Source organism: Tursiops truncatus, chromosome 10 (genome assembly GCF_011762595.2).
Source record: "Tursiops truncatus isolate mTurTru1 chromosome 10, mTurTru1.mat.Y, whole genome shotgun sequence".
In the NCBI taxonomy this organism is placed as follows: Eukaryota; Metazoa; Chordata; class Mammalia; order Artiodactyla; family Delphinidae; genus Tursiops; species Tursiops truncatus.
Genome location: NC_047043.1, coordinates 98221 through 241470, shown reverse-complemented (window position 1 = coordinate 241470; position 143250 = coordinate 98221). Strand labels below are relative to the sequence as shown.

General features: G+C 47.7%; 2 protein-coding genes and 2 long non-coding RNA genes across 27 annotated transcripts in view; 1 reads left to right on the top strand and 3 right to left on the bottom strand.

Annotated features, from left to right (window-relative positions):
- IRF4 (interferon regulatory factor 4) overlaps window positions 1-14367 on the bottom strand; it is a 15220-nt gene extending 853 nt beyond the window's left edge. The window contains exons 1-9 of one of the 4 annotated variants that reach the window (XM_033863753.2): window positions 14226-14367; window positions 12736-13012; window positions 11404-11590; window positions 10526-10614; window positions 9822-9963; window positions 7667-7774; window positions 5082-5435; window positions 2573-2685; window positions 1-14 (exon numbers count right to left, since the gene is read on the bottom strand). The exon at window positions 1-14 is cut by the window's left edge and continues 853 nt beyond it. In XM_033863753.2, coding sequence (XP_033719644.1) covers window positions 1-14; window positions 2573-2685; window positions 5082-5435; window positions 7667-7774; window positions 9822-9963; window positions 10526-10614; window positions 11404-11590; window positions 12736-12951 — 1223 coding nt within the window. In that variant the 5' untranslated portion in view covers window positions 12952-13012; window positions 14226-14367. Of the gene's footprint in view, window positions 15-2572; window positions 2686-5081; window positions 5436-7666; window positions 7775-9821; window positions 9967-10525; window positions 10615-11403; window positions 11591-12735; window positions 13087-14225 lie in introns of those variants that run through there. The other 3 variants (XM_019945214.3, XM_033863754.2, XM_073810233.1) reach the window with 3 other exon arrangements.
- Window positions 14368-25150: 10783 nt separating this feature from the next.
- Window positions 25151-96199, bottom strand: DUSP22 (dual specificity phosphatase 22). Of its 19 annotated transcripts, none has more exons than XR_012334252.1 (11): window positions 96066-96170; window positions 84191-84224; window positions 83738-83821; window positions 80040-80122; window positions 61607-61656; window positions 59747-59882; window positions 52911-52985; window positions 51140-51384; window positions 50633-50705; window positions 26456-28407; window positions 25151-25418 (listed from the first exon to the last, which is right to left on the bottom strand). XR_012334252.1 is itself a non-coding variant. In XM_073810224.1 (11 exons), the coding sequence occupies exons 6-11, from the start codon at window positions 61640-61642 to the stop codon at window positions 28148-28150; spliced, it is 825 nt and encodes a 274-aa protein (XP_073666325.1). In that variant the 5' UTR covers window positions 61643-61656; window positions 78601-78793; window positions 80040-80122; window positions 83738-83821; window positions 84191-84224; window positions 96066-96170; the 3' UTR covers window positions 25425-28147. The 19 variants fall into 19 exon arrangements, 17 of the variants coding, with proteins under 17 accessions (XP_073666330.1, XP_073666325.1, XP_073666323.1 ...); XR_012334253.1 differs by having other exon boundaries at window positions 27874-28407; XM_073810224.1 differs by lacking the exon at window positions 25151-25418 and adding an exon at window positions 78601-78793 and having other exon boundaries at window positions 25425-28407.
- Window positions 70700-78594, bottom strand: LOC109551526 (uncharacterized). Its single transcript, XR_012334255.1, has 3 exons — window positions 73322-78594; window positions 72897-73122; window positions 70700-71841 (listed from the first exon to the last, which is right to left on the bottom strand). It is a non-coding gene; the product is annotated as an uncharacterized lncRNA (long non-coding RNA).
- A 3-nt stretch (window positions 96200-96202) lies between the features above and the next one.
- On the top strand, window positions 96203-105538 carry LOC109551525 (uncharacterized). Of its 3 annotated transcripts, XR_004528319.2 has the most exons (3): window positions 96203-96999; window positions 99935-101944; window positions 102330-105538. It is a non-coding gene; the product is annotated as an uncharacterized lncRNA (long non-coding RNA). The 3 variants fall into 3 exon arrangements; XR_002178310.3 differs by having other exon boundaries at window positions 96207-96999; window positions 99935-105538; XR_002178311.3 differs by having other exon boundaries at window positions 96207-97112; window positions 99935-105538.
- The last annotated feature ends 37712 nt before the right edge of the window (window positions 105539-143250 follow it).

Genomic DNA, 143250 nt, shown 5'->3' with positions numbered 1-143250 from the left:
AGCAGAGGCTCGACCTTTAGTGAAAGATTGAAAAGAGATGTTACTGAGTTCTTCTATCTAACGTCCTGCAATAACCCTCCATACCTAAGGATACAGTCAGGTCTAAAGTGAGGTGCTATGACTCATCGAAACACGTCACACTGGGAGCCTTCTGGAGAACTGACTTTGTGTGAGTCCTCGCATACACCAGCCTATAAACAGAATATACTTAATTCTGGGTTTCCCTTGAAGGGGAAGGGAAAGCTGGTACCTGTAAACCAGCCGCCGCTTGAAACTTACGTTAAACTAGGACTGAATGAAGCTAATCGGATAAAACGACCAAGTTAAAGGTAAATTTAAGGTAATCGGGTAATTTAGGCCAATGGATTTATTTTTCCACATCTGCAGTTTGACAGGGATGAGGGGCTCAGTGATTTACAATTCATGGATGACCTGGTAATCTGTATATTTCTAAACCAAAGATAAAAGAAAGAAAGAAGCAAAACCAAACAACAGCAAAACTGCTACTGTGGAAAAAGAGAAGTTAACTGACCCAAGATTCCTCTAGTTTGGCTATTAGTGTGGACCACATTCACCAGAAAGTATCCAACATTCAGCTTTTCCTGAACTTGCAGCATCTAAGAGATCCGAATGCTTTCAGCCAATCGATTGTGCTAGTCACGTGAGCCTTTATGTTATTTGACATAAAATGACTTAAGCGTAACTCATCTGAGGTAACTGAAGTAAATTAAATCCATAATAAAAGGAGCAGGACTCCTGGGTGCACACGCATCCGTCCTCCATCACCTCGGGCTCATGGTCCCAGCTGGGGCTACGTCCTCACCAAGCCAGGCCGGTGTGTCCAAGCCCTGAGACTCAGACGCAGGGGCTCACCACCCCTTTCAGAGATGTTACTCACCAGGACCGAGACTATTTAGTCCTTTGACAGTTGTTAACAAGAATCAGTTATTATATCAATAAATCTATCGATCGCTGGAGAGAATCCATGAGAAAACTCTAAAGTTTGTGGGGACTATATTTCTGTTTATTGGTTGGTTGTTTTTTGATTTTATAATCAAGAAGCAGGGGATGTGTGTTTAAGGTTAGTGTTTTATTTCAGAGTTCAATAAGGAACATTATTAGATGTACCACAGTGTTCATTGCAGCTCTATTTACAACAGCCAGGACATGGAAGCGACCTAAGTGTCCATCGCCAGATGAGTGGATAAGGAAGATGTGGCACATGTATACAATGGAATATTACTCAGCCATAAAAAGAAACGAATTGAGCTATTTGTAATGAGGTGGATGGACCTAGAGTCTGTCATACAGAGGGAAGTAAGTCAGAAAGAGAAAGACAAATACCATATGCTAACACATATATATGGAATCTAAAATAAAAATGGTGCTGATGCACCTAGGGGCAGGATGGGAATAAAGATGCAGACCTACTAGAGAATGGACTTGAGGACACGGGGAGGGGGCAGGGTAAGTGGGACGAAGTGAGAGAGTGGCATGGACATACATACACTACCAAATGTAAACTAGATAGCTAGTGGGAAGCAGCCGCATAGCACAGGGAGATCAGCTCGGTGCTTTGTGACCGCCTGGAGGGGTGGGATAGGGAGGGTGGGAGGGAGGGAGAGGCAAGAGGGAGGGGATATGGAGATATATGTATATATATAGCTGATTCACTTTGTTATACAGCAGAAACTAACACACCATTGTAAAGCAATTATACTCCAATAAAGGTGTTTAAAAAAAATAAAATAAAATCTGACTTGAATTCTGTTATTATTTGATGTAACTTTTTACCTGTTGCTGCCCATTACCTGGGCCCATTAATAACCCTTGCAGGTATGTAGCAATACAGAGTCTTCAAATTCAAAAATCTTCAGTATTCAAAGCTCTGTTTTCTGTGGCAAATTAATGCTACATGTTATCTATCTAACCCTTTTTCTTTCCTTTTCTGTGAAAGATGTTTACTTTGCACAGGTGAATGCATCTTAAGCTCTGCTGGAGAACATGGCCGTGGCCTGAGCGACTTGGCGTCCTTGAGAGATTTCACGCCTCCAAATAGCATATGGCCCTTGGTTTCCAAAAATTAAATAGTTTCTAAAAATGCAGAGATAAAAGAGGATTTGGGGGGACATTAGGAGGGGGCCTACAAAATACTCAAGTCAGTGGACAGCTTCCCACTTGGGAAAAACTTTCCCTTCAAGTGAAGATCAGCTGGTTGGCATTTTAAAAGCAATATTAAACGTGAAGAATTTTAAAGGGCAACTTTTAGCATCATCCTTTTAAAACCCTGTAAAATGGGAATATGACAATTTCCTTGAAAAATAAAAAAGATGGGATGGGTGCCGCCCAGGGCTGGAGGTCACCCCCAGCGGTGATGAGCACATGTCCAGGGCTGGGAGGCACATGGCCCTTGGGCTGCACCCCTGCACCACTCACTGGACACCTTCCCTCCCTCCATCCCCTCTGCCCAGGTCCCTGGACACTTACTTCTCATCTGAACTCCTCTAAATGGGGCCCTGTCCCTGACGAGGGTCAGGGAAACTCGAACACCCGAAGGTGACTGGACACTCACGTGAGCAGTGATGAGCTTCCGTTGCCTCTGGGGATCTGGAAACTCTTCCCCGAAGCACAGCGTCACCTGGAACCTTGGCAGAGGCCGGCCATGGTGAGCAAAGGCTTGGAGCTCTGCAGAGAGCACAAGAGAAACCACTCAGAAAGCCAGCCGAGCGCTGGACGCAGGCTGGGGAGGGAGCCCACGCTGACCTGGAGGCCAGAGCAGGGGGGACAGTGGGAGCAGACGCAGGAGTGCGCACGCCCGTTCACGCGGGTCTCTCCCACGGCCCCGCCTTCACTTCAAGGGGGCCACGCACCTTGCTCTGCGGCCTCGGACCCAGAGGAGGCGAGGGCAGCAGGAATGGGTGAAGGAGGAAAAGGAAATGGAGCCAAAAGAGTCCCTCACGCACGGAGAAAATGTGCTTTAAAATCAGACTTTTCTGACTTGAGCCAGGATGACTTAGAAACCTCATCTCAGAGCTGCCGAGCCCTCAAACCCGCGGTCCACGTGACTCGGGCACCGCAGAATCTGGGAGGCTGAGCCCATCAGGGGCAGCCGTGGGTTTGAGAAGGGAGGGCGGCGCTGGACGAAGCGCCGGGCCCACCTTTGTGGATGCGTGTCCCGAAGGCGCCTGCGTTCACCCTGACGGGACGCTGTCCCTGCCCACCCTCAGGCCTCCGGCTGTCCTGCTTGTCCTCTAGGGTCTCCTGCTTGTCCTCAGGTCCCCAGAAGAAGTGTGCTCACGCAGGCGCTAGCCCGTCTGCAGAGCTGCGGCTGCCGCCTTATCAGACGTGAGCCGCTGCACGGCGGGGCTGTCCCCAGCAGCCTGCGGGGCCTGAATGGGTGGTTCTCAAAGATTTCCACTGTTCTCTTCAACCGAAGAAAAGTTTCTAGCTCACTCACTGGACCATTTGACTTCCTGCTTTATTCTCTTCCAGAATTCAAATCAAACCTAACCGACTTCGGCAGAACGTGTGCAAAGCTTCCACAGTGCGAGGTGGGAGGTGACACCCACGCCTGTTGCGTTGGCACAGTTCTCTGAAAAAGTCGGCCGAGTTGCCTGGTAGCTCAAGAATGTTCGCGGGAATCCGCGACTGTGGGGCTGGTCTGCACAGCTGCAGCTCTTTAGTTCACAGTTTCCTCCTTGAGCCTCAGTAAACACTTCAAGATAAGAGGTTGCCCTGGGCACAGAGGAAGCCGCCAAGCCAGAGCAGCTCCTGGTCGCAAGCATGAGCGAGCACACCGCCCCCGGAGGCCGACTGCCGGCGTCCCGCCTGCCAGAGAAGCGGGCCTCTTCCCTGGATGAAGCCCCCGGCCCAGCATGTCTTCTGCTTCCAAGACCCACGGCCTCGGAGGAGATCCAAAGGCAGGGCTCTTTCAGACCCCAGAGGTGCGGCCCTCGGCCCCTCCTCGGAGCCCCCCTCGGTCCACACGCTGGGCCCCAGGATGGACAGAACAGTCTGCTCGGAGGCAGCTCGCGGCTTGGGTCGGGGGGTGGGGGGGGCGGCTGCCTGGAGACCAGAGCCTCGGCTCTCCCTCTTCCTCCCGTTTTGCCTCTGGGGGAGGGTGAGTCATCCAGGGACATGTTTGTTTGGGGCAGCAAGAGAATTTGGAGGAGCCTGAGCAAATGTGGGCCACTTGAGCCCCAAAGGCTGAGCGAGTGTCTGGTGGTGGAGCTCACAGGCGCTCTGTGCTTCACGTGAACTGAATCACGAAGCAGCTTCAGGGAAAGGAGGGGCCCGTGACAGCCCAAAGACACAGGGTGTTTCTGAGGACGCGCCTGTATGAGAAGAGTTAAGAATGAGGTTGAGGAAGGACGGGCAGTAGCCAGCAGGGCAACCGCTTCTCCGTCCAGAAGCAGCACTGTGAATGGGGACAGCTAAGTGGAAACTCCGGACCACCTTCCACCAGAAGGTGGCCGAAGGCCTCACAAAAGCCGGCCCAGGGCTGACTGAATTGTCATGAAATCAAAACTGGGAAAACAAAACCTACTGGTTCTGGAAAATGTGATTTGAAACCTAGAAACAACTCAAAGCCGTCTCATAATTTCCCCTCTGCAAAATCAGTTCAACACGCTCGCCGTGGTCCCAGCTGCTGGAAAGCATCTGCTCGGGGTTGATACGTCTCAGAACCACGGACGCTCACAGTGTACTTATAACCCTATGATTTTTCTAGGACCCTTAAAAGAGCTGGAACACCAACAGGTGTGCTTGCTGAGAACACACTGGCCGGTGAAGTCTGAAGCTTGTTAGTTGGTGAGTATTGGATGAATCCCGGCGTTTCAAGACCTCAGCCTGAACCACAGCCCCCGACGATCCCCCTCCACAGCCCTTCTGATGGGGTGGCAGGCGGACCAACAGGAGACCTACTCTGGCATCGGGCCCCGCGGGCTCAGGGCCTCACAGAAGGAAGACCTGCTGGGAGTGGCCTGCGGCCTTCGCCCCCTGTGGCAGGCGTGCCGTCTCCAGCTCCGTCCTCCCCAAGCCTCACAGGTAGGGCCCATTCCGGCACACACGCGCCCGCTCACCTGATAAGAACTGCTGCGTGTCAAAGAGCTTGCAGGCCTGGTCCCTCTCCAGCTTGTTGGGCCGGTCGCTGCACAGCGCCAGGGGCCCGTCCCAGTAGACCCTGCTCTGACACAGCCTCCTGGCGTAAAGCCCGTCGGGGGCCATCCAGAGCACCACGCCCCTTTCCAGGTGGCTCAGCAGCTTCTCGATGTTCTTCCTCTGGCCGTTGTCCTCCGGGTAGGGAAAGAGGACCTGGTCCAGGCTGCTGGCGTCATAGGTGTGGGCGTGGGAGAGCCGGCAGCCTTCGGGGCTGGATGTGGTCAGCTCTTTCACCAGGACTTCCCGGTAGTACAGGCAGATGTGGAGCCGGCAGTCTGCAAACACAGGCCCGTCGGGGTCAGTGCTAAGGAGTCAAGGTGCTGGTGCCCCCCAGGATGCCAAATGACTGCCCAGAGCAAAGTGTCCTTGGTGGGACGCTCGTAAGAAGGGGCCTGGGGGACGGACGTTGCAAGGCCTTACGTCCCTCCCGGAGACTCACCCCGTGGTGGAGAAGCTCTGTACGAGTCTGGGTAATGTCCTCTAGCTCAGCATTTTCCAAATGTATGGGACATGGATTTTTTTGGGGGGCAGAGCATAGGGGTGGTGATGGCAACACTTAGGTCTAATACAGCGAGTCGTGTGCCGCCGAGCAAAAGTTCATTTTAAGCACAGCGATCGGTTTGGAGTTTGGAAGAAGTAAACCCTAAGTTTAAATAATTTCTACCAGCAAAAAGAGTACAATGGTGTTTCAGGAAAAAAAAGCAAATATGTCCACATATCCAAAACTACCCTAAAATATCAATATGATACCGGTTACATTAAAAAAATTATACACATCCAAGTATGCATTGAAGTTCTGGGAAGCATAAGCCTTGACAGTGGTGATCTCTGGGTGGTGGGACTATGACGTTTCTATTTTCCATTTTTTGCTTTTCTGATTTCTAAATTATTTTTCCACTGTATATGTACCACTTGTATAATAAAATTACCTCGTGAGGGAAACGTCCCAAGCGTAAAGTCCGCTGAGACCCACTTCACTTTGTGTTTGAGTCTGAGGCTGGCTCTAGAACTGTGCTTCTCAAACACTAAACGAGATGAACTCATTTTTGAAACTTTGCTGATTTTAGAACCTTCTTTAAAATGCGACCCATGGGCTGAAAGGACCAGGCCAGGTTTGCCAAGGGCCACTGACCTGGAGTGCCAAAGGGCTTCCCGAGAGGCAACAGCTCCCACAGTAACTGCGGGGTTCAAACCTGAGCGGGTGGCAGTCCTCTGATCAACGGGCCAGGCTGCTAACTAGTCTGTACTGCGCACACCCAGAGAAACCCACAAGAGCCTCTCATCCCTCAAGGGCAGGTTTTGAGACTCAAACAACCCACATCACTGCCTCAAGCCTCCTCTGTGACTCCTGCCGCTGTGAACCCCGAGGAGTGGGTGTCGGCCACTCGAGGTTTCATTTCACTGAACGTCATCAGAAATCACGAGGTCATGGGGATATAAATAGCTGTTTATTTCCTACTCTTCAGGCACCCACACAAGTCTTATGTGCTCAAGAAAAGGGTTTGAAAGTTCCTAAAAACAAACAGGCCTTTCTGTTCAGAAACCTCTCCTCCCTCCACTGTCCAGGAGCAACTAAGAAGAAAGGCAGCAGGCTTCCCTCAGAGTCTCAGAAACAAAAGGAGCCTAAGGGTGGGCAGCTCCCCTGGGTGCAAGGCCGGTGGGCCAGCTCCCCTGGGTGCAAGGCCGGTGGGCAGCTCCCCTGGGTGCAAGGACGGTGGGCCAGCTCCCCTGGGTGCAAGGAAGGGCCCCAGCTCTCCTCTCCTGAAACCTTGAGAATTCAGCTTGTTTTCTGTCGCTCATTTTCAAAGAGGCCAGGGGGCAAGGTGAGAATTCTGAAGCTTAAGCTTTCCATTTTCAATATATGCAAATCTCATTTTAAAACAATCAAAACATTATCTAAAAAGTAAATATACGTACACTACACGTGCTCAGTAAACCTCAGGTATCTTCCTTAAAACAGGAGAGACCGCTGAGGTATGGGGATTCCTTTAGAGAGAGACTCTAAAAGCCAGATCTGATCTGTATTTGTTTGCAAGACACACGATGCAAGATGCTCCTCACCGAGGCACCAAGCGTGCCGAGGACGGAGAACCCAGAGCTCGCGTCCCGGGAAACCGACGGGGCCACTGTTTGTTTGTGGCTAAGCCTGCGGGGAGGATGAGCTTTCCAAAAACGAGCAGCCCCTGCGCTGTTGCAAGAAGCTGCACTGCGTCATGGGGGTGCTGGCTGTAGGGAGACCCTCGGTAAACGGAACTGGAGGGTCCGCACATTCCTGGACAGTCAGACGCCAGTGCAGAGCTTAGAATGACTCAGTTCAGACCAGCCTGCAGAAGTGGATCAGGGTCCGAAGCCGGCCTCTCGGTGCTAACTGTGCTAACCTCGTTCTCCCAGCTGGGAGTCAGAGGCGTCCACCCGCTCCAGGCCCCAGCTGAGCTCACCAACCCCACGAATCCACCCAAAGGTGAGGGGACCCTCACAGACGCCGCCTCCAGGGAGCCCCACTCACCTGAGAGGGCCAAGGCTTCGGCAGACCTTATGCTTGGCTCTATGGGGATCCCCGGGGCCTGGGACTCGGGCGGGGCACAAGCATAAAAGGTTCCTGTCACCTGGCAACCTGCATTTGCAAATAAAAATCAGATGCGGCCTAGACAGAGCCCCTCGGAGGCAGAGGGAGCGGAGGCGGCTCCCTGAGGGGGGCCCGCCGGTCCCCGGGGGTGCACCAGCCCGGTGGGGGAGGGCCTGGGCCCTCGAGAGGCAAGGAGGCCGAGGTCCAGTCGGGAAAACCAAGGCTGAAGGAGGGAGGAGCCTTTTCACAGCCGGAGGGAAATTGGAGTCGCCCTCTGTCATTTTCTTCCTCCCTCCCTCCCTCCCTTCTTTCCTTCCTTCCTTTCTTTGTTAGTTAACACCTCCGCGCCTCACCTCATTACCTGTGTGTGTGTGTGTGTGCGCGTGCGCGCGCGCGCGCACGCGCTGAGAACATTTCAGACCTACTTTCCTAGCGACTTTCAATACAGCAGAGCATTGCTAACTGTGCTCGCCAGGCTGAAGCCACAGAACGTATTCATCTCCTAACTGAAGTTTGTGCCGTTTGACCAACATTCCTCCGTCACTGATACGCAGGGTAACTGAGGCGTGATTCACCCGTTCACACAGCAAGTTCGTGGCAGAGCTGTGAGCCCAGGTCTCTCTACATGAGATCTGACGCCCAACAGCCGGATCAAAACCCTGCCCGTGGCTTTGTCCGCATTCCCTTCGCCGCTGCTTCTGGAACCAGGAGGGGCTGAGCCACGTTCCTGCCGGCACAGCTGCCGTGTTAAATGTCAGCAGAGAAAGAGTATGTGGTAGAACCTCGTTGTGCTGGGGTGTCATCTAATGTCACTTATGCTTCAAGATATGTCCACCAGTCTACCCTCTCAGAGCTCTAGGCGTTGCCTCTTCACCAGGGTCACTAGTTCAGCAGAGCTCATGCCCCGGACCCGGGTCTGAATTCCAGAAACCCGTCCAATGTCAGCTGATTCCCTCACTACAGTACGGAAAACAAACCTTCACTGCAACTCACTCTTGAGAAGCTAATAAAACCAAATTCTCAGCTTTTTTGTAAACATGCCACGCAATACAAATCCTAAATAATGGCATACATCTTCAATCCCACACGCCAAGAGTGACCCGGACCTGGCTGGAAAAATACTCCTAGAACCATCTGTGTGTTGACTGATCTCAGGATTTCTATTTCAATAACAGCTCAGAAGTCCTGCAAGCTTGTGCTTTGCTGCACGAACGTTCTGTGTGAGATCTTCTCTGCACTTAGCAAATCAGTGCTTTCGCTGAGAGATCTCATCCTCGTGTCTGGGGAAGGCCTCCGGGGGGACCACATCTAATCTCGTCCAGCACCAACACCAACCGGGCGCCCTTTTGTGGAGACCTTTTCTGTTTTCTTCATAGTATTTATTCATCCCCTTCTTACTATCACCTCTAATCCCAGTGACAACTGCCGTGGGCACACCACTGCCTGAGAGAAAGCCACCAGCGCGATAATCTCCTGGTGTCCCTGTGGAGGGGTGCCTGGGCTCAGCTGCAGGACGCTGACTTCACAGAAGTGTAGGCAGAGACAGTCAGCGTTAAGGGACAGTCTAGTCTTCTCTGGGAAGACTGACAAAACCGACTACTTTTTGCCCAAGGTTAAAACATAAACTTTAAGATTATTCAGGAAGGAAGAAACATGTTAACTTACTAAGTAGCTAATTTAAAACATATAGCCAACCAGTCTGAAACCTGACACCCCGTCCTGCGTGGCCTGGCTCCGGAGCTGGGAGACCTGGAGTTGAACCCAGCCCTCACTCTCACCGAGTAGCTTCGGGCACATTGCTTGCATTCTGGGAGCGAATCCCTATACAAAACAGGGCAGTTTTCAGGGGCCTGGCGAGATCCCTGCAATGCTTAAAGAAGGTTCCACGAGGCAGCCCGAGCCTGGGTCCTGGCACACAGCAGACCAGGCATCAGTGAACCTTGGTGTCCTCCTCTGGGGGCCTTTTTCCTCCTTCACCGCATGCGGGGCCTTTCCTAGCGGCTCGGAGGAGGTGAGAGCCGTGGGACGGCACAGAGGACAGACCAGGCGGGGCCAGGCCCTCTGGCCACAGGAACTGCCCCAGCTCCCTCCTTACCGTTTTCACAGGCTGGGCCTTGCCAGTGGTGGCTGCGAGGCCCGAAGGTCACAGGACACTGGTACGGAGTCTCCGGGTGGGGCTGATCAGGGACGAACTCTCTCCAGCCTCGGTCGTGGGGCGGAATCATGTAGGTGTGAGCCTGCTGGAGGGGCCAGAGGGGAGCTGGGGGGAGAGTGACCAGCCCGGGGATGGCCTCGGGGAGCCCCCAGACTCCTCGGGAGCTCCCTTATCTTCCAAAGAGGCTTGGTGGAAACCCGCCATGAAGAAGCAAAAGGCACAATGGAGACAGTGTTGTAAAGTGATGACCTATGTGAGGCTTCGTCATATGGGTAAACCTGGCACCAAAGTACCGCAGGGAAATGTGCCTTCCTTTACCAGCAAAGTGAATAAAACAGAGCTGTGATTCACATCAGAAGCGTCTGCAGGGATCAGCTGCCCTGCGGTTTCACATGATAAAGCCCTGCTCCCAAAATCTTGGACTCTAAGGTCGGTTCCCAGATTTCAGAGTCTAACCGACAGGCAGACACACCCACCTCCCCTCCCTAACTTCCAACCAGCAACACCAGGTGGAAACTGAGCCGTTCATCCAGTGACCCGGGATTTGGTTTGGCAGATTGACAAACAGCAGAAACGGAGTTCTGCTGCTTTGCTTGTAGGTCTCTGCCGGGGCCTCCCCTCCTGGAAGCCCTGCCCCCCCGTACCTGGGCTGGGAGTGAGCAGTAAGGAGCCGGCATGCTGTACGGGCGGCTCATGGGCACCTGTGGCTCCTCCAGGGTCAGCTGCTTCGCTCCTGAGTGTTTGGGCGAAAGGGAGACGCACAGTGTTGAAAACGGGAACTGGAAGGGCTTAGAAAAATACCTGAGAGTTTAATTCCTAGAATGCAGAACACAGTACTGACAAGTAAGGCGTTTTTCTACAGTCTCCTTGGGCAATTGTTTATCCAGGCCATTAAACTGGTTCCCACAAGGTCCAATGTATGTATGGAGCATAGTAGAGAAACAGATACATAGTAGAGAAACAGTGCGTGGCGGGCCTTGTGGCCTCGAGGGCTCCCCAGCGAGATGTGCGGCTAGTGAGGTCACCTAGCGGTTTGTTTAAATTGCAGATTCCCGGGCTCTACTCTGACACACAGGTCAGGATCTCGGCAAGTGGGAATGTGAATTTGAATAAGCACCCAGTTGACCATGACACACTCTAAAATTACTATGAGTGGTAACAATATTCGGAGCTTGAACGCTTCCCTTCTACAAAATGGCTAATCACGAGAGACTGATGGATGAGTAAAGCTTCAAACAGCTTTTCCATTTTTGGCTTGGAAATCTGGCCCGTATCGTAGTGGAACTACTGCAAAGCACACACACATGCACGCACACAGGTAGAGACCTGGAGTCTGAGAACTTATTCTGCACTAAAACCACGAGAATTTCAATTTATGACCCGAGAACTTGGGCAAGTCGCCTGCTGGGCGTGACTGGGCGGCTGAGGCAGGCAGGCTATAAGAAGCAGCAGGCAGAGAAAGGGACCCTCACAGTGAAAGTGAGGCGTTGAAGTGCCCGGCGGCCCGACCCAGGAAGCCCACCTTTCTTGGCGCCCTCAGGCACGATCCTGTACACCTTGTAGGGCTCAGAGATGTCCAGCTGGCTGCGCTCCACCAGTTCCTCGAAGTCGTTGCTCTTGTTCAGAGCGCATCGCAGACGTGTCTTCCAAGTAGGAGGGTCCGGCTTGTCGATGCCTTCCCGAAACTTTCCTTTAAATAGCGCCCAAGCCTGGTGGGAAGGAAGAGGGGAAAAAGTTAAAATCCAGGTCTTTCCAAAGAGAATCTGGGAATTGCATTTGTAAAGGAAAGAATTGTGTCAGGGGCTTCAGGTTCACACTGTTGCCCAAAACGTGGGACAGAAAGACAGCAGGTGTTTGTAAAAGGCGGGTGAGATTGGAGGACCCCTGGAAGGGCTCCAACCACAGGGTCTGGCGTGAGTTGGCTGGGAAGCAGGGACAGAGCTGTGGGGTGAGGGCCCACCCATACAGCACCTCTGGACGTCAGAGGATCTGAGGTATTCTGCACGCCAGTTCCCTGAGGAAGTCCCCTTCGCCTGCTCTGCCCACTGGTGGTAGGGCTGGGCCCTAATGCGCAGGTCGCTGGGTAAACTGCCCAAGGGGGAAACAGTCAGGACAGCGACGCACACACAGAGGACAAGAGAGAAACCCCCAGACAGACCCTGAGAGGGACAGAGGGGAGAAAGCGGAAGGGAGAGAAACACAAAGGCGATGGGGACGGGAGAGAGACCAGCACAGAACTTTCCAGAGAGACTTGGAAAGAGGGAGTCAGACAGAGACAGTGAGACATTGGGAGACACACAGATGGAAGGACCAGAGAGGAGAGAGAGGTAGGAGAGTGAAGGCCGGAGACAGAGAGTGAGAAGACGAAAAAATATTCAGGGAGAGACGGGAGAGAACAGACGCAGAGGAGCAGAGACCCGACAGTGAGGGGCACAGCCCAGCACACCCACCGGCGTTCACAGAAGGGGAGCCTGAAACACAGACGCGTGTGGATCAAGGGAGGCGAAGAGGGATCCAGAGGTTCACAAAGAGGCTCCGGCGGAAACAGCGGTGCGGCCTGGGACCGCCCCTCTCCCTGGTGGGCGAGCCTCCGGCGTCTGACCCTCGGGGTCTGCGCGCCCCACACGCTCTGACTTGGGACCCGGTCCTCCCTCTGCGAGTCACTAGAGAAGCTGAACCCTCTCCTTCTCCCAGGGCTTGGGGCGCTGGCCAGCCGGCGCTCCGGGGCGCCCGCGCGTCCCTCCCCGCTGAGAACCGCCGGCCTGCCGGCTGCGCACTGGGCCCGCGGAGCCCGGGTCAGGTCGGGACGCGCGGGCCGCTGCCCCCCCACACCCCCAAGCCGCGCCCCAGGCACCTTGAAGAGCGCGGCGTCCTCCTCGCGGTTGTAGTCCTGCTTGCCCGCGTGCTTCCAGGGGATGCGGAAGATGCTCTTCTCCTCGTTCTCCCACACTAGCCCCGGGTACTTGCCGCTGTCGATCTGGTCGATCAGCCACTGGCGGAGCTTCCCGTTGCCGCAGCTCACGGAGCTCATGCCGAACTCGCCGCCTCGGCTGCTGCCCTCCAGGTTCATGTCCAGCGCGCCGGCACAGTCCCCTCGCGCGCCCAAGATCCGCTCCTGCGCCCGCTCTGCGCTGCGGGGGAGAGGAGGGCCGCCCTCCGGTAATGACCACGAGGCCCCGGAGTCTCCGAGGCGGCAAGGCGCGCGCTACCGAGTCGGGGGCGGCTAAGGTCCCAAGAGAAGGCACCTTTCAGCCGGCCCGGCTGGTGCTCTGGGCGCGTGCCGTCCTGCCGCCTCCCCGGAGGCCGTCCTCCCACCCCACCTTCCGGACTCTCCATTCTTGTCACGCCCCGCAGCCCGCGCGCAGCCCGCGCGCTGCCCAGACTTGCGGCTCTGGCCTTCGCGCACCCACCGACCCCCTCCCAATCCCACCGCCACCGCGCGTGACACTCTGCGCACTCGTAGTTGCTGCTCCCCTGCCCGGGCCCGAGCCGAGGCCAGTCCATTTCCCGCGCCACTGTCAGTTTCCACTGGTGCCCTCTCCCAAGTTCCCACTCCCTTGGTGGCCCGGCGTGTCTCGCACGCGGGCTCCCCTTCGGGCCGGCGTTCCAGGCGCGCGGCGCCCGCAGCTCCCCCCGCGGCCTTCGCCGGGACCCGCACTCTCTGCCCCAGCACACTCTTTTGCCCCTGAGCCCCGGCAGCTGGCGACCATCAGGGGGGCCCCGCGAGCCCCAAGAGGCAGAGAGCGAGCCAGCCTTAGCGAGCCGCGCAGCCTCGTAGCGGGGGATCCCCGCGCGCCGAGCGTCAGCTGGAGCCGGAGGCCGGCCGGGGAGAGCGGAGGCGGGGAATGTGCCGGGTAGGGCGAGGGGTCGCGGAGCGCGGGGCCCGGAGCGGCCGAAATTCGGAGCGCCTCTCTTCCACCACCAGCCGGGAAGCCAGAGCCTGAGGCCGAGGTGAGTTTGAGCCCCTCAAGGAGGAGCAGGGGAAGCAGCCCCGGGGCGGGGGGACCGTCCCCCGCGGTTAAGCCTGCCGCCCGCTGTGGGTTCCTTCGACGGCCCCACCTCGGCCACGCCTGGGCCCCGACGAGCTCGTTATCCGACCCGGTCCACAGCGTGGCCTCCCCGGGCCCGGGCTGGGCCGACCCGTGCGCGCCGGGGCCGCGGGAGCGCCCGGCCAAGAGCGGATGGAACGGGCGTCGGGGCGACCTCGAGGGGCGTGCTCCCTGCTGGCGACGACGCTGGGGCCCCTGCGCTGCCCTCGAGATGGACCCCGAGACCTCTGGCCTCGCGGCAGGTTCGCTGTGGTGCCCGCCTCGCAGCCGTGCTCCTTCCCGACCCAAGTCTTACCTTGTCCCCGACGCGGAGCTGAGGGCGGCGGTGAGTCCCAAGTTCAAGCAGTGAAACTAAGCCTCCGAAGTGCGAAAGAGGAACTTTATAAAGCTTAAAAGCCCCGCTTGGGGCGGGGCCTGGGGCGGGGCGGGGCGAGCCGGGGGCGCCTCCTGGCGGGACTGGGGGGCTGCGGGCGCAAAGCTGGGCGCGCGGGGCCGCGCTGGGGACGCACCTCGAGTCGGGCGCACGGGAACCTCAGTTGGGCGGTTTCCTGCCAAGGGCAAGGCGCGAATGGGGACTTGGCCTGCGCGCAGGGACTGCGGGAGGCCCGCCGGTAACTAACGAAAGTCGCTACAGCGGCGCTGTAAGAGCGGGTAGCAGGGCCTGTGCAGGAGCGGCAGTCCGGCGCGAAGGGGGCTTGGCGTAACCAAAGACGGAGGACTGTCCACATCGAAGACCTGCGGGTAGCTGGGGGCCACCCTTGGCTCGGCCGCTGTCACCGAGAGCCCCGCCCCTCCGCGGTGTTTAGAGAACGTCACACTCATTGAAAAGAAAAAAGGAGATGTCCCAGATCCTTGAGCTATGAACTGCGGCTCACCCACTGCCCGCATGTTTGAAACGCTCACATACGCGTGCGTCTCTTAAACGGGTGAATTGCAGTGACTCAGACTGCACAGCCCCCGACGTTTTGATTATGGCCACAGGAGAGAACGGGAAGGGTCCCCGAGCATCCAAGTGCCTAACTGCTCTGGGCTTCACAGTGACGTAGTTTTAAGCTCAACCTGGTAAGAAACAATTTACAAGTGGGGTTTTAAATGTCCAGAATAGGAACAATATTTAAGCGGAGTGATTTTACTTCATTTTCCAGGATCTCCTTAATATCGAAATAAACTCCCTGAGCACCTGCCCACTAAACTCCCCCAGAGCATCTTGGGTGCTTCAGCATGTTTGTGTAGTTAACAATTTCAGGTAAACCGTCAGATCACTGGTTTCTATATGATTTTAGACCACCACCATCCCAGGTCAACACGCAACTTTTGAGAAGCTTCTGATTTCACTGATTTCTCAGTTTTTCTTTTAATCTTATATATTGGGCCGTTGTCTCCTACCCAAAGAACAAACTAAGTTCAGGTTAGAGCAAAACAGGCATGAGGTGCAGAGTGGGGATGCTCTTCCTCAAACCAATGACTTTCTCAGAAATTAACAGGATGCCATGTTTTTATTCACTTAAGTAAGTTTTCCATTATCAGAATCTATGTAATAAACAACAGGTTTTTTTTTTTTCAAAGAAAATTATGGTCACAGAGGTTTTTCTTCTTCTTTCATGGATTCATTCATTCAACAAATATTTTTCGAGCACCTCTGCTTATTACGAACCGTCCTTGGCACCTGGGATACCTCAGTGAACAAAGGGCACGTCTTTACACTTTAACCGGTGCTCGCCAGCAGCAGACGGGAGATTGCTAAGAACAAAAATGGCACACTTGAGCTGTTTGCACTTTCGCACACGTGTCCTCCGCCCAGACTTAGCTGTTTCAACATTCTCCTCACTCATCCGCTTTCAGACGTTGAAAACCACGTTTACCTTGTTTTAAAATGTGATTGCAAACCTTCAACGCCATCTTCTGGTTTACTCATTTGTCATATTGATCTACCAGAAGTGGTATTTTCTCTTGTATCATGAGGCGGATACAAAGAATAGTGTATGTTAATCACTGAAACTCTTGGTGTCCTCACTGGCCCTGGGAAGTGGTGGGTGGTGACAGGCAGGGCCCGCCGGCTGCTCACAGAAGACTTTTCCATCGTAGTCACAGTTGAAAGAGAAATGACAGAAGTTTTGAAGTTGGCCCTCCGCCCCCAACACTTGAGGAAATCAAAGTGCCCCTCAGTGAAAGACTAGACATTATCTTCAAAGGTCACAGCTTGTAAAAAAGTGAAAACAAGTAAGGACGCAGGTCATTGAATGTCTCTCCAAAACAGGGCCGATCATCGTATTCTGTGAGGAGGTGACTTACTTCCGTGAATTGTCCAGACGTGGAAGTGCTGCTGTGGATGCAGCCCAGTCTGAACGCCAAGGCTCAATTTTCCTTTCATATTTGTTGTAAAGAAACCGTAAGAGAAGCTTAATTTACGTAAATGCAATATTTTACAAATCAATCTTTTAAAATTATACATTCGTATGCAAGAAAAGTAGTTTAGAAAAACCCATACTAGACACAAAAAATAAATTATTGAAACCCTTGTTGTGGATAAACCTATTCTCTCACTAATTATTCTTTCAGAAGGAGGGAACTAAATGTATTAAAAACAGTGCGATGATATCATTGAAAACATTTAAAGGGCAGTGATTTTTAGTTACTTGTAAAAAAGCAGGAAAATACTAAAAATGGTGCAGTTCGTATAAGATAAAGGGCTCCTCTAACGCTCTCTGGCTGTGTGTGTGTGCAGTGCTGATCGTTGCCTCTGCCCGTGGCATCCTGTGTGGCAGTGCTAGTATATTATTACTGGATTATTATGTCTTCATATAAATATTAATATATACTATGTAATAGCACAGTGATATACGGTAATATAGTAATACGCTGTAGTATACACCATACAATATGCTCTGACACTACAGTGATGTGGTGCTCGTGTGTCACGGCACTAGTGTAGTAGAGCAGCGTCCTATCGTGACATAATGCTGTAGTGTGTAATATGGTATTCTTACTGCATGATCTTATTAATAATTAAATGCTCGGGTGTGGGACAGCTGGTTCAAGCTCCTGAGGCCTTGATGGACTATTTAAGGGAAGTCTCACCTTCCCGCGTGCAGCGGAGGTGACAGCTTTCTCGCCTCCCAGCGTGCTGTGATAACGAGACAGTGCTGAGCCCATGCCTGGCACATCCCGTGTTCAACAAGGCAAGACTATTATCACTTACATTGTGCTTCAGCATTTAGGGAAGTTTCATAGACTTTATCTCGCTTGATCTCCAACCAAAGCTGCCCCAGGGGGCAGGGCAGGCAGTGCTCAGGCCCAGGTACAGATAAGAAAAGAGATTCAAAGGGGGTCTGCTGAGTTCCACATGGCTTACCCTAAGACCCGTTCCGTCCTCTGCCGGGGTCTACAGGCCCTTGGCTGCCTGTCGCGATATCTTCCAAAAGCAGCCTCTGAGCGCAGGCCTGTCAGCCTGGTGGCACTTGCACGGCAGCCTGGCCCCTCCCGTGAGCAGGCGAGGCGCAGTCTCCCCACCTCTTCTCCAGCCTCCGCTGAGGCTGGAAGCAGCAACCACTGAAACTTCTTCCAACCCTAAACAACTGTTTTCTTCTTTCGGCTCTTAGAACCAGTGGCCTTTCTGGTTACGGTAAGTTCAGAGTAAGAAAAACCGCCTTTTTTTGTTTTAAAGCCACTGACCTGTCTGGTCTCCACTTCATTCTTCTCCATGAAGCTATATTCACTCTGAGGAAACAGGTCCTGCTTTCAAATATTTAATCCTCTGGGAAAATCTAACCTTATAAGCTACTTATACAGGACAGCAGTTAGGGTGGAATGCTCTGGAAAAGAAGTTGTATGTTAAATGCTGTCACAGCACACCCAGTTTATAGGAATTGAGTTGAACTTGGTAATGTGATGAACTCCTTGGCAATACCAACAGGGCACCTAAACCTGGATCTTTTTTCATGCAGAACTGTATACACTTTCCTAATTTAATTTGCTAAGTGCCCTGCATCTCTTCAATGAATGAGCTCTGCAGAACAGCCTCGAGCATTGGCTCTGGGACCCTGTAGCCCATTGGCAAGAGGACAGCCCACTGCCAGGCATATAGGAAACTGGACTTGTGATTTTAATCAGTTGTGTAGTAAAAAGTCACAGAGTCAAATACACTGTGTAAGCAGCGGTTCCCTTTTGTCTCCTCTTCTTGCCAGTGTTCTGAGAAGTCTCCTATGACGCGTCCTTTCTGTGACTCTACGTAAGCAGTGACGTGGCTTTAACAAGGGACCTTACGATTCTGCCAACTCCCTTCACCAAGCCAACAAAAGGGCAAATGGTTTGCAAAGACTTTGGGCAATTTTCTGAAAACTGAAGCAATAGGTGAAAAGCCAGTTCCTCCCATTTGCAGCAGTTCACAGGCTGGGTTGTTGTCCAGCTCAACCCTCCTTCCAGCTGGACGCTGTGAGGCACACTGTCACTTGTCGCATAAGAGGTGTCACTTCTGAGACCTGAGGGTCCTGTCGGTGGCAGCTTGTGACAGCCGGTTATGCCCCAGTACCCAGTCCCCCAACCTCAGGGGCTTGGAACCACGCAGGGCTGCGTCTTGCTCACGCGAGTCATTTGTCCTGCTCGTCACCGCTCTGAGAACTCAGGCCAACAAAGCCGCGTGTGTCCAGAACCTTCCTGGCCACAGGTCAAAGAGACGGGGTCAGAAAGAGCCAGTGCTGTTCTCTGAGCTTTCCTCTCCCCGTGACTCCTGCACCCCTGGTGGAAGGAAGGAGGGCCTGGTGTGGCCTGGCTGAGGCAGGAGCCCAGCGGGAACCCAGGGAGAGCGACGGCCTCTCGGACCAGGGTGCGTGGAGGGTGGTCAGAGGAGGGCGGCAGCGCGCAGGGGGCGCGGGTGCATGTGCGATGAGCTCGAGCTAACGTGACTGGAGTTTCCAGGATCAAAGATAGCGGGTGAGGGTCTTCACTGGTGGCGCAGTGGTTGAGAGTCCGCCTGCCGATGCAGGGGACGCGGGTTCGTGCCCCGGTCCGGGAAGATCCCACGTGCCGCGGAGCGGCTGGGCCCGTGAGCCATGGCCACTGAGCCTGCACGTCCGGAGCCTGTGCTCCGCAATGGGAGACGCCACAACAGTGAGAGGCCCGCGTACCACACACACACACACACACACACACACACACACACACACACACACACACCATACACACACCATACACACACACACAGACACACACACACACCACACACACACAGACACATACACACCACACACACACACAGACACACACACACACACCACACACACACCATACACACACACACACCACACACACACCACACACACCACACACACACACACCACACACACCACACACACACCACACACACACCACACACACCACACACACACACACACACACACACAAAAGATGGGGTGTGAGGAGCAGGTTGGAGGGGGACCAGACGGGACGCGGGGGCACCCCTCCCTGACGGGTCTCTGCGAGTGACGGCACTGCTGCTCCTAACCACCACCCCCCTCCACCTCTCCAGGTTCCCTGAGCCACGTGCGTGGCTGCAGAGACTGTGGAGTATGCAGGTCCCGCCCCTTCTCCCACCACCCTCCCTGCCCAAGGCTTTCCTGCCCTCCTTGGTGCGGCCGTCGCTCTCTCCTCCTTCCTGCGTGTGTCCGGCATCTCCGTGCTGGGTGTTCAGACTGCTCCTGTCTGTCTTCCCTGAAGGTCCCCCGCAGCGGCCAGGGGACCATCCCAGGTCCAGGAGCACCACCCCGCGTGCCGCTGGTCCAGCCCCGCACACCCCCGCCAGGCTGTCTGGCAGCCTGACCCCAGCGGCCAGCCAGGAGGAGCAATGGGGCCGAGCCTGAGTGGGCACGTGTTGTCTGGCGGAAGAGGGGCCTCTGCATCGTTTCCAAATAAGGGGAGCAGTAGCCTTCGTAGGAGGGGGCACTCCTGCCAGCTCAGAGAGTCCAGGGCAGTCAGGCGGGTCGGGACTCTGCCGCGGGGCGCAGTGCACGTCTCCTCTGGACCTCCATCCTTATCTGTGCAATCCGCTGACGGGATGCACCAGGCCAGTCCCCCTCGGTCTGGTGGAGGGCGTGGCACCTGTCCCTGAGGTGAAAGCAGGAAAGCCCACACTGATCCCGGCTTCCGGCAGGGGAATCGAGGCCTGGTGTGGGAGCTGAGGGGCGGTTGGCACGAGCAGGGCCACGATCCACCGGGAAGGGGAGAGGCTGGCCAGAGAGGAGCATCGTCCCTCTGCTGCCTGGGGAGATTCACAGATGGTATGTTCGGCTGGAAATCATTGGTTCCTCCTTTGCTCTGTGCTTTGCATGTTAGACAGCCTCTGACACACAGCCGTTAGGTGCTTCATACACATTAACTGATTTTAGCAAGAGCCGCTAACTTTACTTTAACCTGGACGTTAAGCACCTCAGAAGATTCTCTTTCAGCTACTCTCCACACGTGGTTAGCTTAAAACCTCTGAACGCCTTTTCTTTCTAATGTTGTCGGGCCTTCATTCGTGAATGCAGATGACTAGCCCTGTTGGAGACGTGCGAGAGGGCGACCAGGCCAAGTCAGACGCGATCTGATTCAGGGGCTCAGCTACATGCTCCTGCCAAGCCACCCGCAGCTGTGGAAGCGGACACCCTGGGAAATGTGACGTGGAATTCCTGCTTCCGAGCTCTGAATGAAACAAAGCCTGGCGCTGCGAAAGTGGGGTCTCCTCCAGGAGGGTGCATGGCACCTGACACTTTCCCTGGGACACTGAGGGCGAAGCGGGGCCTGCCCCATCTGGTTAGAAAGCCCAGCCCGGCCCCCAGACGTGGTCTGCCCTTTCTGAGCTCAGGGACGTGCCCTGGCGCTCCCCCCTCCCCACGCCCAGCAACGGCCTGACACGTCAGACAGGCTCTGTGACGTGGTCAAGGGTAGTTTCCCTGGTCAGTGGGGAAGTGAAGCGAGTGCTATCATTCCATGTGAGAGGTGAACACTTGTGATCGAGGGGTAATTAGAGGCACAGATGTCAGCAGAACAAGCTGGTCACTGAGGCCACCCACCTTGCGGATGCCCGCAGCCCCCTGGCCTCGGACCCTTCACCCGGCCTTCCTGCCAGGCCCCCCGGGACCAGCACCTCCACACCTCCACGTGCCCCTCCCTCGCTCAGCTGGCCCTAACTGAGGAGCAAAGCCACCTGCCCTCGGCCACCTCCTTCACATGGAGCCGAGGTGCTTCCTCTATCAGCGGGGTTCCTGCCCCGCTTGCACTTGCCCACAGGCCACAGGAGTGTAAGGAGGGGTGGCTGGAGGTGCCCACGCAGAGTCAGGTCCTGGTGACCCGACTGGCCGATCTGCCTCCAATCTTCAGAGTTCTGAAAGGTCCATGTGGCCAAGGTACTCATGGCCCCTGGGGAGTGACGGGGACAATCTGGACAGTGACAGACGTTTGGCTTTGTTGAAAGGCGTACGTCGTGGTAGGTTGATTTGCATGAGGCTCGGACCGCACCAGTAACAGCCCTGACGTGAGCGGCTGGGATGGCTCTGCCGGGACATGGCTGAGGTCTCTGGCAGGCGGCGAGCTGTCCTCCCTGCTGAACTGGTGGGACCGTCCTCCCCTTCTGCCCCTCTGGCCCTTTATGTGTGGCCTCGCAGCGCGCTGGAAACTGTCTGACCCCTGCAGCTCCTCCCGGGCCCCCAGCACCCCGGAGGCTCTCAGTGGTTACTGAACGAGCCTGTGTCCTTCGTCTCATTTACACTGAAATTTCTGGTTTGAAACTCCCTTCAGAAATTCCCTTTCTCTTCTAAACGTTGTGCTTTTTCTTTCAACTCTTTGCAGAATCATCATTCAAAGCCAGTAGGCAGTGCATTTTGAATAAACCCATGAACTTGAGTGTTCCTTTCTGCTTACTGAATTCAGTTCTCTGTTTTTATTTGGTATCGTCTGTCAAATGTAGAAAAGAACCAACTTGGGAGATAAGGCCTCAGTGGAGCGGCACTGTGAATACCCTGATTCCGTTTCTTTGGTAGATGCACTTTGCTTTTATCTTGAACTAAGTGTCGCTAGCATCCCTGATGGTCACAGGTTGTAAATGGATTCTTACAGGTACTCGGGGGTGCTCATCCTGGGTGAGCTACATAGAACTTTTGGGAGCCTTAAAATTTTGCATTTTGGTAATTTGTGACTTATATAAACTTTTTATTTTATAAATTAACATGCCATCTTTTTGGGGGGTGAATTTTTGCTATTTCTTGACGTCTTTTTGTAGCATCTATAACAAAAGTCCTAATCCATTCTTCTCTGCCGCCATCTTTATAAATTAAAAATCAATATTCCTTTTTAAAAGTTCATCGAAACTTCCCAATTCCTTCGAAATTTCTTCCTTTTGAAAATCAAGTTCAGGTTCCATCAGCAAAGTTCCTGTTTATTTTGACTCTCAAGTTAAAGCACCCAGGTGGCGAGCATATATTTAGTGGGTGCTGTTTTTCTGCGTCAGCGTTACTGAATAACGCTCAGGGAAAAAGCTTATTCCTGAAACACTGAAAATCACGCGCAGGCCTCAGTAATGTGGGCGCTTCAGTGCTCTGTGAGGAGACTCCAGCCCGCTGGCGTCTGTCCATCAGTGCGTCCCCAGCTTTCCGTTCTGTCATCCAGGTGTCTCAACCTGCAGCAGCAGAACCTCAGGGCCCCAGCTGTGCCTCAGGCTGCGACCCCCACTTTGCGGCCAGGTCTCAGTATGAGCAGGTGCCCTGCCCGTGATCTGGCCCCCCTGCCCGCCCTGTGGGTCCCAGATGGGGTCAGGGGCTGGCCTCCCCACGTGGTAATGAACACTCCTGTGACGTCCCGAGACCCCTCTCCAGCCTGGCGCAGACGCTCCCTCAGTAAGATTCTGCTGCAGGCCCCCCTGTTCCAGGAAGGTGGGGCTTTGGAAAGCAGAGTCCCGAAAGTGGAAGCAAGGACCCTGATTTCCCTCGCACCCGTTTCGGGCTGGAATTACACCCTGAATCTCAGCAAAGGTTTTCCTCTGAGATTCTGGGAGGCCTGGCGCCAGGCACCTAGGAAGCCAGGAGGATGGCCTGCCTGGAGTCCCCCCAGCTGTGCCCTCCCCTGCCCCCTCCCGCTGTGCATATGTCCCGCCCTCCCCCCCAGAAGAAAATCTGATCAGACAGACAGAAAGGGGGCGGCCACGAGGGAACTCAGAGCGTCGTGAAGATGGTGTTTGACCTGAACCTTGAAGGCTTCAATGTCACAGAAGAGGCGAAGGACGTTAGAGGCTGGGAAGCCATGGGGGAAGGTGCTCCGGAGGGAGGAGGACTCAGGGTAAAAGGCCAGGGAGGGGGCTCGGTGCTCCCCAGGAGGACCACGGGAGCCTCACGAACGGCCGAGGGACCTGCACTGCATGGACGGGCCACTGGCCCTTCACCGTCACTGTGAGTGCAGGGGTTCAGACGCAGCCGCTGGGCCCCGGAGCCTGCCTTTCCATCAGAGGGTGGGAGTTTGGCTCCAGGGTCCCAGCACCACTCACTCTGAACACAGCTGGGAGAAAGGGGGGCCATGGGGGGCACACTGACAGTTTTAGAGCAGAAAGTGACACAGCCCAGCTCGAGCTTCCGGAAGACTGCTTTGCGGCGGGGTGAGGTGGGCCGGGAGGTGCGGCGCTGGTGGGCCTGGGGGCCCAGGAGGTCCCAGCGAGGGCGGCATGGGTGCCAGGTGGGCCAGGGTGCGCCGAGGACCAGCACAGAGGGTGACCACGTGTAGGACGGAGGGTGGCAAGTCTGACCCGGGAGCCAGACGCGGGCCGTCAGAGGGACGTTTGGGCGGGTGGGCCTGTAGAGAGGAGTGGAATCCGCTGCGGAGGGTGGCCCGCGGGGCACAGGCTGGCGGTGGGCGGAGAGGGCCCTGGCGGTAAGGGAGGTCCTGCGGTTGCTGGCCGGTGAGCTTCTCTGCCCGCCCAGGACGCTCAGGCTGGGGGCAGGGGGAGGTCAGGAGGCACTCGGCTTCCCCTGACCTTGGTGCCACACTTCCCTCCCAGGACGCTTCACTGGCACGGCTTTGGGGTGTCCCTGGTGGGAGCCACCCAAGATGACTTCCTTGAAGACTCCCCGGCCCTGGAAGGAGACGCCGCACCGGCCGCTCAGCGCAGACGCGGCAAGGGGAGGAGGGAAAAGGATCGGAGAGAAGAGGGGCAAACACGGCGGGGGGCGCCCTGTGGGCACAGCAACTCTGTGGAGGGTTCCCCCAAGCACACTCAGCCAGGAAGCTGCTCAGCCCGCCTGGAAGTGGGCAGCAGGGCCGTGTGCACTCAGGGTCTGGTTCCCACGGCCATGACCGTTCCCACGACGGCGGGGAGGTCAGAAGTCTCCACCAGGCTTCCCTTTGGGTCAGGGTTCGGGGCAAGCGCAGAGGCCCAACTTGGTGTCTGGTCTGCGGCTGCCATGCGGGGCTCCCTTCTCTGCCTCCTTGTAGCCCACGGAGAGCTGGCGGGGAAGGGGGCAGGTGTTGTGATTACACTTAGGGATGAACCCCTGGGATCAGACGAGCTGGGCACAGAGGCCCCTCGGCCACCCGCCTCCTCTGAGCTGAGCCCAAAGTGACCAACACTGAAAACTGCGGCTCAGGAGCAGCCCTGGATCGGACAGTCCTTCAGGTCCCACGCAGGGCGGCCTCCGCTGCCTTTCACCGTCCACGCCTGTCACCTCCGCTCTCCAAAGCGTGGCCCGTGAGGGCAGGGCTGTGTCCGCACACATTAGATGCTCCGTGAACGAATACATGAGTGAGTGATCATTGCAAAGGGATAGCAAGTTCACACCCATTTAAACGAGACCACGTGAGACAAGTGTGGCTGGACATCCTTGTTCAAAATGCTCACCTCAGCATTTGTTACTGTAACACTTGGAATTAAGTTAAATATCTAATTATTGGGAACAATTAAATACACGTTAGTACATCCACACAGTTGGGAAATTACAGTTCTGAAAATTTTTGTTAATTTTTGGAAAATGCTTATGATATGAAGTTAAAGGAGAAGAGTGGGGTGAACATCACACGCACAGTGTGGCCTTAACAGAGAACACGCCAGAGTTAGGGACCCCATGGCGGGAGCTCTCGCGTTGCTCGTATGAACTGTCCTTTCCTCCATGTTCTTTCTGAAGTTTACAGTTTGTTAGGGATAAAATATGGTATAACCAAAACCATAAAAACATGTTCTAAGGACAGAAAATCCACACACACTAAGACTGATTGCCCACGTTGGTTTATGTCAAACGCTATGATACCACCTCTTGACCTGCACGTTTCTGCAGCCCTCAGTCTGTGCCAGGCTTGCATTCTCTTCTTTCTTGCTGTACAATTCCTTCCTCAAACGTCTTTGGTTCAAGTTACTCCTATTTTCACGCTGGTGTCTCTTTCTAGATTGCTTGAAGTCTGGCTTGGTTTGAAGCTCTTGGCAGGGAAACGCAGAACTCCACTGTCAAAGTTCAAAGATGGTCTCTGGGCAAGAGAGGTGCTTTGGGAAAATACAAAGATATATTAGAGTATGCTTCCTGCCGTCAATAAATTTTCAGCTGAATACCTCTGGTTCTCTGGTCCTTACCTTGGAGGAACTACTTTTATTAACAAACCACCAATGACACACTTCTGGCAAAAATCCAATGGCCTCACCCCTTTTCTGAGCTCTCAGCTCCTCTGCGGAGGCCCACCAGCCCCTTCTCAGCGACGTGCTCGGGTCTGGTCTTCAGGGGCCTCCTGCTCTGTAATCATCTCTCTCATATTCTGTTGGTGCCGAACCGAATTCATCTCCTGCTTTTCAGCATCTCCAGGCCTCCCAGCGCTCTGGAACCAACGCTGATTATCTGACCAAATACTTCAGAGATGTTTATCTTCCGGACACCAGCTACCCTCATCACCTTGGGCCCAGTGGCCTATTCTGCTCTCTTCAACCAGAAAAGCAAACCCCACTGCTGCCTCTCACCTCTACCAGCTCCTCGTGATTCAGTGCTGTGTCTTCAGCAGAAAAAGGTAGGTCTCTCTCCATCCCAGAATATTCTCCTCGCAGCCTGAATTCAAGCATTCAACCACAGCTTCGACTTCCTCTTCCTGGGCTGGTCCCATCTGTCCCACTCACCTTTAATGGGCTGTCCCTTTGCTTAGCAGAAGTTCTACATCAGAGTATGTGTAATACCTATGGGCATGGCTTTTAAAATTAATTAATTATGTATTTAAATTTTAACCTGCTTTATTGAGGCATGTTTGACATGCAAAAAGCTGTAGATACTTAATGTATGTAACTTGAGCTTGGGGATAAGTAGAATCTGTGAAACCATCACCACCGTCAAGGCCAGAAACACGCCCATCACCTCCCACAGGCTCCTCCCACATCCCCTTTTATTACTACTGTTGCTACTACTATCGTTGCTGTTATTCTGGGGTAAGAACACTTAACATAAGGTCAGTGCTCTCAGCAGCAGGCGCCAGGCTGTACACAGACTTCCAGAACGTGTCTGTCCTGCACACGTGCAACTGTGCCGTTCGACCATCACTTACCTCTCCCCTCCTCCTCCAGCCCCTGGCAGCCACTCTTCTCCCTTCTTCTGTGTGACTATTTGAGATTCCACGTTACAGGTGAGGCCACAAAGGATCTGCCCTGCGTCTGCCTACCTCACTGAGTACAATGTCCTCCAGCGAGTTCTGTCCGTGTTGTCGCAAATGGCAGGATGTCCTTGTTTTAAGACCAAACAATATCCCATGTCTGTATACACGACATTTCTTTATCCGTTCGTTATAAGCATTTTTAAACTTGTAAGACATTTTATTCACACAGCAAACATTTCTGAGTGCCTTTTACAGCACGCAAGGCACTCCCTAGGCTGTGAGAGGAGCCATGGATAGACTGACAACTGTCCTCAAACTATTGCAATTTAGAGGCAAAGATCAGACTGGTAGCTAACACTGAAGTTGAGGGAAGTGTGTGGTTAGTGCTTGGAGGCATATTTTAATCTTTGATTTGTGTATTTCTCTTGTAATATCTTATTTCCCCCCCCCCCCCAGTTCTAAAGGTAAGTATCACATTTTCTAATTCTTTTATTTTTCGCAGAACTTAGACTAGCGCTCTGTACGAAGTAAGCTCTCTGGCAGCCAACATGAAGTCAAGATTCAGGTAATTGTTCAAATGAAGCTAATTTTTTAAAATAAGAAATTTGCGTTTGCACTATCCTACCTGTCCATCTACGTTGGCCACATTCAGGTGCCTTTCTCTCATACTTCATTTCATCCCTGCAGAGACCTCAGGGCCACATTTCACTGGACTCTCAAGCCTTCCAGGCGACGCCCAGCTCCGGCTAGGGCTTACGGGCAGCTCTCCATCTCAACCCTCATCTCTTTTTTTTTTCCCATCTCTTTGTTTTTTTAGGAGAGCAGACAGAGCACTGGATTTTTTTTTACGGTTTCTCAATCTTTTCTTGTCTTTCACACCCTTGACCCTTGATGGTTCCAGTCAGTGAGCTTTGCAGAAAGCCTCGGAGTGAGGGCGTGTCTGATGTTCTCCCAGTATTGGTTGGTGGGGTTGATGCATTTTGGCAGGAATCCCATGGAGACGGTACTTGGTCCTCCTCGGAGCGTCACACCAGGGCTGCATCTTCTTCCTGGAGATGTTACTTTCCGCGCCTGGTTACGATGCCTGCAGACGTTCTCCATGGGAAAGACTGTAAAGCGATTCTTTTTCTCTTTCTAGTTGATCAGCAATCCTTGTTTGTTGTCAGAGCTTAGCCCAGTGATTTTTGTATCCGTCAGTGGATCCTTCCTGCAGCGACTTTTACTGTCATGTTTGCCTGTCGGTGATTTGGTACCCTCCTCCTTTCTTCCATGTTTGTTAACTTGAGTTCTGTAGGGAAGAGCTGCGCGTCTGCCGTTTGTGTACCTACTTATTTGCTTATTTACATCACCGTGGACTCACGGATACTTACTTTGTTCTGTGGATTCGGATCCAACTCTTGTAACTGACGTCTTAGGCGCCACTGTCCACTTGGCTGCTCACAGGCCGGTTTTGACCATAGGGGCTCCTTCGGGGCTGTCTGCGCCTCGGGCACCTGCCTCTGTTTTTCAAACCTGTCCCAGTTTTCTAGCCCCACACGTCTCAGGCTCACAACCGGACCCCACGGCAAGGTCGCCTTGTTCGGAACAGACTGCAGGGCGGCCTCGCTGGAACCTCGCCCCGGTTTCTGAGTCTCCGGTTCACAGTCACAGTTGCAGCCAAACACCACCTTCCGGGGGAGCCTCGGCCCGGAGCCAGGCCTTCTCGTCCGCGCAGCCCGGGCCGCGGGCGGTCCGGGCAGCGAGCAGAGGTGCCACCCCACCGACCCCGGACTCGCATCGCTCAGGAGCGGCCGCTGGCAAGTGGGCCGCAGGCGTCGGGCTTGGAAACAGCTCCAGCTTCCGCCAGCCTGGGGCGCCGGAAACTAGGAACCAAGCGTCTGTCCTCATTTTTCTAAAAGTAGCTCCTAAGGAAACAGAATCCAGGAGAGTGTAAGTCACCTCCACAGAACTGAGTGCCGTTCCAGCAGCCAGGAAAGAGGGACACGTGTGTCACAGGACCTCAGGGAGCTCGGCCTCTAACGCGCACACGCACGCGGATCCGAAAAGCTCCTTTGCCCACACGTGCCGGACGCAGGAGCCCACAGGAGAGCGGGGGCACCGGGGGTCCAGAGCCCCGGGGGCTGTGGGGGCGGCCCCAGGAGCAAGGGGGAGGCGCTGCCGCTGAGCATGGCTGTTGAATTCATCTACAATGAAGCACTTTAACATGTACCTTTATTATTGTGAGACACTCTGACATCGAACTTTTAGAAAATAAGGTCTGAGTGAAGGTCTGAGTGACACGAGTGAGACCAAACCCCTCTCTTGGTTTGCCCGTGATGCCCCGGGGCCCGGCGGACTCCCGGGTTCGCAGCGTCGGGAGCTGGGTCAACTCACAGGGACGCACAAGCTGTTCAGTGTCAGCCTGGCTCCCGACTCACTGTGGGAGGTGACAGCACAAAAGGCAGAGCCTGAAGACGGACACCCCCGAGTTCGCATCCCAGGCCCCGCTGTCACTCCCCGCACTTCCCGAGGCATCGTTTGCCCACTCAGACTCCATGGGGCGCATGCGTGGAAGTCTGGCGAGCCTCCTGAGGGCCCCCAGGCCGGAGCGAGCTCCAGTCCCGAGAAGACAGGCACGGAGGCTTAGCTCCACCTGACCGTGTATCACCTGCCACCACGTCAGTCTTTGATTCATGAAGGTGACTTTGGCCCTAGTTCCTTCTCTCCTTCAACTAGCCTGTGTCGTGTACCTGCCACGTGCCCCGCGCTACTCTAGGGGCTGAGGTACCGCAGGTCCAAGTGAGTGCCTCCTTAGTCAGCAGAGCACAAAAGCATCTCCAAAAGGATATATCAGAACTTCTGTTTCTATTTGTTTTAATATAAAGTTTAAAAAATGAGCCAAGGGCTTCCCTGGTGGTGCAGTGGTTGAGAGTCTGCCTGCCGATGCAGGGGACGCGGGTTCGTGCCCCAGTCCGGGAGGACCCACATGCCGCAGAGTGGCTGGGCCCGTGAGCCATGGCCGCTGAGCCTGCGCGTCCGGAGCCTGTGCTCCGCAACGGGAGAGGCCGCAGCAGTGAGAGGCCCGAGTACAGCAAAAAGAAAAAAAAAAAAAAAAAAGAGCCGACCTCACGCTTAGCCTAGAGAGTGACAGTGGCCCCTCCACGGGGAGGGCCCTAGTGGTGACCGCCACCGGGCACTGCGGGGCCCCTTAGGTGGATTTGCAGGTAGCATCTTCTGGTGTTGAGCAGACAGCCCCCAAAAGAACTATTAGCAAGAAACTGTGAATGAAAGATGGCGGTAATAAAGAGCAAGCAAACAGCAACCCAGAGCCTCCTTCACTCTGAGAACAAGCTCTTTGTTAGCTGTTTCCAGGTTAAAGACATGCAGTACGGATCTAACAGGAACTCAGTCCCCAACATTTGCGATTCTCAGAATGGCTATATGAAATGTTGGTGCTATAGACTGAATGTGTCCCCACGAAATTCACGTGTGAAACCCTAACCCCAAGGTGATGGTGTGAGGAGGTGGGAGGTGATCAGGTCCTGAGGATGGAGCCTCATGAATGGGATCAGTGTCCCTTCAGAAGGGACCCCAGAGGGCTCCCTCGCCCCTTCTGCCACGGGAGGACACAGCAGGAACACAGCCGTCCGTGAACCAGGAAGGGGGCCTCACCAGGCACCAGATCTGCCGACACCTTGATCCTGGTGTCACAGCCTCTGGCACTGTGAGAAATACACGCTTGTTGAAGCTGCCTGTGGTAGTTTGTACCTCAGTCCAGTTAAACTAATAGGTGGATTTCCGCCTTCTGTCATTAACATCAAACCTCACACCAGACATCCGCTTTACCCTAAAGTATCAGCTAATGATCTATCCCAGTGATCATGTAAAAGTCTTGAGTACACTGGCTTAGAATCACCCAAACGCCACGCTCACTGAATGAATGACTCGTTCAATAACCTATGCCAGACGGCATGTGAGAAGCTTGTGCTGAGCTAAGACACTACCCTGGCTTAACGGAGCTCTCTCTCCACACACACACATGCACACGTGTGCACACACACTGCACAGTACAGTGTGATAAGTGATATGTGAAATGGCTTCTGTAGGACGAGGTTCTGTGGGTGCAGCAAGGGACGTGCCTGGGGGAAGCAGGGAGGGCTCAGGGGGGAGGGGCCGAGTCCTGGGGGAGAGGGAGCTCGGCGTCTTCCCCCCGAGACAGGCCCCCACGAGAGGGAGCAGGCCAGCCTGAGTGGTCAGCTGTGCAGAAGCAAGGGTGCCTTAGGGTGCGTGGCACCCCAAGGGACAGCAAAGCATCCTGGGAGGGAAGCGCCCAGGAGGCTCTTGGGAGAGGCGTGTTCATGCCACCAGTCTCTGCCACGTCATGCCCTCCACAGCCCGTTGCCTCACAGCCTCTCCCAGGGAGCTGAAGGCCTGTACCGAAGGCCAGGCGGACCTTCCGGAAGACCTTGTGATTTCAAGTGAATCTCTCTGTCCTGGGGGGGCAGGGGAGGTCACCCGCTCTGTACGGATGTTCCTGGCTTTGCAGTTTCCGCCCCGGTCCTGCCTCAGGCTCTCCCCAGAGGCACCACGACAGCAATTTGGGCCCATGATCTCCCCGCCTATTTCTAGCCTTTATACGTACATCTGTGAATAGTATATGCTATTTTTTGCTTGTTTTTATAAAGGTTCTAGAAATTATATTTGTAGCGTTTTACAGAAAAGTAAACATGACAAACTATTAAGTACCAATACTTATAGTGGAAACCTGGCTGTTCGTTATATTGTACTTTGTATATTTTGGATTTCTTTTTTAGAAAAGCCAGCAAAGCTTGGGAACCCAGGTGGCTGACAGCCCTGCTCCATTCACGGTTCCTAATCCAGAACTTTCTCTTCAACTCCTCTGGGGGGCTTACCCGACAGCTCCCCAAGGGCAAGGGCAGGGCAAGAACTCGCCTGAAGCTGCCTGTGAGGTCCTGCCTGCAGGTCACCTGTGTGGTCAGGACCCAAGTTCTCCACACTCCTGTGGGCCTCGTCCCTGGCCTGGGGCAGGGCAAGAGCTCATGGGGGCATTTCTGCCTCGGACCCAGCGCACAGCGGGGTCAAGGCCATGCTCGTCTGGGTCCTGGAGACACCACTTCCAACTACGTGACCAGCAGTCTGCCAACGGAAGGGTCAGATCTACCTGACGCCGAGTGACATGACGTGGGGCAGTAAAGCCCTCGGCAAACGGGGCTGGAGGAGGGAGCTGGTACCACCCCCTGCTCTCCGTGAGGCAGCCAGCAGGAAACGGGTCTCTCCTGGCAGGACCAATGAAAGGTACCTCTGCTTCCTAAGGGCAGTAGCGTGAGGGCTAAAGATCTCCTTAGAGAGCCGCGTGCTCTTTGTCGGAGGAGATGGTGTGTGAATCCGGAAACCGGGGGCTCAGCACATGGAAGTGTCGTCAGCTGAAACAGCAGCGATCGAAATCCTCGCATTTACAGAAGCAAAGGCCTCAAAGAAGACCTGAGACGGAGAAGGAGGGCACAGAAGGGAGGCTTGAAAAGCGGAGGCAGGTACTGGGGAGGAGGCCGCGGTCAGGACAGAGCAGCTTGGTCCCGGGAACGCAGGTTTGGGGCTCAAGTTCCGAAGGGGAACAGTTTCCTGCTGAACTGAGAACTTCCTGCACTCAGAGATTTGTGGTTTGTGCTGGCAGTGAGCATTTCCCAGGGGTCAGAGTATCACCATCATGGAAGAACAGACACATTCTTACAGGGGAGATGGTAAAAAGGACAAACACCTGCTTCTCTCTGAGGTTCTGGGAGCTTCATCCGTTAATCAATCATGGAGCCAAGATGAACACAAAGGAAATTCTCAGAACACTTCCCCTCCGCCAGCGAACATCAAAATGCTTATGTCTACGATAGTTTGTTTTTCAGTGAGAGTGGGAAGACCTTCACCTTGATCTCCTTCTTTTAATTACCTGTCTATACTCTAGTATCACTTACATAAAACTCTACCCGCTTTCTCTGTCATCTATCTATCTAATCTGCCTAGAGAGACTGCAGGAGAGCTATGTGGATGTGTTCACATTGCTTATCTCTAGGTGAAGAGGTGGAGATAATTTTTACTTTTAAAAAATATTTCATATACATGTATACTACTTCAGTAATTAGCATATGTCATTTTTATCTTCAGAAAAAAAGCTACGTTTAAGAGAGACACAGACAGACCAAGGTTGATCATATTCCAGAGTTTTAGATTCAGGCATTTGTTCAACCAAGTTGAGTCTTCTGTAAAGGGTGTTGAAACAACTGAGCTGGAGCGCAAGTGTGGAGTTATAGCTTTTTTTTTTTTTACAGACTTTCTTTATTTAGAGCAGTTTTAGGTTCACAACAAAATTGAAAGGTACAGAGATCTCCCATGTACCCCCCCCCACAGAGACACACACACACACACACACACACACACACACACACACACAGACACACACAGAGACACACACAGAGACACACACAGAGACACACACACACAGACACACATACACACACAGACACACACACAGACACACACAGACACACACACACACAGACACAGACACACACACAGACACACACAGAGACACAGAGACACACAGAGACACACACAGAGACACAGATACACACACAGACACATACACACAGAGACACACACACACAGAGCCTCCCCTGCTATCAGCATCCCCACCAGATGATGCAGGTGTTACAATCGCTGAACCTATATGGACACCCAGTCACCCATTACGACATCAGCACCACCCATGGTTCGTATCAGGGTCACTCGCAGTGCTGTGCGCTCTGCAGGGTTGGACAAGTGTACAATGATATGTACCCACATCATAACATCATACACAGTATTTGCACTGTCTACTCATCTCCTCCCACTGCCACAACCACTGGTATTTTTATGTTGGGGCTACAGCTTTTTTTTTTTTTTTTAATATTTATTTATTTATTTGGCTGCCTCGGGTCTTAGTTGCGGCACGCAGGGTATTTCATTGCAGCGTGCGGGCTTCTCTCTGGTTGTGTTGGGCAGGCTCCAGAGCCTGTGGGCTTAGTTGCCCCATGCATGTGGGATCTTAGTTCCCTGACCTGGGATTGAACCCACATCCCCTGCATTGGAAGGTGGACTCGTAATCACTGGATCGCCAGGGAAGTCCCCGGGTTACAGCTTTTTAAAGGCCAGATCTCCTTTTGTACTGCTTCTTTCTTTGGAATTTGGGTTTACAGAAAACTCCGTTCTAATTTCTAAACTCTACTGCTTATCAGCTGTGTGGCCCCGATCAAATTGCTCAACCTCTCTGAGCCTAAGCATCCTCAACTGTAACACAGACACAAAACAACTATCTGGCAGCGATGAACAAATGTGTACAAAGTGCTTACGGTCATTCTGAGGAATGTGCGTGTGCATATGTGCCGTGCACACATGTTGTGTGTATGTGTATATGTGTTGTGTGCTGTGTGTGCACGTAGGACTGTACAGGCGTATACTGCACATGCAGGTGCCCATCTGTATACATGTATGTTATATGTGTGCACACGTGTGCATGTACATTTGCATTTTGCCCTCATTTTACTGCCGCTGTGTATTTCTCGCAGGCGGTGCTGATGAGACACAGAGGCGGTGCAGGAGGTCAGATGCAGGGGAGCCTGCAGGAGACCCGGCTCTGCCGGCCCCTGCCAACCAGCACTCCTGCCCAGCACCCCCTCCCCCAGGGCTGAGGCAGAGCTGCCCACTGGGACCCCAGAGTGGTCGGAGTGAGAAGTTACCCAGGGCAGTTGAAATGCACTGTTTATTTGTTAAATTCCCAAAGGTAACCCTGCCCAGGATGGTTTACCGACTCACAGCACTTGGGTCTCCTCTTACATTATTAAGCTCCAGAGAACTGTGTTTCTTATTCATCATCACACAAAACTCAAAAGAACCAAGACAGAATCCCGCCTCCTGGCACCTCAACAACCCCAGAGGAAAAATCGAGCAGTCCGAGGTCCCTGGTCTCAGATAAAACAAAGTATTTAAATTCTGACTGATTTCTTCTTTTTCCCAAGAGGGGTTTTATGCTGGGTGATAAGAACTTCTTTAGTTTAGTTTTTGATTTTTGGATCTGTTTCTTTTAATCCCTGCCCCCTGTAAACTTTATTCATTAATGTTAAGAATAACATAGTAGAGTCAAAATTCTGGAGCTGAAGTGGAAAAATATAACCAGAGTACGTAACGTTGGACCCTAAGCCACAAAAATTATAGTGCAATTTGTTGCTAAACAAACTTAATGTCCTTTATTAAATTCCTCTATTATAAGCCTCCCAACGATTCCTGCAGTTCCTGGAACTTAAAGCTGTACAAGCCACACCATTTGCTACTTTTCTGTCGCTAAGTTTCCAAAACCAAGCAACGCTGAGATCTCAGCCAGGAAACAAGAATTGTACACTCTCTTTCCTCACCTTTCTCTCTGGTGGACAGTGCAACCCAATGAATAATATTTTAGGAGATTCCAAAATTTTCCCAAATGGTAAAAAAATTACGTTTCACAAATGAGTTTGTATTTTAAACATACATATAAATTAGACAAACGGAATCCCAATTCAATGACATGCAGTGCAATCAAAGGGAAGGCTCCCGTCAGGCAGCACTTGGCTTTAGACATGTACCCTGAGGATAAGAGGGAATTTTGTGGAGCCCACCGGGGATTCTCAGTCTCTGCACCGCTGACGTTCTGGGAAAGGTCATTATTCGCGTGCGGGCGTTTAGCAGCATCACTGGCCTTCGTCCACCAGATGCCAGGAGCAGCCCCCACCCACGTGTGACAGTCACGGTGCCTCCGGACGTCACACAGGCAGGCCCCATGGAGACCCTCAACTCCAATTAAAAAAAAACCAGGCTGTTCAATCAAAAGGAAAGAAACACCAACACAAGGTACACCGTGGATGACTCTCAAAAACTTTATACCAGGAAGGACGCCAGACCCAAAGACCACACACTGTATGGTCCCATTTACATGAAACAGCCTGCGAGGCAGCTCTACAGAGAAAGAGAGTGCATCTGTGGGCGGGTGTCAGTGTGGGAAGGAGGGGCGATGACACTGCTCTGCATCTGGTTATGGTTGGCAGCTGCACAACTGGGTCGGTGTTCTTAACCTCACTGAACAGCACACTGTAGATGTGCACTATTTTCATATAGCATGTAAATTTGACCTCAATAAAGCTGTTCTTAAAAAAACATGAAAGAACAATAGGAGGAGGGTAAACGTATCGCCCAAGGAAGAATCAAAACAGGGCCACCCTGATCCCAGCGACTTGCTTTGACTCCGGACAGCAGTCTCCCCAAACAGAGGTCAGAGCCCCGCCTTCTCCTGGCCCGAGCGACCGTTAGAACAAGCCTGAGGTGTTTTTGCCAAACAGCTGCATCGTCTGTTAGCACCTGATGCCATCCAACGGGCTGTGTAGTCAGTGCTGGTGTGTGTCTTTCTATGGAAAACATTGTGTATGCATGGTCACCCATGTCCAACCTGGCCAGGAAGAAGACGGGCAATCAGCAGGGGTCTGCCCTACAAGACCATCTCTGTCTTCTGTTAGCATGTGAAATAGTTCATGGTGAAGCATGCCTAGCGTGACATAAAATGCAAAGGGGAAAAAGGCTTGAAAGCCCCCAGAATCCCCCATGGCCGACTCAAACCTCTGTCACGGTAAAAAAAAAAACCAAGTCTATCTCCTTTGGTGTGCCTTAAATAACAGCTGTTGTTGCTATTCAAAGAAATTCTGGGGTCTCTTTTATTGTAAATGGGACAGCACATGCCTTCTTAGGGAACGGAAATATCCTCTCTTCCCTGGAGGGCTAGTCGTTCCCAGGGGTTGGTAACCTGTCTCAGGCAGGAGAGCTTTCCCTGGTCAAGTTATACATACCTACTTGACCCAATACACATACAGCCCTAAGTGTGTGTATTGAAATTTTTAGAATCTTCAGCTCTGATGTACCCAAGAAAATCGAGAAATGGGTTAGAAATTGAGGCTGTTGGGTAAGTTATCCCAAGACCTCATTGTGGCGAAGTTTTGGGTAAAGGAAGGTGTTGATAGTAAATTCACCCCTATCTCCTTTAGCTGGAAGCTGTGCGGCCTTGGAAGAGATAATTTCAACAATTTATATTTTCTCCAAAGGCCACGCACACAAAAAGATACTTTTCTCTTTTAATGACTCTACATCTGACCCGAGACAAAACACTGAAATTCTGAGAAACTCTGTATTTTAAGACCCGGTAAACTGAGGACAGGAGAACTCACACTGGCCCTGACGGAAATGGCAGCTAGGAAGGTGGGTGACGCCTGCCAACATTTCAGGAAAAATAACTGAACGATAAATAATTCTGATTAGGCCCAACTTCCGAAGTGGGCTGAGCAGGAAGGATGATGATCTACCCAATCAAATCCCGCTGGTTTCCTAGAAAATTGTTTGTCTCACGCGTATCCTGTGAAATGTTTTGCTGAACAGGGTCCAGGCGACAAACACGTTAAAAACAGGCATCTCCTAAGACACGGGAATGAGAAAGAGGTGACATCGCTAGAGAAGATCCAGTCACGGTTTGTTGCTAACCTCTTTTTGAAAAATACATAAATATAAGCTTCAGAAGTAATTTTGCAAGTTTTCTTTCCAGATCTTGGCAGTTGTCAAGTGCCAGGATCGGAGCGAGAGGCATATGGCTGGGGTAGAAGCCCTCACTACCTAAGCGGCGCAGGTTAGGCTATTTTCCAAAACACGAAGTTGTCTTTTACTTCCAGAGGGCATGATGGTTCTCTGCTTTCTTAGCTTTGAGTTTTAAACTTATAGAAACCAAAGAGGGGGGGCGGGGTTACTGATTCAACAACCCAACTGGGTTTATTCTAGCTAAGGAAGTCAGAGATGTATTCACCACTATACTTAACCATCGTCTGTTAAAATATTTACTCATTGCCTTTTTATAATGGTTGTTATAACTACTTTTCAACTGCCCCATTGTTTCCTTTCCTACACAAAGTTTTCTTTTGAAAAAGTTAATTCTTTTCCATGGACTTGAGAGCTTTTGTTTTGTTTGTTTTTGTTTTGTTTGGGGGCAAAACAATTCTCGACAAGAGGAGACTGATTCTTTGGTCTTAGAAGTATGTTAAGATATGTCTGATGATTTGGTGTTAGACGGAACAGCTGTCATTGGTCCAGAGTTGTGTTTGTGAGACCGTGTGACTTGGTGCCGACCTGCGCAGTGTAGACAGCAGCATCTCTCACTCCGCCTGGCAGGTCCCCAGGACCGCAGGGCACTGCTCCCGGACAGTCCATCCCAACCTGGCCCAATGTCCCTCCTTCCTGTCTGCTCAGTTCTTGGGCCACCTGCCCCATTGCTTCTCCCGGGCAGCTTCTGCCCTGCCTCTGGCTTATTTTCTGCACCTTTGTCTTGGTTCTTCCAGCAGGTCCCTCCTAGACAGACACCATCTCTACCTGCTGCCCCTTCTAACCGAGATGCCACTCGCTGGCATGTCTAGACCTGTTTAGTGGATCTCAGACACAACCAATTCAAGTCTACAAGCCTCAAGATGATTTCAGATCCACAGTCCTTGAGGAAAGACACTTCCCTGTGTAAATGTATCATGTGGAGACATGACCTGGTCTCTCGTGGACCAGGTAACTGTGGCCTCTTCTGCGATTCAATTCCACTTTATTAATTCATAAATCAATCCACTGGGACCCAACGATGTCACATGATAACGTTGCCTCAACCTTTGTTTCTAAATCATTTTGGCAGGTTATCTTTGTTTTGCTCACATGGAGAGCTCGTTGCTCATTGGTTCCAACATGGTATAGAGCAAAGAGCAATGGATATGAGTCAGACCTGAGTTCGAGGTCCTGTCCTGCTACTGAGCAGCTGACCGTGGGTGCTGGTGATTCCACAGCTTTGCTGGGAAAATGAATTAATGTACGTGAAGGTGCTCTCTATATGGAAACACTTTATGAAGCGTTATAGGATTTACAAAATAAAAGTAATTTTCTGAATGGCACTGTAGACTTCTTTCATTTTGTGAGGGAAAACAAATTTTCATAATCTGAGGAAGAAGCTATTGAACAGAAAACCTAGAGAGTCTGGACTTTTCCCAGAGAAACCTGAAGAAAAGAAGTGGTAAAGTAGAACAGACATGTCTGGACACTGCAATGCAGTAAAGCACTTCAGATCCGATCGAGAGGCTGCACGGGAGCCTTGCCGCCAGCAGGCTGGCTTACGGTGCAACATCCCGGTCGCCCGACGTCAGCTCGTGTCTTTTCCAAAGAGGTGTGTGATTCTAGGACCAGAAGTTGTGCTTCTCTAGAGAGAAGAAAAGTGGCTTTAAGCAACCGTTTCAACTGGTACCGTGAACTTTGTCCAGAGCTAGTTTCACAGCAAACAATCAGCATCAAAACTCTTCTGAGAAATGAATGTAAATTGTGAGAAAGGCAGTGAATGAAGAAATCCAGGAAACAGAACAAGGCTATCAGATAGCAAGTGCATGGATTGGAGTGAAAGGTAACAAGAATAAGGTCCACGGTATTGTAAGAAATATGTAAGAGTTTAAAAATCCAAGCCACAGGAAGGTAGCTGAAGCCAGAAACGTGTGGCTGGGCTCTGGTCGGGTCTGCAGAAGGGAGCCGCAGAGGAGACCCCGGAACAGGCCTCTCCTCTGCACCAGAGCACCCTGCACCCTGCGGGGGACACATGGGCTCGGCTGGGCAGGGACCTGGCCCGGGGCTGTGAGCACAGCGGGGCCACCAATAGTTTTGGCTGATTGACTTAAATACAGAAAAAGGAAATAAACATGTCTGCGGAATTTTTTTTTTAGCTTAAGAAGCAAAATAAAATAAGATTAGGGTCCTAGTGGTGAGGCCTTGATAAAAAGAATGTTTAAGAGGCTAAGATTCATTTCCCAGAACATTTGACTTTTATGTATTTATTTTTTAAAGAAAGGCTCAGAAACAAACGATGTCAGCACACAGGGGAGGTTACAAAACTCCAGGTGGGCTGAACCGGGTCCTGCCTGGTCCACAGTGGGCTCAGATTCCCAGTTTCCAAGGTGCTAACTGTATGAGGGCAAACGAGGTCCTGAGCGCGTTTCTGAAAACTGGGTGGGTGGGTAGGCAGGACCCGGTGAGCAGAGGGGCTCCTGTCCTCCGTCGGTCGGCTCAGCCCGCCCTCTCGCGAGCCAGAAAGTGAAGAAGCGGGGCTCCCACAGCGCAGTCGTGAGGGGCCAGGAGGGAAGCACAGACCGGAGCCTGGGGTCTGGGGAGCGAGCAGGGCAGAGCTGGGGCCTCTGAGGCGCCCTGCTCGGGGCAGGACAGCCGGATGGGAGCGAGACTCAGGGAGCTATGACCAGGAGACTCAGGCACCTGCCGCGAGCCAGGCCCCGCCCCCAGGCCCCGCCCCCAGGGAGCTGAGGGCCCGCTGCCGAGGCTGGCACTCCCACCTTAGAAATGCATTTGGTGAGCGACAAGGACTTACTGTGCAGCACAGGGAGCTCTATTCAGTATCTTGTAATAACTTACAATGGAAAAGAATGTGAAAAAAGTACGGAAAACTGAGTCATTTTGCTGTACACTTGAAGCTAACACAATATTGTAAATCAACTAAACTTCAGTAGAAAAAAAAGAAAGAAATGCACTTGGTGATTTTTGGCACAGGAGAAGGGCATGCTTTATGACTGGGATTCATCAAAATCTCACAAACACTTAAATTAGGTCCCTCACCAAACAGAGGAACATCGTGATTTTTGCAATAGAGGAGACAGTCTTAATAAGTTGTATGTTTGTAGAATTATTATATATCTGAGTCTCCGAAATGCACTAGGAGAGACGGCAATTTAAAGACACATTGATGGGAGAGGGGGGTGCTTCAGCCTCTGCCCACGTCTTGTGAAGTGTGGATTCTCATATGTGAGCCTCTTAATGGAAGGGACACCCACAGGAGAACACTGCACAGGAAACATAGAGCAGCTTTCTCACCGAGGGTCCCCCCAAATAACAATAATCATCTTCAATTATCTTTGAAAAAAGGACCAGAAAAAATGAACATTTGAAAAATCAGAGAATTTTCATTATCTTTTCACTTGTGCCTCTACAGAGAATGAAATAGAAACAGATTAGTGAAGTCTCGGGTATTAGGAAATGTGAAAAAACCAAATCAGAATGGGGTCGGGAGACCCACGCACATAGGCTGCAGTAAAACCAGTGGGCTTCAGGGCCTCAGTGTTTCCTAGGGAGCTTGTGAGCACAGGTCCACACAGCATACATGACACCAGGGTTCTCTGTGTGACAGCCAGTAGTGGTCACGGAATTAAACAAAAAAGAATACGGGACAGAACAGAAACACATGCTGTTAAAAATGTTCTTGTTGAATTTTATACTTATCGCTCCAGTAAATAAATGAGAACAAAAATAAAATAAATATCACAGTAAAAAGAAGAAAAAAGTCATGGACTAATACTTTTCAATTGCAATAAAGCATAGTTTGAAAATTGGGGAAATACATATGTACCTATATGTTGGTCTGTCACATTAATGAATAATTACAATTTGTTTTAAAGCCTTAACTTTTGCAAATTTGTTGCAAAAGTTAACAAATAAACATAAGGAGAACCGAACTTCTCTTTATGTCAGATTTGTCAGTCTATCTTCACTCATCATTGATCACAGACCTCTTTTGCTTTATTTTAATTTTGAAAAATTTCTTTCACGTTAAGCAACAGATATATCGATACAAATAGTTAGGAAAAGTTTTAAAAGCCTAAGATTGGGAGAGATTTATAGAAAACCCATTTCACATCAGATTCCATCAATAGCATGTCTACGCGTGTTTGGGACCAATTCTGGTAGCTTTCAAATACCTCTCCAGCCCCAAAATTGTAAAGGCAAGTAAATGTTCAGGTGGTTACACAGGGGCTGCCCTTGGTTATTTCAAATCTACTCTGCAGGCTGGAGACCAAACTGCCCCCATGGGGCTCGGATTCCAAGTCTTTCTGAATTTAGTGAAAAAGAAAAAGGCAAAGCTAAGCCTAGCTGATTCCCTCTGCGCCAGTGCTGCCTGTTAACTGGGGCTCTCTACATTCACATCGTGTAGAAAACATCGTTAATTAAAGATGACGTAATAAAAACACCCACATCTAAAGGTGATGTAATATTATTAAGACTCTACAGCAGACACAGCCGTTATTTAGACTTGGATCAACCAAAGAAATTGTGGGGGAGGAGTATTTTCGCACTGGAATGGTTTAGGATTGCTGGCTCTGGGTAGACAGATCAACGTTTAGTTGTTTATTACTAAAAGTTATTTGTAGTAAATGCTCTGTGGCCAGTGCGTCTCCACATCTCCTGCACTGGGAGCGCTGAGGCCCTGCTGCCCCCCTGGAGGGATGGCTGTGAGGAGGGGCAGAAGGGATCCCCCAAGTCCTGGTGCCGCACCTGGGGGCGGGGAGGGGACTTCAGGTCGCCAGGGGCACCTGGTGACCATGCTGCCTGGAAGCTCCAGCTCTGGAGTCTGGAGCGCGGCTGAAGCATTTCGGCGGCCCTGCCGGGGAAACCCTTGTGCAGAAGTACCTCTGCAGGGTCGCACTGCAGCACCTGAGGACCCCGGAGAGCGGCCGGGCCGCCCCAGCCTGTGCGGACGGTGAGCGCCGCCAGGCTCGGGCCACTCTCTGGGGCCGCCATACCGCCCCCGGCCTGATAGCCCCCGGCCCCGCCAGCCTCCTCCCCCGCCCGTTACAGGTGCTACCCGCCAGTCACCTTTGGCGCCTGACCCTCTCTGCCTCTGGGGAACCCCAACCAGCACTGCCCGCCACTACTTCCATCGGGCTGACGCCTGCCCTCCCTCACAGCTCTTCCCCCGCCTCCAGCCCATCCTGCCTGCCAGTCATAGCCAGGCCCCCAGATGCCCTGCACATCTGCTTCCAAGTGCACCTGGCCGTGCCGCCCCCCTCCTTCGCCCTCCGCCCAGCAGGCCCTTGACTCCCCTCCCTTTCCAGCCCCAGCCAGCGCACCCTCCACTGCAGGGGCCTCCTGGCCTGCATTTATGCTTCTAGCTCAGCATTTGCTCACAGGACATTCCGGAGTGACTGCCCCCTCTCCCCAACTCAGTTAAAAAGCCTTTGAAGGCAGGGCCGCCAAGCCTGGCTCCTCCCCTCCCCCATGGCGGCCTGCGCGAGCTGCTGGGCGCCTGCGTGAGCTGGGCACTGAGGCCTGACTGAGGCACGCAGTCCATCCTCCCCCGCCCTTCGCAGGGGGGCACAGTTCACAGCAGATGTCAGAGGCCACCCGACCCTGCTGGCCTTCCCTTGGAGGGTGTCATTCCTCCAGATGGGCCACGGGAAGTACAGATCGGGGGGCACACTGGGCACACTGGCAGGAATAGATGCTTCTAGGATGCGTTTTAAAGATGAAAGCGGTGAGTCACAGGCCAAGCCCCCGACAGCATGCTTCTGGGACAAAGCGTGGAGGAGAACCCAGGCTCCTCTCTCAGACCCACTTTTAGCATCAGCTGCTGACACTGATACTTCCTGGAAGCCGGTGGTATTTCCTCTTCCTATCACGGACTCTCCGTCCCACCCATGCTGAGGGCCAGGGCTGCCTGTAGGAAGGAGTCTGGCCCACAGCGAGCAGAATACCCTGCCAGCCAGCATCCCATTGGGTCTGGGGAGTCAGGACAGGACACAGGATGGGAAACTTCTTCTGCCCCCAGCTTTCCCGTCCTTCTTGAAGACCTGCCCTGCCTCCCTGCCCCCAGCCCTGCCCTCAGCCCCAAAGTCAGAAGGAGGCCCCCTGTTCCTTCAACACACTGTTGCTTCCCCTGCCTCTGTCCTTGATGAGTCTCCACTGAGTTATCTGAGCTGAATAACAGCAAATCCCTGGGCTTCCTGCACAACCCCCCCACCCCGGAGCCCCTCAACTTGTGTAACGCTGCACCTCAAGGACAGAACACCATCTGCTTCGGGTGCTGGGCTCCCAGCACCAACCCCACTCTGGTCCAATTCCGTGTTCCTGAAAAGGGCCTCCTGGGGCGCCACGACACCCCAGGACTCTGCCCGCCACCCTGGGAGTATCAGGAAGGCCTGGTGGAGGCACGTATGGTGGACACAGCGCCCACGCAAGGGGATGTGGTGGAAAGAAGAAAGGCTTCCCTCGTGCCTCACCTGTGTTCCTCCTGTCTCCCCACGAGGCCCCGACCTCAGGAGAGAACTCCAGCGTGGATGCCCGCACCCCCTGGCATTGCCCCAGCGGTGCTGGCGTTTACAAGGAAGCGGCGACCTTAGCGCAGTGGGTCAGGCTGCTCGGACTCCAGGCCTCACTCTGCCACGTCCTGGCCCGAGACTGGACAACAGTCAAGTTCTCTAGAATTTCTAGAGTTTCTTCATCTCAAAATTGGGGATAAAAGTAAAACCTATGTGACAAGATTGTCGAGAGGATGCGCTTTCGGGAACATCACACACTAAGTGCTCAGTGACTGTTGACCGTCCAGAGGCTGCCTGTCCTGTCCTCCAGATGGGGGGAGGGGGGCCAAAGGGGCCTTCCTAGACCATAAGGGGCCACCCCGGGGGCTGCAAGGTGGGCTCTGGCTACACCTCTGCGCCACCAAACAGGGTGCCGGCCAAGCCCGCTCACCCCTCCCAGGGAGTTTCTTTCAGGCGGGTCTGAGAAGAAGTCCCCACGGAGTGGGCTGCCTCCTCGGGGGCTCCCAAGGTGTTCCAGGGAACTGGGGTCGCAGTGGACTTCTACCAGGCCACCTGGCCACTGGCCCAGGCCTCGGCTGCCCTCTCCCGGCCCAGCACCACCTCTGCCCCGAGCTGCGCATCGGTACCCGCAGCTCCAAGCTCCCAGCAGCGGATGACTCAGGAGGGGCTCTCGTGCCGCGGGAATGGCCCACCGCGCAGCACACCTGAGACACACCTGATCTCACACCGTCCTGCTGTTCCTGTTGGCATCCGCGTGCTTCACACACACCAAGGGGAATGGAACGTCCGGCAGAGCCGGGACGGGCCTCTCTGGATGCCCTCTGAGGAAGCTGGGTGCCCGTGGCCTCTTGCCGTGAAGGGCACACCCTTTGCAAAGCAGGTGACATTTCTCTGGGGCACATGGAGGCCTTTCGATTATTATTTCCCATAAAGGCTCCCATCAGTGCCTTGGGGAAACCCAGAGCCGACTGACAGGCAGGGCCGCTCGCCAGAAAGCACGGTTCCAGTCTGTGCTGGTCTGGCCACGTCTGGGGGCAAGTGGACTCTGTCCCTCTCTGTGGCCGGAGGGACACACACGTCAAGGTCCCATCACACACGTGCTCATCGTGAGAGTGTCCGGGGGTCCAGGCCCCGACCCCCATAAGCTGATGTGTCTCCCTGGGTCGAGCTCACAAAACGCACTTGGCGTGGTCAGCGTTGTTTCCAAAAACTGTCCCGAACTATCGATACTAGAAGGGATTGTCCTCCCCCAGAACCAGCCCCCCTGCCCCATCTAGTTTTCCTACACAGGCCTTGGTATAAAGGATGTTCTCAGGTCCGATCCCTTCCCCACAGACGCAGCACACCGCCGGGATCAGAACACCGGCGGCCTGTGCTCAGTCAAGGCCGCCAGAGCCCTTCACACACCCTGCAGCCGCGGATGGCAACGCTTCCCCGACAGTGAGCCCAGAGCGGCCCCGCGGCCTCGCGGCGAGGTGGCGGAGCCCAGGCTGCAGAAGAGAACGCGAATTCTGATACTGGCTGCGATAATCACGTCCCACTGTTGCAGCTGGGGGGAAGCAAGAGAGCAAAGTATCCCGGTGAAATGCAGCTGCTGTCACCAGATTCAAGCACCTGACAGCCTGGGTGTCCTAGCTGGGGGCCCAGCGAGACCCCAGTAAACCCTCAGAAGGGACGGTGAACGTTCTCAAGCCTCCGGGAACAAGTCAAAGGCCGTTTTTTTTTTTGGTTTCTTTTTCCCTCCCTTTCTCTGGGCAATAAAAAGGAAAGGGAAGAGGAACTTCCCTCCGAAGTCTTGGTGATTTCTTCTTAAGTACATCTATAAATACAAGCGTGTTGAAAGCACATTCTCGATAAAATTATTAATAACGCAGGGTCAGGATGGGAGGGGTCACCTAATGTGGGATCACAGGGTTGAGTCTTAGCATGTTCCCTATTTTCAAGACTAGATGCTGGTGTGCAGGGCAGCCTGTCGTGACCAGCTCTGACTTTCCCTGGGCGCCCAGGTTCTGCTGCCTAAGGTCCCAATGCCCCTTGACGCTGCCCACATGGCTCCCCTGAAGGCTAAGGAGTCCTCTAAAATAAAATTTAAAAACAACAGAACACAGCTGTGTGCACACACACGCATGCACAGCAGTCCCTGGAATCTGTAGGCTGTCTCATGCACCAGCAACAGGAAGCAGCCCCAGAAGTTGGAAGTGGGGTCCCCTGCTGAGACGGAAGCTGGAGAGAATCAGCACCCCATACATAAAAAAGCCCCCAGGGGGAACCTATCTCCAGGGGGAAGCCCAAGGTTCACAAAGTTGCTCTGAGAGACGTGAGTTAAGTCAGAGAACCAGCTCAGGCAGAGGGAGCGCAGACCAGGGTGGCTGCTGAGAACGTGGACGGGGACATAGGAGGCTGCAGGCTGCAGAAATGCTCCAGGGCGCGATGGCAACAGCACGCCTCTCTGGACACGCCTGTCAGGACACCCCGCCCCCAGGTCTCAGCCCCACTTCCAGGAGCGTAGGGAGATACCTCAGGACTAATTTACAAGGTGCTTTACTCCTTTTCTTTTCCCGCTTTATTGAGATATAACTGACACATAACATTGTGTAAGTTAAGGTGTACAGCATGTTGGCTTCCAAAAATCTGATAATGAAAGACAGCCTAGTTAGGGGATAAAATTAGTCTTCATAAAGCTGATGTTTTATCTTTCACAATAAATTAATAAATTGGACATTTGGATTGGACATGAATTGTCGCAAGTACGGTGCCTGGGAGTCTGTTCCGGGTCTGTGGACAGACTTGAGCCCCCGGTGCGCGAAGCTGGGTGCCAGCAGGGCGTGAGCCCCGTGGACGCCTCTGGCCAGCGGCCCCTTCAGTCTGCCCTCAACGTGCCAGAGTCCACACCCCACCTCGGTGTGGGAAGAGCCATCGCCAGGGAAGCAAGCCCCTCACGGGCTCTGGTCCTGGGAGCAATGGCCTCCCGCTCCCCAGGCTCCCTCAAGCCCCTTCGCCTCCGCACCAAAGCCCCGCTCTGGGCGCCACGACTGTCGCCTGGATGGCCGTGATTGCTGCCTCCTGACAGGCCCCCAGCGTGGGCCCCCTTCCCCCGCACCATCACGGTGCCTGCTTGCCCAGCACGTTCGGCAAGCCCCACTCCGTGCCTGCAAAACGGCGTCCACGCGCTTGCAAGGCTCCACGCCTGGGGACCAGACTGCGGGAAGCTGCAGGGCACCCGCCCTCTGAGCTTGGTCAGCTCCAGGGCTGGTGTGAGAAGGAAACCAGTTACTGTGCCAAGCAGAGAGCGAAAGCCTGGGCCTTTGCCTGCTTCTGCAGCTTTGTCTGCACCTCTCATCGGCGCCCACCCCTGTGCCTGCCCTGGTCACCCAGAGAGACTGTGGCCTCTCCTGCGCGCATGCCAGGCCCCTGCCTGGACTCCCCCGCACCCACTGTGCCAGCCAACTCCAGCACTCATGCTTCAGGCCCCGATTAGGTACCACCTCCTCCGGGATGCCGTCCTGGGACACGACCTCTCTCACCCAAACTGGAACGGCCTCTCTGTACCTTCCCCACACACAGCACCAGGGGCGCCTATGCCAGTGCTCGCGGCCGGCTCTGTAACCGCCAGTTTCCCTAACTGCCAACCCCACCGAGCTAGTCTTTCTGAGAATCAGGGTGGGTCTGTGCACCCTGCCTGAGTCCCAGAGTGTCAGCTGGGATGAATAAGCATTTCTCAAGCAAACTGGCAAATGACTGAATGAAGAGAGGCAGTGCAGGTCTCTTCCACCATGGGCCACGATCCTGAGACCCAGGCTGGACAGACCCGTGTTCAAAGAACATCACAGAAAAGACAGCCTAAAGAAACTGCCAGGGCTACGACCCCCTCCTCTAACAAGGCAAGGCCCTTGGGACGGGGGGGTGCACCGTCCCCACGTCCATGTGACCTGAACACCTGCTCTGGTCTCGGAGAAGGGGCCTCTGCCTCTAACATCTAAGCACGGTTAATACCATCTAACGGAAACGTCCGTGTGCTTTTGGCCACCACCCACCATGGCCCCAAACAAAACCCCCAGAGAGACTGGAGGGAGCGGGCAGAGGCTTTGGCTCGGACAGCCGTGCACACGGCAGCGGTGCTGGCTTTGGCTCGGACAGCCGTGCTCACGGCAGCGGTGCTGGCTTTGGCTCGGACAGCCGTGCTCACGGCAGCGGTGCTGGCTTTGGCTCGGACAGCCGTGCTCACGGCAGCGGTGCTGGCTTTGGCTCGGACAGCCGTGCTCACGGCAGCGGTGCTGGCTTTGGCTCGGACAGCCGTGCACACGGCAGCGGTGCTGGCTCTCCCAGGGGTCCTGGCATTACAGCCTCACAAACCTCGAAGTGCAAAGCCCAGGGCACTCTGCCCCTCCCTCTCGCATCGCACACTGATTTGAGATCAAAACCTGGGTTCAGGCAAAGCAGCACTAACGTTTTTAGTTTTCGGTGTGTTTCTTGGCCTCTCTGAGCCTCAAGTGAATGAAATAATACCTTCTCTGTGGGTTTATACGGCTTCAAGGTGATAGTCCGTGACCCGCAGAGCACCGATCACTGGGTGATTGTCGTGGGTGCCACGAGGGGTAGGGGAGCCCACAGGGTTGGGGCCGTCGTCCCTCGTGATGTTTCCTCGCGCCCCCCGGCGCGCCCTCACAGGTGGGCAGTGGAGACACCTCGGGGCCTCGAGGCCTGGCACCTCCACCTGGATCACCTGTTCTTCACCCAGGTAGGCCTGTTAAGTCAGAACAAGCATTGTGGTGCCCGTCCCCCCACACCCATCAGGGGCCGTTTTGGCACAAAGCGTCCTGCCCCGAGCCCTTGCCAGGAGCGTCCAGGCGCTGCAGACGCAGCACACAGGTCAAGCCTCCTTCAGCCACTGAGCCCACGCGCCTCAGCTCCCGTGGTCCCGCCAGACCTCTCCTTTAAGTAAAACGTTACACTTCCTTCTTCCCCCACTGGAGTGAGTTAGACGAGAGAACGCTGGGAAATCAACTTAAACTGCTCTTCACACCAGCTACTGTCCTTCACATTGAAGCTGAGACTGGAGTTGGGAGATGGCCCTGCGCACCCCCCGGACTTCCCTCTGCTCAAGCAGGGGACTCGCTTTCTCTCCCAGGGAACGTAGTTCACGTCTCCTGCCGTCACTACTCTCCTTCTGGAGGATGGCAGTGGCCTTAAAATAAAGCAGCATCACTGCCAGGGGCAGCCTCCGAACGTGCCTCGTGGCGCCCGTGGGAGCAAGTGGGATCCACACCCCAGCTAAGGGCAGGCGCAGCGTGTGCAGCTGCCCTTCACCTCAGATGCATGCACGTGTGGTGGAGGCGAGACCCCAGGACGAAACAGGCCAGGAGACAGTCCCCAGGGGCAGGTGTGCCCAGCAGGGCCCTCAGGAGTGGCAACCGCGATCGCCACATGGTCACCGGGTGGGGCAGCAGGGCCCTGAGATGGCCTGGGGGCAGCAGGGCTACGGGCGAAGAAGGAGCCACAGCAGGGGAATTAGGCAAAAATCCTTCCCTTGTCAAAGAGGACGCGTAGTTCCCAACATATGACGACACAACTGCATAGGTATTGTTTAAAATGAAAACAGGTGCGTTCACAAATTACTTCTGGACACTGAAAAATGAACTCTGACTGCTTTTCTTCTGGGCAGCACCTAAACTCTGGCTTTGCAATATTTCAGGTACATTACAGTCTTCTGAGAGAGGCCCAGTACTTCAGAATCCCTGGGGTGGCTGTGGAGAAAGAATGTTACTGGCGACCGATATTAGGACAACATTCCAGGTTACAGGAACAGATCTAGGCGTTCACATTGTACCCGCATTTAAGCCTTCAAGCTGACTCCTAAACACTTCTGTTAACATATTTACATTTCTTTTTGGTTTAAGGAGGACATGACTTTAGAGCAAACTGCTGTGGCTGTAGGTGAGCAGCTCCGCGGCTGCGCTTTCCTTTCCTGCTGCACATCTGCGGCCCGCACGAGCGTGGAGCCTGGCCCCCGGCTTGGCCTGACTTCGGCTTTACCCACCACAAGGCACCCCCAAAGCCCGCATCAGAAGCTTCGAGTGGCCCAATGATACGATCCTTTTCCCGTTGGCTTCAAAAGCCATCGTGCCCAAACGCTTTCACCCATGAGGCAGAGTTGATTGGAATAATGAAAAACACTTTTTCAAAAACCATTTCACGAGGTAGCTGAGATCAAATCCCAAAACCACAGCAGACACAAAGGCGCTTAGTAAGTGCTCAGGCGTTTTAAATGTATTTTTAAGCGCAAACCGTGACAGTGCCTAGCGATGCTCTTTCCTCCCAAATCCCAAAGGTGCAGCAAGCCTTGTGACGAGGCCCCAGGGTGAGAGCAGCGGGGGGCTGGGAGGAGCGGAAGCTGGACGGGGGCCGAGGGCGGGCGTCTAGGGTGCTCCCCACACGACCCAAGGGCAGGCGGTTCAGGCAGGCACCACCAAGTAGGGCGCGGAAAGGCAGGGCTGGCCTGGGCAGGGCCGGCTGCAGCAGGGGGCCCTCCACGGCCACCTCCAAGTGCCTTCCAGCAGACCTCGCACGGGGAAAGGCAGTGAGGCCGACGCCGGCAGTGTGGCTTTCACGGCAGCTCCCGCAGCGCGCACATCCAGCACTCACGCGCGCGCGCGCACACACACACACACACACACACACACACACACACACACGAGCGCGCGCGCGCACACTCCCCAGCCTGCGGCGCAGAAGCTGGGAGTGGGGCTGCTGGGGTCTCGGGGGGTGCCTGGATCCACTGTGACACCCCTTCCTGTCCGCGGGCAGGGGCGCCAAGGGCTCAGCTAGGTCTCCGTGGTGCAGCTGCCGTAGGCCAGAGGAGGTGAGGCCGGGAGGCCACCCCAGCGCCTGGCGCCAGGCGGGGGCTCCGCGCGCCCCTGCTCTTTGTATTTACCCAGAATGCCTCTGGCTTCTTCTGCATCCCGCAAAGGGCTCTCTCCGTACTCCTCCTTCAGCCACTGGCGGAACTGGAGAAGTGAAACAAACCAGGACGTCACACAGCTCATCCCCTACACTCCCACCTGTTACCTGATGGTGTAGGTTTGCCCCTATGAACAGGGGGCCAAGGGGCATCGGGCAGTCAGCTCTGAGGCTGGCCAGCCAGTGTCTAGCAAGAGAAATGACTGCTTCTTCCAGGTTCTGGCCTGAGAACGTGAAAGCAAGCCTGACCAAGGAAACGGTACTTGACCCCAAGGCAGAGAAACAGAAACTAACATGGGGCCTGAGGACAGTGGGAAAAGGGAATGACCGCAGCGGCTGGTGGACGAGTGGCCAGTGATACTGCAGAGGGGCTGAAGGGGTGTCCTCGGACCAGCCGACCTCTGGGGGCCTTTCCAGCCTCCACAAGTCTAGGCGGGCACGGAAAGACGGAGGTGTGTTCCCAGCCCCTGAGCACGCTCACCTGACAGACCTGGTGTTCCTCAAACTCCTGCAGCTGCCTCTGGAAGCCCAGGTTGGGGTTTGCACAGGACCTCCCCGCACGCACAGTGCGCAGGGCATCTTCCCAGCCGAAGTCGGTGACCGTCATGATGTATGCGACCACCAGAGTCACACTCCTGGAGACGCCGGCCAGGCTGCAGGGCCAAGAACCACACAGGCAAGGGAGGGTCGGGGACTCTGAAGGCTCACTGCGGAAGCCTGCCTGCCCTGGAGTGCGAGTGCACAGCAAGCCAGCACGTTACTAGGAAACTACTCAGAACACACCAGCTCTCTCTCCTTTGTGACACTAGAATCTCAGGCATCCTTTACCTGTGTAGCCTCATTTTTTTATTGGTTTTCTACTGGCTGTGTCTCCGGACACTTCACTGTCTGATTCCCTATTGCTCCTGAGCTCCTCTTCAGATAGTCCCCGTTTCCCTGGACAGATAAAGTAGCTAAAGGACATCCAGGGACTGGAGGGGTCCAGGATCTGAGCAACAAACCCAGTTATAATCTGCAGCCGTTCAGACAGCTTCACGTTTTGAGAGTCTGGTTTTCTTAGGGATATAAGGGCCAAGTCTATAACTTAAAAAACTCATTAAATACAGACGCCCTTACCAAATATTTTGTGATCCTCTTCACATACATAAGCAGAGTGCCAGCGTGGGCACGCTCTGCAGGCCATAACGGTCAATTTTCTCTCACAGGCTGAGTAAGGGACCGATTTTAAATGCACATGCAAATTACGGCAGTCACAGAGAGTTGTGCTGCGTCAGACTTGGAGTGCTCAGCAACGGTTTAAGATGGGGAAGTTTAGCAAATTTCTCATTTTTAGAAAAGCCTGTCTTCAGATTGACACAACTGTACGAGATACAAATTCCTAGAACATCAGGCCTGCACATATTCAAATATAAATAATAATAACAGTAAAAAACCACTCTCAAGTAGCGGTTCTTCCTGCGTATCAGAAAAACTGAGAGAGCATTAAAAAATATACATACGCTTGGGCTGCACCCGGGCAGATGCTCTCACCAGGCACAGGACCCCAGAGCCCCTTGAAACGGCCCTGCGCCGCAAAGCGTTTTGAAGCAAACGTCACAAAACCTGCACTTTGTGTTTATCGCATGTCCTGCTCTTTTTAAAAGTAAAATGAAAATGGGCAGCGATGAAACGAGGGCCCACATTCCCTGAGTGCTTGCGACGTGCCAGGTGCGGGGCACCGTGCTTGAGTTCTGTGTCTCAGAGAAGCTTTCTCTGCACGATGTGTGCACAGGTGTATGTGTGTGTACCACGCAGACGGCAGCCGAATGCAGGTGGAGAGCTGCATAGGAACTGCTCAATTCTAGGAGTCTATTCAGTTCTCTCTAAAGCAAAGCGTAAGCCCCAAACACGTAAAAGCTCCAATCTATAAACTGAGAAGAAACGGTCATTTTGGTGTGACACCCACACGTGCAATCTAAACTCTCCAGCAAGAAGCAGTGCTTTGAATGGGCACCGGACAGAGCCCATACTCTGTCGGGATCTCGGAGGAAGGCTGGAAAAGGAGTTTCTGTGTCGTGACCTCAACAGTCCCTGCAGAAACCTAACTGAGAAAATGAAAATCCTAAGTGAAAAGGAAAGAAAAAATGTACGGTTCTCTTTGCACAAAAGCAAAGGACGACTAACAAGCAGGTGGGGTCAGGTGGGGTGTGCACTGGGCGTTTGGGGGAGGTAAGCAGAACAGGCCCGGGGTCATCCGGCAGGGGCACACGTACCAGTGAACAAGGCAGCCCTCACCTCGCAGGCGGCACTCGTGGATGAACTGAATACTTTCTTTGAAATGTCTTGTCCTGGGGTGAGGAAAAAGGAGAGACGTGACATCTCTGCACTTTACTCAACACATGATGAAAAGAAAACTCCACTGAGGTTTATTGTAAAGGTCTTGAGTTCACAGCTTCAGACCCCAGTCACCGACCGGGGCTAGAAGGGCCTCGGCTTTGAATCCGACCCACACCGCTGAGGTCTGGGAGGGCAGCCCATCCGCTGGAATTGTCAGAAGTTCTCTGCAAGGGATCCCTGAAACACACAGTTGCCACTGACTTGTTGGGGGGTGGGTCCTGCCCAGCCCCATGGTCGGTTTGGGTCCCTCAACACTCAGCAGTACCGTGACCTGCTTACCAGCCACCCAGGCGAGGGAGGTGCCCACCCAGTGTGGGCTCCCTGAGCCCTAAAGCCAGTTCACTTCTGACCGTCTGTGGATAGGTCCTGTCTGCCCGTCCTCCAGGCCGGGGAAGGGGAACTGCTGCTCCAGTCCCGCTCGGCCTCACTGGATATGGGACTTCGGGAATATCACCTGGCTTCCCTTAACCTCACTTAGAAAGTGGGAGCTATGTGTCACAGGCTGGGACGAAGAAACATATAACAATGTGCTTTGCAAACTCTGAGGTCCTGCATGAAGATGAAACCATGATCTTTTCTCCTGACCCTCGGCTTTTATAGGACCCCCTTCCCCTGTCCCTGGTTCCTGCCCAGCTGTGTGCACCAGCATGTTCTAGATGGGTAGGTGGGTTAAGTACACGTACTCTGAGGGGAACTACAGAGGACGTGCTTTTCGATGTCTCCTGCCTTTGAATGGCTTATAATGCAGCAAAACACCTAAAGATGCCCATGGACTAAAGTCACAACACCTACTGAGTACTGATTATTTAGCAGGGACTCTGCTAAGATGCAAGAGATTCAGCGCTGAATAAAATGTGGTTCCCAGCCACACAAACTAGGTCTGCTGTCTCATGTCAGGGTGAATGAATCCAGTAAGAATGGGGAAATTCAGGTGGTGGGACAAACCAACTCAGCCAGCTATCGACTGCAGAGGAAACTCAGCAACCTAAGTGCCGGTGCCCGGCTAGATTAGGGCAGCTGGCACAGAGGAAACTCTAGTGGCAGGCCTGATGCCGCCATGTGTGGAGGGGCCAGGCTCCCACCCGCAGACTCTAGACTCTCACCTGAAACCTGACTATAGAGCAGGGCAAGGGGTGCTTCTGCTGACTTTCCCAGGGGCAAACGCTCCAGGTGTAAACGTACAAAGTAAGCAGGGCGCCGCGACGCCCTGCTGTAAAACAGGCAAGGAAAGATTCCTGCTGTGATCCTGAAATCCGAGGAGACCTCCTCGGAGCAGGGCTGTGAGGCAGAAGCCAGGAAGGCCAGGCAGCAGAGCAGGGAGGGGCGGAGGGTGTGGCCCTGGAGGCGAGGCTGCCCGTGCACAGGCAGGAGTGACGGTCCAGGGCGGGGAGCGCCGCCCATCCTGTCTCTCAGCAGGCGGAGCTGGCGGTGAACTCTTCTGATGATTGGGAAGTGCTGGGGCTGAGGGGGTCTCCTCTGTCACCCTGAGGCTGTCGGGGCAGCAGTTCCCAGTCCCTCGGAGGCCCGTCTTCCCTCCAGTTCCGGCCACAGAGAAGTAAAGGGGAGGCTGTGGGCTGGGGGCCCCTCCTGATAAAAGGAAGGGCATCTCTGCCCCAGGCTTCCTGCCAGGGGACTGGGAAGTGGCTCATGCCCAGAGTTGCGTCAGCCGCTCTGCGACCACAGGTGGCAGGCCTCCGGGGTGGAAGGGGGCTCCAGGAGCTGCTGCCCAGACCTGGAGCACCCACCCCAGGCTTCCTGGGCAGGGAGTGAAGTAAACCAATGTCTTTATAACTTGAAACACTGTCAATCAGATATTCTGCTATTTACAGCCAAGCACTGTCTACCTGATATTAACAAGTGCAACGGTTTTAAAGACACCGAGCCACTCATGTGGCCGAGGAGTGGCTACAGGCGGCCCGTCCACCCTCTGCCTCGTGGCATCCCACGCAGACACGCCAGAGGGTGGGCAGGTTTGACTGCAGGTCCAGGGCTAGGCAGTTCGCCCAGGACCCAGGCTCATCTCAACTGCAGGCTAGTGGCCTCCGTACCCTAGGCTGGCCACACTGCAGTATCCAAGGGTTCCCAAGAGGCCTCTCCACGCCTGCAGCCCATGCTCTAGCCTGTGCTCTGTGGGGCTCTTTCTGGCCCAGGAGAGCTGTGTCTGAGATGAGACAGGTGGGAAGAACACCCTCTAAGCAAAGGAAGAGCGAATCAGGAAACGAGAGACGACGGCCTGAGCGCGTGGGGAGCACGGACGGCCTCGGAACACACTGTGGAGGCTACGCCAGGCGGGTGGCTTGTCCCGGGGACCTGTCGGCCCTGGGGAGGCCACCGACACCTTACAGAGACGACAAGTGAGCCCCTTTACTGAAACCCCAGGGTGGGAACCTCTTCTGTCCGCCTTTCACGCCTGCATGTCCAAAATCACACGCAGGATGAAACCCAGGTCCTAAATAAGGCGTGGTGCTGGGTTCAAGGGTCAGTTTTGCCACACCGCAGCACGAGAGACTGAGGTGGGGTGTGGTCAGCAGGGAAACGTCTGAAGTGGCCGGAGCCCAGAGCGTGTGTGCGAGGGGCCCCCCGACAAGGGAGCTGTGAGGAGGGTCTCCCCCCAGCCTCTCCTCTTTCGGCTCTGTCTGCATCAGGCGTCAAGTCCAGGAAAAACCCACCGATGGCTCCTGCCCATCGCTGTGTTGGGACAAGGGCTCCGGCCCAGGAGCTTAATGATGCCCACGGAGGGCCCGCTCGGAGCCCCACCTCGAAACCTGACTCATGGGCAAGACCGGACACGAGACCAAGCCGGACAGACACTCCTGGAAGTGCCTCTTCCAAGGAAAGCCAGGAGGCAGGTGCGCTCAGTGCTCTTGGGGTAGGTTATTTCCAGGGAAGCTCGTGACATAAGCCCTGGCCCGGCCATCACACCCCCTCCTCCACAGTGGGAAATACCCGGGGCTCCGGGCCGCACGTTGCTCAACCCTGGATCAAAGCAGAAGACCAGAGGGAAGCACATCCGCCACAGGCTTCCCCTGAACGCCAGTTCCCTGTTCCTGCTCTTCGTGCTGTACCTTTACTTCCACACAAAGACACGCGGTCAAGCTCTGCCGGAGGACAGCCACCTGGGCGCGTCCAAAAGGACGCGTGCCGACACGTGCGTGTGGCTGCCAGTGTGGAGCTGCCGACAATCGCCGAGAGCACGGGGGCCGGGCGAGAGACGCCCTTCCGTGGGGCTGGTACACAGCCCGGCAGCTGTGCCACTGTCCCCTTCTTCCTCCTCCCCAGTCTGTGCTGGCCCTCCCCACTGGGCAGTGCGTCCCAGCCCGCCCTCTCCATCCAGACGCCCAAAGCAGGACCAGCTGGGTGTCCCTGACCTTCGGGAAAGGATGCTGGATGAACCTAGCCAAGCCGCACCACACGACGCTCACTCTTTGCGTCTGGACAATCTCTTCTCACTCCAAGACGGCAAGACCTGGAGGCTGTGGTCCCCACTGTTGGGAGGTCTGAGGCGGTCCTGTCCTGTTGGGAGGGACTCTGCTTGTGGGAGGTCTGGCCCAGCACCTCGGGGGGCAGCTGGGCTCACCCCAAAGCCAGCAGTGCCAGACCAGGCTGCGCTGACGGCACAGCCACAAGATCCAGGCCACCTCTCCTGCCCCTCATGAGAGTATGAACGTGTGTGTGCACGTGTGTGTGCACGTGTGTGCGGTATGTGTACAGGAAAGCAAAGGAGAAAAAGACCAGGAAAGGCCAGCACCCTTAGGGGTTTTTTCCCTCAGAAAAGAATGTTTTAAAAAAAAGCCTATGGGTGGAGTGTCCTCTCTGGGTGCAGGCTCTGGAGGGTGCGCTCAGATCAGAGAGCTGCTTCCTCCTGGGCAGAGTCAGTGCAGCCCCCCAGGCCCTGCGCTGACCGGGCAGCTCTCACCGCACCCGAGGTGAGCGGGAAGGAAACTTCCCCACCCGGAGCAGACTGCACACAGCCTTCAGCACATTTATGTCAAGGCTTCCACAACTTTTACATTTCCTGCATTGTCAACATTTAAAGAAAAATTGCGGGGAATATGTGTACTGTACTTTCCATTTTGCCAAATAAGGTCATTTTAAAAACAAACAAAAAAACATCCCCTCTCTACCATCTACTACAACATCATTTTACAAAGAACAGTTCCACCCCAAAAAAGCAAGGACGACATAGTCTAAGACTAAAAAATAGGTTTTTAAGTTGAATAAGTGAAGAGTCTTATGAAAAACGCAATACACGTTTTCCACATATTTCTCATTTCTGCGACTGCAGAGTCCTCAGGAGTCGTGTATGTGCATCTTTGTCTGGAAGCAGGACAGAGCACATCAGGGCCCACTTAGCTCTGATCTTGCAAAACTGCTTTTTAATAATAAAAGTAAAGAAAAATGTAAATGAGAGAAAAAGAGAGCTGGAAGTACAGAAGACTAAACTAAAGAAAACACACACAAAAAGACGGGAGGGGGAATAAAGCAAGGAGGGTTTAATGCAAGCTCTCTGCATTTCTGGTGCCTCTTCTCTCCACGAAAACCCCAGGAACCTGAGACCCTGCTCGACCCTCAAGCCACTGTTGTCACCAAGTTTCTGCTGCGAAGATGCGATGCTGCAGCTCCACAGAGAAGACAGAAAAGATAACCCTTCCCTTATGGTGTCTAAATCCAAACACCAACCTGATAAATACTAAACCAGGAATGAATACAATAAGCTGCGATACCTCCAACCATTCACTCTCAAGACACGTTAACACTCCTTTCTTGAAGAGGCAGAATATGGAATCTGATTCTTTGGAGACACTTAGTGTCTTTTTACACACTTGCACTACCTCACCTAATGCTACAGAAATCGTGTGAGACAGGTATTTCACAGGGGAGACAAGTGAGGTTCAAATGACTTGCCCAGGGAAGCACAGACAGAAAGCAAAAGCAAACATTTCCAAAGCCTCAGCTCACTCAACCACTGCACGTCTGCCACTGGCAGAAGGGGTGTGCATTTGATGTAAACCCGACGATGCCCCCAATTCTGCAAAGCACGCAGAACACACCAGCCTGGGTTCTGTGGGGTTGTCACCACTGTGAGAACCTGAACTTTCATGTGTCCTGACTTTGTGAGGCAGGGTGGTAGTGGGGACCAAGCTAAAATTCTGATGTGTTACTGCTGTCTCCGGTCAGGGTTCTGCATTTCAAATTCCTGGAAGATCAGAGGGGAATTTGTGAGGAGTACGGCCAAGACAGAAAACTGACCTTTCTGGCGCGTCTGCGGTGACCGAACGCAGGTAGTCTCCAAAGGTCACAACCCTCTTACTAAGCATAATTAGCAAGAATTCCTGCTGGTATAGGGATTTGTGGGGAAAGAGTTAGGATATCAAACCTTAAATTATATCCAAAGTTGGAAATAATTTTTAAAATCTTTAAGTTAAAAAAATAAGCAATACTGTTTTCTAGAATTTATTTTTGTCCTTAAATATAGGAACTCTCAGGCACCAGGAAGTAAAAGCTGCGAGACTGAAGGGCCTCTGGTTCTAACTGGGCTTCCAGAGCAGTAAGAGGATTTGCCTCCTGACCATCTACGTCGGTTGATGATACAGAAGCTGAAGGTTCACGGTCAGCCTGCACATGCGCCTACTACTTGGTGAGCAATAAATACAAGCTACCCAAAGCGACGTGGGTGACACAGAGAAGTCAAGAGCTCTGCCTGCCAGCGCTAACCGTCTCACTGTACCATGAATGCATGTTCGCGGTTAAAAGGCAGGCTGTGCTTGCCAGTGAAGTATCTGTAACAGGCAGAGAAACTCAAACTATTTCATAGGCTGTCTCTTAACATACGAAGCACCCTCGAATTCCAAGCTTAACTTCGCGATCCCTATATAACTTCACTAAAGCAAGAAACATTCATAGAATCGTGCACATTTATGCACCTAAATCCCTACTGTGTATAAGCTTTGCTGTTACTAATGGGTCAGAAACAAAAGTTTCCCTAAAGAATCACACATGTGCCTATGAGCACAACCGTCTTTCCCTGAGTTATGGTCTGGACCCCCTTTTCCAACTGAACCCGAGGTCAGGCTGCTGCAGGGCTTCACTCACGACGGCAGCAACGGCCACTGCCCAGCTCGACCTGTCACCAGCCACGAGCACAGACGCCGCAGCACCCACCTGCTGGACCACACTCTTGGCCCGATTCCAGGAAAGGGTAAGAAGGCAAACCACACATCATAACGAGACATCTGTACACACTTGGGACAGCAGAGAACAAGTTCAATCTTATGAGCTAGTCCTCTGGCCCCAGGCTGACTGGGCTCGGGCTGGTTTTGCCAGAAGATCTGAACAGACCCAGGAGACATCGGAAGTCGGGGGAGCGGCTGCTGCACCCTCTGTCCCCGTCCTTCCCTGGATCACACCTTCCCAGCATCCGCAGTGGACCTCCTGAGCACCTGTAACTCTCAGGACGCACCAACGCACTTGGAGTAAAAACACACGTATTTTCAAAAGTGCTCAGAGGTCACAGAAAACACTTCCACACACATGGTCTCATCTCCACAGATCCTGGAGGCAGGCGTTTGCAGATGAGAGAACTGAAGTTCAGGGGCGTTAGAATGACTGGCCCGTGGCAGAGGGAGCTGCTTTTGAACCTGAGATCTCTAAGCAGTCTGGGTCTACCGCTCACTTGTCTGCACAGGGCAGGACCGCTGAGCGCTGTCTTCACCTGGTGAGCTAGGGTCCTTGCCCCAGACGTGGAGCACAGTGCCTGCCTCCGCCGAAGCTGAAGCATCCTGGCGCGGTTCGAGCAGAGTGGCCATCTGCCCTGACCACGAACACCCACGGGCTGCTGCAGTCAGATTCTTCCGGAGGGTCAGGATGCCAATCAGGTACGACAAGTTCAACAGTATGTTAGAATTTCGGTTTGAGATAAGAGCAGAGCAACCATTCTAAAAACAGCCACCAAAACATGGGCAGAAGACTGCCGTGGCCTCGAGAGACAGGCAGTGGCTCGCTTCCTTCCGTATACACCATGCCCTCCAACCACTTCTGTTTCTCGACACGACTAGTAACCAAGGAGGCTCTCTGATACTTCTTCTCCTTCCAGATCTAGGCTACTACTGTTTCCCTGGTGACCCTATAAAATCTTTCCTCACCACCCTCGATCTTAAAGACTGACCTTTTCTGTGAAACACGGAGAGCTGTTGTGGAAACACAGGCTTTGGGCAGGAGGTTTTGGCCCTGCATCCAGCCTCCCCTGCCCCGTCCTGGTCTGACTCTACACCTCCTGCCCCTGCCCTCACCTTTACTCTTTCCCCCATCAGTCCATCTGACTATAGCCTCCCGTTTTTCCAAACAGGTAGACCTCACAAAATTATTGCATAACCTGTGATTTCTCTGCTCTCCAGCAGTGAAAAACCAAGGTTGGCTAACATTCAGTATTGGACAACCTTCAGAGTGGTAAAGTTGTATGGTCTGTACTTCTGATATGTAGGCCTTGCAGGCGATAAAGCTGGAGAACCATGAAGGTTCTCAATCCTGACAAGCCCATGGACTCCCAAATTCTCCACCACCACAGCCTCTTCCCTGATGAAATGCAGCAACATGTCATTCTGGAAGGGTTGTTGTGTCTGCCCTAGAACAGGCAGCAAAGGTGAGTCTGAGGCAGAGGCTGGGTTGCTGGACGTACTGAACAGCCACGTCCTCGACTCCTGTGGCTCTCAGCCTGCCTGGTTCAAATCCAGGCTCAGGAGAACTTTCATCTAGTCCACATCACCTCCAGACACCGAGGAGTGTGGTGTCACAGCTGTAACCTCGTTGGTCTGCAACCCCTGTCCCACAGGTCTCGTATGACTGTGGGGAATCTGGAAAGGAGAGCGACTATGAATCTCTCTTCGGAGGGACACACAGAGCTAAAGCGGCACCGGAGATGTACTCAGCTGTGGGGAAGAGAGGGCAGGACTTTCCTAACCAGAAAAACGTGGTCTCTCAACTCAGACCAGCTTTCCAAGGATGCTGTCCCTCAGGTGGCCACTGGCCACGTGAGGCTGCTAGGCACTTGAGACGGAGCTGGTCCGAATGGAATGTGATATAAGTATAAAAAGCGCACCAGGTTTTGAAGACTTTGTATGAATGAAAGGATATAAAATATCTCATTTTTCAAATGCTGAGCACATGTTGAGTTGATAGTATTTTGAGTATATTGGGTTAAATAAAACGTATTATTAAAATTATTGTCACCTGTCTCTTTTCTACTTTTTAATGTGGCCCCTAGAATATCTAAAATCATGTGTGTGGCTTGTGTCTGTGGCTCGTATTATGTTTCTGTTGGACAAAGTGTAACAGCTTCCAGGGAAAGGGTGAACACGCTAAAGGTTTGGTTTGAGGCACCCTGTACAAAGTTAGGCTCTTCATACACACCCCACTGTCAGAGCTGCACAGGGGAAGGACCGGCAAACCAGCAGCGCTGACCTCCTGGCCCTCCCCCATCGCGGCCGGGCGGCAGCTGTGCATCGAGGTCCCTCTGCTCTGATGGCTTTAAGTCCTTTATCTTTAATATGTCCAAATAATACAGAAAAAAACTTACAGGTTTTGAGATGGTGAATCCGCTGCTGGAATGCATAGGTATTTAACCCCCTGTGGAATGATAAAAAATAAAATAAGATAAAAAGATGATACTCTGTGGAGAAAAGTATTTAAAGGAACTATTTACTCAGGTCAAAAAATAAAAAGTAAAAAGGAGAAGTTTTTCACTCATCTTCTATTGCCAAGGAACTGGAGGAAAACTCTTAGTTAAGTTCCTGGTCATTTTCTATGACCATGCACACAAATATTCATGCTCTCGTTTGTAGGTTAGACAGGGTTTATCAAAGAAGCGAGATGACTGAGTCCTTCCCAGGAAGTGTCTACAAGTTTCAAAACTGTCATCTCTGATGCTTGTTCAAATACTCTACTCTTTAAATCTATTTCACTTAAGATCCTGAATGGCCAAAAAGGAAGCACTGATAGTAAAAACCTTATCATGATGACATGTTATAGGAACAGTCTTAGGAGGAGGAGAGTTACAGTTTCACTGATGCGATGGTAGGAGCTTCACACACTCGAAACAATTTGATTTATTTTGCTTGCTTTTCAGAAGAGTAAAAGTTTACATACCAAACTAATATTTTTTTAAAAGAATGACCCAATTTGAAAAAAAATGAACTTCTCATTGTTCACTATAAAAATCTATAAAAATGTTTATGTAAATTCATACTATAAAAAATCATGCCAAATTTGAGTTTTATCAAAAGCCTGGTTGCCTCTTCTTTGGAGGGATTTAAAGTATATTTCAAAAGGTCTTCAATGTCAAGTAAAGAAACAAAGTCTAGAAATCTCAGCAAACTTTGCGAAGGAAAATGGCTTCATGAAGACTTAAATAAACCACTTTTAAACCTTTCTCTCTTGATAGCCTAATCTAACAGAATCTAGCCACCAGGTCATAGATAATTAACGGGGAACACATTTTCAGAAACTAGAAAAGTAACCAACCTAAGAGTCAAAGAAGGAGAAATATGTGGAATCATGGTACAGACAACCACATGTCCCTTAGCAGTTGAAGGCATAAAATTATTATTTCTAGAATTATTTGCAATTTTTTTGCAGCTGATCATTAAAATTTTACACTCAACTCGTATCATTAGGAATTTCTGTGTTGTACTTGCTAGTGCAGTCTTGTGAGGAACATGTGGTCCTCCTCCACGTTGTGGATCCCACTTTCCAACACAGAAGCTATAGAAACTATGTTTCTCAACCTCCTTTGCTGTTAGGGTGCAGACTCGGGACCTGGTTGCATCATCCGACACACCTACTTGAGGCAGATTTGGAAACAGGACACGGGAAGTGTCAGATGGGTAAAGAGCACCTGCTCAACAGGTGCAGGTGGCGGCTGAGGCGGGAAGTGCTGGGCGGACGTGGCAGCAGGTCACAGTGGGCAGTTGTATGCTGTGCACTGGGTATTGTTCCTCGAGCTGCAGTTGGCAGCCTGTCTCTCCAGCTCTTCGGAGGAGATCATAGCCCTCGGCTCTCTCTTAACAAGCCCCTTTCTGCTGAAGTGCCTCAGAGTGGAATCTGTTGTCTGCAACTGAGATCTGAGTGACACAATTCCCCTTCCTGTCCCCCACCATTATGAGAGGTCAGAAAAATCGTTTCTCCTGCTTATTTCACACACACATACACGTATATGTATATATATTTTTCAGTTTTGAGTCAGTCACGACATCTTCTAACAAAGGCTCCCGTGGATCTCCAAGAAGACGAGTTTTACTGCTACTTAACCACAGCGGAACACTCCACACGTGGCCAAACGTGCTAACACGCCACGGGTTAGCTGCTGGGAGAAGAACGTGAAGCAGCAGGCTGTCCCTCACTCAAGCTTCGCTTCGTCACCTCACTGTCTCCTTCCGTCCCCGTCCCCTGGACTCTGGGCATCGTGCTCTGCTGGAAACAGTGAAGCGGCTGCCTGAAGTTCTAAGCAGCTCCAAACCCAGAGAGGTTTGACAGCCCTGATATGAAGGGAAAGAAAATGGAAAAGGAAACGACACTGTTAAAAAGAGTCATTTCACGCCTCCCCTCATGGAGGCCAACAGGCTTGCTGGTGTAGACACACACTGATCATCTTGTGATCCGCCATTGAAATGACTCATTTACTTTTTTCCTTTTACTCTGAAGTGAGAGTCGGCTGGATCAGGCCCAGAAGCTTGTGAAATGCTTCCCTCCCACACACTTCCCCCAAGTTCCTTCAGACCAACCCTTCCAGAGGGACGGGAAGGGTTCTCAGGGTTCCACTTTCCCTTCTCCTGCGACTGTCGGTCTGAGCAAGCTGCTAGGCAGCGATGCTGAGGCGGGTCCCTCTAATGTGGGATGAAAGCACCTGCCGCACTTTCCGACCGACAGCCCCTTAATCCTGCAGAATCCAGAGCCGGCCCAGCCCATATGTCGGGAGGAGAGAAAAAAAGGAGAGAAGGAAGAGAGGAGGGGAGGGTAAGTGGCTCTCAGCTTATCGAGAGCGTCCGCCATCAACGCCAGCATGGTGTCGGGGGGGGGTGCTCTGCTGCTTCAGGGGTCTCTGGACGGGGTCTCGTTCCCCTCTGTGGTGCCTGACGTACGAAGGGAAAGAGGCCAGCCCCACACAGCAGGAGCAAGCCGGGAGAAGGTGGCAAGGGGTGTCCCCACTCCGTGCCTGCCGAGGGTGAGGAAGCACCTTTCGGCCATGTCGGTCCCCTCAGCCTCACTAGCTGGGACGGGCACGTGGCAATGATGGCTTCCCATCTGTGACGCATTTAAGGAGGAACAAAGGGTCTCCTGGCCACAAGTTTGGGGATCCCCTACTGCAAAGGAAGGACGCTGAAAATATACAATATAAGATCATGTTCTCTCAAAGACACAATAACGGCAGTAAGAAGCTTCCCTGGAATGATGCCTGGCACACCACAGGCACTTACTAAACGTCTGCTGGATGATAAGAACGAGGTGAAAATCAGTTAACATGAAGATCACATCGTAAGAATAGTACAAGGGGAGAAAAATATTGTGACGTGCCCAGGCCTTATTCTGGTGACCACAGAAACAAGAGGCACGCCATGCTGGGGGCATGCGCACACACACGCTCCAGCGGGACACAGCTAAGAAGCAGCTCACCGTGATCTACAATAAGAAGGGAACAAACTATGCAAATACAGTGAAGAAAGGAGTCAAAACTGTCGAAAAGGTTCAGTTGCTCACCGCCCAAGAACGTCTACTTATCCTGGCTTAGTCATTAACAAAGCACAAAAAGTATCTTTCTTGGAGGCCACAGACTGCAGAACATAAGGTGCCTGAAAGAAGGCTTCAGATGCCTGCACATGTGTACAATTCAGTTAATTACTAATTCAGAAAGCAGCAAGAGTGCTGGCAGCGTGAAGGACCGCAACGCTAATGAGAAAGCCGGACAGACTTAAAAGTATTAAAGAACTGGGCTCAGCAAATGTTTTAATAGGATGTGGAACACAATTTTTCATCTACCTGGACCTAAACAAAGGACCTTTCTGGAGTGCTGGAGTTCAGAGAGACAGATGTTTAGCTAAGTTACGGAAAGTTTAGCAAAAAAATAAAGAACGTCTTATTATAGGACAAAATTCTAGAGCAACCTGAAAACTTCATAAGCAATGAAAACAGCAGCCATGGTCTCCCTTTTACTACAGCGCTTGCTGGGGGGCATCTCCTCCTTCGTATTTGCCGCTGGTATTTTTTAAAACCCCTAAAATCAGTTATCTTCTTTGAAACAAAATTCTTACTAAATAAGTAAAAATTCAGTATTTCCATGATCTTCAAAGAAGTGATTGTTGGAAAGCTAATTGACATTAAGCTTCTATGGAGCTAATAAATGTCGAGTTACAGACTCTCACCTTAGAGAGCTGGCCCAGGAGCGCCCACTGAAGCACGGGAAGGAGTCCAGTTACGACGGCCACGGCGCCCACTGAGGCACGGGAAGGAGCCCAGTTACGACGGCCACGGCGCCCACTGAGGCACGGAAAGGAGCCCAGTTAAGGCGGCCACGGTTTCTACGAGGGGCAAAGAAAGAGCAACCAAATTCTCTGGACTACACGACCTTCTGAATGGCCTCACATGTCCTGAGAATGGCACCAATACTGATGAAATGGGAACCAGAGGGAGGAAAAAAGGCAAAAAACGTATACACTAAATCTGCACAATACCAAGTGACACATCGATTAGTGTGACATAATGTCACACTAATGTGACACAACGTAGGAAAAAAATTAGAAAATACAGAAAAGAAGTAAGAGTTAGGTGGGATTTGCCAAGGAGCGCTTTTTGGATGAAGTTTTTGTTTTTGTTAGGTTTTCAAAGAAGCGGTAGTCATCACTTGACTGAAAAGAAAGTTGAGAAAGTATTCCAGAGGCTCTTCTTGAACAAAAGGTTAAAGCTTTCTAAGTCCGTATTCTCAAAAGTTCTAATAATTTTCAGTTTTCTGTTTCAACAAGCATAGTAACCACCAAGAGTAAGGTTTTTGCCTTTCTTTGGGTCTGAAACTAAAGATTACACTTAAAACGATACGTAGGCAAGTACTTGAAAAGCAGGGCCAAGGTTCTGATTTCAGGACTAGTGAAGGAATCAAACTCTCGCTTGTTTCAAGTACAATTTCTAAAATTCACTGTTCTTTTCTTTCTGAAACATCGTAAGTAAGAGTCTTCTGAAGAACCTAGTTGACATTCTACTTTTCAAAGGAAAGGCCAAGCCCTTCAGAGCTGTCTTCTCTCTCCCAGGACGCTAATGGAGACCAGTTACAGAAAATAACTCCTTCCTGCCTATTTACGACCTAAGAGGAAACAACAGTAGGAGAAGCAGGGGCTCACTTAAGGGGCCAGAGTCGGGAAATCCAGGCAGAAACGACATAATCAGAAATCTTGGTTTCTCATTTATCCCGTTCAGTGCCAGCAGCAACTTGGGTGTGCATGGGAGGACCCCTGAAGAGACTGCGTTTTTCCTTTGAGCAGCATGTTTGGGGGCTGTACTGCACGGCTTGAGAAAGTAAGCTGAAGACCCCATGAAAAGCTAGTTTCACCACATTCCCAAAAAACTCTGAGTCCAGAAAAGAAACATAAAATTAAAGAGAATTAAATGTGGCGACTTCCCTGGTGGCGCAGTGGTTAAGAATCCACCTGCCAATGCAGGGGACATGGGTTCGAGCCCTGTTCTGGGAAGATCCCACATGCCGCAGAGCAACTAAGCCCGTGCGCCACAACTGCTGAGCTCCCGCACCCTAGAGCCTGTGCGCCACAACTACTGAGCCCACGCGCTGCAACTACTGAGCCCATGTGCTGCAACCACTGAAGCCCGTGCACCTAGAGCCTGTTCTCCGCAACAAGAGAAGCCACTGCAATGAGAAGCCCGTGCACGGCAACGAAGAGTAGCCCCTGCTCACCACAACTACAGAAAGCCTGCGCAAAGCAGTGAAGACCCAACGCAGCCAAAAATAAAAAATAAATAGGACTGGAAATACAGTGTTAAATAAAAAAAGAATTCAATTTGAACTGTCTCACACCTGATCAGAAGCAGGACCACAGCTTATATACTAATTTTTAAAAAGTCTTTCTCACTTGGGACAATCGCTCTCTCCACTTTTCTGGTGTGGTAAAACACACATACCATAGAATTAGCCATTTTAACCATTTTAACAAGTACGCGGCTCACAGGCGGTAATGCACTCACATTCACATCCCTGCCGCCCACCTTCAGAACCCTGTCATCCTCCCAAATGGAAACTCGGTCCCCATTAAACACTAGCTCCCACCCCTCCCCAGCCCCTGCGAGCCTTCTACTTTCTGTCGCTATGAATTTGACAACTTCTGCACTTTTATATAAACCTAAAGGTAGGTAAACTCTGAAAAAGTTAGTCTGGCCACACTCTTAAAGGTCACATACCCAACAGATGGCAACTGCTGACTTGGAATTGCTTTTGGACAAACATACCAGGTTTGACAGCCTCACTGTCTGTTTCCAGGGCCCCTCCTGGCAGAGGCTCAGTGCAGAGAAAGCCCAGGAAGATGCCCAAACCGCTCATGTATGTGGAAGCCAAGCCCAGCTCCTGGCACATACGCTTTGATTAGTATTTCTCCTTGATGTAAGAACTTTCACCCAGCCAATAACATTTTAAAAGGAAAAAGTACAGTACAAAGTTATATCCATAAAGAGGTGACATCTGGAAAACCCGATGTGCGTCTGCGGACTGAGAGCTGGAAATCAGCACAAAACACCAGACAGGGAAGGTCCCGAGGGTGAGGCTCCGCCATCTCTCTTGTTTGGTTGTTTATACCGCAGCAAAAATCTCAAAGAAACTACTGTAGAAAATCACCCCAGAAGCTAACTGCGGCCCCTTAGCTGTGCCACATGATACACGTCTTAAATCCAGGTTCTAAACCGAAGATGCATTTTCTTAACGTCCCCACTTGCCACTGATTCTTCCTGCATCAGCTAAATTTAGGAAACACCACCACAAATAACAACTTCCAAGAACTCTGTGGTGCTTGGTGGGGAGGGGAGGGGTGGGAAGGTCAGAGTGGAGAGACAAGATTTAGCCCTCAGTTTGATTTTGTGAGAAAAAATGCAAATGAGAACCCTCCAGCACCTGCTGGCTTCTTTCAGGTTAGTCAAAAAACGACATACATTTGACTCGTCAGGTCAACAGGTGGAGAACCCAAAGGCTTATTTTTGCTCTAACTCCTTTTGCTAACACGGGCACAGTCCGCTGGAGTCCCTCAGGCTGCGAGGGCGGGCGATGGGGAGGTCACGCCAGCCCAACCACCTAACCCTCTTCCGCGACCTGGGTTCTGTCTGAGGACCTGCTGGTGCGCCCGATGTGACTCGTGAAAACAGGGCAGTTTCGGCAAAATCTCTCCAAATCGAGCAACTCTACGGTGTAACCTAACGGGTGTTAATGCTACACGACCACGTTGAAAGTCACCGTGAATGAAACACTCCTCAGGAGTGATCAGCAGTGGACCAAGTTTGCCTGTAAAAGACACAAAGGTGGATTTTTATCTGATCGTGTGTCTCGGCTGGTGAAACACCCCGTCTGCAAAGTAAAACGACCCCCTCCCAAGCTCTGTGGCTCTGTTACGACCCCCCTTCCTCCAGCTCACCAAGCCCAGGCACCTGCTGCCTGAGACCCCCAGGCATCCTGCACTTTCCTGCTTTCCCCTGCCCAGGCTCCTGTGGGTCCCTCTCTCCCTCAGGAGTCCTGGGGGGCACTTCCTCAGAAAGCACCCCCGTCCCAGGCTGACTCCAGCGATTTCTCTAACTGCCACCCAGCACCCAATGGGCCGCACAGGGTGCCGGGGCCCCAGCACAAAGGACAGTAACTGATTTGAGGGTCAGTCTCTCCTTTAGACCCCAAGGGTGCCGGGGCCCCAGCACAGAGGACGGTAATTGACTTGAGGGTATCTCCCTTAGATCCCAGTTTCCTTCAATGCCTGGGTCCCATCTCACTCATCTTTCTTGCAGCACCCTAGGCACCTCTCTCTCCAGAGATCATCAATACATGGTCACTAAGTGAAGGAAGGGAGATCCACCTTTAGAATATTAAATTCCAATGTGCCCTGAGAGTCCCGTGTCCAGGGGGGCCAGAGGTCCCTAGAGTTGGCAGGAAGCACCGCCCAGGGCAGGCAGGCAGGCCAAGCCGTGTTAAAGGGCGATGTCTCCATCTGCAGGGTCCTATGAGCTCTAAATCTCAGCAGGATGCTGGGCCCATCTCACTAACAATGAAAAACTATTACTAAGGTGGAGGCTGGCCAGATGCTCAGAAATTTCCAGGAGTGCATTAAACTGGGGACTCAGTGGCCCCAAGTTTCATTCCCAACACAGGCCCCTGGAAACCGCTGGCTCAGTCCCTGAGGTGCACCCCAGCTACACTCCCTGCCACCTGGCCACCAAGTCCAGAGGTGACAAACAGGCCCGTGTGTGTCCGGACACAGCCCGCCTGTTCATCTGCGTGTGGCCTGCAGCTTCTCTCAGGACAGGGTGGGAGGGGGCGGCAGAGTGCTGCCCGGAAACCTCAGGGTCCTAGAGCCAAACATATTCATCATCTGGCCCTTGACAGAAGGTGTGCTGAGCCCTGGTCGGACAGTGACACCTCCGAGGTCACCGTGACAACCTGGAGCTCATTAGGTAAATCACACTTCGCATTCCTCTTCCACACACGGGATATGAGGATCAGGCCTCGGGGGCTCAGGCCTTGGGATTGCCCGATTCTAAACCATCACTTGTGCCTGGCTCTCTTCCTCACTCTGGAGAGAGGCACAGAGGAATTTCTCTCCAACACAGGACTTTTCTAAAAAAGGAGATTTGATTCCACCTGTGAAGCACTGAGCGCCTGGAGGTGCTAACAAAGAAACGAGGCGTGTGTTGTCACCAGCACAGACCAGGCTGCAGAGGTGTCGCCCGGGGGTTTGGAGGGCCGGGCTCGTGCGTGGGTGCGCTGCCGGCTGGCCTCGCCTCTGTGCAGGAGGGTGCCCAGCCCCTCCTCCGCAAGGAGCTCAGCGTTTGGAATGTTGTCTGTGGTCCCTCTTGCGGGTTGCCAAGCAAATGAGTCCAGACTCCCTCCCTCCCAATGGGACGAGACCTCCCTACAGGCGAGTGGCCAACGCCGCAGATTCCACTGGGGCACAATCCTCGGCACTTGAGGAGCTTTTTCTAAGCAGCATTCAAGGTCCCTCGGGCCTAACGTCACATCCTCCAGGTGGGGTCAGACCCCAGAAATGGTGTTTCGAGAATGAAGCAAACACTGGCCCAGAGCAGGGCACTGCCCTGCGAGATAGCCAGTCCTGCGTGGGTGGGGTCAGGGTACGGACACGCACAGGCGGGATGCGGTAAAGGCCAGCGCGTGAGTCCATGACTCCTGCTTCTCCTGGGCGTGAGGAAGGGCGCGCTCTCCAAGGCAGGTTCGCGCGGACGGCCAGATTGCACTGGATCTCCCCGGCGCGCGGGTCGCCGACATACCACAGTGTGGGGGTCCAACCTCCAGCACTACAGGGGAGGGGCGCCTTCCCTGCTCTGCTCTAAGACTGACTCCGCTCTGCTCAGTGCCCCAGGCCTTCCTTGAAGGGCAACACTTCACCAAGCCCTCCCTCCCAGACGCTGCCGCTGAAAGCAAGCCGACGGGCCATTTTTATTTTGACAGCTGCATCCTCTCGCAGTGGGCACAGAGGGGAGAACTGTGTGGGGAGGCCAGAGGTCCTTCATGGGGGTGGGCAGGACGTCAAGACAACTGGTTGAAACCACTGGTCTTGACGCCACTGCAAGTGCAGGGGTGGCAGCAGGAGAGGGTTCCAGCGGAGAAGTGGGGAAGTGTCAGGTTACAGGAACACCGGAGGGGGCGTGGGAGAAAGGCAAACACTTGGGAAGATCGTTCTTCGCCGTGAGTCGGGGTGTTCTACAAGGCCGTTTGAATTCAGTCCCTTTGGGTTGATCTGGGGATCTGGGAGTGTCTTCCACTTGGATTCCGTGGGGCTGGTCTGGTTACACAGGTAAGTTCAGGTCGGACAGCTCCACCATCGCTAGGCCCTGAGGACTCTGAAGGCCAGTACAGTCGGCAACGACCTCTGAACTACTCTGGTTAGGAAGAGTTTCCAGGCCTGGAACGCTCAAGCCGAAGCCCAGGCTCCACTCTGTTGTCTGAGACGCCTCAGGTGATCGCACAAGTCGCGGCGGCGTCCCTCTGCAGCCACTGGGACAACGCGGGGTGGCCTCTCCTTTCTCTGGCTCTGGCAGTAGTTCTGTGGATGACGCTCCTTTAGTTGGGACAAAGTCTGGGAAGCCACCAAGCCTGTCCACAGTTGGCCCTCAAGAGGAGGGGGATCCCACCCCGAATGCAGACGCACCCGTGTCCTCTCCGCCAGCCAGCCTCTGCCCTCACCGCGGATTCAGTGATTTTCCCTTAGAAGAGAGAGCAGAGCGGCTGCAGATGCCCTGCTCGGTCACCGATGTCGGAACCACACCTGTGCTCCTCTCGTGGTGATAGCTGAGAGGAGAGAAACAATTTCTCACTCCAGACCCGGGGCCTCTGCCAGTCTCTGCCCCGGCATACACACAAACGTCCCGCAACATCCCAGGAGTCAGAGCACAGAGAGGGGAAGGCAGGGCCTCGGCTGCAGCAAGGCGACGGCACCAGCTGGTACTGTTGCTTCACCCCCAGCTCCTGGAGTCAGGTTGGGCCACTTCCCTTGCAGGTGTGGCAGGCACAGGGCCCACTGGCAGTGCCTACCTGGCAATGAATTACAGGAGCACCTGAAAATGGCAAATCTGCTTAGGGTTTTATAAGGTGCCCACAAGAATTCTATTTTGTCTGATAAGACTATTACTATGCCACCTTTCTTTTGGTTCATGTTTGCTGGAGACCCGTTTCCCATCCTTTGATTTCTAACCTTGCTGTGTCTCTTTGTGCAGATGACTCCTCTACTTCCTGGCGTCCCAGTTCAGCCCTCACGGTTTCTGACCAGGATTACCGTGAGAGCTTCCCAGCAGTTTCCTTGGTATCTGTCTCCCTCCCTCCATCCCATCCCCTAGTCAGAATCTTGGAAAGGAAATGTGAAGGAGTCACCTGACTTTGTTCCTAAGTCTTTGCTGAGTCTCTGCTTCACACAAGACGAAGCTCAGACTCCTCGGCTTGACGAATAAACCTTTCCTAATCTTCCCGGCGCCTCTGCCCCTCCAGCCTGGCTCCTGGCGCTCCTGCCCCGCTGAGCCCTGTGCTCTGCACACCCGGTGCCCTGCACACACGCCCTCACCCAGCATCCATCCCCCGCTCCCCAGCAGACCCCCCTATCCTGGAGGGTCAGTCCACACTGCCCGCTCTGTGGCGAGGCCTGGCTGACCCAGCGGGGACGGTGCCCCGGGCCCCTCAGCTCTGACGTGCACTCGCAGCTCCGCACCGTTTAAGGATTTCTTGCCTGTCTCTTCTTAGTGTGGGGCCACAGCGTACTCCTCTTTGCATTTTATCCCCAATCCCTGCTACAAGGTAGGTGCTCAATTAACATTTGCTGAATCTGAAGGAGTAACTCCCAATTTAGCCAAAAGGAGAACTGAACGTGGCACCCCCCTCACCCCCCACGCTGACCACCCTCTCCACTCTGCAACCAGACGACATCCACACGTGTCCTTATTTCCCCCTTCCTGACCAGCCCGGAAGGGCTGGTCCTACGTGAGACACACCTCCCCACTGAAGCGGACATACCAGTCCTGCAAGGCTGCCTCAACACTCCTCTTCACAAAGTCTTCCCCAACCCCCAGTCCGTGGGCATGAGGACGTTGTATAAACAGACCAACTACCATCCAGCACTTACGGGCAATCCTGCCGCAGTGTGTCAGTGCATACTGCCATTCCAGCTGGAGCAGAGGGGAGAGACCACGTGTCACATGCTTCTCCTGAGACCTCGGTTTGGAAATCCTGGCAGATCCTGCCACTAGCATACTCCCTGTTGAGGACTCTGGGAGGGGTCTGAGCTAGGAGAGTCCCCTCCAGAAGCAGCGCTTGGCGCCCATGCACAGGACGTGATCGCACAGGGGCGTCTGCAGAAGAGAGAGGAGATGGAAGCTCAGCAGGAGATGCTCAAGAAACTGGAACCTGACTGAGAGGAAAAGTCTAGGAAGAAGGGTGTTTTGCAAAAGTCTTCAGTTACGTGGTGGAGGCTGGTCAGTAAGTGTGAGAACTAGAGAGCGCGCCCACACCAGGAGCTCCAGGGAGCCGGGCAAAGGGAAGTTAACACACCTCTTTCACTCACAGACAAGAAGCACTGCTTTCCTGCCTGGAACCAACGCAGGCCTCGGCAGTTTCAGCCCCTCTGGCTCATCTGCGCTGGAATTCTGGCTTCAGAATTCCATTTGTCACAGAAGGCCAGCAGCCAGGGGAGCCGCCTTCTTCGCGCTTGACGGCCCACACACGGGGAACTCAGACACGGCTGGATTCGAGAAAGAGCGATTACTAGACAGTTTTCGATACCTACCATAATCATTTCTATTTGAGTCATTTCTATTTAAGTCTGGGGTTGGCTTCAAAGAAATTTGCCTCAACACATGAAAGCTGCAAACTTTTGGCCCAGGAGGTGCCGCCGATACTCAGAGACTTCACCGGAGAGATGGAAACAACTGTCAGCCTGAGAACGATCCCAGGTCGAACAACGATTTGCTTTCAAAGGCCCTGGACCTCATCAGCAATTATGACAGTGTGGTGGTTTCTGTAATGCCAGTAGAGTAACAGAACTCATCCACACCGACCAATCTGACCAGGAAACCCTGCCCAGTGCTTCAAGCTGTATCACTAGGGGATCTGTGAATCCTAAAAAAGGATATAAACTCATTTAACTGAAACGTTCAAGTAGAAGTACAACATAACTGATATTGAAAATAAAATGTGCACAGTTGAGAGGTGTGTCATGGGCTTTCTTCTCCCTTTGAAGATTAAGATGACTAAACGAGATGCTTTGCATCCACTGACCCAGGAGGATGACAAGCATGCAGTGTGTCTGAGGCCACACGTTCACGTGTGAATCCATGGGAAACCTTGGTACCAAACACAGAACCCATTCCAGCCAAGCCTGGACACCCAAGTGCAGTCTACCTGTCACCACTCCAGACACCAAGCGTGGCCACCTGCTTACCTTCCTTCCCTACCTCTCTTCCTTCAAAATGATACTATGAAGATACTCCCACTGTGGAAAGTAAATAGAGAAAAAAGTGAAACTCCCCCTCTCCACCCTCTTCTCCTATCCTACTGCTCTTTACCATTCCCAGGAGTCTGATACGGTCCTTGCAAGCTCCTATCTGTACACTTACACACTTATTTATGTGCATACAGGAATACATTATTGATATGCAATTCTACACAAAGGGGATCATACTGTGTATATTATTCTCCAACTTGCTTCTTTTGCTTAGCAGTCAGCCTTCTCCAGTGCACACATGTGAGCCTTCCTCTTCTGTTTGAACTGCCGCAGGGTCTCTTTCACACAGGTGTATCCCCGCTGACAGGTACCCTTCTGCCGGCTATGTGGGTTGGCTCCAATTTTTTGCATTACAAACAGACCTGCAGTGAACCTCCCTGCCTACACCTGTGTGTACAGGACAAGGCATGTGGCTTTCAGCAATTCTCTTCCTCGTGCCAGGGGAAATGTGGCCAATAGCCCCTGTGACTTGAAGGTCATGGACAGGAGGGGCCTCAGAGTCCTAAGAGCTGAGCTGACATGGTCACCAGGTAGGCAGAAAGGCAGAGCTGGGTCTGCCTACGAAGCCTCCAGAGGAGGACAAGGTAACCAAGGTCTCCCTGATGAGTCAGAACACGGCCCCGGTGCCTGGAAAGCCCTCCCAGCCTTTCATGATCCGGCCACAAGCTCCCGAGATCCGAGAGGATGTCTCAGCCAACCTTCCCAACCTCGAGCTGCCCTGGCTGCGGCCAGTCTTCTTTTAATTGGTCGTCCACTGTCCGTGTCTTAGACTGTGCTTTCCTTGTAGGACCAGGCTTCCAACGCAGACCAAAGGCAGATGAAGCACCGCTGAGAGGTCAGCCAGAGAGTCACAGAAGAGTCACGTGGTTGCAGGAACTTAGCAAGAGGGAATTCTGAACTGGAGGCCACCCCAGCTGTGTATGGGAGAACACCTGCGCCTGCCCAGGCTTCCTGACAGTGGGGGGAGGGCAGCGAGGCTACGCTGCATTAACAGACCTCTGGCCTCACAGATCACTGGTGGTCAATATACCATTCTTGACACTGCTCTTCTTTCACACCCTGAAGTCAGCCACAAACGACCGAAGACATGGCTTCTCACTTGGGAGTGGAGCTTAAATGCACTCGGCTCTGAGCGTGTCAGCATCTGCAGAACCAGATCCAGGCCGAGTGCTGGGGAGACCAGGAAGTCCAACGCGGCAGAAATCCACTGCCCGCAGTGGCCTGAGGCCAGCTGAGGAGCTAGGCCATCAGACGGAGGTCAGACGGCCATTTGACGGCCTGCAGGGTCTGTCACAGAGCACTCACAAATCAGGGCCCGACAAAGAGTGCAAACTATAAGTATTATAGGAAAAAGAGAAGAATTCCTGAGGTTGGAGGTCACTGGGAGTGTCCTTCTCAGAAAAGGAGCTGGGCCAAGGTCTGAGGGAGGGTAGGACTTGGGTGGGCAAAAGAAGGGTGGAAGAAAGAAGTGGACACAGAAGCACAGTTTCTCAAACTTCAAATGCCATTTCACACCTTGGACTGGGCTTGTTTTACATTTAGGAAGCCAACAAAAATTTTGAGGGTGAGAAACGGGGTGGGTCACCAGACAGAAATGCAGCAGGGGAACGAGGTCCCTACAGGAGCCCCTCAGGCTCTCAGCACCACTGTCCAAGCAGACTGGGCATCTCTTGGAGATACACACCTATATGTACAGACACATAAATAACAGTAAGGGGCAGAACCAGGAGAAGTGGTCAACTACACAGAAAACTAACAAAATTAAATCCTGAGTCTGGATAACTCAAGAAGATGTCTTTTGTGTTAAAGGAAATATAAAACAGAATCACCAGGAGTAAATGCTGGCCTATGAAAACATCCTATTCTTGAAAACGGAAACAAACGCTTAAATGGTTCAAAATACGAAAGTCACAACTTAAAATGGGAAGAATACGCAAGCCGAACTCAAGCTCAGAAAATCCTTGTGGCATCATGCATGCAACGCCCTGATTTGAATATATGTATATAAATGATTTGTTTTCTATTTAATCCTAAAATGTAAATCACTTAAACATTAAATTGTTTCTGTTATTAGCCCAGAGAAGGAATGAGAATACTTTTTAAAGCATTTTTGTTAATAGTGAAAAATAGTTGTTTCCTGCAGGTGCTCTGGTTAAATACCCAACATGAAAGATGAAACAAACTCTGAAATTTTTACATCAGAAAGATAGACTTCTGGTTCTTTTTTCAGAGGAAGGGAGAAACCTTTCATTGCTCAATATTACTTCCTCAGCACCTACAAACAACACGGGGTTTCTGATTGAAAAAGCACTGTCTTTGTGACACGAGTTTTCACCATCCCTCAAATCTGGAGCAACCAGTAGGCACTGAAAACACAGCCCACAAATAAAGAAACACTTTCAGCAAACGCAGGCCACTGCCCCACCCAGTCCTCAATGTGGAATCGGAGGAAGGGATTTTTCCCCCTTAGATGTCATGATTACAGATTTCGGCTTAATTCCTACTTGAAATTCATCTACATGGCAATGATTTCTCCCCCGGCTCCGCCATCTGCTAGCAGGTGACGGGGGCAGGCCGCCAGGTCTGGTTATGCTACAAAGGAACCAGGACACTGCTATCCTCCAGGCTGGGTCCCCAGGATCCATGGGGGATGAGCAGGACCGATGTGATTCCGTGGAGTCAGGGCCCCACCAGAAGGCATATCCTGGTACTCTACCAGCCAGACCGGTACCAACCAAATTTTCTAAATCCCCAGTTGTCTCCAAAGGCCCAGCCAAAAGCCCAGCACCGCAAATGCCTCCAGACTGACGTGGTAAAGGAGGACCCTTGTTCTCTGAGCGGTTCCTGCCCTGAGCCTGATGGTAATTATTAGTAACATGTATAAAAGAGTTACCGTGTGTATTTTGTTTTTTCACGGAGGGCTTCACCATGGCAGACACTGGCATCACTTTCTCTCTAGCACCCGTCCCAGGGCCCTGCCTGCGGCAGGAGCTCAAGAGTAAACCATCCGCTCCCTGCCTTCAAATGGAAGAATTGTCTGGACAGGGGACTCGACGGTGTGAGGAAGGCATTCACAGAAAATAAAACAAAACAAAAATACTGCTAATTAAAAGTAAAGAAGAGCAAAACTCTGTGCTGGTGATGGTTTGGGGAAATAGGTATTTTGATATACTGCCAGTGGGGGTACTAATGGTACAATCTTTCCAAAGCTGATGTGCCAATATCTACTAGGACTGCTAGCCAAGTCAGAAGCATCAGTCATGCTAGAAGAGGACCAAGGCAGTGAAGCATTCTGGGAAAATCTCTGGCCTGGGAGAGAAGATGGTAATTGGAGCCCTGGACCGCTTTCCCTCCACTGACCACCTTGCCACAGCGTTCAGAGGATAAGCAAACCTGATCTCATCCACCAGAGAAGCACCTACGGTGCCGTGCAGGGCAGCAAGGCTCACAGAACCCCCGCATGGATGTGACAGGACTGAAACCTTTCTATTTTGGATAGTAACTACCTCCCCACTTCCAGCCCAGCCCAGCCCAGCCCAGCCCAGCCCAGGGCTGCCCAGAGAAGGTTAGGGCCTGTTCTATAAACATGCATGGCTTTGAAGATCTCAGAAAGGGCACGAGGTGCCAGCTCCCTTCTCTCCTATCTCTTATCCCTCCACCCTTTATCAGGGCCCTGAAACCACCTGCCCTCTCACCTCATTCCTGCCCTACTTCCATCCAAGGATCAGGGCCAGCAAAACATGGAGCTGCTGAAACATAAAATCTATCCATTAATTCCCTACCGACTGCGAACAAGTAACTTCCCTGACTCATCTCAGGCTGGGTGAAATTATGGCTTCTGGACCTGAGTTTGAAACTTAAGAGAGACAACTGCCTTCATGCATCAGGCAGAGGGCTACACAAAGGTCCGGAGCTTCTGGGGCCCTGGAGAGCGTCCTCGACCCCAACCACTCAAGGCAAGCACGCCCGATCAGATAACTTTTGACGCCTCAGTTTTCCCCACCTGTGCAATCAGAGAATTTATCGTTTTAATTTTTAAACTAAGAATATATTCATGAATTACTTGTGAAGTTAAAAATGCATAAAGTAAGAGGGGCAGCGTTAAAGTATGTCATGCTATAAAACGAAGGTCTAACCCTTAATAAAATGAAATCACAGGAAAGTACTCACTATCAAGAGAGGTAATAAAAGCACCCGAAGGCTGAAACGGGATGTTGCCAAATAAAAGCAGTCCCGTGGGGAAAAGGCAGTAGATCTGGTACCTGGAGGCTCGGACCTGTTTCCCTCCACTGACCACATCACCCCAGGGTTCAGAGGATAAGCAAACCTGATCTCGTCCATCAGAGAAGCACCTCCAGTGTCGGGCAGGGCAGCAAGGCTCACAGAACTCCCGCAAGGAGGACGTTCTGTGAGCCTGAAGATCTGGTATCTGACGGAAGGCGCAGTGTGGACGGATTCCGGGGCCGTGTTCCTACCTGACAACGTGTTGTGCCGACCAGGGCGCAAGGGTGCGAGGCAGCCTAGAGGGCGAGGGTGGGGAGGACATCTATGCAATTTATTAAAATAAAGGAAACCTCAAGCCTCATCTTGTGATTTAAGAGGAAGTAAATCATGACCAGTTTACGTTTAACTTATCATCTAGGCCATAGCTTGGCTATATGTTTAATATAAACTACTGTTGATATATGAAAAATGGAGTAGCTATTTTCTAGCGAAATGTTAGGCTCCAGAAAAATGACGTTTTGTTGCTGTTGTTTCCAATAAAATCACGCTGCAGCACAAGTTATAGCACCTTAACAAAACCCACGAGCTGAAACAACAAAGGGAAGTGCAAGGTCAAACATCTGGAGACAGGAGCAGAGGTTTGTTCACATCCCACCGTCCTCTGTATGGTGATGTCAGCAGAGTCACTTATTACTCTATATCCTCATTTATTTGAAACTGACTGAAATCTGGCAGCTGTAATGGACAAGTAAGATAGATAAACTTGAAATAAAAATATATTACCTACTCTCGCATAATATGAATTTAAGTGTAAACTGATTGAACTAGGATTATTTCTTTCAGAACAAGCCACACCTCTCTCTCCAATACCCAACCCTAAAATAGAAAAACACATCACAACCACACTCGCATTATTTTCTACAAAGAGGTAGTTTGGGCTCTGTCAAGGCTAATAAACAGAAATATATTTTGCTCCCAGCCAACAGCTCAAACCGTCCATTAGGGTAAAATTGAAGATGCTTTTGGAATTAGTGTGAAGGCAGACACACCCTGTTTACTCTAAAACCTAAAACACAACAACAGCTTCTGCACTGACAGTCTGCGCAGAGAAGCCCCGGAAAATCTCCAGGGACAATTTACCCTCCATTGCCTTTATTTCCTAGCAAATAACTGAGCTTAAATGGAAAAAATCAGGAAATGAGCAGCCCGAATTCTCCTGGATTCTAAAACGGGAGATAATTTTGAAAGGAACTAAAACAGGTTTTAAATGTCCTTAAGGTCCAAAGGGAAACGCAGCATCAGCTTGTCCTCTGGCATTCAGCCAAGAGAGCCAAGTAGCTAGCAGCGTAACAGAAGGACGATCAGGAAGAGAAGGCGTCCTCCCGCCACGCCACGGACCAGGCACAGACGTGGCCCGAGTGCAAGATTAACACGGCCGGTGACACAGGGGCACAGCAGTGCTGCAGAGAACATGGCTGCTTCGTCAGTGCCCCCTGGACCCAGGAGCACAGTGCAGACACGCGTGCACCTCAGTTCTCTCACCTCCAGCGCTGGCCTGGCGCTGTCGTGCACAGACAGAATGTGTGTCACCTGGTTCTTGCTCAACTGCTCTGCATCTCTGGCATCTGTCACAGAAGAAAGAGGAGGACATTTTAATGTTTTCTGCAAGTGAAGTACTCCTTAAGGTTAGCCGGCAAAAGAACACAAAATGACTTGCATGTTTCTCTCTTAAAAATTCATAACTGACTAGACCAGAATAATCTAGACTTAGGCAGTCTAGGATTATTGCTTTCAGGTATTCTGCAGATAACTAAGTTTATTTCTGATTGGCACATCTTCTGTTAAAAAGTGGTCATATAAAACTTGCAATATATTTAGATTAATAAACTTTATAATCATGAGTGTTACTGTTTAGAGGGAGTCACTTTGTAGCTGACACTTGTTAAGTTGTAGACCCTTAGGTTAGTATTTTACGTGAAACATGTAACAGGAAAGATGTTTCAAGTATTTTTTAACTACCTCTTAATGATTAGTAATCTAAGTTAAAATTAAATACCAAAAAGCAACTTACTATATAAGATATAGGAATCTGCCAGACTTATCAACCCTAATGTCAAACACCAGGGAATGGCTCCAGATGCAGATAAGACTGTGGTTTATAACATCTACATTCACTTTATGGCAAAACTAAAAATGGAACATTTTCTGGAAATTCCAAACAAAATAGTCCGTAAGCTATAAGTTGGCTATTAAATTATCTGCATATGACACTAAGGAGACACCAAAATTACACTCCCTTCCAGTGATCATACGTGTAGAAGAAAGTTGGAATAAATCCCCTCAAGTTGGAACTTCTGCTAATCTACAAAACAGGGCCCAGCAAGAATCAAGGAGGTCCGCTTCCCCTCTGCCCCTGTTCTGGCCTGGGGCAAGCCTTTGAAAATGACAGAGGGTAAAATGGACTGAAAATCAAATGTTTAATTATGATGTTTCTGGAGAATATTAATGACATGGGAAAATGCTCAGGATACGGTATTAGCGGGGGAGAGGGGGAGCAGGTACCAAACTACAAATACAACATAAACTCAATTTGTTAAAACACATAAAGACAAACACACACAGTGGGGGAAAACTGCTCTCAGAAATTAGCCCAAACGGTGATAATCTTGAAGAGGTGGAATTACAAGTGTTTTAATTTTTTTTTCTTTATAGTTTTTTTGTGTGTATTCAACACAGGTGGTTGTAGAAGCTTAACATGCCTATGAATTCCCTGGGTTTTTTTTAGAAAGGCAGACTCCTGGGCTCCAACTTAGTTCAAGGTCTATGGCAGGGCTGGGAATCTGCATTTCTAATAAGCCTTGGTGATTAAGCAGAAACTAAGAAACACCATTCTAAACATTTTGCAATTAGCATGTAACATTTTTAGAGTCAAGAGAATGATCTTTAAAAGTAATTTTAAAACGTCGGTTTTACTTTAAAACTCTCTTAACTGCCGCAGCAACCCCAAGCGCCTCCACGTCCATCACAGAGGACCCGGCCCGGCAGACCCTCCGCCAGCTACGCCAAGCCGGGGCTTCAGTGAGTTTTGAATTCGGCGGGAACTCAAATTATTTAGGGTCCCACAGGCAGGCAGACCCCACGTGTTCACCGAGGTGTGGTTTTCCAGTCCCCACCAGTACGTGCATTTTAGACAAGCGGTGAACCAAGGTCAAGCTGGAGCTCCTGGCGCCCAGACAAGGCGGGGCAGCGAGGCGTTCGGAGCAGCTGGGCGGGGTCTCCCCGCAAGGCACTCCAGGCCAGGCTCTTCCAGATTCTGACTCCACCCAGGACTTGAATTTTAAAGACTGTTTAAATATACGTGTTTTCCTTTTTTAAAAAACAGTGTTACTGAGGTAATTCACATACCATAAAATTCACCCTTTTAAAGCGTACAATGCAATGGGTTTTAGTATATTCAGAATTGTTTAACCATCACCACAATCTAACTTTAGAGTATTTTCATCGCCCCATAAATATGCTTTCGTAACACAGGTTAAGATAAACAACAACAAAAAAGGTGGTTTGGGGATAAAATTGTTTTCGAATACAACCACCCTTGATACCACAGATGAGAAAACTGACTGTTGGGCCCCAGAGAAAACAGAAGTGACTCCTGGGGACGCTCGTGCCCCTTCTGCTCTGCGCTCCTTTCTACTCTCTTGCAGCGCCATCCGTCCGCATGCATACGCCACCTTCGGATTACTCTTTCCCATAAGCACAGGCTCTGTCCACCCATTTACGTGCATGAGTGCTCAGCCAACACTATTGGAATGATGACATTTATTCTTCAGGACTACATGTTATTGGTGGATGGCTGTCTAGAGCCATGGGCACCGTGGTAACGGTGTGAATGCAGCTGGAAGGTCGGCCGTGGGGTCATCAGCTAGCCCATATGCACGTGCACAAGCTCTCCCCGAGCACGAAATCTCTGGAGAACTTAGTCCTTTGCTGCTCAAACCGAGGTCTGGCAAGCAGCAGCCTGGCACCATCTGTGAGCGTGATGGAAACTGTTGGCAGGAGTATTGAATTTGGTTGGTATTTATTACAATTTCTGATTTGTAAAAATATTCACCCAGCAATTCTACTTCCAAGAATTTATCTTAAATTCTGTTGTTTTCAAAAACAAAGACATTCCCCTCTCCCCATGAAAGCGTTAATAATAATTCACTAAACAACCATAAAGATGTTCATGCATTCTAGCACCACTCCCCTACCTGCCACAAAGCACTGCTGCTTTTTCAGAACTACAGAGCTTACTAATTTAGGAACTCCAGGACTATTTTTAACATGTTCTAGCAGCAATTAGCAGCTGTCAGCTCACTGTGCTGAATTCTCTTTGAGGCCGGTTAGCTGCCCTCGGAGCCCAGGGGGAAAAAGAAATGAACATCATGCAGAGAAGTCATTGAGACTGTTTTAACAATCGATGTGAACCTGAGCTCACAGATTTAAGCAACCAGAAAACAGACAGGAGTGTGTTCTTGTTTGTCTAGGGAGCGAAGCGTGGTGAGGAGGGCCCTCGCCACCAAAACAGGAGGCTTGTTTCTGCGCACGTCCTGGGCCAAGTCCATGGATGACGCACAGTCCCTCTCCAGCGTGAGGGAGGCCGGGCTCCCCATCACACACACTCAAACGCCTCACAAGGTGGGGACCAGCCCCTCCCCTCCGCATGCACTTTGCTCCGTGGGTTGCTACTCACCTTTGCATCTACAGAGCATTTTGAGACAAACGAGCTAAAAATAAAAGGTCGGTAGCAGACAGCATATCAACAAACATTCAACAAGCTGCAGAGACATGTGTAAGCAGAAAAGTCAACACAGGATAAGAATAATCTGCTAGAGATGAAACTGCCACTTGTTTTCCCCAGGTGATTTAAAAAATGGGTTTCTGAACATTTATTAATAACTAGAAAATAAAAGTGATAAAGATGACAGACAAGTTACATGGCTGCTAAATGTGCCTTTTAGGCATCCCCTTTTGATAACAGAGCTCCAGCAAGCGTGCAGAGTTCAAAAAGTCAGAGGTCAAGGTGGAATCTGCAGGGCTCCACGCCACTCGGCCAGCCATTGGCCAAGGTGTCGGGGTACAAGGACCAGAGCACAGTGGTGGTCACGTCCAGAGCAGACTCTGGATGATCTGACGTCTACACCTGGACTCCATCATGCGTGAGAGCCTAAAGGTAATCTTTAAAACAGTGAACTCACCACTAGCAGGGGCGTCCAAGTGTCCGTCCACAGGTGATGGACAAACACAGTGTGGTCCATCCACACACTGGAACGTTGTTCAGCCTAAACAGGAAGGAAATTCTGACGCAGGCTACAGAAGTGAATCAACCGTGTTATGCCCAGTGAAATAAGTCAGTCACAAAAGGACTAATACGGCATGACTCCACTCACACGAGGTCCCCAGAGCCATCAGATTCATAGACAGAAAGGAGGGGTGTGGTTTCCAGGGGCTGGGGTGGGGGATGGAGAGTTAGTGTCCAATGGAGACAGATTCAGTTGGGAAAATGGGAGTTCTGTGGACGGATGGTGGTGACGGCTGCACGACGGTGTGAATGGACTTAATGCCACTGACCTGCACGCTTCAAAAGAGGTTAAAATGGCCTATTTAACAGTTTACATATTTTACCACAATAATAAAAAAGGAGAACTCACCTTTGAAGCTGCCGATATACAGGCCAGGCAGGATCTAGGGGGAGACACAGACCAGACGCGAGTGTTACAGGCCCGCGGCTGACGGCATCTGGCACGAGGCGGGGCCCTCCAGGAGGTGGGAGCGCAGCCCAGGCCTGTGCCCACCACACCCACCTCCCAGCACCTTCCCAGGTGGACAGCATGGACGACAAGCATCCTTGTCTCCAGGGCTCGCCAGTGCTCGCCGGCTTTCTGAGTCCAGCCCCACACCAAGCGCTGCCAGCATCCCCTCCACCCGTCCTGCCTGCCCGCCCCCCGCTTCCCCCTCTCCCACTCCTCTCTCAGCTCCAGCAAACCCACCCTCTGCAGTCTGAGGCTTCGCACATGCTGTTCCGCAGCCAGGCAGCAGCTCTACTCCCGCTCTCCCTATCCTTCAGGCCCCGGCTCCGACCCATGCCCTGGGGAGGCCTGTCCTGAGCCCTGCTTCAGCGCCCACCGTCTTCCCCTTGCAGTGATGCTGTCATGGACGTTACTAGGTGGAGGCCTGTCCCCTCTGCTGGGCTGCACACCCAGCTCCCGGCCCAGGGCTTGGCCCGTGATTACCATTCAATAAAGAGTTGCTAAATGAATGAAAGAACTGTCTAAACGGGCACGTTAATAAGAACACACATTTGCTGCAAAACGTCTACTTCTAAGGCAGTGGTTCTCAAGCCCGCCTATCCACCAGAACCAGCGGAATCTATTAAAACTTCAGGTTTCTGGGAAGCCCCCAGCCCCAGGCTCCACACAGAATGATTCAGTAGACCTGAGACGGAAACGGGTGACTGTAATTCTCACCTTAAAGCACCCCCACTTTGCAAAACACGAAGCCAATTCCTGTCCTGCCAATACCCTGTATGGAACCTCTGAAATCCAAACATGGACACTGCTTTGGAAGCTACACCACGCATATGATTTCCAAGTGCACACAGCACAGTGGCCTTGGGGACACTTCAGTGCAACCCCTGGTGCCCTGGCGACACCCTCATCAGCACCACTGCCACACACACCTCTCAGCCCCATCTGCTTCACACTCTCTGTTGTTTTTTTCCACTTCCACTAAGAAAGCTGAAAGCAGCAGGTAGTAACGTCCTTCACGTGCTTGGATTCCTTCAAGCATCTTCCTGACAACCAGCTGCCTGCGAAAAAGTCACTGTGGGGATCTACTGGGACACAGCAGTACTGGGTCCAGGGTCAGCGTCTGTCATGGGGGACCAAAGAACTAATCGACCAAAATAGGACACTTGTGAGAGTGAAAAGAGGTACTATTAATAATCTAGGACAAAAGGCAAAATCCAGAAGTGACATCGTCGTCATGGAGACATGTGGTCACTCTGGCTGACTCAATACCCGGGGAGGCAAAACTGGCTTGGAGAGTGCCCCAGGGGACTGAGAGAGTCACGGCACTGAGGCGGGCAGGGTTAGCCCTGGAACCAGGAAATGGAAAACTGCCAAGGAACTAAAACACTTGACAGGTCTTTCTTGAAACATAATCAGTCTTTGGGATTCTCCTGGGAGGAAGGGTGGAGTAAACAGTTCACCATTCCTGTTTTAAAACAACGTAAGAACAATGCAAGTTCACCTGGGAGACGCCTCGAACTGATGCTCTCTGGCAGCTCTTGCCTGCACAGAGCTTTTTCACGTGTCATCTGCGCTTCTCTAGGGTCTCTCCTATCTTCATTAGATACTCAAGGGCAAAATCATCACCCAGCTCCTTTGACTGATGGGGACACAGACTTCCTCCCTGACCGAACTTCGAGTCTTCTCCACCTGGCTGGTCCTTGGCCAGATTTAGCCAAGAACCCTGCAGAGCCAGGTGTCAAGCGCCCACCCGCTCTTGGTATCAGTCAAGCCCCTCTTCCTCCACCCTTGGCTCTGATCAAGCTCCATCAGTGATTTCCACCCACTCCCTCACCTGCCCCGGTTGCAGTGGGAGTGGAGCTCCATCTCCCACTTGTAATGGTCTTGAATAGAATCATCCTTGCCATTTCCAATGTGTCAAAATTATTTTTCTTTCCTAACACTGACCACAGCAGTCTCCCAATTCATACAGCTGACAGTTACAATGGACCAGAACACAATCATGGAGCACGTTTGCTTCCCCAAAGTTGCAGAATGCATCAGAGTGGCTGAATGGTTTCCTGAGTTCCTGTCACACACGGGTACCCTCTGGGCACTCGGGATACAGTGTGACCGAGAGACATGGCCCTGCTGGTGTCCCAATTCCCTTGCTGAGTTGCTTGCCTAGGGAGGGAAGAGGCGCCTTGACCACTCTGGGGTCCCCGAGGACCTTCAGGAGGCGATGACACTCAGGGGCCCTGATGTCCAAAAGAAGCGGGCTGGGAGAGAGGCAGGACAGGCAGGGGGCGGTGGAGACAGCCAGCCCTGAGAAGGAAGGCCCGTCTCTCCTGGGAGCAAGCGTGAAGGAGGCGAGACGGAAGGGGCAGAGGAGGGGCAGCCGCTGCAAGTGTTCAGGCTCTAGGTTAAGTGCCACTGAGATGCTAGGTGTGTGTGGCTGTTAGAGAGAAGTATTTTTATCTACTGTATCTGGGAAAGGTCATGATAAATATAAAGGAATGCTTTCCTTATTGTGCTCACCTCTGGCAGGGGACACTGGGGGCTGGGAGGTCTGGAAAGACCACTTCTAGATTTCCGTTGGCACTTTCACATATCGTGCACATGCATTACTTCAATTTAGTTTTTCCAGAAAGTCAAGTGGGGTTATTTGGGGAAAAGATTATGGCCCAGTTTTGCTCTTCTTCTTTGTACTTCTACTACCTTCTCTACTAAACATAAGTGAATATATTTCATATTATTTTCAAATAAAATAAAACAGGGGCATGAGGTTAGCTCATCTCTGGGCTCTACTGCTCTCGAACTGATTGTATGTTCCTTGAATCCATCCTTTGGAACTCACCTCCAGGGCGTCTTCCAGACCCTGCACCCCATTATCCTCCCACCCCCACTATTGATCCCACCTGTCCCCTCACGGTGTCACCTTCTCCCCGTCACCCAGAATGAAAAACGTGGAGCCCCCTCCCAGCTACCCCTCCCCTTGGTAGCTCTCAGTGAGTTACCAAGTCCCATCACAGCCCTTGTCCCTTGGTTGTGAGGCCAAGGGTCCCAGTGCAGAACCTCACAGGCTACAGCAGTAGCCACTGAACTTCTCTGTCTCATCAAATTAATTTCTGAAAGCCATATTCTCATTGGGTCATTTTCTAGGTCAAAATGTTTGTTGGCAAACCCTTTCCCAAGAAAATGAAGGCCAAAACTGAAAATGAGCTGAGAATTTCAACGTGGCTTCCTACCTCTAAAGGATTCCCCACTTCTCTTCAATCTGCAGTCAGGCCAGATAACCCCTATTTTCCCAATATCCCCTCCTGGTTCCACCTTGGAACATCACCTGCTCTGCTCCCAATACTCTCTCTAAACAGGGAAGAGATGCTCACTCTTTGGGGTCCCTCATCCCATGGGTATGTTTGAAAATTATAAACCCTGTAATTGACAGTTATTTTATTGGTTTCCTAGCCTCTGAAGCCCTTTCCTGTGTTTGGAGAATCCCCATCCCCACTCTGGAGTCTTAGTGGGAAGCAGAGCCCAGCTCTTCCTACGTAAGATCCCCACTCCCATTTGCCTTCCTGCTACAGCAGGGACATGGGACATAAGTGCAACACGTCTCCACGGCTCCTCCAGACGAAGCCAGAGACAACTCAGAGCATCCTCTCTTGCAGTAGGGCAGGTGGAACACGCAGGACCCACTGGCAGCAGCAGTAGCATCTTGGGGCAGCCGCAGAAATGCTCTCACCAGACCAGTTCTAGGATCTGCTCCTGGCAGGTAGCCTAAATCTGGTTCTCCAGACTTCCCAGCCTTCTGACCTATTCTACCTAAAGGAGTCACATTTGGGTTCTGTTGCTTACAACCAGGGACCCTGATGTTGGCCGTTCAACCCAGAAAAACGCACAAATGCAAATGAACTGCACAGACCTTCAAGCAAGTCACAGACTAGCAAAGCCCCACCCACCTGCAAGGGCAGCCCCGCGGGCGCTCCAGGAGCCAACCGGAGACGCCTCCCTCCTCTGGACACCACGCCTGCCTCAGTCAGCACTAGCTTCCACTCCTCCACAGATCCCCAGTTAGTCCGCGCCTCTGCGCCCTGGTGCAGTGCCTTTGCTCAGCTCCTGCCTGACCTACTGCAACAGCTCTTAGAGTCCTCCCTGCCTCTGGACTGGTCCCTCCAAAGGATTCCTCAAGCCTCCTTCAACACACTAAAATCTCCTTAGCGCTCCAAGTAGCTATCAGAAATTCGACACCTCAGCAAGAAAGACCTTCAAGGATGGAGGTTTCTCGGTCTTTAGCCTCCGCCCCATGCCTGGCCAAGGTGATGATGCAGAGATGCAGGCCAGGATCCCCAGTTCCAACATCTGGGTTTTATGGGAAACAGCCCAATTTTCAAATACTGTCAACTGTATTTTTTTAAAACCTTAAATACTGTGATAAATAAAACATCTGTAGGCTAAGCATGGCCCATAGACATCTAGTTTATGACCTCTATCTGCTGCCTGCATCGTATTTGTGAATATGTTTTCTCTAAACTTGAGTGGTTCTCCACTGACTGGTAGATACTTAAGTAAATGTTTCTTCAACAAACGAATGAACAAGTAGACAACGTGAGTCAGGTGGGAGGGGGCCAAGCAAGGAAGAGAAAGATGGAAAACCATGATGAGTGAGGCCTGAGAGATCAAGCTTTACCCCTTTCCGCTCTGGGAAGTTTTCTGTTCAGGGCCAGTGGCTCTGGGGCTGGTGTTAAAGGAGAGCGGCTCCCAGAAGAGACCCCGGGGCAGAGCGCTGGCAAGGACAGAGGTCTGAACTTAGCAAAATCAAGGAGGCAACTTACCAAAAATCATGTACGATGCACATTTTACATGCACTTAAATATTTTAATCATAAGGAGAGGACAGAGTTGCGCCAGTAAACGTTTAACTCCATTTTCCAGACTAGGAGAACAAGCTACAGGTTCAGGGGCTGGAAATAGAGAGCAAATTGCTCAATCCCAGTTTCTGTAGTTCCTTCCATATAAAATTACAAAACAAGATCCAGGAAGGCTGGAGAACTGGCCATTGCCAGGCAGAGAAATTACATTTTTGTTTTCAAGGAGAAAAAAAAGCCCGTAAATATTTAAATTTCTATACCAGTCAGCCTCAGTTCAAACTTAAAACTCAAAAAATCTGACTGGTTGACTCCCCTGGTATTACTGTTGCTGGTAAAGCCGTAAGTGCAGAGAAAGAGAAAATGAAATGAAATATTTTCCCAGCAGGCTCATGGCTCCTCTTGGCCCATGGGGGAGGCCAGGGAAGGGCAGAGTGTGCATCTGGGACAAAGCGGCTGACCAGTGAATTCATGGAAAGTCTGAATCCAAGCCAGAAGCAAGAACACAGGGGGAGTGAAGTTATCACCACACAGTGAGAAGTAAGGATAGATCAAGGAAAACGTCTGTAAATGCCACGTGGGAATGTTCTACGGCTCTAAAAGAAAAGTAGAGAATTGGTCGCAACCATCCTTGGGCCTTGGAAACCATTGTTCTTTCCCTGTGCTCAGGATGTTCATGCCCCATCATCCACCTGGGTGGCCGCTTGTCACTCAGGTCTCACATGAGGAAACAGCTCCCAGGGAGATCTTCCCCGACCATCAAACTCCCTGGCACCCTCCGTCACATTACCCTGTTTTATTTTCTTTATCACGTTGATCAGTACCTAAATTTTTTTCATTTGTTTCCTTACTTTTTTGATTGACCTTAAAGCAGGGGTTGTGTCTGTCTTGTTCCCTGCTGTGTCCCAAAAGCCAGGCCCAGAGATGGGCACATGAAGTGATAACCACTGAATAAAAGGTGATGAAACACACCACAAAGGGAAACACTCTCTGACATTCTGCTGGTCAAAAATGATCCTTGTTTTCTACTAGAACACTGTCTGGGAGAGATAACGAAGGTTATCCCGCAGAAACCCGGCCTGCCCATGGCTGACGGCTCCTCTTGGTCAGCCTCCTTCACAGCCACACTGTCCTAACACTGACCACAGACACATGGACAAAATCAAATCCTTCGCCACAGAAAAGCACTTGGGCACAAAATAACATTGCTTCTAAGACAGGAAATATTTTAAGTTTATTTTTTAAACATTTTTCTTAGTACTTCAGGATGCCATGGAATCCGAGGGCACCCCCCAAACAGATGTAAGATCAAATACCTGATCAGGTAGCAGTACACGGTCACGGGGCGGGGCATCTTAATTCTTCCTAGGTTAGAAAGCACTCTGTGGCCTTCAAAGCCAGGGGCGACGGGGAAGACTTTGGTGGATTCCCTGAAGGTCTAAATGTCACAGACTTTCCTAATGCCATTTGGCCATGAACTTAACAGTTTGCATTTATGAAAGGAAGAATCTGAGAATACTCTTGTGTGCACTTAGAACAGTGCCTTAAGCATCTATTTCTTTAAAATGAAATAAAACTGTAATGTTGAGAAGAAAAAACATACAAGGGGTGGTGTGCAGAAGACAGAAACCACCAGCATGGAACCCTGCATCCGCCAGGCCCACAGCCACGCCGCCTGCGGCGTGCTCCCTCCTGCAGGACTCCTCTGTAGGCTGCCTGCGACCGGTTTGGGTGGCAGGGTCTCGTCTTTCACGCTATTTCCCACTACAGGATCTAGCATGGTGCCTTGACAATAGCAGGAATTCAATAACCTAATTTGATGAACTGGCGAATGGACAGACGAATGAGCTATGAAGGTAGCCACATCGGGTGCTCCGTTGTGGAAACAGCAGCATCTAACAGCACGAGGACGTCTGACCTTCCAGCCCCTTCCCAAACTAAAACCATGCTTCCCAACCTTTTCAGCCTTATTCCACCCTCTGATAACGATTCAGTTCCATATCACACAGGGCTCGGGAGATTGTGAATGGAGAACCCCAGGCCAGTGGCTCTCAACTGTAGTTTTACCCTCCAGAGGACATCTGGCAGTGCCCAGAGAAATTTCTGGTTGTCACCATGAGGGGAGAGTGCTACTGGCATCTAGCGGGTGGAGGCTGGTATGTTGTTCACCACAACGCCATGAAGCCCCCACTGGGGTCCACATCAAAGAACGATCCAGCCCCAAGTGTCAACAGTGCAGAGGTTGAGGAACGGGCTATGCCTAGGGGGACGTATTCTCCTTGCTCTTTGCCCTTGGACTATACTCCTTTCTCAACTGTACTCCCTTGTCTTCCTAAGAAGAGAAGTCATCCTAAAACAGGTGTCAACCATATCTAAAGCAGATGTCTTCGCTGTCACCGTTGATGGGAAAAATCCAAGAACACTAATAGCAGTGCATATTTGTACTTCACAGTTTGCAAAAATGTCTTCTAATATATTCTCATTTGCTTCTCCCAAGAATCTGGGTAGTAAATGGGGGAAGTAACATTATACTCATTTTAGAGCCAAATAAGGAGACTAGTTAAGCAAACCACCATCCCTATGGATCAAGGGCAATAAAGACATTGATGCTCAGAAACAGAGTGGCTTGTTCAAGAACACACCCATGCAGGAGCAGAGTGGTGGACACCACAGATCAGGCTTTCTGATGGCTCTGCCCCCTCCTTCACAACAGTGGTCTTCTCATAGAAAAGTGATGCAACAAGCTAAGTGTTTGCCTCCCGCTGCCATGAGCAAGTTGCCCATGAAATACTGGGCAGCACCTGTTTCCACCAGGTAGGATGCTTTCAGGGGAAACAGGGCAGTGAGGAACGAAAAGGCCGCCAGACTGGGCAGCTGTGTGCTGGATGAACTGAACCAACGCTGGGTCCTTACAACCTGCCCTAGAATGGTAATGCTTCAGCCCACTTTTAGATCATTAGTTCAGGTTGCTCAAGATAAAAACATGCACATTTCTCTAATAGAATGCTTGGCCAGAGAGATTAGATTTTTGTTTTTAATGGGCTATTATAGTACTTAAGACTAATAAGATGAGAATGAGGACTTTTCTTTATAGGCCCTCCCCCAAAAGATTTGGGGGTCAGACCTTTGAGAAAACTTCGACTCAACTAGGAATTTTCAAAGGCTCCACAGAAACACATTTGCTTGCAGCAGCCTGTTTAGTTTGACCTAATCCTACTAGAGACACTTGCTAGACTGGCCTTCAGCAGCAAGGCGGGGCAACCTGCATGACGCCAAGAGCTAGGCCGCCTGGCTTTGAGTCCAGGCTCTGCCACCCACCCAGTGGGTGACTCTGGCCAGGTCATCTGTAAAGCAGGGATGAAACTGGCAGCACCTGCTTCGTGGAGTTGTGGTGGGGATTCAATGAGTTACTCCATGTGGTGAAGTCTCAAAACAGGCCTCGGCACACCGTAAGTTCATCAGTGACTATAATTTTGGTCACTTTAGAGGATCTATTTGGAAACTGCACAAAAAACAATGAAAAAATAGTTGTAGTTGCCTGACTTAACCCTCTCCTCCTTATATCAATATCAAACATGAAGGGAGAGAGGAGAAGGCTTTTCCTATTTTGCAACTAATTTGGGACTCCGGGGAGCTTTTCTCAGTGTCTTCGGAAGTCCCTTGGAATGAACTGGTATTCTAGTTCAAAGAAAGACTTCCACTATCGTCAACATCAGTGGGAACTGGGTTCAAAACCCAGTTCGGCCACTTCCTAGCATTAGGACCTTAGACATGCTACTTTCTGAGTCTCCATTTCCTAATCAGCACAGAGAGTAAGATAAGACAGACTGACTCCTAGGGCTATAGTGAGGCTTAGATTTTATAAACTGCAGGCACATTGTATGAGGCTCAAAAAAAAAAAAAAAAGATTACAACTGCTGTATTCTCTGTTTCCTCACCATCTTTTATTTATTTATTTTTTTTGTGGTACGCGGGCCTCTCACTGCTGTGGCCTCTCCCGTTGTGGAGCACAGGCTCCGGACGCGCAGGCTCAGCGGCCATGGCCCACAGGCCCAGCCCCTCCGCGGCATGTGGGATCCTCCTGGACCGGGGCACGAACCCACGTCCCCTGCATCGGCAGGCGGACTCTCAACCACTGCGCCACCAGGGAAGCCCTCCTCATCATCTTTAATCGGCCAGAACACAGATGTTTCTTCCCCTAACACTCTCCAAGTAGCACGCTGTGTACACCTAACTGAGATGGGCACGACATTCTGCCACACAGGAGACTGGGGGCGTATTGATGAGGAGATCCTCCACGAGGACAAAGAATAGAAATAAAAACTGCTGTATTCAGAAACTGCTGCATTGTTTAGTTCGTAAGTTTCCTTTTGCCAAGGATGACCAACTTTTGTGAGACTGGAAATAAATCTTGTCCCAGGCACCTCAGGGCACACACACACGGCAAATAAAGTTTTCAGTTCCAAAGGCACTGCGTTTTTATCTATAAATGTTCTTAGAAAAGCATTTCTACGGCTAGCACCTTATACTAATTCCACTAGGTCTGCAAATCAACCATTCTTTTTTAAAATTTTTAACAGAAAAAATGAAGCCTAGTTCCAAGTCACACACTAACACATGAGCAAATTCTAATTAAGGCTTTTAATTTCTCGCTTCCAGCAATCTACTTTGCCACTAAATAACCCTGCAACCTAGAGCAATTCTTCAGATCTCAGCTTAAACATCTGTTCTCCAGCATGATCCTTGGCCTGGACCGAATGCTGCTTCTAGGTTGTGCTCATCACATCTAGTTACCCGACTCTCAGGAAATTGCCTGTCATCCTCTGGAGCCCTCACTCCTCCCCACCTTGTGTTTGTTTTCTCTCTCTTTCTCACACACACACTCACACTCACACACTCACACAACCCGTGTTGTGTAATACAGTAGCCATTAGCCACAGTGGCTTTGAGTACTTACAATGTGGCTAATCCCAAATGAGATGTGATTTAAGTATCAAATACACACCAGACTTTGAAGACTTAGCCCAAAAAACTATATACAAACCATTCTAAGAGTAACTTTATCATGGTTAAATGTTGAAACAACAATATTCTCAACATATTTCAGTTAAATATATTATTAAAATTAGTTTCTTTTTACTTTTTTAATGTGGCTACTAGAAAAATTTAAGTTTCATATATAGCTCACATTATATTTCTATCGGTCAACTGCTGGTCTATACTGAAGGTTCTGTGAAAGACCTCTGTCTGTGTTTTTTACCATTGCACCTCTCCTAGCCCCCTCAACCAGTACAGCACCTGGCTAATGGTAAGTACACAATAACAATTCGTTGATTTAATGGTGTCTCTAAATCTGTCTGTATGTATGTTTCCCCGTCTCTACATTGGAGATAGTGGCTCTATGTACAATATAAGATGGTCATGAGAATAACATCATCAAGAAATGTAGTGCTTTCTTTGAAAGGTAAAAATCATGCTATGAATATGACTGCTTTTGCTGAAAAGCCTGCAATTAATTTTGAACACTTAGGCAATGATTTGTATGCCTAAACACGTTCTTTGAGTTATAATAGAAAAATATTACAAATTAATGCTGAAAGAGGTGGAGAGTGAACACCTCAAGGGGAAATAACTGTAGGAAAAAAACAAAGTAAAGCTGAGGTGTGACCACAACTAATGGGAAGGCAAACAGAGCCCACAAACTCGCAGAAGCCCCTTTATTGTTCTGTTTGCATTAAAAAAGCAGAAGCGTGTGGTGCTGACGGATTCCAGTGCTAATGGGGACATACATACTGCGAGTACTTATCCAAGAAAGAGAGTCTCTTTCCACCCACCCTTCCCACCAAAAAAGCCCTCACAAGGAATACCATTCTGGTTACCAAAAAACCTCCGGTACGCAGGCCTAAACCACACAATCCCCTTTTATATAAACTGAGTCTCCATGACAGTGAACTTGACGTGGCAGGTGAAGAGTTAAGTGGGTACCTTTCCTACCTGCCTGGACTGCTAACACTCCAGCTGAAAGAACCCCAGGGCTGACAAATCAGCTTTATACCCACCCAGCAGGGAAGCTGAAAGTGCGCGGAGACGCTGGTGAGTGGAATACACCGGGGAAGAGAAACAGACCAGAGACTAATCTCTGATCCAGGACCATTTCAAAGACCCGAGAAGATGAGGGCTTTAAAAAAAAAAAAGTTTTGTAAGTCTTTTCTTTAAACCAGAAGTACCAGATCAAAAGCTCCTTAACCTTGCGTTTGACATGAATACACCCCAAGCAACTCTCAACTGTAAGAGCTGGAATCTGGTCCCCTCCACCGGCAGGAAAGGCACAGACCATCCCATGGCCTCGGAAGAAGGGTCTGGGGCGCCGGAGAGCAGAGCAAGCCGGGTTTTCTATTCTAGAAGGCACAGGTCGTCCTGCGCAGAAACCACGCGATCCGGATAAATCAGCTCTGAATCTGTGCTCTCACCACCCGCCCCCCAGGGAATTAAAAGCACCTCAGGATTTAGGCCTCTGTCAACTTTTCTGTCCACAAGAAAAAGTTATCTGCGTACACGGAAAAAAAAAATCTGGGAAGAGGAAATTACGGAAGAGAAGACACTTATCTACTCCACTTTAGTAATGATGTGGGTGGTGAGGCTTCAAGAGCCGAGTCTGGGGGTGAAGGGGAGGGGAGAAAAGGCAGAAACCACAATCCTTGTGAGCTCAGCCCAAGTCGGGGCAGAACAAGCGCCGGCGCCGCTAAAGGGCACGGCTAGCTCTCAGCCACAAGCCGGAAGCGGCGGGGCCCGGGGGCCTCGCAGACGCAGGCACGCGGCGGCCCCCGCCTCTCGGGGGCCCGGGAGCGCGGAGGGCTCCCCTCGCCGGCAAAGCCCCGCGCAGGCAGGCTGAGGAGTGGAGGCAGAGGGCAGGAACGAGGGACACGTTACCTTGTTCATCCCATTCCCCATGGCGGCCGCGCGGTCTAGCGCCCGGGGCGCGGCGGCAGGCGCACTGAGGGCATGTTGGAGCGGGCGGGGGAGCAGCGGGAGGGCGGGCAGGGGGCACTGCGCGCCCGCAGCGTAAACAGCAACACGGACCGGCGGCGCCCAGGCCTCTCTGTCCGCTGCGCTCCTGTCCCCCGCGGCCCCCGGGCTCCCCGGCCGCCGGACAGCGGCACAGGCGCCCCTGCGGGAAGGGGCTCGCGGCGCCCGCCCCCTCCCGGAGTGAGCCCGGCGCCTGCCACGCCGGCCCCCGGGACTTGTGGACGCGGTTCCTAGGGGCCCGGCCGGGGCGCTGGGATTATGTCTCCCGGGGACCGGGGTGCAGGGACATGACTCCTGGAAGCGGGGGCCTCCAGGATTCTGGCTACTCGGGGGCCCGGGCCCAGGGCGCACGCGCACCCCCGCCCCGACCGCCGTCGCCCTGCGCGTTCCGAGACGGGGCGGGGCCGGTGGTCACGCAGGCGCAGCCCCTACCCAGTGAGGCGTGTCACGGGTCGCTCCCCGGGGGTCAGGGTCACCAAAACTCCGGCAGGCCTTTCCCCGGGGCCACTGGGGGCCTGTTACCGGCAGTCGCCGCCCTGCCTTGACTGCCTGGGTGAATCAGGTGCTAATCGAAGCCTTGGTCTTGCAGGCTCCCCTGCCTGGGTTTTCTGAGTGCTACCGATTTAGTCCGGGTGGGGGGATTCCTACGGCCCTGCCGCGCCCACGAAGAGCGAGAAGGCTCACCCGGTGGAGAAGGTGGGCTCGGTGACTCATCTCTGGGATGACCTAACCTCCCGACCCTGGCGGAGCAGATGTCCGGATGTCAGACGTCATACCGTGACTTTGGACGGCCAGTGTGCCCCCTTCAGATTGTAAACTGGCTCTAGTAGTTGCATGGGTATGTTGATACAATTGCTTCCGGAAAGCCCCTTTCTTTGCTAAGCAACACGGTAATGTCTGCGTTGTGGTTCTGCCTGGAGTGGAACACTTTCTAACCTGTAGCAGAATTGTGTAAGTATTCTGTCACCCTTACTAAACTGACTTCTTCCCTGCGGACAGAATCCTTGACCTAGGCGTTTAGCCGTTTCATTTTTATACCCTCAGCAATGCCCTGCACATCGTGGGTGCTTGATAATTATTTGTTAAATGAACGGATGCCTCATTCTGATACGGCCGGGCTCACCTCCGATGACCTCATTTCATCTGCTCCTCCTTTCCCGAGTCGCAGCCACACAGACTTTCTGTGTGTCCCTTGAACGTGCCACCCTTGGCGCTTGATCTCTTGACCATGGCCTTGAGCCTTTGTGTGGGCTGTGCTCTCCACCCAGCCGTCTCAGTCCCTAGCTGGCTCTTCCCTTCAAGCTCCCAGCCCAGATGTCACCTCCTCAAAGAGGCTTTTCCAGACCACCCGATCTAAAGGAGATTCTCCAGTCACCATCATATTACCCGGTATTGTTTTCTTCATAGCAATTAAGATGAGTGGACATTCTCCTATTTATTTGCTATCTATCTCACTGGAAAGCATCCTGCAGAGGAAAAGGACCTTGTCTGTCTTATTCACTGCTGCAGCCACATGGCCAGGGACAGGGCCTGGCACAAAACAGGTGTTCAGTAAATATTTGTGGAGTAAGTTCACAAATTCCAGAAGACTGAGGAAACAGTAGTGAGGCTCTAAGGAAGGCTGACATTTTGAAAAGAACTTGCAGACTCCATCTTAGTCATTTCCCTCCTTGTTGATGTCTTCTGGGCCACAACAGGTACCAGAGCCCCACGTGTAGGAAGCCCCCCTTGGTGTGCACCCAAATTGTCCCCCGTGGGTAGGATAGGACCCTTCCTATCCCTTGCTTCTGGGGTGTTCCTTCCCCACCACCTTCACTTCCTCTTTTCCCTCCCCCTCCCAGTCACCTGGACAGCCCACCTCCTCTGCCCCTCACCATCATTACTTGTACTGCTTTCCTGCTTATAGACAGCACAGCATGGTTAGTGGGCTGCCTGGGGAATCCCAAGACCAGCCTGTGTCCCTAAATCTCAGAGTGCTATTGGGCAAGATGATCAGCTTTTCTGAACCATTTTTTTCCTCCTTAAAATAGAGCACTGGACTGTGAATTTTCAAAGGTCCTAGCCAGCAATCAGTGAACGACTTTTATTTCCCTCCTCTGCTTGTGCTGTCGTTGCTTCCAGTTCAGATGAACTTTCGAAAACATGAACAATTCTTGAGTTAGTATCTGCCCATAAATGACAGAGCCACACCCAGTTTTTCTTCTGCCATCCATTTGGAACATTTTCTTTCTCTTATTCATTTCTTATAAACTTATTTTTCTAGCTCAGACCATCTGCTTAACAAGCTCTCCTAAGCTCAGAACCAGCTATGGTGTGTGCGTGTGTGTGCGTTTGTGTGTCTGTATTTGTGTGTGTGTCTGTGTCTTTGTGCGTGTGTGTGCACGTGTGTCTGCATGGGTGTGTCGGGAAAGTTTTCCACAAGGGACTCTTATCTCCCTGCACTCCCGTCCACCTTATCCTTGAAGCTAACCCCAACTCTCTGCATCATAACCCCCAAATTATCATTGTCATGTGTTGCAATTCTGTGACTAAAGAAAAGGAAAAGAGAAAGTCTGATCCATTTTGACATGTCCTGGTTTTCTCTTTTAATTTTCATAGCACCACCTCAGAGATTTTCAGGTTCAGCTCTCATGCTGAACAGGCGACATACTCATTTCCAAGCTCCTTCCTGTCTTCCTCTTTTATTCTTCATAGCTGCTGATAATGGAAAGAAGGGAGGGAAGAAGACCCCTAGAGGAAGCTGGAGTAGAATCTATTTAGAATCTCTTTAGAGTCGCGTTTAGAGTAGAATCCATTCACTTGCATTCTTATTCGTAAAAGTGTTAAGGCATCATAAGCCTAGTGGAATCTCACTCCGTGTAAGAGTTTTCCTTCTACTTTTCTTCCTGCTGTTTTCCTGTGTCTCAGCACAGCCAACACCACGCATTTTGGCAGCAACTCCCGAACAAACAAAGCTTTCGTGTGTGCACAGCGCGGAATGGTTACCAGGCACGTGGCCAGCAGGGACCATACGCATGTGGTTGAGGATAACCAGTTAGTGGTGTACTGAGTGAGCAATAACTTTGAACTTTAAGGTGGGAGTGTGTAAAAGCCCACAAGCAGAAGTTCAGCCATTAGAGCCACAGCCAGGTCATTAACGGGTGTTGCTGATAATTCGGAGAATTGAGATCAACCTTGGCCCAAGTGGGAAGTAGTGAAGCAATCTTCCTTGGCCTTTTGAACATACTGCAATCTGGAGTGTCTCGGCCTCAGCACTGCTGACATTTGGGGCTAGATCTTTTTTTTTTTTTTCTTGTGGGGCTGTCCTGTGCGTTGTACGATGTTTAGCAGTATCCCTGGCCTCTGCTACTGGATGCCAGTGGCACCCCTCTGTCATGATGGTCAGAAACGTCTGCAGCCCTTGGAGAGCAAATGCAGCCCCTGCCAGTGTTGTTTGTGCAGTGGGCGCATAGGGGTGAGATCTTTTAGGGACGAGATTTCTTTCTCTGTGTGCCTCTTGCCCTCTCTCTTTCTCTCACTTGGTAACCACTTAAATGTACACTAATAGGTGATGTTAGCCCTCTGCAGAATCCTCAGGCCACACGGTCAAATTAGAACAAATTAAGAACAAGAGGTTAAGGTGAAGAGCTAATCTAGCCAAAACATGACTGAAAGTTAAAAGAAAAAGCTAGAACCTAATGAATTGTGGAAATAAGTAAAAAAAAAAAAAAAAAAAAAAAAGAGTCTATAACTACTGAAGCAAAAGCACAAAACATTTTTCTCTGCTTCTCCAGAACTGTCCAGAAGGAGAATGGGTATCCAGTTGAGTGCTTGGGGCCTTGCCAAGCAGTGTGAGCACAAGGATGGCCCCTTCAGTGACCTCAGCGTTTGAAAGGCCACTGATTTCCAGCCTCCAAGCAGTCTCCTGAACATGAACTTGGTTTCCTTCTTCCACTTAAGAGGTTTGGGGACCGCGGATCTCAGAGCACTGACAACTGGAGAGGGTGGCGTCAGGGGAAAACAGCAGGAGGAACGAATACCCAGGTAGGTAAGCAGGGTAGAGAGACGTGGTGGAGAGTCTGGGAGGAGGTAAGTGGAGAGACGCCAGCAGGCATGTAGTTGGGCATCAGTCAACTACGTTGACATGTAGAGCTCCCAGCTGGGTTGGCAGGGGCAAGGCCTGCCCAGTTGTGGAGGAATGGAGCTGTGAGGCAGAGTGTAAGGCAAAGTATCAGGCAAAGGGGGAATAAGACAGAGCCCGGGTCGCTAAAGACTGGAGGAAGGTGACACTGCTGTCAGCCTACAGGTTGTAGCACGTATGCCTGTGTGTTGTCAGTATACCTAGTTTCCAGAATTGTAAGCTTCATGAGGGCAGGGACAAGTTGTCATCAATCTTAGTATCCAGCACCTGAAATAGCCCCTACTATGTGGGGAAACCTTCAGATGTTTGTTGATTAAGGAGAGAAAACACAACTGGGAGATTGTTGCATTTATCCAGATGTAAGGTTCACAAATAATTCATCCCTTTATATGCCAGATACTCTGTCAATGCTGTATCTACTTAGCCTGCCTTTCTAGAGCAATGCAATTTCCATGTGGGATGGCTGTGATCTAGGAGTGACCAAAGTCCTACTGTGCCTTGTTTTTAAAACTGATGCAGTATATACTGGTGAGAGAGAGACAGAAAGACGAGAGAGAGAGAGAGAGAGAGAGAGAGAGAGAGAGAGAGAGAGAGAGAGAGGGGTGGGGGGGGAGAGAGAGAAAGAGAGAGAGGGAGGGAGATTGAACACAGTGCTTGCATGTGTTGCTGTGCCCTTCCTCTTGATTTGCAGCCATAGCTGTGGTTGGCAGAGCCCAGCTCTGTAATTCTGCCCTTGACGTCATGCTGTTCTTTGAGCTTTGGTTAGGAAAGCAGTCCTGGCTTATGAACATCATCTTGCAGGTTGGCTATGGTTCCTTTTCTTGTCAGGAATGGTTTGACTCCACCTCTGCACTCCCCTCTCTCTACTAAGGAAGGTCTACCTGAGACAACAAACAGGTCCTTTAAAACCCTTCATGGTGAAAAAAACAGAAGCCTTTCATGGTCGATGATCCCAGCCCAAAACAGCTGACAAAATCTGAACAACGAATGTATTTTAGGTTCAGTAGAATAATTGCCCTTTCCATCTGTGTGTGACAAGGCTGGCATAAGATACAACCTGGGCCTTACTTTGTATTCTAGCTCATCTGGGTGCAAGGAGACACACCAAGTACTTCCCTGATGATGGTCAGAAATGTCTGCAGCCCTTGGAGAGCAAATGCAGCCCCTGCCAGTGTTGTTTGTGCAGTGGGCCCATAGGGATGAGATATTTTAGGGACGAGATTTCTTTCTCTGTGTGTCTCTTTCTCTCACTTGATAACCACTCAAATGTACACTAATAGGTGATGTTAGCTGGTTTCATGTGTGTAGCTAAGTGATTCAGACTGTTTTCACGGTCTCCAGATCTTCCTAAAACCCTATTCAAAGTGACTGCATGGCCTGCAATCTAGTGGAGAGTGGGCTAGCCCCTGAGTGTCCCTGGCCAGAGGATCCGTCTGCATTTACCACACCTGCATGCCCAGCTGCCCTCTGGGAGGCGTACTTCTGCTTCTTCAAATGCCTTTGGTGGTTGGGGGCAGCCCTGAACTGAAGACACGAGAGAACATGGCAAGAGAAGCCCCAGCTCTGAGAAACAGCTGGGCAGGGGCAGCTCCCCTTAGAGAGACTGATCCGCACCTGCGGAATGTTACTGTAGAGTTCTTTCCTACTGAAGAGCTTCATGTTGGTTAGTTTTGTTTGTTTTTTTCCCCCTTTTATGTGAAACAGAAATTGAACTAGATCTGAAGACATTAAAAAGTGTCTGGGTAGGGGGCTGGATGGAGAAGGGGGTTTCCTCAGAGGATGGAATGTCCCAAGAGAAATTTCACTTGTCGTGAGAGGGGAAGTCCATTTCATATGACGTAGTGGTGTCATTGTTCAACACTCTGTTGGGCAATTTGTTAATATTTATCATTATTTTGATTTGTCATTCATCATTAAAACCCTGTGAATTACAGAAAGACCATTATACATAAAGTGCTACTCAGGCTAAACAATAGATCAGGATCATTTTCTTTCTTGTACACGACGGGGCGTTTGTGTTTTCTCACTGACCATCTCTTGGTCTGCAGGAGACCACCTGCCTCCACCCAGACAAGACAATTTCACTCAGAGCTGCGTATTGCTGTTCAAAGCTGGCACCTTTCCAGTGCTTGTGGGCCTGCACTTTTTACCATCTCTGTCATACCTGTGTGTCCTCTCTATGCAGGGCTTCAACTCCAGATCTGCATAGACAGCCACCAGCACAGGAGCAACTGCTGCAAGGAGGATCAAGCCACGGTAGCACGAGGTGTATTCAGTTCACAGGAAGTTAGGGTGTGTTTCTCTTTCACCTCTCATACATCCAGTAACCCCTGAAAGAGGGCAGGAAGGTCTGAGGCAATGCTCGCCCTGATTCACCAACACACAACTTGCATACTGTACAGACTAGAGCAATGTCTCAATCTAAAAACATTTATATTTGGCTTTATAATGGCATCAGTTTCTCCCCATTCTGCTTCAAAATACAAGGGAGTCCTTACTTTACGTCTCTTGTAACTAAAGGGTCCACGATGGCGCTTACCCTATCAAAGGCACAGTTTGTCTTCAAGGTGATGTGAGATCTGTCTCTAAACATAGAAAACTTTGTGACTTTTAAATAGCAGTCTCCTCTCCTGCTTGTCGAGGTTTTGTAAGGCAGCCTGAGGGCAAGTGCAGTGGCTGCTTAGAGAGAGAGATAATTGATATATAAGACAGTGTGGTGTGTGGACGTCTTTCCTCACTGCAGTGCTTCTAAAAATGTGTATAATTTTTTGAAGTATAGTCATTTACAATGTTGTGTTGGTTTCATGTGTATAGCTAAGTGATTCAGTTATATATATTACACATTTTCAGATTATTTTTCATTATAGGTTATTGCAAGATATTGAATATAACAAAAAAATGTACAATTTAAGGGGAACTTTGCTTTTAAAATCTCACTATGTTCGTTGCAGTCGTAACAACCAAGCAAACGGGGCAGGAAGCTCTCTGCTTTGTGGTTATTTTATTCAAGCCATGTATGAAGTTTCTTTTTGGTATAAAGGTATGTGTGTGGTTTTTTTCCTTGAGTAACAGTAACTCTAGGACTTCAGAGTCGGTGTAAGTGTTGATTCTGATCTCCAGAGTTACATATCTGGCTATGACAGGGCTGCAGAGGTAAAATGTCTGCTGTGTGGTAGAGGCAGAACTACCTTGAAACAGACCGTGCTCCCTTCTGGTTGTTAAGTGTAAAGTTTCACTGAGTCAAGATAATAACCCCTTAGCCCTCTTTACCTATTTCCTAAAAAAATCTATGGTTTTAGTTTGTATCCGTCACTTTCTGTTCTTTTTAATTTTATGAAATTTCTTATTTCTAAAATGTTTAGTTATCACATAAAAAAGAGGGGACAGGGCTTCCCTGGTGGCGCAGTGGTTGAGAGTCCGCCTGCCGATGCAGGGGACGTGGGTTCGTGCCCCGGTCCGGGAAGATCCCACGCACCGCGGAGCGGCCGGGCCCGTGAGCCATGGCCACTGAGCCTGCGCGTCCGGAGCCTGTGCTCCGCAACGGGAGAGGCCACAGCAGTGAGAGGCCCGCGTACCGCAAAAAAAAAAAAGAGGGGACAGTTTGGCCCCTTCACTCAGTATAAAGCATCTGTCATGAGTGTTACTATCTTGTCCCAGTTTGCCCAGGATTTCCCTCATTTTAGAACTGGGAGTCCTGTGTCCCAGGAAGCCCTTTAATCCTTGGCAATCCAGGACAGCTGGTTACCCTAGATCTATGATGTATTTTGGGGGAATACACATTAGCTTTAAATAAGAAAAAATACTTATTTTTTACTTAAGCAGCTTCCTCTTTATTTACAAATAGTTCCAGGTGTGAAATGTTGAAAAGGAGCGGTTGTCTCCCATTACTGGACAGAGCCAGGCTGTCTCCAGCTGCTTCTATGTGGCAGGAACTGGTCTCTCCTTAACAGTTATAGCAGCTGCTACTTTCCAGAAGGGAAGTATTGGCTAAAGAAAAGTCAATGTCAGTATTTCTCCCTGAAGAAAAATGCATATTGATCTTCCCCAAAACAAATCAATAGTTGTGTTAGGTTCAATTTGAATATTTTCCCTAGAAACTCTCTCAGAGTAACCATGAGAGCCTAATAGATTTTCCTTATAGTATTAAATTGACGAGATCACAATGCTTGAAAGAGTACTTATTTCAAGGAAAATGGACAGTTTCCTAAAAGCAGTTAGATTTTCACAAAGCGGAGGGTTTGGGTACATAAATGCTTTAATTGAGCATCTTCTTTCTCCTCGTAACTCCCCCTCACTGCCTACTGTCCCTCAGCCTAGTTACTGCTCCCCAGGTAACACGGCCTTAGACATCCTTCTGCAACCCCATTTCCAAGCATTAAGGTGACATTTTTATTCATTCGACCAACATTTATTGAAAACCTACTAGGTTCTAGGCATTGTGCCAGAAGCTGAGGATACAGAAATAAAAACAAAGCTGCCCCACACTCAACTCACATTTATTTATAAGTTCATTGGAAATAGGGACTTACACATAAATGATTTCATGGAATATGGTATATGCTGAGTTTGTAAAACTTGCTTTTCGGAACTCAGAGGAGGGCACTCAGAACTGCCTTAGCTGGCTCTTCTTTTCTATAAAAATAAGCATCCTATCTTAAGAAGGAAGAGGCGATTAGGACACAGACACACACAGAGGGATAGACCTTATGAGGACACAGGGAGAAGACCGCTGCCTACACACCAAGGAGAGAGGCCTCAGGAGGAACCAACCCTGCTGACACCTTGGTCTTGGACTTACAGCTTCCAGAACTGTGAGACAATAATGTTCTGCTGTTAAAAGAAATAAGAGATGTTGTCTGTCCAGTCTGTGGTACTTTGCTATGGCAGCAGTTCTAGAAAACTAATACAGAGAAGGAAGCAGCCACTGCCAGAACCGTGACTTTGTAGGGAAGCCATGGGGAAGAGATGCCCTAGCCTCTCTGTCCAACTGCTCTCTATCTCACTTAAAAAATAAACCTACCTGGAGGCCGGCAAAGGAGCCCAAGTGATTTGCTCCATATGTACACTCTCCCAGGGCACTTGCAGGACAGAGAAGGGTAAGAATGGATTCGGGGGGACAAATAGAAAATGATCAGCAAAGACATCTCATCAAGTTTTGAAAAGAAGGGCTCCATGGAGGAGGTGGCTCTTGAACTGGGTGTGGAATAATAAATGAGTTAATATGAATAAAGTACTTAGAAGCTTACTTGTACCGTAATATGAGTTGTGTGTGGTGTTGTTTTTACCACCATACCCTTTCTATTTATTATTTCTGGTTCATCCTGGCAGTCCAGGAAGGTTGGTATTATTTTCCCCTTTTTACAGATAAGAGAATTAGGCTCAAAGAGGTTGAGCAAATGGCTAAGCCAGTTTCCATACTCAAGCCTGCCTAGCTCAGAAGCCACCAGTCCAGGTTGCATCCCTGATAGCCATCAGCCAGATGATGAAACCTGAATAAAGGACAATTCCGAAAGAGGATGTTACAGACACAGGGGCATGTTGGCAAGGATTTCCCTGGCAAGAGAGACTGTGGCACCTTTGGGGACCTGAGGTGGTTTACCAAGGTGGCAACATGGAATGCAAAGTGGAGAGAGGCAAGACATCAGTGGAAGGGGGGCAGAGCCAGTTTAAAGACATCTTCATATGCCATGCCAGGAAGTTTAGGCTCCCTCTCAGAGATGTTGGGGACCCTTTGCAGGATTTGGATTTGAGAATGAGCATCTTGAGGGCTTTTGGGAGTATGTCATATTTTAGTAGGTGAGACTGAAGATGGGGAGATCACTTAGAAGGCCATTGCCTGGTGAAAAATAATGAGAGCCCTAAATAAAGATTGGCAGAGGGGATGGAGAGAAGGGCTGGTTGGGGAAAAGGGAAGAGGGAGAATTCGTAGGACTTGAAGATTAATTGGATACAGGAGATTGGAAAGGGGGAAGAGCAAAGGGTTACCCCAGGTTTCTAGCTTTGGTAACTGTATAGATGGTAGCGCCATTCACAAGGGTGGGAGCACAGGAGGAGGAACAGGGTTAGTGGGAGAGCGATGATTATTGTCTGGACATGCCGAGTTTCAGATACCTCTGGGTTATCCAGGTAGAAAATACAGAGCTAAATTACTCCAGAAAATATAGAAAACCCAATGATGACTTAAATTGTGTTGTATCTCACAGCATAAATCACAATATCTTGATTGCTCTAAAAAGTGACTATTTTTCCTACCTTTGTTCTGAGAGATAAGCAAATACCACCATGATTAGGTCATAGTTATAAGAGTGTTATTTCAGTAATTTTTTAAATAAGCAATTATTGTTCCAATTTTACATAAAGTACTAAAATAGGTATTGGGAGATAGGAAGGTAATAGTGAAAGATGAATAAAATAGAGTCTTCCAGGAATAACTGATGGAGTTACAAAAATGAAACAAAAGAGTGACCCAAAGAGGATGGAATTAAATATGGACATGGTATGCCTCAAGTTTTCCAACTGAACACTAGCGTGATGACTAAGCTACTCATAAATCACATTCCAGTTATGTTGTCAGCAATAGAAAATAATAATAGGAATAAGGGCCAGATAAAGGCAACAACTCTTAAACCCCACTGGTAGAGCAAATTATACATGTCACGCAGGAGGCCTCTTTCTAGTGTATCATTTCAAATTAGCTCTAATAGGCAACAAATAATGAGGAAGTAAACTATGCAATGCCGAAACTTGTAAAGATAATAAAGGTGCCTGTGTATTCTAAATAAGAGACTCCAAAGATGGTTTTATGAGATCTTAATTCGAAATAATTTATTTTATCATCCACCTCAACTTCAGTGGCTTGGTAGTTCTGACAACCCTAATTATGGTCAGCAGGTATTCCTCAGGTGCCAAGTAGTATAAAAGAGAGACAGCCTCCTTGAGAAATGGCTCTCAGTCCTCCTAAAAGTCCCTTGCAAAAGCATCTGTTTGGTTATGCTGTTGGTCAAACAAATGCCCCTAATATATATTTGGATAATGAGAAAGATAAGGCACCATGCATTTTCTTTATTGCAATAAAAAAACTATGTACTTTGTTATATCCTAACTGAAATTTCACTTAAGACATAAATAGAAAGGCAAGGAATTCTAAACATACAGAAGACAAGGAATATTGCTCCTACTCTAACAAGTAAAAACTAGATAAACTATATAATTATAACTTTTCTTGAACCCATCAGAGACCTGAGGTCACAGGTAAACTAAATAGCCCCAAGTCCAAGGAAACGTAGGCCCTTTCAAGGATAGAGAGGATACAAGCACTTGCCCACCCATGGTAGAAGATAGCAGGAAAAGATACCGGGCACCATACAAGTAGGTAAGAGCTAAAATTTTGGTAACAGATTGCTAGAGGCCAAGTACGAGCTAGTGTGAAAGGCCCCCAGGTGACATGAGGAGAGTCTGTGCCCACTCACAGCCTCTTCCCCACAGACTTTCATCAGATCCCTATCGGTGTGACTGGGGCTGGGGGTAGGAGGTGGGAGGCAGCCCCTGTGGGGTGCAGACGTGGACGAGGGGAGTGCTGCCAGCCCAGGGAAATCCGAGTCCCATCCAGGCCTGTCTCCCCTTTGCGACTAAAGCTCTACGTCCCTGGGAGAGGGACATGCACAAAGGAGCATGTGTTGTGTCTCAGGAAAGATGAAGGATAAAAACGATCTGTCTCTGGGGGAGGGACAGAAAACAGTCCTGGCCCAGGATCCCATACCAGTACCTTGGAGGGCTCCTGCCACTGGGAGAGGGCTGGGAACTGCAACACTAGGGTTACCAGGTTTAGCATGTAAAGCTAGAGCTAAATCTGAATTTCACAAAAACAATAAAAAAAATTCTGTGTAAATATGTCACCTCGCAGTGGTAGACGGCCGTTGCTTGTTCCTTGGCGCTCACTATCTTTGTGATGGGAAATGGGAGAATGCTTTGTTGTCCTGGTCTAGCTGCAGTCTCAGATGGGTCCTGTGTGCCTGGGACTCCAGGATTGGGCTTCTCCTCTTCCCATGGAGTCAAATTATTCTGCATATCTTTGGCAGCTCAAGTATGGGTAGGGTTATCAGAAAAAAAAAATTAAATTTGAACTTTACATACACAACAAATAATTGGAACTTTACATACACAACAGATAATTGTTTAGCATTAGCATGGATTATTAATGCTTACGGTTCTATGACTCCCATTTTAACTGACCAAAAACTAAAGTTAAGATAGGGTGACTCCCCATAATCATGTGCTGAGTAAGTGGAAAGTGTGTGTCTTCAGGGCACCAGCACTTAACTGCTACTCCAGTGTGAATCCTTTCTGTACTGTGCACACTTACTTACAACACTGTATTTCATTAGAGATAATTACAGAGCAACCCCACGTGGATTTCTAACAACCATTTTTTAAATAATAGAATTGTTTTTAATTTTTAATAATATTAAAAATTTTTCCATACGTTGAGCTGATTAATAGAATCACAGATTAGAACTTATTGTTTTTTATTTCACACACTTATATTTCTAGACATCTACTGTGATTCTAATTCTGCTAAAAGAAGAACATCTAAATATTTGTCTCTGCTTGGCTGAGTTTGTCTAAGTTGGTGGAGGAAGCAACAAAGAGGAACCACAACTCCAGATATAATTCTGAAGAATAGCAGAGAGAAATATAGAAATTTCCATGTCTTCTTAGAGTATAGACTAACAAAAAAAACTAAACCAAAACAAATAAATGATAATACTGGGCACAGCCAGGCACATGTCTGAGAGTCTCGGGAAAGCATAGTTTCCTTTTAATGCAGAGAAGATATGGTTTTAATTTTATAAAACTGAATTCTTGAATTACAAAAATTCTTCTAGTTCTAGGGGAGAGAAATTGAATTTCCTGAGATAATATTATGTTAATTAATTTTCTCTTGCTGCTTTAACAATTTACCACAAACTTGGTGGCTTAAAATGAAACAAATTTATTAGCTTACAGTTTTGCGGGTTAGAGGTCTGACATGGGTTTCACTGGGCTAAAATCCAGGTGTTGGCAGGCTGCCTTCCTTTCTGGAGGTTGTAGAGGAGAATCTGGTTCCTCCTCATTGGTCTGCTGGCAGAATTCAGTCCCTGCAGTTGTAAAACCTATGTCCATGTTTTCTTGCTGGCTGTAAGTTGAGGGCCACTTCCAGCTTCTGGAGGTCACTAGATTGCTTTCTCCATCTTCAAAGCATTAGCAGCCTGAATCCTTTGCACATTGCGTTTCTCTGAACCACTCTTTTTCATTGTCTTCCACTTTTAAGGATTCAGATGTTTAGACTGGGCCAGGATAATATCTCTGTCTCAAGGTTCCTAACCTTAATCACATCTGCAAAGTGCATTTTGCCATGTAGGGTGGCAGTGTATTCACAGGGGATTAGGATATGGACATCTTTGATGTATTCTGCCTGCCGTACATAGAGATTAGTTAAGAATTTTGAAGCTGCAAATAGAAAACCTGACTGCTAGTGAGTTAAAGCAATAGGAATTATTTTTCTGTGATAGAATGGGGTCTGGAGGCAGTGAGATTAGGTTTGGGTGCCCATCAGGGTCTGGCCTCTTTCATCTTTCTACTCTACCATCTTTAGTGTTTTGACTTGCTGATGTTGCTGCAGTCCCAGGCACTATGTCTGCTTTCAAGGTTAGAAAACAGAGGGAGAGCTATTACAGAATCTCTCCTTCAAACTTTCTTGTGTATCTTTGATCAGAACAGGGTCATGTGGCCACACTTGTTGCAAGAAAGTATAAAAAATAGAGTACCTGGCAAAGATGAACTATATTGTCTGGAAAGTCTTAGAGCAATTATAAGTCATCTCATGAGAGACCATCTTGGGAAATATCTGGGGATTTTAAGCAAAGAAGAATAGGGGAGGGTTCTTGAGTAGGCAGTGAACAATGAGTTATCTCACAGAATCAAATGAAAAATAAAGCAACCAATAGTCAGAAGAGAAATTCCCAGCATGTCTCCAAGGATCTGAGCAGGAGGGATTTGTGAAGCTTTTCCCTAGATAATACAATAATGTGACTCTCCTCCAACAACTCCTAATATAAATCTGCATTTTTACTTCTAGACTTTAAATCCCTGGGAGAAAAAAAATTTGATTGGCCCAGGTTAGGTGAGATGCCCACCCCTGGGTTTATCAATTATGACCCTGAAGTCAGGGACATTTAGTGCAGACAAGGCCTAACCCTGGACATCTAACCCTGTGTATTGAAGACTATTCTAGAGCAATGGTAATTATTAGATGAAGCTTTAGCAAAGTGATGTCTGTGAACGCTAAAAAAGTAAATATGGATGAAACTTAAAAATTGAAATTCTGACTAGATGACTGGGTCATGATTTTATTATGTGATAATGATGGCCAACACAGTGTAGTGGCAGAAGTTTTTCCAAATAACATTGAAATATTATTTGGTGAGAACTAAAGTTAATGGGCTAATGCAAGAAATGTCTAGTGATGATTCTACCAAAAATATGAAGCATATGAATGAGATTTTACACTAATACTTCAGAAGTGGTAACCTTTACTGTTGCCTGTTTATCCCTCTCAAAACTATTTACCTATATGGAGGATTCTATTGACATCATACTCAATGATGAAAAGCTGAAAGCTTTTTCTCTAAGCTCAGGAACAAGACAAGGATGCCTCCTCTTGCCACTTTTATTTAACATAGTACTGGAATTCCTAGCCAGAGCAACTAGGAAGAAAAAGAAATAAATGACATCCAAATCAAAAAGAAAGAAGGAAAACTCTCTATCTGCAGATGACATAGTATTATACATAGAAAATCCTAAAAGACTCTACCAACACTGTTAGAACTAATAAACAAGTAAAGTTGCAAGATACAAAATCAATATACAAAAGTCAGTTGTATTTCTATACACTAGCAATGAACTATCAGAAAGAGAAATGAAGAAAAGAATGCCATTTACAATTGTATCAAAAAAATTAAGTACATAGGAATAAATTTAACCAGGAAGGTGAAAGACCTATATTCTGAAAACTATAAGACATGGAGAAAAGAAATTGAAGATGACACAAATAAGTGGAAAGGTATTCTGTGCTCATAAATTGGAAGAATTAATATTGTTAAAATGTCCATGTGCTACTCAAAGCAATCTACAGATTTATTGTCATCCCTATCAAAATTTCAATGGCATTTTTTTCCTAAAGAAATAGAATAAACAATTCTAGAAGTTGTAGAGAACCACAGAAGACCCCAAATAGCCAAAGCCATCTTGAGAAAGAAGAACAAAGCTGGAGGCATCACACTTCCTGATTTCAAACTATATTACAAAGCTATGGCTTTGTAATATAGTATAGACTTGGCATAAAAACAGAAACATAGATCGAGGGAGCAGAATATAGAGCCAAAAAAGAAACCCACGCACATATAGTCAATTCATTTATGATGAAAGAGTCAAGAATATACAATGGGGAAAAGATGGTCTCTTCAATAAGTGGTGTTTGGAGAACTGGACAGCCACATGCCAAAGAATGAAACTGGACCCTTATCTTATACCATACACACAAAAAACCAGCTCAAAATGGATTAAAGACTTGAACATAAGAACTGAAACCATACAACTCCTAGGAGAAAACATTGAGGGTAAACTCTTTGACATAGACCTTGACAAAGATTTTTGGTTTTGATACCAAAAACAAAGGCAATGAAAGCAAAAATAAACAAATGCGACTGTATCAAACTAAAAAGCTTCTGCACAGCAAAGGAAAACATCACCTAAATAAAAAGGTAACATACAGAATGGGATAAAATATTTGCAAATCATATATCTGATAAGGGGTTAATATCCAAATATATAAAACTCATACACCTCAACAGCATAAAAACAAACAATCTGAACTACAAAGTGGGCAAAAGAACTAGACATTTTTCCAAAGAAGACATACAGATGGCCAATAAGTACATGAAAAAATGCTTAACATCACTAATCATCAGATAAATGCAAATCAAAACCACAATGATTTATCATCTCACACATATTAGTATGACTGTCATCAAAAAGATAAGAGATAACAAATGCAGGCAAGGATGTGAAGAAAAAGAATCCCTGTTCACCATCGGTGGGAATGTAAACTGATACACCACAGTGGAAAATGGTGTGGAGGTTCCTCAAAGAGTTAAAAATAAGACTACCATATGACCCAGCAATTCCACTACTTGGTATATGTCTGAAGGAAATGAAATCACTATATCACTATCTCAAAGAGATGGCTGCACCCAATATTCAGTGCAGCATTTTCAAAATAGCCTAGGCTGGGAACCAATCTGAGTGTCCATTAATGGATCAATGAATAAAGAAAATGTGATTTTATAGATCTATATCTATAATGGAATATTATTTAGCCATTAAAAATCCTGCCATTTGTGACAACATGAATGGAACTTGAGGGCATTACGCTAAGTGAAATAAGTCACGCAGAGAAAGACAAATACGGTATGATCTCACGTATATATGGGGAAAAAAAAAAACCTCAGAGAAAATGAGAATAGATTGGTATTTGCCAGAAGCAATGGGTGGGTGTGGGAGAAGTGGGTGAGGGTTGTCAAAAGATACAAACTTTCAGTTATGAGATAAATAAGTTCTGCAGATATAATAATGAACAGCATGGTGACTATAGTTAATAATACTATACTGTATATTTCAAAGTTGCTAAGATAGTCGATCTTAATAGTTCTTATCACAGAAGAAAACATTTGTAACTATGTGAGGTGATATGTGTTAGCTAAGCTTATTGTGATGTCATTTCACAATATATACATATATCAGATTATTATGTTGTACACCTAAAACTAATACAATGTTATGTGTTAATTATATCTCAATAAAACAAACAAAAAAGAATTAGAGAAATGGAGGAGGAGCTGGTATTATAGGAACCACAAAAATAAAAGAGGTTCTTACGACAGGGAAATTCTTGATATATTTTTCCATTTAAATAAAACACACAGTACAGCCAAGGATATCAAGGGGAAACGCTGGAAAGAGAAAAAAAAAAAAAACACCTACAGAGATTAAATTTTTGTAGCATTTGTTAGCTTATCACACAGTGGAAAGAACATGGGCTATGGCATCAAACAGAGTTCAGTTTAAATCTTGCTACACTCAACAGCCATGTAACCCTGGGCAAGTTGCTAAAGTGAGTCAGTCATCTCAGGCATAGTGTGTGACAAGATACCACCTAGCACAGTTATGAGAACTAAGTGACATGTATGAAAGTGACTAGTGTAGCTAGGAGCCCAGGAATCCACTGGTTACCTGCCTTTGGTTCAGCAGGTCTGAGCCTAGACCTGGGCATCTGTGTTTTAAAAAGTTCCCTGGGTGATTATACTGCATGGGCAGGGTAAAGAAACATGTAAACAACTCAGTGTCTTGCCCATGGTAAGTACTTGGTGGTCGTTTTTATGTACAGAATATAAGGATTCTATCATTTTTATTAAGGCTGTTGTGACTTTTTAAATTAAGCACAATGACAAGACCTGTCCTAAATAAGCAGCTCAGATTTTCTTTTTTCTGCCATGAGAGAGAGAAAGAGGGATGGAGGGAAGGATGGAGGAAGGCAGGGAGAGAGAGAGAAAACTAAAATGAACAAAGGAAAAATATAAATGCTACTTATGGTCTAAATCTGTACCACGGCATTTAAAGATTAAACATGAGAGATGTCAAAGGTCTTTAACATATGGTCATGTATAATTTTGCTGAGGCAAATTTGAATCATTTTTGCTTTATAATGTGTAGTACCAAGTCACTTAGTTGATATGTGTGCTTACCCACTGATCAGTATCCAAATTTCGTTTAGGGTTGTACTCTATTCATGACCATACATAGATAAAAGCTTTGTTCTTTGTGAGATGGCCTCAGAAGAAATTCAACTGCTATGACAGAAAGATATTTGCAAACTTGGGGAAATGGAAAAGATCTCAAAATAATCTAGCAAATGTCAAAGATTTATTACACTATACATTTTTTAACATAAGGGAAAGGTCTCATTCCATTCACAAATAGTTTTCAGCAATAAAATGTTACATGTAAAGGTCAGAATGCATGGCATATGATGCTCCCAATATTTCAAAAGTTTGTCTGCCTTTCTTCATAGGGAAAAAAACAAAACAAAACAGCAGACCTTGGGGAATGGAGAGAGTCTAATTTCCAGAGTCACCGTATTATAAGATTCAAATGTCCAGGTTTCAATAACAACAACAAATTATAAGGCATACAAAGTAACAGGAAAGTATGACCCATGCAGAGAGACAAAATATATGGATAGAAGTGATTGCTGAGGAAGACCAAATGCCAGACTTGACAAAGTCTTTAAAGCAACTTTCTTAAAAATGCTCAAAGAGCTAAAGGAAGACATGGACAAAATCAGGAAAACAATGTATGGACAGAATAGAAATATCAATAAAGACACAGGAAGCATAAAAGGAACAAAAACAAATCCTGAAATTGAAAAGTATAACTGAAATGAAAAATTCACTAAAGGGATTCAAAAGCATATTTGAGCAGGCAGAAGAAAGAATCAATAGACTTGAAGAAAGGACAATTGAAATGATCAAGTCTAAGGAACAGAAAGGAAAAAGATTGAAGAAATAGGAATAGAGCCTAAGGGATCTGTGGAACATCATCAAGAAAAGGAACATATGCATTGTCCCAGAAGAGGAGAGAGAGAAAGGTGCAGAGAGATATTTGAAGAAATAATGACTAAAAACTTCCCAAATTTGAAGCAAGGTATGAATCTTCAAATCCAAGAAGCTCAATGGACTCCAAGCAGGATAAATTCAAAGACATTCACACTGAGGTAAGTTACACTCAAACTGTTGAAAAACAAAGACAAAGAGTATCTTGAAAGTAGAAGAGAGAAGTTATTCATCATACACATGACACCCAGAAGCCTTGGAGACCAGAAGGCATTGGGTTGAGATAATTAAAGTGCTGAGAGAAGAAAACTGTCAACTGAGAATTCTACATTTAGCAAAACTCTTCTTCAAAAATAAAGGAGAAATTAAGAAATTTTCAGATAAGCAAAAGCTGAGGGGAATCATTAGCATCTGACCTTCTTGCAAGAAATGCTAAAGGAAATTCTTCAGGTTGAAATAAAAGGATACTAGACAGGAACTCAGAGCCATTTGAAGAAATAAATGTTTCCAGTAAAAGTAAATACATAGACATTATAAAAACTAGTATTATTGTATTTTTGGTTTGTAACTCTTCTTTATTTTCTACAAGTTTTAAAAGACAAATGCATAGAAAAACAATTACTAGTCATTGTTTTAGGAAACACAGTGTGCAAGTTTGTAATTTGTGACATCAGTAACTGACAGAGGGTGGGGACAGAGCTGTATAGGAGCAGAGATTTTGTATGGTATTAAACTCAAACTGGTAAACCTCAAATTAGAATGTTATAACTTTAAGATATTAAATATAACCCCCATGGTAACCACAAAGAAAATAGCTATAGTACGTACATAGAAGGAAATGAGAAGAGAAGGAAAATGTTTCAATTAAACACAAAATAATACAGTAATGCAGGAAATGAAGGACAAAGAAGCAATAAACCCTACAGAAAACAAATAGCAAAATGACAGAAGCACGCTCCTCCTTCTCAGTAGTTTAAATGTAAATGGATTAAACTCTCAAATGAAAAGACAGAGATTTGCAGAATGAATTTTTAAAAATAATCCAACTATATGCTGCCTACAAGGAATTCACTTTAGATTCAAAGACACAAAAGGATTTAGGGTGAAAAGATGGAAAAAGGTATTCTATGTAAATAATAACCAAGAGAGTTGGGGAGGTTATACTAATATCATACAAAATAGACTTTAAAAAGCCTGTAAGAGATAAAAAACTCATTATATATTAATAAGTTTCAGTACAGCAAGATTATATAACCATTATAAATATTTACACAGCTAATAACAGGCCCTCAAAATATATATGAAGCAAAAACTGACAGAATTTAAGGGAGATATAGACAGTTCTACAATAATAGTTGGAGATTTCATTACCCCACCTTCAATAATGAATAGAACAGGGACTTCCCTGGTGGTGCAGTGGATAAGAATCTGCCTGCCAAATTCAGGGGACACAGGTTCAAGCCCTGGTCCAGGAAGATCCCACATGCCACGAAGCAACTAAGCCTGTGCACCACAACTACCGAGCCTGCTCTCTAGAACCTGTGAGCCACAAGTACTGAGCCTGTGTGCAACAACTACTGAAGCCTGCATCCTCTAGAGTCTGTGCTCTGCAACAAGAGAAGCCACCACAATGAGAAGCCTGTGCACTGCAATGAAGAGTAGCCCCTGCTCGCTGCAACTAGAGGAAGCCTGCATGTAGCAACAAAGACCCAATGCAACCAATAAATAAATAAATAAATTTATTTAAAAAAAATAATGGATAGAACAACCAGACAGAAATAAGTAAGAAAACAGAAGACTTGAACAACACAACAAACCAGCTAGATCTAACAAACATACACAGAACACTTCATCCAGCAACAACAGCATACACATTCTTCTCAAGTGCACATGGCATTCTGTAGGATAGACCATAGATTAGGCCACAAAACTAGTCTCAATAGATTTTTTAAAAATTGATATCACACAAAATACCTTTTCTAAACACAAGTTGAAGTTAGAAATTAATAACTGAAAGGAAACAAAAAAATTTCTGTCTATCAACAGATGAATGGGTAAAGAACATGTGGCACATATATACAATGGAATATTAGCCATAAAAAGAAACAAAATTGTTATTTGTAGTGAGGTGATGGACCTAGGGACTGTCATACAGAGTGAAGTAAGTCAGAAAGAGAAAAACAAATACTGTATGCTAACACATATATATGGAATCTAAAAAAAAAGTGGTTCTGAAGAACCTAGGGGCAGGACAGGAATAAAGGTGCAGATGTAGAGAATGGACTTGAGGACATGGGGAGGGGGAAGGGTAAGCTGGGATGAAGTGAGAGAGTGGCATGGACATATATACACTATAAAATGTAAAATAGATAGCTAGTGGGAAGCAACCGCATAGCACAGGGAGATCAGCTCGATGCTTTGTGTCCACCTAGAGGGGTGGGATAGGGAGGGTGGGAGGGAGACACAAGAGGGAAGAGATATGGGGATATATGTATACGTATAGCTGATTCACTTTGTTATACAGCAGAAACTAACACACTCTTGTAAAGCAATTATACTCCAATAAAGATGTTAAAAAAATTTACAAATATGTAATCATGTAAAAGTATAGTCTTTAACAAGGAAAGATTTCTTCTCTCTTGTTCAAAGAAGAAATCACAAAAGAAATTAGAAAATACTTAGAATTGAATTAAAAATGAAAATACAACATACCAAAATTGATAAGATGCAGTGAAAGCACTGTAAAGAGGAAAATTTATAACTGTAAATGCTTACTTTAAAAAAGAAGAAAGATATCAAATCAACAATCTAAATTTATCCTTTAAGGAACTAGAAAAAGAAGAACAAACTAACCTCAAAGCTAGCAGAAGGAAGGAAATAATAAAGATTAGAACAGAGATAAATAAAATAGAGGGTAGAAAAACAATGGAGAAATTCAATGAAGCCAGAAGTTGGTTCTTCAAAGAAATCAACAAAATTGACATACCTTTAGCTAGCTGGACTGAGGCAAAAAGAAAGACTCAGATTACTAAAGTCAGAAATGAAAGTGGGGAAATTACTACGAAATCTACAGATATACAAAAGATTATAAGAGGGCACATAAACAACTATATACCAACAGATTGGATAACCTAAATGAAACGGACAAAATCCTAGAGACACAAAACCCACCAAGACTGAATCATGAAGAAATAGAAAATCTGAATAGATCTGTAACTAGTGAGGAGATTGAATCAGTAATCAAAAACCTCCCTACAAAGAAGAGCCCAGGAGCAGATGGCATCACTGGTACATTCTACCACACACTTAAAGAAGAAATAACAGCAATCCTTCTCAAACTCAAAAAATTCAAGAGAAGGGAATACTTCTAAACTTATTCTAAGAGGCTAGCAATGCCCTGATACCAAAGCCACAGAACGCTACAAGAAAAGAAAACTACAGATGAATGTCCCTTATGAATTATTGATCCAAAAGCCTTCAAGAAAATATAACCAAACTGAATTCATGAGCATATTGAAAGGATTATACACCATGGCCAAGTGGGATTTATTCCTGCAATGTGAAGATGCTTCAACATATGAAAATCAATTGTGAAATACACCTATTAACAGAATGCAGAGGGAAAAATTACATGATCATCTAAATTAATGCAGGAAAAGCATTTGACAAAATCCAATGCCCTTTCATGGATAAAAACACTCAACAAACTAGAAATAGAAGAAAACTACTCAACATAATAAAGGCTATATATGAAAAACCCACAGCTAACATCGCACTCAGTGGTGAAAGACTGAGAGCTTTTCCTCTAAAATCAGAAACAAGACCAGAATGTTAATTTTTACCATTTCTATTCAACAGAGTATTGAAAGTTCTAGCTTGTTTTAGTCAGTTTGGGCTGCTGTAACAAAATGCCACAAATCAGGTGGCTTAAACAACAGACATTTATTTCTCACAGTCCTGGAGTCTGGGAAAGCTAAGATCAAAGGCAATATGGGTCCTGGTGAGAACTCTACTTTTGGTTTGCTGATCGCCTCCCCCTTGCTGTACCCTCACTTTGCTGAAAGAGAGAGATCATCTCTCTTGTGTTTTCTTTTTTTAAAAAAATAAGGGTATGAATCTCATTCATGAGGACTCCTCTCTCATGACCAGGTTACCTCCCAAAGGATCCATTTCCAAATATCAGCAGTTTGAGGATTAGGGCTTCAACATATGAATTTGACAGTGGGGGCAGGGGAGCATTCAGTCCATAACATAACCATAGCAATTAGGCAAGAAAATGAATAAAAATATTCAAACTAGAAAGGAAAAAGTAATATCATATCTATTCACAGATGGCACGATTTTATATGTAGAAAACCCCCCAAACTTCATACAGACACACACACACACACACACACACACACACACACACACACACACACAGAGCAAAAGAGAGAGACAGAGACAGAGAGAAGCAAAAACTGTTAGAACTAATATGCAATTTCAGCCAAGTTGCAGAATACAAAATCAACCCACAAAACCCATTTGCTTTTCTATACACTTACAATAAACAACCCAAAAAGGAAATTAAGAAAAAAACTTCATTTACAATAATATTGAAAATAATAAACTACTTAGGAGTTAACCAAGGAGGTGAAAAACTTGTACTGAAAACTATAAAACATTGTTGAAAGAAATTAGAGATAAATACAGATACATCCCATGTTCAATTGTCATATTTTTAAGATGTCACTACTCCCCAAAGGGGTCTATAGAGTCAATACAATCCCTACCAAAATATCAACAATTATTTTTTGCAGAAATAAAAAATTCATACTAAAATTCATATGGAATCTGAAAGGGACTTTATATTGCCCCAACAGTCCAGAAGAAAAGACCAAATTTGGAGTACTCACACTTCCTGATTTAAAAACTTACTACAGGGCTTCCCTGGTGGCGCAGTGGTTGAGGGTCCGCCTGCTGATGCCGGGGACACGGGTTCGTGCCCCAGTCTGGGAAGATCCCACATGCCATGGAGCGGCTGGGCCCCGTGAGCCATGGCCGCTGAGCCTGCGCGTCCGGAGCCTGTGCTCCGCAACGGGAGAGGCCACAGCAGTGAGAGGTCCGCATACCGCAAAAAAAAAAAAAAAAAAAAAAAAAAAACTTACCACAATACAAATTTACAGAAGTCAAAGCAGTGTGGTACTGGCACGAAGACATATGCATAGACCAATAGATGAGACAGAGAGCTCAGAAATAAGCCCACAAATATATGGTCAAATGTTTTTTGACAAGTATACTCAAACCATTCAAGGGGAAAGATGTTATTTTCAACAAATGGTGCTGGGAAAACTGGGTATCCATATACAAAAGAATGAATTTAGACCCTTACCCAACACCATATACAAAATTAACTCAAAATTTCATGACATTAGATTTGGAATATCTTGGATATGACACCAAAATCACAGGCAACAAAAGAAAAAATACACAGATCGGATTCCATCAGAATTTAAAACTCTTTGCATAAAACACTATCAATACAGTAAAAAGGCAACCCACAGAATGAGAGAAAATATTTGCAAACCATATATCTGATAATGCATTACTATCCAGAATATATAAAGAATGCCTAAAACTCAACAACCATAAAAAACAAACAACACAATTCAAAAATGGGCAAACGTCTTGAACAGACATTTCTCCAAAGAAGATATACAAATGGCCAATAAAGTTCAACATTACTAATCATTAAGGAAATACACATCAAAATCACGAGATACCATGTCACAGCACTAGGATGACTATTATTTTAAAACCCCAAAATACAGAAAACAACAAGTGTTAGTGGGAATGTGGAGAAACTGGAACTCTTTAACACTTTCGGTGAAAATGTAAAATAGTGCAGACGCTTTTACATTCTGTGTAATTACATTTAAACACAGAATCACCATATGATCCAGGATTCCACTTCTGAGTATGTACACGAGGGGATTGAAATCAGGGACTTGAACAGATATTTGTACATCCATGTTCATAGCAGCATTATTCCCAATAGCCAAAAGGTGGAAACAACACAAATGTCCACCAACAGATGAATGGGTAAACAAAATGTGGTATATTATGCACTCGAATGATATTTAGCTTTAAAATGAAACGAAATCCTGATATATGCTGTAACATGGATGAACCTTGAAGACATTGTGCACAGTGAAAGAAACCAGAAACAAAAGGATAAATATTGCATGATTCAATTCACATGAAATGTCCAGAATAGGCAAATCTATACAGACCAAAAATAACTTAGTGGTTGCCTCAGGTTGAGGAGCGGGAATGAGGACTGACGGCTGGTGGGTACTGAGTTTCTTTTAGGTAATTAGAAATATTCTGAAATTAGATTGTGATGATGGTTGCACAATTGTCTGAATATATATACTAAAAACCATTGAATTTTACACTTTAAAAGGGTGAATATTATGGCAATAAATTGTATCTCAATAACGCTGTTGGGGGAAATGCTGAGAAGACTTAAAGATGACACAAATAAATTTTATACATATACAATTTCAGTAGAGTGACAGAAGTCAGTTCCTGGATCCCTTCCCGCACTCAGATCAGCTCCTCTCATCCACCCCTAGTTTCAGCCTTGTCCTACTTGTTCTTATTTTTTCCTTTGCTCAGGCCACAAATAATTCATTTTTCTTTTCTTTCTGTTGGTAGTTAGACACCATCCTTTCCAACTCTTGGGATTTTTTAACTCTGAAACTCAGCTAAGGGCTAATGCTAGGGTTTCCTGTATTACCCTCTTCCTTGCTAGGCAGAGTTGCTCCTTGGGTAGCTACTTCTGCTCTGGACTTCGTCAGAACTGGTTTTGAATTCCAGCTCCTCCACTAGTGATGAGCTGTATAAACTTGGGAGATTTATTAAATATTTTAAACTTGGCTTCCTCATCTGCAAAATGAGGACATAATACCTGTATTAAGTTTCTACGGTTTGTGAGAATCAAAGGATGTAATGCATCTGAAGCACTTAGCAGTGTCCCTGGGACATCTTAGTGCTTAGTAAGTGCTTTTATGATTTGATTTTCTAAAGTGGAACACTTTCTTCTTTTGTTTTTTACAGTGTCACTGCCAATCATAACAAAACTAATCACTACAGAAAAAATGAAATGAGGTAACAACAAATAATGAATGTAAAGAAATTACAAAACTTACGAAGTTCCTGTAGTGTATTAAAACAAAACTTTTCACTCTATAATTTGACTCATTCAACAAACGTGGTGGTAGGCAGAAAAATGCTCTCCCCCCAGACATGTCCACAGGCTAATCCCTGGTGTCTGTGAATATCTTACCTCAAATGGCAAAACGGGCTTTGCAGATATGATTAAGGTTAAGAACCCTGAGATGGGGAGATTATCCTGGCTCAACCCTTAAAAGTGGACGATGACAAAAGAAGAGTGAGTTGGAAAGATGCAGTGTGAAAAGTGCCATTTCTTTAAAGATGGAGGAGGGGGGACAAGAGCCCAGGAATCCCATGGCCTCTAGAAGCCAGGAATAGCTCTCAGATTACAGTCAGCAAGAAAACATGAGCCTGCATCCTATAACTGCAAGCAACTGGATTCTGCCAGCAAGCCAAATTAGGAGGAAACAGATTTCCTCTACAACCTCCAGAAAGGAATGTAGACTTTCTAATACATTGATTTTTTTCTAGTGAGAACCATGTCAGATTTCTGACCTACAGAACTGTAAGCTAATTAATTTGTGTTGTTTTAAGTTATTAAGTTTGTGGTAATATTAGGACAGAAACTAATACAAAATATTTATTGAGTTCAAGGCACAAGGTCAGAGTGGGTTGAGGGGAGTGGGGAAGGATACAGGCAGAGACATGACCTTCATGGAGTTTACCATCTGGCTAGGGAAAGAAATACTAACTAAATAATCACAGGTGCCAAAATGGGATATTTAATGTGTTTTGAAAGCAGAGTAGGGGATCTAACCCAGCTGGAGGATACAGGAAATTCATGATATTTCAGGGAGACTTAAAATACGACAACAGGGAACTTCAAAGACTTGTGTTCTCAGCCTTTATTTCTGATAGTGGAGATCATCCCCTCACCCTCTGTCCTTGGATAAAGCCTTCCAGCACCTTTCTTCTAAGGCTTCTCTCCCCAACTGGAAGAAGCCATCAACATAATCTGCTTCTCTGCGGACCTTCAACAAGTTCACTAGACCCCTGTTAGCCCACTAATGATTTCCTTTATGGAACTTCATTTATCAGGTTGGGAATACTAAGACCTCAGATTTCAGCTATAAAACGTTGGGAATTTAGTCAGTAACACCCAGAGCCAAGTGTTAGATTTGGAATAGGAGGACTTTCTCTTCTTTTCTCATGAGATATCACTTTGAGATGAACAAAGTTGATCTTGGCCATAGTTTTTACTTTGTTTTTGTTTGTTTGGTTTGGTTTGGTTTGTAATAGTCTGCCTAAAGATCAGAATAAGGTGGATAATACTTTTTAAAATCAACATTTTATTTTAGAATAGGTTTAGATTTATAGAAAAGTTGCAAAGAAAGGGCAGAAGCTTGCTCTGTCTTTCCCCATTGTCTTTTATCTCTCTATCTATTTAATTTTTATTGACGTATAATTGATGTACAATATTATATGTTACAGGTGTACAACATAGTGTTTCACAATTTTTAAAGGTTATACTCCATGTATAACTATATTCCCTGTGTTGTACAATATATCCTTGTAGCTTATTTTATGCCAATAGTTTGTACCTCTTAATCCCCTAACCCTATATTGCCCCTCCCCTCTTCCCTCTCCCCTCTGGTAACCACTAGTTTGTTCTCTATATCTGTGAGATGGCTTCTTTTCTGTTATAGTCACTGCTTTTTTTTTTTTTTTTTTACGGTACGCAGGCCTCTCACTGTTGTGGCCTCTCCCATTGTGGAGCACAGGCTCCGGACGCGCAGGCTCAGTGGCCATGGCTCACGGGCCCAGCCGCTCCGCGGCATGTGGGATCCTCCTGGACCGGGGCACGAACCCGCGTCCCCTGCATCGGCAGGTGGACTCTCAACCACTGCGCCACCAGGGAAGCCCTTTTTTTGTTTTTGATAACCTTGAAAGTTTTGAGGAGTATTAGTGAGATATTTGTAGAAATGTTCCTCAGTTTGGGTTTGTCTGATGTTTGCTCATGGTTAGACTATGGTTATGGGTTTTTGGAAGGAAGACCACAGAGGTGAAGTACCATTCTGATCATATTAGGGTTACATGTTATCAATGAGACTTACCAGTGATGGTAACCTTGACCACCTGGCTGAAGTAGTGTTTTCCAGGTATCCTTACTGTAAAGTTACCCCTACCTTGTCCTTCTTCTCCTTGGAAGCAAGTCATCAAGCAGAGCCCATACTCAAGAGGAGTCTGGGGCAGGGAGGAAGGATTAAGCAATACCTCTTGGAAGGCAAAGTATCTACATAAATTATTTGTCATTCTTTTATATATAAGATCCCTTTCTTTCTTTCTTTCTTCATTTATTCACTCATTCAACCACTTACTTATATCAGTATGGACTCATGGATGTTTATAGTCCAATACTATGTTATTTATTTTGTTGCTCAGAGTTTTCCAAATTTTGCCATTCGGAGCTCTTTCAACTTGGCTCTTGTGTCCCTTTGACATGATTGAATCATTTTGTTTCTTGAGTACTTCCTTTACTGCTGGCACTACTAGATGCTCTAGTCTCACCTTGTATTTTCCCTGCCACAGACTTAGCCTTTTCTCCAAAGAGCCCTTGTTCCTTTTATCAGAGAATGGTGTTGTTAGAAATGAAGATCTGAGTATGCTCATTGCTACTATGGTCCCACTGCTTCTAGGCCCTCTTAGTAGACAGAGTTAGGACATATATGGTATATATATGTGTGTGTGTATATATATATATATATATATATATATATACACATACATACACTAACCCATGTATACACAAATATCTATAATTTCTTTATCTGTCCATCTATGTCTGTGTTAACCTAAACATGAGCTCATTCTGATGTCTCTAACTCTAACCTAGTACCACATAGCTCATTCTAGGGAGTAATAATTTGAAAAAATGTTTCCATAAATATCAGTTTCATCAATTCAATTATAATTTTACATATAGCACTATGGGCATCACCTTTCTCTCAAAACCTTCCTGTGACTTGCTTATTGCATACAGACTCAAATAGCAATTCTCAGCTTATATACCTATCTTTTACAACTTTATTGACATAGGCGTAATTGATGTACAATAAATTGTACACGTTTGAACTGTATAATTTGTTGTTTTGCCTCTGAAACCATTGCCACAATCAAGTGAGTAAATAAATTTATCCATCATCCCCAAAAGTTTCTTCATGAACCTTTTAGTAATTTCTCTCTCATTCCCCTCTCTGTATACCTTCCATCCCCAGGCAACCACTGACCTGCTTTCTGTCACTAAAGATTAGTTAGTACCTTCTAGAATTTTATAGAATCATGAGTTTGTACACTTTTTTGGTCTGTCTGCCTTCACTTTGCACAGTTATTTTCAGATTCATCCATATTGTTGCATGTGTCATTATTGATTTCCTTTCTATTATTGAGTACTATTCAACTGTATGGATATACCAAAGTTGTTTATCCATTCACCTGTTGGTGGACATTTAGATTGTTTTCAGGTTATGGCTATTACACATAAAGCTGTCATAAATATTTATGTATAATCTTTGTATAAACATGGCTATATTGTATGGTAGGTGTACGTTTGAATATGTTTGACTTACATTCCCACCAAAAGTGTATGAGAGGTCCAGTTGTTCCACATTTTTACCAACACCTACTTTGGTCACTCTCTGTAATTTTAGACATTCTAATAGATGTGAAGTGGTATCTCATTCCTTAATGACATATGATACTGAACATGTTTTCCTGTGCTTATTTTCTATATGTTAATCTGCTTTGTTAAAATGTCTATACAAATTGAACATTTTGATAGGGTAGTTTATTGTCTTATTATTGGGCTTTGAGAATTATTTATGTATTCCAGATACAAGGTGTTTTTTTTTTTTCTTAATTGGGGTATAGTTGCTTTACAATGTTGTGTTAGTTTCTGCTGTACAACGAAGTGAATCAGCTGTATGTACACCTATATCCCCTCCCTCTTGGACCTGCCACCCCCCATCCCGCCCACCTACATCACCACAGAGCACCAAGCTGAGTTCCTGCTCCATACAGCAGGTTCCCACTAGCCGTCTGTTTTACACATGGTAGTGTATATATGTCAATCCCACTCTCCCAATTTATCCCACCTCCCCTTCCTACACCCCTTGTCCACACGTCTGTTCTCTAAATCTGCGTCTCTATTCCTGCCCTGCAAATAGGTTCATCTGTGCCATTTTTCTAGATTCCACATATATGCATTAATATTTGTTTTTCTCTTTCTGACTTACTTCACTTTGTAACAAAGGGAACCCACTTGCACTGTTGGTGGGAATGCAAATTGATACAGCCACTGTGGAGAACAGTATGGAGGTTCCTTAAAAAATGGAAAATAGAACTAGCATATGACCCAGCAATCCCACCACTGGGCATATACCCTGAGAAAACCATAATTCTAAAAGACCGTGCACCCCAATGTTTATCACGGCACTATTTACAATAGCCAGGACATGGAAGCAACCTAAATGTCCATCAACAGATGAATGGATAAAGAAGATATGGTACATATATACAGTGGAATATTAGCCATAAAAAGGAACGAAACAAGGTGTTTGTTTGTTTGTTTGTTTTTAGCAGATGTGTGATTTGCAAATACTTTCTCCATGGAGCTTCACAATAGAAAGTCTGAGGAAACAACATTCAGAGGTACAGATCATCTGATAAATGGTTGGCCTTAGAGTATTCTCACTACAAGTTATAATAGGCCTCCATTTCTCAGTCATGAAGGAAATAAGGGTACTAAACAAGTTTTCAAGGCAGTGGCCCACTCAAATCTGTACAAAATAAAGATATGGTCCTGAAATGGGGTACAGATGGAGTCTTGACTACAGAAAGCCCATTTACTAAACCGGAACAGGTCAGAGTAGAACAAACAGGAATATTGACTTGGTGACAAATTATCTACCTTAGGGATCCATAGATGCCTTTTCTACTATGGACAGATTTGGTAGCAAAATATAGGACAGAGTTACATTCTTAGGTGGGCTTTTCTTAAGTAATGCTGTGGTGAGTAGAAATCTGCCTGATCAGGGAGAACAGCAGATTGTTAAAGCTAAGTCACATAAAAACTTGTTGTCAATACATAGTCTGGGATAATTGGAAAGCCATCTGGAAAAATAAATAAGTATGAATCCATACCTTACACTTTGCACCAGCATACATTCCCAAAGGAACTTATTTAATAATAAGTTTGAAAAAAAATGAAACCAGAAGGTACAAAACAAAACAAAACAAAACAACTAAAGAAACTAAAAGCTAAAGAAAAAAAAATTTTTTACACTACCGTTGAGTGAAGTATCCCTGACTAACTATTATACTAAACTCAGAAAATATTAATAAATTTAGATACACGAAAGTCAAACATTTCTGCATAGCAAAAGCCATCATAAGCAGAGTCAAAGAACAAATGATACACTGAGTAAATGGATATTAACAAATCACATTGAAACAAAGGACTAATTACTGCAATATATTGTGATTTTATATATACACATATATATGTATATGTATATATATATATGTATGTCAGTAATATTTAAGTAGCAGAAAAATGAGCTAAGAATATGAGCAGAGGGTTTATAGAAAAGAAAAAACAAATGACTTTTAGCACATAAAAAGATGCTCAATTGCACTCATAATAAGAAAAGTTCAAATAAACCAAGCATATTGGCAGAGATGAAAGTTTGATAGCACTGTGTTGGCACGAGTATAGGGGTAGATTCACGAAAAATATCTAATAATTATAAATATATGTGCATAAAACAGCAGAGTCAAAATATATGAAGCAAACAGTGACAGAATTGAAGGGAAAAATATTTCTATCATAATAGTTGAAGATTTCAATATATCATTTTCAATAATGGGTAGGACATAGAGAAAGAATATCAATAAGAAATAGAGGTCAAATAACACTATAAACCTACATCTAACAGAGATATGCAGAACACCCCACCCAACAACATCAGAATACACATTCTTTTTAAGTACACATGGAACATTCCCAAGGATAGAACATATATTAGGGCACAAACTGTCTCAGTAAATTTTAAAAGATTGAAATAATACAAAGTATCTTCTCCAATCTCAGTGGAATAAGTTAGAAACAAAAAGCAGAAGGAAAATTGGTCACAAATATGTGGAAATTAAACAACATGCTCTTAAACAACAAATGGCTCAAAGAAGAAACCACAAGGGAAATTAGAAAATACTTAGAGATGAAGAAAAATGAAAACTCATGGGATGCAGCAAAAGCAATGCTCAAGGGGAAACTTATAGCTGTAAATATCTACATTAAAACAGAAAAAAGATTCTAAATCAACAACCTAACTTTACACCTGGAGGATCTATGAAAAAGAGAGAGAGAGAGGGAAAACTACACATCCTTCTGCAAAACTAAAAGAAGGAAGAAAATAATAAATATTAGAGTGGAGATAAATGAAATAAAGAATAGAAAAATAGAAAGTCAACAAGACCAAAAATTGTTTTTTTGAAAAAATAACAAAATTGACAAGCTTTTAGCTATACTGACAAAGAAAAAAGAGACAACACAAAGAAGTAAAATAAAAAATAAAAGTGGGGAAGGAGAAAAACCATATGATCATCTCAATAGACGCAGAGAAAGCTTTTGACAAAATTCAACACCTATTTATGATATAAACCCTGCAGAAAGTAGGCATAGAGGGAACTTTCCTCAACATAATAAAGGCCATATATGACAAACCCACAGCCAACATCGTCCTCAATGGTGAAAAACTCAAAGCATTTCCACTAAGATCAGGAACAAGACAAGGTTGCCCACTCTCACCACTCTTATTCAACATGGTTTTGGAAGTTTTAGCCACAGCAATCAGAGAAGAAAAGGAAATAAAAGGAATTCAAATCGGAAAACAAGAAGTAAAGCTGTCACTGTTTGCAGATGACATGATACTATACATAGAGAATCCTAAAGATGCTACCAGAAAACTACTATGGCTAATCAATGAATTTGGTTAAGTAGCAGGATGCAAAATTAATGCACAGAAATCTCTGCCATTCCTATACACTAATGATGAAAAATCTGAAAGTGAAATCAAGAAAACACTCCCATTTACCATTGCAACAAAAAGAATAAAATATCTAGGAATAAACCTACCTAAGGAGACAACAGACCTGTATGCAGAAAATTATAAGACACTGATGAAAGAAATTAAAGATGATACAAAGAGATGGAGAGATATACCATGTTCTTGGATTGGAAGAATCAACATTGTGAAAATGACTCTACTACCCAAAGCAATCTACAGATTCAATGCAATCCCTATCAAACTACCACTGACATTTTTCACAGAACTAGAACAAAAACTTTCACAATTTGTATGGAAACATAAAAGACCCCGAATAGCCAAAGCAATCTTGAGAACGAAAAACGGAGCCAGAGGAATCAGGCTCCCTGACTTCAGACTATACTACAAAGCTACAGTAATCAAGACAGCATGGTACTGGCACAAAAACAGAAAGATCAATGGAGCAGGATAGAAAGCCCAGAGATAAACCCATGCACATATGGTCACCTTATCTTTGATAAAGGAGGCAGGAATGTACAGTGGAGAAAGGACAGCCTCTTCAATAAGTGGTGCTGGGAGAACTGGACAGGTACATTTAAAAGTATGAGATTAGATCACTCCCTAACACCATACACAAAAATAAGCTCAAAACGGATTAAAGACCTAAATGTAAGGCCAGAAACGATCAAACTCTTAGAGGAAAACATAGGCAGAACACTCTATGACATAAATCACAGCAAGATCCTTTTGACCCACCTCCTAGAGAAGTGGAAATAAAAACAAAAATAAACAAATGGGACCTAATGAAACTTCAAAGCTTTTGCACAGCAAAGGAAACCATAAACAAGACCAAAAGACAACCCTCAGAGTGGGAGAAAATATTTGCAAATGAAGCAACTGACAAAGGATTAATCTCCAAAATTTACAAGCAGCTCATGCAGCTCAATAACAAAAAACCAAACAACCCAATCCAAAAATGGGCAGAAGACCTAAATAGACATTTCTCCAAAGAAGATATACAGAGTGCCAACAAACACATGAAAGAATGCTCAACATCATTAATCATTAGAGAAATGCAAATCAAAACTACAATGAGATATCATCTCACACCAGTCAGAATGGCCATCATCAAGAAATCTAGAAATAATAAATGCTGGAGAGGGTGTGGAGAAAAGGGAACCCTCTTGCACTGCTGGTGGGAATGTAAATTGATACAGCCACTGTGGAGAACAGTATGGAGGTTCCTTAAAAAACTACAAATAGAACTACCATATGACCCAGCAATCCCACTACTGGGCATATACCCTGAGAAAACCATAATTCAAAAAGACTCATGTACCAAAATGTTCATTGCAGCTCTATTTACAATAGCCCAGAGATGGAAGCAACCTAACTGTCCATAATCGGATGAATGGATAAAGAAGATGTGGCACATATATACAATGGAATATTACTCAGCCATAAAAAGAAACAAAATTGAGCTATTTGTAATGAGGTGGATGGACCTAGAGTCTGTCATACAGAGTGAAGTAAGTCAGAAAGAGAAAGACAAATACTGTATGCTAACACATATGTATGGAATTTAAGAAAAAAAAAATGTCATGAGGAACCTAGGGGTAAGACAGGAATAAAGACACAGACCTACTAGAGAATGGACTTGAGGATATGGGGAGGGGGAAGGGGAAGCTGTGACAAAGCGAGAGAGAGTCATGGACATATATACACTACCAAACGTAAGGTAGACAGCTAGTGGGAAGCAGCCGCATAGCACAGGGAGATCAGCTCGGTGCTTTGTGACCACTTGGAGGCGTGGGATAGGGAGGGTGGGAGGGAGGGAGACACAAGAGGGAAGAGATATGGGAACATATGTATATGTATAACTGATTCACTTTGTTATAAAGCAGAAACTAACACACCATTGTAAAGCAATTATACTCCAATTAAGATGTAAAAAAATTAAAAAAAATAAAAATGGGGACATGTATTTTATAGAAATAACAAGATTATAAGGGGATACTTTGAACAATTGGAACCAACAAATTAGATAACCCAGATAAAATGGACAAATTGACTGAAGAAGAAATAGAAAATCTCAACAGATCTGTAATAAGTAAATAGATTTAATCAGCAATCTCCAAATCTCCAAACAATGAAATGTCCAGGACCAGATGGCTTCACTTGTGAATTCTACAAAACACTTAAAGAAGAACTAACAATCAATCCTTTATCAACTCTTCCCAAAATATAGAAAAGGAGAGAATACTTCCTAACTCATTCCATGAGACCAGAATCACCCTGACGTCAAAGTCAGAAGACATTACAAGAAAGAAAAATTATAAACCAATATCTTTTATGAACATAGATGGAAAAATCCTCAACAGAATATTAGCAAATGGAATCCAATGGCATATTAAAAGGACAATACACCATGACCAAGTGGGGTTTATGCCAGGAATGCAAAGGTGTTTCAAAATAAGAAAAGCAATCAACGTAATAGATTGATCACATTAAAAGAAGGAAGGGGGAACATATGATCATCTAGATTGATGCAGAAAAGGCATTTGACAAAATTCAACACCCTTTCATGGTTGAAAAATCACCAAGAAACTAGGAATAGAAGAAAACTTCCTAAACATGATAAAAGTCATTTATTAAAAACCCACAGTTACTATATTACTCAATTGTGAAAGACTAAAACCTTTCCCCTAAGATCAGAAACAAGACAAGCATGCCCATTTCCACTCCTGCTATTCAAAATTGTACTGAATGTTCTAGCTAGAGCAATTAGACAATAAAAAGAAACAAAAGGCATCCAGATTGGAAAGGAAGAAGGAAAACTATCTGCATTTGCAGAGGACATGATTCTATATATACAGACTCCTAAAGAATCCACAAGAAAACAAATGCAGTGAAGTTGTAGGTTGCAAGATCAACACACAAAAATTCAGTTGTGTTTCTGTACGCCAACAGTGAACAATCAAAAAGGACATTTAAAAGTCAATTTTATTTACATTAGCATCTAAAATAATAAATACCTAGGAATAAATTTAACCAGGAAAGACTTTACACTGAAAACTATAAAATATTGCTTAAAGAAATTAAAGAAGACAAAAATAAGTGGAAAGGCATCCCATACTTATGGGCTGGAAGATTTAATGTTGTTAATATGTTAATACTACTCATAACAATCTACAGATTCAATGAAGTCCTTTTCAAAATACCAATAACCTTTTCTGCAGAAATGGAAAAGTTGATCCTCAGAATCATAGGGAATTACAAGGGGCCCCAAATAGACAAATAATCTTGAAAAAGTAAAACAAAGTTGGAAAACTCACACTTCCTGATTTCAGAATTGACTGCAAAGCTACACTGGTCAAAACAATGTGATACTGGCAGAGGAATAGATATATAGACAAATGGAATAGAATCAAGGGGCTGGAAATAAACCCATACATCTATGGCTACTTGATTTTTGACATGGGTACCAACTCCATTCAATAGGGGAAGAAATCATCTCATCAACAAATGGTGCAAGGACAATTGAATTTCCATATGCAAAAGAATGAAGTTGGACCCCTACCTTACACCATATATAAAAATTAACTCAAAATGGGTCATGACCTAAATATAATATTATATAATTAAAATAATAATATTATATAATTATTATATATGTATATATTATATATAATTATATAATAATATAATATATAATAATATTATATAATTATAATAATATAATATAATAGGGCTAAAATAATATAACTCTTAGAAGAAAACATAGGAATAAATGTTCATAACCTTGAATTTGTTAATGAATACTCAGATAAGACACCAAAAGCTCAGTCAACAAAAGAAAAAAATAGATAAATTGACTATCAAAATTTTAAAATTTATACATCAAAGGAGATTATCAAGAAAGTGGAAGACACCCTACAGAATGCGAGAAAAATATTTGCAAATCATATATTTGATAAGGGATTGATATCCAGAATATATAGAGAACTCCTACAACTCAACAACACAAAGACAAATTAAAGAATAGATAAAATGGGTAAAGGGCTTGAATAGACATTTCTCCAAAGAAGATATACAACCAGCCAATAAGCACATGAAAAGATTCTCAACATCATTGAATGATTAGAGAAATGCAAATCAAAATCAAAATGATACCACTTTACACCTACCAGGATGACTATAACTAAAACAATAGAAAATTATAAGTGTTGGCAAGAATGTGGAGAAATTAGAATTAGAATTAGAAATTGCTGATGGTAATTTAAAATGGTTCAGCCGTTGTGGAAAACAGTTTGGTGGCTCCTCAAAAGGTTAAACGTAGAATTACCACATTACTCAGGAATTCCAGTCCTAGGTATATACCCAAAAGAATTGAAAATAGGAACTCAAACAGATACTTTGTGCCAATGTTTACTGCAGCATTATTTACAATAGTCAAAAGGTAGAAACCATTCAATTATCCACAAATAGATGAATGGATACATAAAATGTGGTATATACATTCAATAGAATATTATTTGGGCATATAAAGGAATGAAGTTCTGCTTCACGCTACAACACAGATGAACCTTGAAAACAATATGCTAAATGCAATAAGCCAGACACTAAAGGACAAAAATATCACATGATTACTCTTATTTGCAATATCTAGAATAGGCAAATACACAGAGATAGAAATAAGAGGTTATCAAGGGCTGGGTGGCGGTGGGGAAGCAATGAGGAGTTATAGCTTACTGGGTACAAGGTTTCTGTTTGGGGGTGATTGAAAAAGTTTTGGAAACAGTGATAATGGTGGCAGAACATTGTGAATGTAATCAATACCGCTGAATTGTACACCTAAAAATATTTTAAATGATAAATTTCATGTTGTATAAATTTTCCACAATAAGAAAGAAGGAGAAGAAGAAACAGTGGCCTCAAAAGAAAAAAAAAGAAAACACCTGGTGGTTAATGTGTCATTTTTCCACTCACAATTCTCAGCTGCTATTTGTGGTAGAGGTTTCAAACATACAACATATATTTGCTTATATATGCATAGGCAACTAAATTATAACTGGAATTACATACAAGAATTTGAGAACACAGGTTGTTTTTCGGAGGGAAGCTGAGTAGAGGTGAGAGGAATACTTTTCATTGTATACCATTTTGTTTCTTTTGAATTTACGATTTGTTTTAATTAACTAAAATGGATCAAAGCAAAAGTTTTGAAATAGAAGATTACCTTCTGTGCAGTAAATGGTTAACTCAACAGGTCTGGGTCATACAGACTTGTAGTTTCCAAAGGAAGGTCAGGCTCCTGCTGGGCTCCCAGGAGATAGCCTCTAAGCCCTGTCAGTTAAGAGTACCTGAGGCCACACCAGAGAGTTTATGCTGATACCCTGATTTATGGTTGGGCCTTAATGGAGACCAAATTCAGCCACAGAGTCAGCCATGTCTACATGACTGACGCTGGATAAAAACCCTTGACATAAAGCCTTGGGTGAGCTTACCTGGTTGGCAACACTTTCTGCATGTTGTCACACATCATTGTTGGAAGAATTAAATGTTATCAAAAAGACTCCAGTGGGAGGGGACACCTTGAAGCTTGTGCCTGGTCTCCTGCATTCTGCCCTATGTGCCTTTTTCTTTTTGATTTTAATCTGTATCCTTTGCTGTAGTAAATTGTAACCATGAGTATAACAGCTTTGCCAAACTCTGTAAGTTCTTGTAATTAATCATTAAATCTAATTCTTTATTTTTATATTTGTTGGATTTATTTATTGAATTACAATTAACATACAACATTATAGTAGTTTCAGGTGTACAACATAGCAACATAGTGATTCAATATTTTTATACATTATGAAATGATCACTACAATAATCTAATTACCACATGTCACCAAAGTTTTTACAATATTATATCCTATGTTGTATGTTACATCTCTGTAACTTTTTATTTTTCCTTTGGGAAAAATTTTTTTAAATTTTTTATTGGAGTATAGTTGATTTACAATATTGTGTTTGTTTCTACTGTATAGAAAGGTGAATCAGTTATACATACACATATATCCACTCTTTTTAAGATTCTTTTCCCATATAGGTCATTACAGAGTATTGAGTAGAGTTCCCTCCTGCTATACAGTGAGGTCCTTATTATGTATCTATTTTATACAAAGTTTATGGAAAGCCTTATTTTTTTTTTTGTACCTGGAGGTTTGTACCTCTTTATCCCTTTCATCTTTTTCATCTGTCCCCCACAGATCCCTCCCCTATGGCAACCATCTGCTTGTTCTCTGTATCTATAAGTCTGTTTTGTTTTGTTTATTTTTTAAAATTTATTTATTTTATTTATTTTTGGCTGTGTTGGGTCTTTGTTGCTGCCTGCAGGCTTTCTCTAGTTGTGGCGAGTGGGGGCTGCTCTTTGTCGTGGTGTGTGGGCTGCTTATTGCAGTGGCTTCTCTTGTTGCAGAGCATGGGCTCTAGGCACACGGGCTCAGTAGTTGTGGCTCACGGGCTGTAGAGTGCATGCTCAGTAGTTGTGGCGCACGGGCTTAGTTGCTCTGTGGTATGTGGGATCTTCCCAGACCAGGGCTTGAACCCTAACCTCAACCCTCCATTGGCAGGCAGATTCTTAACCACTGCAGCACCAGGGAAGCCCCTGTTTTGTTTTTTAGGTTCCACATATAAGTGAAATCACATGATGTTTGCCTTTCCCTGTCTGACTTATTTCACTTAGCATAGTATCCTCCAGGTCTATCCATGTTGCCTCAAATGGCAAGATTTCATTCTTTTTTATGGCTGAGTAATATTCCATTGTGTGTGTGTGTGTGTGTGTGTGTGTGTGTGTGTGTGCATCACATCTTCATCCATTTATCTATCAATGGACACAGGTTGCTTCCATATCTTGACTATTGTAAATAGTGTTGCAATGAACATAGGGGTACGTGTATCTTTTTGAATAAGCTATTTTGATTTATTTGGATATATACCCAGAAGTTGAATTAATGGGTTATATGGGCGTTCTATTTTTAGTTCTTTGAAGAACCTCTATACTGTTTTGCATAGTGGCTGGACAAATTTACATTCCCACTAACAGTGCACAAGGGTACCCTTTTCTCCACATCTTTAGCAACACTCGTTTCTTGCTTTTTTGATAATAGTTATTCTGACAGGTGGGAGGTGATATCTCACTGTGGTTTGATTTGCATTTCACTGATGCATAGTGATGTTGAGCATCTTTTCATGTGCCTGTTGGCATTTGTATGTCTTCTTTGGAAAAATGTCTATTCAGGTATTCTGCCCACTTTCTGACTGGGTTGTTTGCGTTTTTGATGCTGAGTTGTATGTGCTGTTAATATATTTTGAATATTAACCTCTTATCCATACCATTTGCAAATTTTTCTCCCATTCAGTAAGTTGTCTTTTCATTTTGTCAATGGTTTCCTTTGCTGTGCAAAAGCTTTCAAATTTGATTAGGTCCCATTTGTTTATTTTTGCTTTTATTTCTTTTGCCTTGGGAGACTGATCTAAGAAAATATTGCTATGATTTATGTCAAAGACTGTTCTGCTTATGTTTTCTTCTAAGAGTTTTATGGTTTCCAGTCTAACATTTAGGTCTTTATTCCATTTTGAGTTTATTTTTGTATGTGGTGTTAGATAATGTTCTAATTTCACTCTTTTACAGGTAGCTATCAAGTTGTCCCAGTACCACGTATTGAAGAGACTGTCTTTTCTCCATTGTGTATTCTTGCCTCCTTTGTCATAGGTTAATTGACCATAAGTGGGTGGGTTTATTTCTGGGCTCTCTATTCTGTTCCATTGATCTATGTGTCTTTTTTGTGCCAGTACCATACTGTTTTGATTACTGTAGCTTTGTAGTATAGTCTGAAGTCAAGGAGTGTAATTCCTCCATCTCTGTTCTTTTTTCTTAAAATTGGTTTGGCTATTTGGGGTCTTTTGTGTTTCCATACAAATTTTTAAATTAGTTGTTCTAGTTTTGTGAAAAATGTCATGGGTATTGCATTGAATCTGTAGATTGCCTTGGATAGTATGGTCATTTTCACAATATTAATTCTTCTAATCCATGAACATGGTATATCTTTCCACCTGTTTGTGTTGTCTTCAATTTCTTTCATCAGTGTCCTATAGTTTTCTGAGTATAGGTCTTTTACTTCCTTACATAGGTTTATTCCTAGGTATTTTATTCTTTTTGATGTGATGACAAATGGGATGGTTTCCTTAATTTCTCTGATAGTTCATTGTTAGTGTACAGAAATACAACAGATTTCTGTTTATTAGTTTTGTATCCTGCAACTTTATTGAATTCATTGATGAGCCTTAGTAGCTGTTTGATGGTATCTTTAGGATTTTATATGTGTAGTGTCATGTCATCTGCAAACAGTGACAGTTTTACTTCTTCCTTTCCAATTTGGATGCCTTTTATTTGTTTTTCTTGTCTGATGGCTGTGTCTAGGACTTCCAATACTATGTTGAACAAAAGTGGTGAGACTGGGCATACTTTTCTTATTCGTGATCTTAGAGGAAATGCTTTCAGCTTTTCACCATTGAGTATGATGTTAGTGAAGGGCTTGTCATCCATGGTCTTTATTATGTTGAGGTATGTTCCCTCTATACCCACTTTCTGGAGAGTTTTTATCAAAAGTGGATGTTGAATTTTGTCAAATGCTTTTTCTGCATTTATTGAGATGATCATATGGTTTTATTCTTCAATTTGTTAATGTGGTGTATCACAATATATGAGGGAACTTTCTAACAATCACATCTGGACAACAATTGAATAGTTGTTCCTTCTCAGAAGTGCATGTGCTCACTGGGGCCCTGTAGCCACCAAATAGATGACCATCTCTCAGCTATGTTGCAGGCAAGATTGGACTTCATGGTGTCTCAGGCTCCTCCCATGCTGAGTCTATAAGTCTACGTACAGACAACAGGCTGCAATCTGACAAAAGTGTCTTTTCTTTGGATTGCAAAATAAATAAATGGTTGTTTATAAAGAGCCAGTAAGGGCAAAGGCATAGGCAGCCCGAGGATGTGGGCTCCAAGAAACAATTGTCACTGGGCACAGACCAATAAAGTGACTTGGTTAAAGAATAAGTTTGAAAATCTGCCTCTCAAACTTGTCTTTATTTGAAAGAAAAAAGAAAAGGCCAAAAGCTTTTACTATTGCTTTTTGGAGATCTGTTTAAAACAAAGCGGAGATGTGAGTTCAAGGTTTATTGTCCACAATTAAAAAGGAATCAGGTTTTGGTTTTAATATACTTCCTGCAATATAGTAAGCTTTCAAATGAAAGTGTTTGTTGCACAGCCTGAATGGTCAATAAATCAATTTTGTGTATCTGTGTTGGTGTCTGTGATTTGTCATCATGCCTTCTTACAATAATCACTCCTCAAAGAACTGTCTCAATGACTGTCTTTGAAGTAACTGAAATATGTCTTATTAATGTACTGGTTTATGTGAAAGCATGTAAAAGGCAAACACACACAAGCAAAATTATCTCCAAAAATTAATCACTTGTTCACTGCTGCTTCCTTCCACTAGAATATAAACCATTTTGTTTGGTAGCGTATCTGGCACCTAGAATAGCACATAGTAAGTACTCAATAGGTCACTGCTGAGAGAATTCCAACACTTATTGGAATGGAACTCTTCTACCTTCAGCTTCCTAACTACGAATTTGGATGCTAGAGACAAGCAGCAGGGAAAATTCCTCAAATCAAAAGAAGCATCAGGGTATGCAGCAGGCAAAGGGAAGGGGAGAGGAAGAGAGGGACACTCCCTATGCCCACAGAGGGACATTGAGTCTCTAGTCCCGTGACCTTTGCTGGCTCCCAGGCTGGCCTGAGACTTGATCTGGGCTCATGGCCTCTTTCAGTGAGGCTATAGTGCTGGTGGCAGAGGATTTGTTGGGGAGGTGGGATTTAAATGCATGCACAGTCTTTTTTAAATGATATTTAAAACTTTTGCTGGGCTCTCAAGTTTTGGTGCATTACAAGCAAAGGCCTGTTAGGCAAAGCCTAGTTTCAGGTTTGGCTCACAGTAACATTCTCGGGGACCTACTGGAGTCATCCATCACAGGGGGACATCTCCCTGACCCCACCTGCTCCCGCCTCAACCCAACTTTTCAGAAGTATTGGAAAGAACCTTTTCCCTCTCTTCTTTTTCCCTTCTCTCACTCTTCAGCAAGGCTAACTACTGATGCTACCCACTACGGATCAGGGTCAACATACAGTTCTCTTCTCCCCCTCCTCCCTCCCCTTGGTGCTCTGTCTCTCTCTCTCAACATTTTTTAAAACAGCCTGGCCACAGGATGCACCTGTCCTCGTCCCCTCCTGGGGCGAGCCCAAGGAGCCAGGTGCTGCCCGTGCTGGGGGAGGCTTACAGCTGTTTTGCCTGTGGGTGGGTGGTAACTTGAAGACCATTTGGGCCTTGGGTGCAAGCCAAGATTTTTAATCTAACCTCACCAGTAGCAAAGCCAATATGTTGATCCACATCTGGCTTCTGTGTCTGTGTGTCATTAATTCATTCTCAAACATCAAAAATAATAGATTTAATTTTCCTCAAAATGAAAGATATTTAAAAGTTAACAAATAAAAGTCAGCTGATACTCTTATATAATAATTCTACAAGGCTTTAGCAAGGCTTAAATCAGGTATGCCAGTTTTAGTTTCAGAGAAGCAGGGAGCTTTTTATCTATTCTTGCCTGGAAGGCAATTGTTAGGGTCTTTGTGGGAACCTAACGATCGTCGCATTTCATTCCCACCTGAGGTTTGAACCAATTAAGAAATAAGGTAGATGAGTTGATATATTAATGAAGAAATAACTTATATTTACAGGCAAGCATGGGCTTCCCAACCCAGTCACAGGTAATGTCAGAGTCCTCCCCTCGTGGCAGGTCTGTCTCTGCAGGACTTGCAGCATGGAGGAGCCATGGCAAACGTGGGCTTCCCATGAGCATCTCATGCTGAGGAAAGAGGCAGAAGGGGCTGCACACCATCTGGCTCCCCTTCCAAATTCCAGCAGGTGGGGGAGGAGTCGAATCAGGAGTGGGTAACGATCATTCCTCCCCAACAACAAAATGGAAGCCGGAGCAGTGCAGACCACTTCTCCGTCGCCCTCAGGCAACTTGTCAAAGCTGAGTAGAGTATCTGGCTGGTTCAGAGCCAGGAGCAGAGAAGGGCATGGTTAGAGCTGATAGCAAGTGTGGAGAGAAGCTCTCTGCACTGCTCTCTAGCTGCCTTGCTAGTTTGCCTGGCCTTTTTAAATGAGGTATAAATTACATACAGTAAAGCACATAATATTGTTGCCCTTTTATATGTAGATATTCCTTTAACCTCCACCAGTATGAGATATAGAACATTTTCTGGGTTGCTTTCAAAAGACCTGGTCCACACCTTCTTCTGACCTGAGGAATATCCGAGAAATTCTATTTCCATAAAAATTATTTTCCATGCTTACCTTACACATGTAATCTTTAATTTGTATCCACTTTATCAATTATAGCAATAGTTTCAATTTTTAAGCATTAAAAAATTAATTTTTAAGCTTAAAAAGTTCAACTTATCAAGAGATGTTATTCTTTCAGGGAAGTGATTATCTGTCCCAGGCACTGACTTCCTCTTAGCAAGAAATTAGAAATTTCTCATAGGGGAAATTCTTTCCCCTATGGTGACAGCATCAGATTTAGAATTACCTCACCAATGGGAGGCTTCTCGTCATTAGCCAACCAATAACAGTCACAGTCAAATGAAATGCATTTTCAAAGGAGATCACTCCTCCAGGAAGCATGTTTTCCTAGAGCATCTGCAGTGCTTTAGAGGAAACATGTCGGCTTTGTAAGTGGGTATATTGTTCTTAAATGATACAAGTGGAATTCTGATGCTGAAACATTTTTCATGAGCTTTTTTCCCCAAGGAACTTTAGATCTAAGTTAAAACTTTAAATTAACTTAACGTGATCAGCTTTACATTTTTAATAATAAAATTGCCGAATATTCCTTCCCTTAAAAAAGTCCCATGAGATACAAAATAGATAAAATCTAGGGAGAAGATACCCTTGTCGCAAGCTGTATATCTATATATTTAATATATACATTTATATAAATATGTTATGTAAATATATCTATATCTTTCCATCTATAAAAAATAAATATAACGTAACATACAGTATTACAGCTCGCCTACCACAGCGTGCTCATACGCTGCCCAGCTGGCCGACTGTATAAATGCTGACCTGTAACCCTCCTTTGGGCACCTACACAGGGGCCAGCAGGGCTCGGGCCCGGCTTTGACAGCATTTGCTAGACAGGCCTGGGAGGATGCGAATACTCAGGCACAAATGAGGTCAAAACACCATCATAATAGCACTAAATTAGGTGATACATAGCAAGTAACTGGGCGCAAACACAATGCTTAGCTCTGAGCACATCCAGGTGAGGGCCAGACTTCTCTTTACTGCGTCAGTAATAGCTAAATTGTTAGCGGTCCTAGTCTATGCCTTTGCTCTTGGTTCGCCTCTTCAGTCTGAGTGGCAGGACAGATGTTAAGTATTGTACGCACATAACGTTAGTGACAGCTAAAGACTGTGACTCTCCAGAACACCAAGCTGGGTCACCGCCTCTAGCTGGCAGTGAATAGTTGAGTCTCTTCTATAGATTCAGGGCAAAGAATGAGATGTCGTGTTAGCCTCATTTCAGCTCTAAAGTGCCACAGGTCTTCATTCGAAGCTTTCGTTAGACTTTAAGGTCATGACCACTAGAAGGTGAACTGCAAAGGGGCTTCCCTGTCTACCTTGGCCATTCTTTTCTGGTGTCTATTTTTAAAGGAATGTGAGGAGCTTTGAGAAAGACCTCGAAGTCACTGAAATCCCAAAAAAGATATCATTCTATTACCACTTCCTTTTTGTTTGACGCCTTATAAGAAAATACACATTCATCCTAAGGGTCATAATCAACCTTTCTTGCCATCGCATGGATTAATACATGATTCTACATGCACTGTGTCTAGTGTCAAGTTTCACTGCCTTCTAGGAACATCTATGTCAGAAATGTATGACTTGTTCTTTTGGGCTAATATTCTTTTACTGTCATTTTAAAGCCCAAAATGGGGTTCTCTTGCTGAGTCTTTCCTTAAAATTTCACTTTTAGTTGATAGTATTCATTTGTGCATTTATTGGTGCTCTGTGGTGACCTAGATGGATGGGATGGGGGGTGGTAGGAGGGAGGTCCAAGAGAGAGGGGATATATGTATACATACAGCTGATTCACTTTGTTGTACAACAGAACCTAACACAACATTTTAAAGCAACTATACCCTTTCCCCCCAAAAAAAGCATATACTGAGTGCCCGTTCTGGGCTGGAGCCTAGAATGGAGACATGAGTGAGCCAGTATTGATCATGGGCCTCTGTCAGAGTTGGAGGCCAGAGTGCCTTTCCCAGGCATGTCTCCCACACCCCATCCTTGTAGTGGAAAAGCTAGAGGCCATATTGGTGTGACATAACCTCCCTAACCTCCACCTCAACTTGGCCACAGTAGATTGGATTGGGAGGGTGGAGTGGCTGACGCGAAATGGGCCAATCACAGTTGTTTCCTAGGAATTCGGAATTGAGACCAAGAGGAAAAGAGTATGTCTCCCTCCATATAAAACAGTGTAATTGTCAAAGCTATTTTCTGCCAAGTGACAGCTACTGAAAAAATGAAGAATCAAGAAAGCTGACAGGAGAATTGGAGATAAAGATGGAGAGAGATGGTTTCCTGGGTGCCCCTTACAAACAAGCTAATGTCTCTGGTCTTTTACTGAATCCCAGTTGTATTTCTGCTTATGATTTCATGAAACACTCCATACCCCTGTGTTCTTAAAATAAACCTCCCCTTTTGCTTAAGTTAGTGCCCAGTGTGCTTCTGTTGCTTACATTCAAGAGTCTTAACGTGGTGTCCTGTCCATAAGCAGATCTTCGTTTAGTAAGTCAGACTGAAAAATACAT

Coding starts and splice junctions, on each gene's coding strand:
- DUSP22 (XM_073810224.1), bottom strand. CDS start 61,642: ATGCATTCCAGCAGCGGATTCACCATCTCAAAACCT. Junction 50,706..51,139: donor AGGAACACCAGGTCTGTCAG/GTGAGCGTGCTC, acceptor TCACTTCTCCAG/TTCCGCCAGTGGCTGAAGGA. Junction 28,408..50,632: donor AGAAGCCAGAGGCATTCTGG/GTAAATACAAAG, acceptor CTGTTTCCTTAG/GAGCTACTTTTAGAAAAATG.